We start from the raw sequence: 123,351 nt of genomic DNA, 5'->3' as shown, positions 1-123,351 counted from the left end.
GCCGAGACCTTCAAACAAAGGTGACAAAAGAGCATCGATGTTACTAAATCTATAGTATTTAGGCCTATAAAACTACCATATACCTTCACTATAATATAATCCAACCTTCTATAAAAGGTTTCTCTAAATACGCACAAATTTCGTAATGGTGAACATAATTATAATCCAACATTTATTTTATAAGATGAATAATCCTATTATTCATTTTACATATCTATTTCTTTATATCTACGTAATTTCGTCAGTTAAATTAAATATATCTCTATTTTACGCCTTTTTTTTACGTATTTACATTCTTAAAGTGAATGTAAATATCCAGGCATTATTTGCAAAATGAATTTTCCTTCGTAACACTAATTCACTTACATCGATTTTATACGTAGAAATGTATTTTATACATATATATCAAATTAATGCTATATGAATTGTATACATAGGCCTATATGTAGTTTATGTATATAATTTTTTAAAGCGTAAAAAACAGCTACTATTTAAAAGAAAAAAAATAACATCTATCTAATTAATGCAATATGAATTGTATACATAGGCCTATATATAGTCTATGTATATAATTTTTAAAGCGTAAAAAAAACAGCTGCTATTTAAAGAAAAAAAATAACATCTATCTAATTAATGCAATATGAATTGTATACATAGGCCTATATATAGTCTATGTATATAATTTTTTAAAGCGTAAAAAAACAGCTGCTATTTAAAAGAAAAAAAATAACATCTATCTAATTAATGCAATATGAATTGTATACATAGGCCTATATATAGTCTATGTATATAATTTTTTAAAGCGTAAAAAAACAGCTGCTATTTAAAAGAAAAAAAATAACATCTATCTAATTAATTTTATATGAATTGTAGACATAGGCCTATATGTAGTTTATGTATATAATTTTTTAAAGCGTAAAAAACCAGCTGCTATTTAAAAGAAAAAAAATAACATCTATCTAATTAATTCTATATGAATTGTAGACATAGGCCTATATATTGTTTATGTATATAATTTTTTTAAAGCGTAAAAAACAGCTGCTATTAAAAAAAAATCGATCTTTTCTTTATTTTTTCCTTTTTTTTGCGTTTTTTATATAATATTCAAAGATAAAATTAAAAACCTTATAAACTATTAAAATATATTCAATATGAGTAATAAAATATTCATGGTATTAAAACAACTATGTGGAGATTATATAATTATATAAGATGATATAGGAAATAACTTTTGAAAATAGCATAAATTATTAGTAAATTCATAATTGTTAGTTTTTTAAATATTCCCCATTTTCTTGGAAATCTAATAAAGACTCAAAATAAACAAATTATGTTCCATTCAAGGTTATATTTGACAAATAAAACATGCCATTGATAAATCTAAAGTTGACTTAGGCCTACTCTGATATGACTAACTTTCTCAAGTCTCAACAGTATTTGTAAGCAAATAGGCCTATTTTAATCTATATATATCTCTCATTGTTTTCCCATATGTGGGTAGTGACACGATACGCATCGCTTGTTGCATTGTAGGCCTATGTAGATTAAACTTTTGAGCATTTACATTTATTTTTATTATTATAATGTACATCTGTTCCTATTTTTTCTTACCTCACCAGGCATTTTGGCCTAAATTCTATACTATGTTTTAGTTTCAATGCATCTTTTATTATTACAAGGGAATGGTTTAAAAGACTAATTTTCTCAAAGTAAAACCCCCAAAAAATACATGGATGAAAAAAATAGTTGAAATAGGTTGAACAGCTGTGCTTTTATAACACAAACAGCTGTGCATTTAAAACGGCTTTACCACTAACAACAAGTTGCCTAACTTTCTCTTTTACATCTTGATTTACTTTCTAAACTTTCCTGTTTCTTAAATATCCCTTAAAATGGTATTTCAGGGGAATTTTGGTTCAAATGAAGAAAGAGTTATTACTTAGTTTAGTATCTATATACTTTTATTTCACCCAAAGCTCTAACTTTTAACCTCCAAAAGGTGAGTCTATTGTCATATTAAATAACGTATATCGGATTAATATATTCATATTATGTATTATTCTCGTCAACATTAAGTCATATATAGTAAATTTCTTTTAAATCACTTTAAAGAATTGTTTTTCTGCCTTCACCACCACGCTGAAATAATATTCATGATATAGGCCTACACTCTATTCTTTCAAAATTACACTTTTTACCATTTTGGACATTCCCTCAAATCTCATATACTGCCTTTTAATTACTATTACTTTACTTAAATTTCTTTTAAATCACTTTAAAGAATTGTTTTTCTGCCTTCACCACCACGCTGAAATAATATTCATGATATAGGCCTACACTCTATTCTTTCTAAATTACATTTCTTACCACTTTTGAGCATTCCTTCAGATCTCATATATTGCCTTTTAATTACTATTACTTTACTTTATCATATTTTTCCAAAATTTTACTTAAGTAGGCCTAGATTACGGTGTCATGGGGGGGTTGGAATGGCGAAAGCCAGAAGACCTTGAATGGTATCCCGGTCCTTAGATATTAGGCCTACATGCAGACATTGTATTAATATCGAAATGAAATATATAATTAAGAGAGCATATACAAATAAATATAACGAGTCTTCTTTTTAAATGAGATAAGGGAATCAGGCTGAATTATGCACATAGATAATGTATGAAACCATGAGCAAGTGAGACATGTTTAAAATGATCCTTGTTAACATAACAGTTATCAAAACAATATAGATGTTTTAATTAATAAATTAATATAGTATATGCATATATTTTACACTAAGGTGATGGTTTACTATAAAACTGTTAGAATATTGAACAATTACTAACAATCAATTGGCCTATTTACTAGTTCATCATGAATAACCCTCCAAAAAGCAGTTAATAATTTAATATATTCCATTTTTTACATTTATTCTCTTTAGAATAGTAATTATAAAAATAAATTAACAATTTCAGAATACATTAATCTATTCTAGATATTTTTTTTCCATTGAATCGAAGGTTAAAAAGATTATAGAAGAACATTTGTAAAGGTACTAGGAAGCTTAAGTACTACTTAATATATTCCATTTTTTACATGAATTCTTCTTAGAATAGTAATTATAAAGATAAATTAACAATTTCAGAATAAATTAATCTATTCTAGATAATTTTTTTCCATTGAATTGAAGGCTAAAAAGATTATAGAAGAGAATTTGTAAAGGCATTAGGAAGCTTAAGTACTACTTAATATATTCCATTTTTTACATATATTCTCTTTAGAATAGTAATTATAAAGATAAATTAACAATTTCAGAATACATTAATCTATTCTAGAGATTTTTTTCCATTGAATTGAAGGCTAAAAAGATTATAGAAGAACATTTGTAAAGGTACTAGAAAGCTTAAGTACTACTTAATATATTCCATTTTTTACATTTATTCTCTTTAGAATAGTAATTATAAAGATAAATTAACAATTTCAGAATAAATTAATCTATTCTAGATATTTTTTTTCCATTGAATCGAAGGTTAAAACGATTATAGAAGAACATTTGTAAAGGTATTAGGAAGCTTAAGTACTACTTAATATATTCCATTTTTTAGATTTATTCTCTTTAAAATAGTAATTATAAAAATAAATTAACAATTTCAGAATACATTAATCTATTCTAGAGATTTTTTTCCATTGAATTGAAGGCTAAAAAGATTATAGAAGAGCATTTGTAAAGTACTTAATATATTCCATTTTTTACATTTATTCTCCTTAGAATAGTAATTATAAAGATAAATTAACAATTTCAGAATACATTAATCTATTCTAGAGATTTTTTTCCATTGAATTGAAGGCTAAAAAGATTATAGAAGAGCATTTGTAAAGTACTTAATATATTCCATTTTTTACAGATATTCTCTTTAGAATAGTAATTATAAAAATAAATTAACAATTTCAGAATACATTAATCTATTCTAGATATTTTTTTCCATTGAATTGAAGGCTAAAACGATTATAGAAGAGCATTTGTAAAGGTACTAGGAAGCTTAAGTACTACTTAATATATTCCATTTTTTACATTTATTCTCTTTAGAATAGTAATTATAAAGATAAATTAACAATTTCAGAATACATTAATCTATTCTAGATATTTTTTTCCATTGAATTGAAGGCTAAAAAGATTATAGAAGAGCATTTGTAAAGGTACTAGGAAGCTAAGTACTACTTAATATATTCCATTTTTTACATGAATTCTTCTTAGAATAGTAATTATAAAAATAAATTAACAATTTCAGAATAAATTAATCTATTCTAGATATTTTTTTCCATTGAATCGAAGGTTAAAACGATTATAGAAGAGCATTTGTAAAGGTATTAGGAAGCTTAAGTAATACTTAATGTATTCCATTTTTTACATTTATTCTCTTTAGAATAGTAATTATAAAGATAAATTAACAATTTCAGATTACATTAATCTATTCTAGATATTTTTTTCCATTGAATTGAAGGCTAAAAAGATTATAGAAGAGCATTTGTAAAGGTACTAGGAAGCTTAAGTACTACTTAATATATTCCATTTTTTACATTTATTCTCTTTAGAATAGTAATTATAAAAATAAATTAACAATTTCAGAATACATTAATCTATTCTAGATAATTTTTTTCCATTGAATTGAAGGCTAAAAAGATTATACAAGAGCATTTGTAAAGGTACTAGGAAGCTTAAGTACTACTTAATATATTCCATTTTTTAGATTTATTCTCTTTAGAATAGTAATTATAAAGATAAATTAACAATTTCAGAATAAATTAATCTATTCTAGATATTTTTTCCATTGAATTGAAGGCTAAAACGATTATAGAAGAGCATTTGTAGAGGTATTAGGAAGCTTAAGTACTACTTAATATATTCCATTTTTTACATGAATTCTTCTTAGAATAGTAATTATAAAAATAAATTAACAATTTCAGAATACATTAATCTATTCTAGATAATTTTTTTTCCATTGAATTGAAGGCTAAAAAGATTATAGAAGAGCATTTGTAAAGGTACTAGGAAGCTAAGTACTACTACAATACCAATGTTGTGAAAAATAAACAATGTCATTCCGTTGGTGGTACATGATACTTACGTGTATATTTTCTAAGTGTATTTTCTAAGTGTTTTTGATCTAAGTGTAGTGCTTTTTTTGGTAAATTGGTTAAACTGACAGGTAAAATAAGTGTAGCCCATATTTATGATATATAAAGGTTGATTTTATTAATATTTATGGAAGGTAAATTAACGTGTTTAGAATAGGCTCGTTAATTCAATGCAAGGATTATTATTTATTTTATCATTATTACGCCATATTAGAAGTATTATATTAAAAATTGACAATTTCTTCATAGAAATATAATCCCAGCGGTAATTAAAAATGATGACATACATTCAAACCCAAAAATTTTGTTAAATTTATAAAATTATATGTGATATTGACATTAATTCACATCTGAAGTAATTTATTAATACATTTTGCATTTCTCGATATGTAGACAATGGGGACTAATTTAAGAAAATTTCCTTTTTTTTGTGGTTATGGATTAGAAAAAATACCGTACATACGAGGGGCATCCTAACCTAACCTAAGCTAGGGTTTAGGCTCGAGTCCTCGATGACGCCTCGCCTAACATGACGTAGGCTGCCTTAAATTATAGAATGAAAGGAGCCATTGTATATTGGCGGCCAGTTCCTCCAGCAAGAGTAAATTATGAACACGAATTAACCTAAACTTCCTCCCTTACCCTAACCTACGACCCCTGTCCTGACCTACTTACCCAACGGGCTAATGCCCCCCTGCGACCCTCCTTACACTGCCGTATCCTTAATCAGCCATTATGATATATACAGGTGGCCGCTATCATACATACACCCCAAGTGAAATATAGACACATCCGTATATAATGCAACTTTGCCTTGTAGATGGATAGTGATGTTAGTACACCACTTAAGGGGCACTGTAGGCTAACCTACATTGCCGAAGGGTATTCGCAGTGTATCTTCAGCACTGTTTATAATTTGCAATATTTCTGTCCTACTTCTTTTCATAGATAACAATGTTTTGTATTCATGATTTCATAATCAAGCAAAATATATTTAATTGAGATGTTTATTTTGATATTAAGAGAAACAAATTATTTGCTCAAATACAATGAAAAGTTATGTTTTTTTTTGCAGGCCATCCCTAGGTATTTCGGTCTGGGCGATCTTTTGTTCTGAGGTTCGTAGAAATAATTAGCGAAGAGAATGGCAATGTCTGTTACTGTTCTGTGTCCGAATGGGAGGAGGGTCTCTGTAAAAGTTACCCCAAATACAAGCATATTACAGGTATGAATTTCCCGTGTGTTACTCGCTGTATCTATCTATATAAAATATCTCTTTAAACATGTTACATTACAGTTATTTCCTTCACCTTTACTCTATGGTGATTAATTATTCTTATCATCCATTAATTGGAATCTTTCCTTCATGGTGAAATACCTTGCAAACCCTAGTCAGCTACTCAATTAACATTTAAAACCAGTTTCAGGCGGCAAAGTATTCTTTGTATTGTGTTATTTAAGTGAAATATTTTCAAAATGACCCATTTGTTTACCTCGTGTAGCTATTGCCTAACCCATTACAGTACCTCAAATTTGGTTACTGGTAGCTATTGAGCTATTAACCCTTTTACCCCCAGGCTATTTGGAAATTCTAACCCTTAACCCCCAAGGGTTATTTTTTATTCAAGCACATTCTGCAGTATATATTTTTCAAATTGCTCTAACAGCCTTCATTTTTGTCATAGAGAGGTCAGTTTGGTCTCATTATTTTGGAAAATGCCTGATTTTTCTCAAAAAATTATCAAAAAAAAAAAAAAAAAATTTTAAATAGCATTTTTTTGCAGGGACGTACCAGTACGTCCATGGGGGTAAAGGGGTGTGTTTTGTGAAACGTACCAGTACGTCCTTTGGGGGTAAAAGGGTTAATAAAATCTTTATTAACTCTTATTTCTTTACATTGCTTTTGTATAATGGAATTTTTTTTTTTTTTAGGTTATTACTGTAATTTATTTTCTTGTATCTTTCTTTTTAGATAATTGAGGATGCCTGCAAAAAGGAAAAATTTGATTCTGATCAATATGATTTAAAGTAAGTCGGAGTATCTATGTTTATTTTAATTCCTCCAGTCAAATATTACTATAGTATATTATGTCACTTATTTTTGAAGAACTCTTATTCTTTGGTTTATATTTTATGTCTTCTAGTTTCCTTTTGATCTTCTAGAGGTTAAATTCATAAATTATATTATCAAGTCTTGTGTTCATTCTACCAACATTAATGGTATTTTGTAATGTCAGATTGAAAATCTTCTTCCTGAGTTAAGTTTGACTATGCAATATATGAAATATTTAATTTAATATTCTTACTGTTCTTAAAATATTTTGATTGTTCATTACTTCTCTTGAAGTTTATTCATTTCCTTGTTTCCTTTCCGCACTGGGCTACTTTTCCCTGTTGAAGCCCTTGGGCTTTTAGCAACTTGCTTTTCCACCTAGGGTTGTAGCTTAGCTTGTAATGATAATAATGATAATAGCATATAGAATCAAGATTAGAAATCTGTATTCTATCGTACAGTACAGCAGATATTCAGCATATTGACTGACTGACCATTACATACAGTATATTCGTTAAGAGTTTTATGGAAAGTTGGATTAGAAATGTGTGTCTACTCCTGCTACTTAAATTTGTATTATATTGTACTCCCAGAAATTCAGTATATTGACTGACTGACCATTACATATTGAGGTATGAAGTCATTCGTTTTACTTAGGGATTTAATTATACGCCATCAGTTTTTGGTCGTGGCTCTTATTTCTAATTTGGCTCTCGATTTAATCACTCAAAAATGTGTCTGAGAGGTTATAACTGTAGTTTGTCTATAAAGTTCACCACCAAAATAAGCCCAGACAGCATTCAGGGTTTATTTTCTCATTTCTGTTGTTGGTTGTCATTGACAGTCTTAAATTCTTAAATCTTAAATAATCTGGGCTAGTTGTGAATCATCATCTTCATCATCTCCTCCTACGCCTATTGACGCAAAAGGGCTCGGTTAGATTTCGCCAGTCGTCTCCATCTTGACCTTTTAAACCAATACTTCTCCACTCTTCATAGTCCTTAGCTATGTAGGCCTGGGTCTTCCAACTCTTCCAGTACCTTGTGGAACCCAGTTGAAAGTTTGGTGAACTAATCTCTCTTGGGGGATCACCAATAATGAGTTTAATTCATTTAAAGGCATCTTCACCGCACCCTGGATTCATCTAGTACAGTCCGATACACCAACTTGCCAAACAAGTGCCAACTGGAACTCGTCAAGTGTGCCATCCCTCGGAAGTCCTCGCTTGTTACTGTTAATGTTGCTTCTGATGCGGGGATGAGACTGGTTCACGACTTTACGCCTGAAAGTAAGTACTGTACCGTACACTTGTGGTACGGTAAGTGCGTCAGTGTTAGGGCAGTTCATAGTTTACCCGTGCGTGGTGTGTTTGAATAATCTGTGAGGAGTATACGATCTAATAGTGTACACGACCTGTCAGAAATGACGCCTGACACATTCAACCCTTCCCAGCCCTCCCTCCTTTCCTAACTACAACACGACAGTTTTGGCAATTTGTGGGAGATTGTGATTTCAGAGTGTACGTCTCAGAGTACTCCCTGTAACCAGGGAATGACTATTCCCTCTTCCCCTTGGGACACAGAGAGACTGATTAGTTATACATTAGACTATGATGCTGAGCATGACAGGAAAGAAATATATATATATATATATATATATATATATATATATATATATATATATATATATATATATATATATATATATATATATATATATATATATATATTTATATATATAGCCAGACAGTTGCTCTTTATTGTATAGGGAATATTATTTATTGCCTAGACATTTAAAAGCTTTTATAGGTTATTGTGCATTTTTTTCTAATGCTTGTATGAAAATGTCAATGATGAAAATTGTGAAGCATTTTGAAAATCACTTGGAATATTGTAAGGAGTCAGAGAAATAGCATTTAGTCTATTTTTGGATATTCATGTGAGTTCTAACCTCTTACTAATAAGTTATACCAGAGCTGTAATTTCTAAAGGATAAATTTTTATAAATGCGGCATCTATACAGACAAGTTTTTCAATGTGTCCAGTATACTGTACTTCTTTGCTTCATTAATGTTTTTTTATTTTGATATTGGATGTATTGTTTACAATGAAAACTTTATAAATTAATTTTTTTTTTTTTTTTTTTTTATTATAAATCAATTCCATCATTCATATAGCTTATTACAGGCAATCAAAATTGACAAGATAATTCATCAATGTCAAAACCATTAATATTTTCTTTTTACAGCAACGTTATGGGAGATATTAAACCACCACGAGCAGCAAGGCCACAAGGGAGTGTTCCTCCCTCCCGAGGATGATCTACGAGAAGCGGTAATCGTCTACATGATGCGGAGGGTCAGCGGTCCTGACCTGAAAACCACGACGCTTAAGTCTTTGGGTCTTACTAGTGGGAAATGTATGTTAAGGTAAGTACATTAATTCACTGTACTCATCTGGTTAAGTATATATGTATAGATTTGTTACTTGCTGTTATTACTGTTATTACTAAAGGAAATGTACAAAGTTTATTTTAGGTTCCAAGGTATTTAGCAGTCTGATTTCTCCTTATATAATTAGGTCGTCGTTTCTTTACCCTTTGCTATACATAAACTAAAGGTCTGTTATGTTGATACTTCTTCTCCAACTATTTACTGTATATCATGGGGACCCGCTCTTCCTATGGCTAACACCCGATCACTTGCAATTCAGACTTGCCTACCTCAGTGAAGACTCTTTAACCTAATCTAACCTTACTTGATGTAGTATTGTCTTGTAATAAGGAATAGATTATTATTATTGCACATCAGTTTAATGAGATTTCTTGATAGCAATTTTTTGAAAGATTTGTTGCTGATTGGCAGCCAGTAGCAGTCATGAAACAGTTTGTAATGTGGTGTTAGTGGAATAACTGACAGGGTTTTTATATAAAGAGTAAATTTCATATAGAAATTGCAGTCTGCTTTTTAGTACTTACTCATTATTTACCTTCCACAGACATAGCTTTCAAATTTTAATCATTATTTACCTTCCACAGACATAGCTTTCAAATTTTAATCATTATTTACCTTCCACAGACGTAGCTTTCAAATTTTAATCATTATTTACCTTCCACAGACATAGCTTTCAAATTTTAATCATTATTTACCTTCCACAGACGTAGCTTTCAAATTTTAATCATTATTTACCTTCCACAGACATAGCTTTCAAATATTAGGAGACGTTCAGCAAGCGCACGTGTCGGCTCCATTGTCTCGACCCAAACCCCCCAAAGCAGGTAAGAGCGAGATTATTTTACGTCTTTTTCAAATAGGAATTCCGTTTTCTAGCTTAGTATGTAAAATTATTAACGATGTTGCTTATACATTTTTTGAGGTAGTGCCTAACGTTCAAAGTGTACCTTTTGTTAAAGAATATAATAGAAAGGTCTTAGTATATTCTACGGATAAAGAATAGAAGATATCAAGTTCTTTTTATAGTTTAACCTCTAGCAGAGGAGTACTGTAAGTCAAAGGTCTTTCATTAGTGCTACACAAGACTATATTTTGACAAATCTCCTTTTTATAGTTTATGTATGAAAGATCTATTTTGATTTTGTAACTGTTCTTAAGATATTTTATTTTAATTATTCATTACTTCTCATGTAGTTTATTAATTTCCTTTCCTAACTGGGCTATTTGCCTTTTTGGAGTCCTTGGGCCGTATAGCATCCTGCTTTTCCAACTAGGGTTGTAGCTTAGCCAGTAATAATAATAATAATAATAATAATAAAAGCTTATTGAGATGAAAGTCCTCTTCATTCTTTCTCATAAATGCCTCCTTTTTCAGAAGCTAATGTTTCAGAAGTTCCTAAGAAGGTAGCGAAGAATGTTCCACAAGAACCACAATTACCTCAGCCATCAGTCTCCTCCCAAGAAGCCGAGAAACCCGCCAAGGAACCTGTCCGTACGGTAGAAAGCTCTTCCGCTTCTGCAAGGGACACTGCCTCTTCCGCTTCTGCGAGAGACACTGCCTCTTCTTTCACAAGAGACCCTGCTTCCCTGGGAGTTCCTCATGTCCTCTCATCTGCTAAGAAGTCTTGTTCCGATGCTCAGTCGCAGAATGGAGTGTTGCAGTCAGGTGATGTTACAAGTAAGGTTTATTACTAAAAGTATTAAAAACGAAGGTAGTTTTAGTCTTTTCTGGAATTTTTTTTTTTTTGGCATTATGTTTAACTTTTAAAGAAAAATATGTTGCAGACAACTTGTTGCTGATGGTAACTTCAAAAGTTTTAATGCTTTAGTATGCATTTCCATAAAATTATGGATTAACATACTTTACTTATATATATATATTTATATATATATATATATATATATATATATATATATATATATATATATATATATATATATATATATATATATATATATATATATATATATATATATATATATATATATATATATATATATAGTTTTCCATATATTTACTGTTTTAAAATATCCATGAAAGAAAAAAAGAACTAGATTGCCATGCTAGGCTTCCAGAAGGATAGTTTATTAGTTGAATTTGATAATTACCCTTTTTATCTTGGAGACACCAACATCAAGATAAAACTTTAAATTAAATCTCTCCTTTTTTAAATCATTAAATCTGTAGTTGAATCGGTGGAACTTCAAAAGTTCAATCTTGTAGCAAATGTTTTTATGTTGAACAGACTGACAAAAGTCTTTATAGTTTTTATTTGATATATCTGTTTTGATGTTACCGTGTTTAAAATATTTTATTTTGTTCATCATTTCTCACATTGCTTATTTATTTCCTTTCCTCAATGGGATATTTTTCCCTGTTGGAGCCCTTGGGCTTATAGCATCTTGCTTTTCCAACTAGGGTTGTAACTTAGCTAGTAATAATTATAATTATTTGGTTTACAATTTAATCATATTTTCAGACCAAGCACAATCGTCACCCCCTATGCCCATGGAAGTTGAAGAAGGGTGCGCTAGTACCTCGTCTGAGACATTCGAAGTCAAGGAGAACGTTATAAAGGTAAGTTCCGTTAGATTACCTTTCTTTTAGCGTAGGTGTTGAACGTTAATGGAACCAGAAAACCTATTTATACAGTACTTTCAATTTGTTTTTCTTTCCAGTTTTCATTCATCTTAACCCTTTTACCCCCAGGCTCTTTGGAAATTTCCAACCCTTAACCCCCAGGGGGTTATTTTTTTCCCAGCACATTTTGCAGTGTATTTTTTTTAAATTGCTCTAACAGCCTTAATTTTTGTCATAGAGAGGTCATGTTGGTCTCATTCTCTTGGAAAATGCCTGAATTTTCTCAAAAAATTATCAAAAATATGAAAAGAAAATTTTTATAGCATTTTTTTGCAAGGACGTACCGGTACGTCCATGGGGGTAAAGGGATGGCTTTTGTGAAACGTACCAGTGTGTCCTTTGGAGGTAAAAGGGTTAACTAGAAAAATTAGTTTGCTCATTTTTATTGCAAACTATTCCAGAACAACATTTCTTCAAACAATTGATTGCAGAGATATTATGTCTATCTTTTAAAATGTAGGTTTTTCAACATTGTATCATCGTTATTATTGGCAATATCTGAAGGTTTATATTTAATAGAGTGCTCACTTCAAATATATTTAAACAGGCAAGCAAATATAGAACAGGCCTGACTATTGGAAGAGCAAATGTGTTGATACGGGAGTAAAGAATCTTGTTGCAAATTATCAGGTCTTAGAAGTTAGAAAATTTCTTTTACTTTGTGGACAGAGGCCAGTGAAATACGGATTAAGAAAGCAGTCAGAACAAAAGTATTAGTTGCCCAGGTCAAATGAAAATAGATAGCTATATTTCTGATAAAGAAAGATAATACATTAGTAAATAGAGCAATATTATAGGAGTTACTTAAGGCCTGTAATGCTTTATATAGTGAGACATGGTCACTGAGAAAGAAATAAGTTACTGTACAGCATTTTGAAAAGGTATGGTTAGATTAATTGAGGTTTATGGCTCGAGTATTGTGTGAATGGCAGGTAGAGAGTAGATAAAATTCAAAGATTGAGGGCTTTGCTAAATGATATCTTAAGGAGCAACTAATGAAAATATGTTAGGTCAAAGATCTTTACAAAGAAATATGGAATGTTGGTAGAATAGAATAGCTGAAGACCCAGACCTGATTGGAGTTTGGGCAGAAATGGCACAAAAGAGGGTGTCTTGAAAGGGGCCCTGTATGATACATAACCCCATAAAAGAAAAATCTGATGTAATAATGTTTATAACGATCGACAGGCCAAAATAAAATGACCAGATACATGAAAAATAGAATTGAGAATAGCAAAGAAGATTGATATTAAAATATAAAATGTCGGTAAAAAAAAGTTTAAATTCATAATCAAGAGCTTAATATATGGATAAATCACACTGGGAAAATTAAATGAATAAATAAAGACTGAAGCATGATGCTTAAGATTATCCAGTTTTGCTTAACCTTAGGAGCTTCAGTACTCTAAGCATTGCTGGAAATACTTTGTTTTTTTATAATAAAAAGAATGAATGAAAAAACCTCTGGCTCGCCAACTGAGAAATTATACAATTCTGGTGTTGTTTGATAGATATGAACTTCATTTTCATTTAAAGGCTTTTTTAAACTATGAGTTATCACGCAAGGATAGAGATATATTCAAATATTTAAGAATAAAAATAAAGGTAATTTTCTTAGAATTGTTGTAACAGAATAAGCTTACGTCTCCTTTCTCCCTAAGGTCCTCTAATTTTCCATCCACAGCTAGGTGCACGTGATGCTTTTCTCTTTAATATAGAAGACGCTCCGCCTACCAATATTACCGTCGATGACGAATCCTTCTTTGACCTGACGGTCAATGAAGTCAAAGGCCTCTATCGTGAACAACAGCAGATGCTGTGAGTATGATTTTCTTTGCATGTTTAAAAGCCATTTGTTTTGCAGTGTCATATAATTTTCTGATTAAAAGGACTTTAAATCAAGTAGCTAGTTGAACTCATGCTTAAGGTAAGAGTTTTATTAATATTTTATGAAGTTTAAGTTGTAAATCTAAGTGTTGTACCGAAAGTCTTCAACTTACAAACTTAATATGTTCCAAGAAGCTGTTTTCAAGTCAAATTTTTTAAAATTTAAGCTCAGAGTAGACTTCACCTCACTCGCATGCCTCTAATTTTCAGCTGCAAAAGTCAACAAATAGCCGAGTTTCATATTGCAAATGTCATCTTGCTTACGCCAACAAATTATATAAAATTATTTGTTTGTATCTCCAAGTGTTTGTGAATTGAGGACCTATTGTATATGACTGTTTTTAAAGTACTTTATTTTAATTGTTCATTATTTTCCATATTGTTTATTTATTTCCTTTCCCCACTGGGCTATTTTTCCGTGTTGTGTTCCTTGGGCTTAGAGCATCTTGCTTTTCCAACTATGGTTATAGCTTAGCTTGTAATAATAATAATAATGATAATAATAATATATTTCTTTATATCTTATAGTAGGTCACTTGAAGATGCCTAAGAATACATTAATATATTTCTTTATATTTTATAGGAGGTCACTGGAAGAAGCCCCTCTTTTGACCAAACAGATGAGGGAAATGCACGAAACGTCAAAAGTTCTCTGCGCTCTCAATCAGTTTCCCGTCACTCAGCTTCGCATATTTTTCCCCGATAACCACGTCATCCAGGCAGCCTTCAAACCAACGGAGACTATAGCTCAGGTCGAGAAATTCGTGAGGGAGTTTTTGTCCAATCCGAATACAGAATTCAGTCTGTGTAAGTGGAGTGCCCGTTCATGTTTTATAGCTAATTTGGTTCATTGTTCGTAATGTATAACGATTTGATTAATTGTTCGTAATGTATAAGGATTCCTGAATAGTTCAGTATTTCTTCTTCACCCAAGGGGTTAACTACTGTACTGAAATTGTTCAGTGGCTACTTTCCTCTTGGAAAGGGTAGAAGAGACTCTTCAGCTATGGTAAGCAGCTCTTCTAGGAGAAGGGCACTCCAAAATCAAACCATTGTTCTCTAGTCTTGGGTAGTGCCATAGCCTCTGTACCATGGTCTTCCACTGTCTTGGGTTGGAGTTCTCTTGTTTGAGGGTACACTCGGGCACACTTCTATCTAGTTTCTCTTCCTCTTGTTTTGTTAAAGTTTTTATAGTTTTTTATAGGAAATATTTATTTTAATGTTACTATACTTAAAATATTTTATTTTTATTTATTTCCTTTCCTCACTGGGCTATTTTCCTTGGTGGGGCCCCTGGGCTTATAGCATCCTGCTTTTCCAACTATGGTTGTAGCCTAGCATTTAATAATAATAATAATAATAATAATAATAATAATAACTGATTTTGTGCAAGTTATATCTCTCTATTTGAATGTTCAAGATAAGGTGAAATTGTATTTCATCATTCTTAGCAATTTTATGAGAGATTTTTCAATGAAATTGTAGTTTTTAGAGTTTATGTAAATACTAAAATGTTAAATATTTTCTTATCTTGAAGCAAAATTTGTTTTAATAATACTTATTAAACATAATTTATGTATGAGAATATCTTCAGAGATATTTAATTCTGCTGTGAGGTTTTATTCTTTCAATTTGGTGTTGCGATTTCTTTCTCCTAGTTATGATTCGACAGTTGCCTTGACGAACATTACTGTAGTTATCTGATGTGTTGCTTAGAGTATTTTTTTCTTTGTCCTTCGTATTTTTAATTCTACCTTCATATTTACCTTCATGTTTTTCCCAGTTGGGGTCCTTGTGCTTATAGAATCATGTTTTTTCCACTAGGGTTGTAGCTTAGCTATTAATAATAATACCTGGGCTAGAAGAAAAGCCACTGGGAAAAATGAAAAATAAAAAATGCTAAAAAGTACAGCAAGCGAAGCAATTGAGACGTTTTCTAAAATTTTATTCTAGCGATATCAGTTTGTTATTTGTGAAAATGTTTGTTAAGAATCATTGTGCATTTCAGTATTATTCAGGATGTATAAAGTTCATTCATTTTCCAGGTATGAGGCATCCACAAAGAACCCTCGAGCCTGACGTTACTCTCGTTGCTGCCGATTGCGTCCCGAATGCTAGGCTGTACTTTACATCTTCCTCTTCATCTCCATACTTGAATAAAGAGACACTAGAGAAGAAGTCTTCCTTTAGCTCCTCGTGTAGTGCGATGAAAAGTAGAAGGTAAGCTAATGAAATTAGTCTAAAAATTAAAATATTTCTGAAATTGTGTAGTGGTAGATGGTAATGTCGAGTGAAATATATTCTTATTATACGGTGGTAGTCTATCCATCTAGATTAAATGTACACTTGAGTACACTATTCATTATTATTTCTCATCATAATTATTTCTCACCCTTTTTTATTGCCATTTTGATAAATCATCATCTCCTACCTATTGACACAAAGGGCCTCTGTTAGATTTTGCCAGTCGTCTCTATCTTGGGCTTTTAAATCAATACTCCTCCATTCATCATTTAATATGTTATTTACTAGAGTTTACTGTTCCTATAGGTTTTTTGAAGGATTTTGCAAATCCCCTTATCCGCTGTGCTCTCTGCCTTTTACTTTTAGATAGGAATTTAAGATTTTGGAAAGAGGAGATTCAACCTTTATCTACTATTACCTTTTTCCTCTCTCCTAGTTGTGTAACAACTGTACCTTACTGCAGTTATAAACTCTCAGTCAAACAGCTGTAGCTTACCATACTGCAGTTATAAACTCTCTCAGTCAAACAGCTGTAGCTTACCTTACTGCAGTTATAACCTTTCAAACAGCTGTACCTTACCTTACTGCAGTTATAACCTCTCAGTCAAACAGCTGTAGCTTACCTTACTACAGTTTTAACCTCTCAGTCAAACAGCTGTAGCTTACCTTACTGTAGTTATAACCTCTCGGTCAAACAGCTGTACCTTACCATACTGCAGTTATCAACTCTCAGTCAAACAGCTGTACCTTACCTTACTGCAGTTATAACCTCTCAGTCAAACAGCTGTAGCTTACCTTACTACAGTTTTAACCTCTCAGTCAAACAGCTGTAGCTTACCTTACTACAGTTTTAACCTCTCAGTCAAACAGCTGTAGCTTACCTTACTGCAGTTATAACCTGTGTCAAACGGCTGTAGCTTACCTTACTACAGTTATAACCTCTCAGTCAAACAGCTGTAGCTTACCTTACTGCAGTTATAACCTCTCAGTCAAACAGCTGTAGCTTACCTTACTGCAGTTATAACCTCTCAGTCAAACAGCTGTAGCTTACCTTACTACAGTTATAACCTCTCAGTCAAACCGCTGTAGCTTACCTTACTACTGTTATAACCTCTGTCAAACAGGTGTTGCTTACTTTACTGCAGTTATAACCTCACATTCAAGAGCAAGGCATACAAGTTAGAAATGGAACTCTCTCATTAAATGTTGTTCAGACAATCTTTTAACCCTTTTACCCCCAGGCTATTTGGAAATTTCCAACCCTTAACCCCCGGGGGGTTATTTTTTTCCCAGCACATTTTGAAGTATATTTTTTTTTAAATTGCTCTAACAGGATTAATTTTTGTCATAGAGAGGTCAGGTTGGTCTCATTCTCTTGTAAAATGCCTGAATTTTCTCATGAAATTATCAAAAATATGAAAGAAAAAAAATTTATAGCATTTTTTTGCAAGGACGTACCGGTACGTCCATGGGGGTTTGTGAAATGTACTAGTACGTCCTTTGGGGGTTAAAGGAGTTTGCATTTCTTCTAGATTTTCTAGGTATTGTAGTACCTTCTTATCCGCAGGATGCGAAAACCCGCGCATTACCTTGGAGCTTCTGACGCGTCCAACGAAACTTTCGACAATAGCGAGCCGGGAAGCTCCACGCAGAGATCGTCGGTTGCAGATACGTGCGGTAGCGAAGCAGGATATCAAAAGAGGACCAATACAAGTATGCAAGCAACAGGAGCTATCAAGAAGGTTCCCAAATGGTTTAAAACTGGGAAATGATGTACTGTAGTTTTAAAAAGTTTTTAATTCACTATAATATAAGTTACACTGTTAGTGAAGTAGGTTTTTTTCTAGTTTTAAACTGGTGAAAAATTATAATTATATATTTTATAACATTTTGGATGAAACGAACAGTAGAAGATTGTATTCGAGTAGCACGACAGGAAAACGTCAAATAGCCAGACTATTTCGTATACATCATCCTCCCTCTTCATTTAAATTCCATTTTAGGATACCACAGGGTATGAGTTTATGGATGTAGTTTATTTAAAATGTTAACCCTTTTACCCCCGGGGTATTTGGAAATTTCCAACCCTTAACCCCCAGGGGGTTATTTTTTTCCTAGCACATTTTGCAGTATATTTTTTTTTTAAATTGCTCTAACAGCCTTAATTTTTGTCATAGAGAGGTCAGGTTGGTCTCATTCTCTTGGAAAATGCCTGAATTTTCTCAAAAAATTATCAAAAAATATGAAAAACAAATTTTTATAGCATTTTTTTGCAAGGACGTACCAGTACGTCCATGGGGGTAAAGGGATGGGTTTTGTGAAACGTACCAGTACGTCCTTTGGGGGTAAAAGGGTTAATCTATGAGGTTTTTTTCAACATTCTAGATATGTTAACCTTGTAATGTTGATACTGTAATCTTGGGCATAAGAAGTGTAATTTGTTACAGTACGGATCATATTTTTCTTTCAATGACCATGCTATATATTTAAGGTCAGTTTATGATTCGTGTCATCTCGTGTTCTTGAAAAAAGCATTTATACCTAATTGTGATATGACATTTTTCTGTTTATCATTAGCAGCGCTTAATGCTGAAACGATAGTCACTGTTCATTTTCTATTCGGATTTTTGGGGAAATATTTGTAACAGTAGTTATCAAGTACGTGAATCACGGTTCAATTTCCATTCGGATTTTTGGGGAAATATTTGTAACAGTAGTTATCAAGTACGTGAATCACGGTTCAATTTCCATTCGGATATTTGGGGAAATATTTGTAACAGTAATTATCAAGTATGTGAATCATGGTTCAATTTCCATTCGGATATTTGGGGAAATATTTGTAACAGTAATTATCAAGTATGTGAATCATGGTTCAATTTCCATTCGGATATTTGGGGAAATATTTGTAACAATAGTTATCAAGTACGTGAATCACGGTTCAATTTCCATTCGGATATTTGGGGACAAAACAGGTTTAAAAAGCCAGGCTGGGAGGAACGTAGAGAGTAGAGGTCCCCCTTTTTGTTTAATTTGTTGATGTCGGCTAACCCCCAAAATTGGGGGAAGTGCCTTGGTATCTGTATGTATGTTAAAAAGCCAGATTGAACTGTAGATTGGGATGTAATATTTCATTCAAGTTTTAAACTCGCCTATTTCTCATCCAATCAGTGCCTCTGTTTTGCCGTGGCCTCAAAGCATCTTTCATTATTTTTTTTTTAGCTTATGTTATTGTTTATTATCCTCCATCAGTTTTCCTTGTAATCCTCAGCTTGACTAGTGAATATTGGTGTCTTTACCAAATCATTAAATATTCTTTGTGATATTTTAAGAAAAAACATCTTAGAAAATATATTTGTTACTATTGGTGGCGAGTTTTGTTTTACGTATTGATGTAATCGAAGATATTGTGCATAATACAAAATGTTAATTCAATTTATGATACACTGTAATATCAAGTGTTGCCCGATACATGAAAATTAAAAGATTTATATTATTATGTTGCAAGAAATAAAGGCATAGCCATTTGTCATATTGTGTTTTCAATTGTCATAAATTTTTTAATGTGCTTAGTGTGAGATGTGAAAAAGCTGGACACGAGACCTTTGTTACCTTGAAACACATACTTTTGAGATGTGTAATATTAAGATGGTAGAGGTAAAGCTGCTTTTTTACCTCTATCACAACCCCTAAACAACAGAAAAGAGGCTAATTTAAAAGTACCAGGACGTTTAACAAAACTATGTACTCCAATATATAAAGTAAATAATTTACTAAGAGAGGATGCAAAATTTTACCACCATTATTTCTATAATATTGTATTTTGTACATAAAAAAATGAAGTAAAAATAGGTAATTACTTGTATAAATTTTCAAAATAGAAATCAACCGATTGAATATCTTATATCATACAAAAATAGAATGAAATATCATAACCTAATTTGATGCACATTCCAGTATTTTACCAGAAACAATAACACTTCAAAACACAAAACAAAATTTCTGTTGGCAAATATGTTTCAAGGTCAGTCAACTATATTACGGAAACACATGTCTCTCTCTGAAAAGACGAGGCAATACCATATATAAAATAATACATAAAACAACATTCTTCTTCTCAATGAAGTCAGGGACTTGAAGTACAGTAAACATCATATTAACCATCACATAATAAGAATATGAGTCGCATTATGTCACTCTTAATGTAACTAATTTTCAGTACATAGCCAAAAATAAGAAACATGATCATACCAATCTTGTATTAGCATACAATATAAACGAAAAAAAAAAAAACACTAAGCACTTTTAAGAATGTCTCCTCTAATGTTTTATGAGTGGTTCAAATTTCCATTCCTTAAAAGAGGGTCACTGATAAACTATGTTCTAAAATAACTAAAGATTTCCATACTGTCCAACACAGGCAAAGAATCACTGCTTAAAAAGAAAACGTAGGTCCTCCCCATCCCCCAATATACTCTCGAGCTTTTTCTGAAATAATTCACATTTTTCTTTTTCTTTAGCAATGGAACTCGACAGTTCCGAGTATTGGATAACCTCCTCGTTGGGATCGGGATCCTCTTCACTGCCTGGATCATCCGACTCGAGCTGCGTCCCTTCTTCGAAGTCCTCAATTGAAAGATCATGCTCCTCCAGGGCATCTTCAAGTCTCCTCTGAAACTCTATGTACTTTTCCTTTTCCTTGATAATATCAGACAAAAGCTCGGTCGAAAGTGATGGAATCTTGGCATTCTTGGGATTAACGTCTTCTTCGTCCTTGCGCTTTCTTGAACTCTGTTTCCCGTAGGAGATGTCGTTCCACGTGGGGTCCGAGTAATCGCACGCTTCCCACCACCCCTTGGGGAAATCAAAAGACCTGAGTTTCGTCGCTTGATAGTAGACTGGGATGTCGGGTAAGATGCCCAACTTGTAGGATACACATGCATTTATAATTTCAGTCCAAGGAATATGCAGTATGTTAACTTCTGTGTCAGGACTCATGAACTCTAAATTGAAGAGAGATTTGAGGAATTCTAATGTCTTTGTCAAGAGGCTGTTGATCTGAGACCAAAGCACGTGGCTGAGCGATTCAGGCTGTGATACCTGCCCCACATAGGCATAAAGAGTCCTAACAATCTGCTCCCAAGGCATAAATCCATCAACTTGTAATACTGGGAGTTTCAACTGTTTGATAATGTTTCTTATGTGTCCCATGTCTTCATTATTCCAAGAAGGCGGTAGAATTTGATCTAAATGACTTAATTCAGGAGGGGGCCAGTCTAAACGGGACAAATCATCATCTGCAAATACTTCGACCAAAAACTGTACGGCAGAATTATATAAATCGACGTACGTCATCGGGCCGAGGGGGGACTTCCCATCGAAACTTCTTTCCTGCTGCTTGAGAACGGAAGGTTGGATGTAATAAGTTGCAGCAAATCCAAGAACAAGACTGTTCAAACGAGACATAGAAACCTGGATCCTTCCAGCGTGCCTATTCCACAAATCAAGTATCACATTCATTAACCTCTCCGATGTCTCGGGGATCAGGATCTCTTCCTCGTTCAATTCCCAACAATCTTCCCCGAAGGAGCCTCCTTCACTTATCACTTTGTAAGGGACATCTTTGTTTTCTTTGATCCAACATTTCACGCTTGCATATGCCGGGTCTTGAGTGGTTAACCCCTGCGTGACGAACAGCACTGCTGAAGTACCTTTAAAAACATCCTTGGACAATGCATTTGGGGAAACCTCAAGGAATACAAATGCATACTCTTGTCCCGTCAGTTTAGAGTAAAAGCTCGAAGTAAACTCGAGTTTCTTTTCCACGTCAGCGTCTTCCATGCAACTCAGTTTGGACCGGAGCCAGTGCAGTACGGTAAACTCTGAATTACTGCAGTTACAAATTAAGACCTTGAAGTAGTGTTTCAATATGTTGTCTGATAGGGATACCCTCTCGATTTCTTTCCTCATTTCCCTTACTATTGGCAGGGGATACCAGGCAACCGACTTCATGAGATCATTTCGGATTAACATCTTTGCAGACGTTTCAGTGAAGGCCAATTTACGCTTCAGGAGATTTTCTGCACTGACGTTCTCTGATAATTTTCTCTTGTATCCCCAAGAGAAAGCCTTATTTTGTTCGTAAATATCGAGCTGCGAGGCCGAAGCCGGGAACGTGACTTGAGCTTGCTTCCGTCTCCTTATTCGAATCACTACTTTTTTCCATTTTCGGAAATATTCTTTAACTTTTCTTAACCTAATCTTCTGCTGCAATTTTTCAACTTTTTCCTCCAGCTCTCTTTCCATTTCCAAAGTAACTATGGTGGCCACTTTCAGAGCTTCATCGTGCACAACTTCCGAGACCAACGACGCTGGAAGTTCTTTCATAAGGGCAGCATGAACTTTCAGCTCCAGTTCGCGTTCGACCTCGCCGACAGATTCCTGGCAGACCTGCTTCACTAACCTCGGAAGAAACTCGGCGATGTATTCATTACAAAGTAGGACACTGGCACGACGCTGTAACTCTTCCAGCTCTCTTCTCTTCTTCTCAGCTTTCTCTATTTCCTTCCTCTCTCTCTCTCTAATTTCCAAACTTACTTCATCATGAGAGCTTTTAGCGACCTTCTTCACTTCTTCTTTAATGCATTCTAAGAGAATGTCTTTCGAAACGAGTTTCTGCAATTTCTCCTTAGTGACACTCTTAATGGCCTTCTTCGCAACGTCTACCGACAGCTCGCTTACGACACTCGAGGTGATCATGCTGTACGCGTCTTTTATGAAAGTCATATAGTCGTGATCAGACATACCCTCCGCTTCGTGCGTAACCGGCTGACTCGATTCGAGAATTGGCTCCTGGGGTGTGTCGGCAGGAGGAGTCTCTTCGTCGCCGAGCGCCAACGCTTGATCTCGGGGTACGACGGGACCCGAGATCAGGGACTTCAGTTTCTTCTGCTGGTCGGACGCGTCTCTAGCGTCGGGGTTTAGGTACCCGTCCTTGTCGAAGCTATCGTGGGGAACGTAAGTGTGTAGAGGATTCTCGGGCATTGGGCCCCCCTGTATGACTTCTACCACAGAGAAGAGCCTATTGCTTTCAATCAATCTGGTGGGTCGGGTTACTGGCGGCTGTCCTTCTGGGTGGAGATAAAATAAGTTCTTGTCCAACATGACATTTTCTCTGTCGACTGTGATGCCATGATAGTTTAAATAACCCACTGCATCGTTCTTGTCTTCAAAGCCCAGAGTTTTAATGATGTACGACAGAGGTATGCTAACTCGTTTTGAGATGGCGTAAGCCTTTACAAAGATATCTAGGGCTTTTGATCGAACCTGAGGGAAGTATCTGTGTAGGATACAGCCTTGAAGATATGTACCGCTTCTGATGAGTTTAAAAAACTTGACGAAGTTATTGGATTTTAATGCCAAAAACACTTTGAGAGCAAATATAACATCAGATGACTTCTGGACTTCATCTCTGTACTGCGAATATTGATGCACAATTTTCTCACCATCATTTAGATTTAGAAGCATTTCATAGGCCCTAAATTCAGATTCTGAAGGAAAGTTTTTATTTAATTCAGCCAAGTCTTTATATAATTCTTTGAGCGTCTGCAAGCTCTTTGTTAAGTTTTCCGTATTAAGCTTTCTGTCAAACACATCCGGGCTTTCCTGGCAGAGATGTACATCCGCATAAATGTGGAACCTAACGCATCTCTCGATGATAGTGACTGCCACACCATCCGTCAGCTGCTGCTGGGTTATGTCGCTACGGATGGCACGGGTCCTGTCCCACAAGTAGTTGTACCAAATTCCGATATCCGTGCTTGCTTTGTCGCAAAGAACCATTATGTTGCAAACCAAAAAATCCATGGTTTTCAGAAGCACAGGTCCGGGCCTCAGTTCATGAGGTAGGGGTTCCTCCTTATCGGCACTGCTTCTAGAAAATTTCTTCACAACCAGTTTGTGGTCCAATGCGCCGTTGGTTACTTCGTAAGAGCTCAGATCGTTCTGAACGTCCCTCATATATCTCTCGAACTCCGGACACATGTCGGGGCAACCAGCATCTAAATTAGCGGCTTTCTTAATGTCCAGCCTCTTTTTCCTCTCGTTTCTCATCAATTTGTCGCGTGCCTTAAGCACAGTATGCCTATCGTTCGAAGTCAGCGCCTGCAATTCCAAAACGGCTTTTAGGTTTTTGGTCTCTGCAAACACATCGTGCTCTCTAGCAGGAGAAACGGGTCTACTCATCGCCTTCAATTTTTCTTCTAGTTTCAACTTTGCAGGTTTTGGCGATTCCAGCCGAGTGGTCTTGGGAGATCCAATCCTAGGTGTTGCCTGAGGAGACATTGTACGAGGTCGAAATTCTGTCGAGAGTCGACTCGGTGTTTTGACTTTCTTTTTCTCCTCGGGAGACTTCTTATACACTTTTGAAAATTTCCCAGGAACAAACACATTCGGCACTGCTTGAGAACTTTGACCTCTGGTACTTGGTCTTTCAAGGGGTACGTAAGGATCCAAATCGCCTGCAAGCTTGGAGTCACTTGAAGGATGAGTTTGCTGAAGGGTTTTAATCGCCTTTCTCTTCGACAGCATGGCGTCGTTGCTGCCGCCGTCTTCGCTCCTTCGTCTCACTGGGGTCCCGTAAAATATTTTGACCTCCGGCAGGTTCGGGTGAATTTTCTGACCCTTTCTCTTGGCCCTGGAGGCTCCTTTGTGGTCCTGGTACTGCACAGTAGCCTGGTTTGACTTCTGGTTAAGAAACACTCTTTTTACTGTGCCAAACTTCTGAAAATGTGTTTTAATAATATCTTTATCCATGCACGAGTCGGGAATCTGCGCGATGATGATCTTCGTCAGGTCCTTCTTTTCGTACTGTGGAGGGCAAGGGGCTGTAGTTGGAGTTAACTTAGGATCCTCTTTCTGTAATATACCCAACAAATCGTCTAACTGCTTACCTTTATCTACATCACTGCTGCCTGTTTCAGTAACACTCGTTTGATTTTGGCTTTCAATCAACGAAGGATCTACTTCTTCTGGTTCTGGCGCTATTTCTCCAGGTTCGAGTTCTATTTCTCCAGGTTCTGGTTGCTCGGAATAAGTGTTCTCTTCTTCTTGCGCTGAGTCCATAATTGTGATTTCTGGCTTCACTGATGCCATACCAGATTCATTGGACATTTCTGTCGAACCAAAGGCTGGTGTAAATTTTGGTGAATCCATTTTGTGATCATGTAACAGCTCAGAACTACTTTCAGTTTCCTTTGAACTCTTAATCCCACCAAATACATTGGTAGAAGGAGTAAACACTGATTTGAATGATGAAGATTTATCTTTTGATGTTCCCTCGAAAGCTTTAAAAACACCCGACGGAGTAGACTGGTCTTTACTTGCTGACGAATTTGATGCAAGAGTTGATTCAGGCACCTTACTAGAAGGTTCATTTAAGGTGGTTGTTGGCATGCTACCAGTTACGCTCGTAGTCTGTCCTCCAAAAATGCTGGGAGCCGGAGACGTTTCTGGAAATGTTGCGGGACTGGTCGCTAGGGTTTCCGAAGTAGTGCTGGGGAGCTTAAACACCATGGCTGAAGCAGGACTAGCACCAACATCGACGTCTAGATTGGATGCTGTAGCAGCGCCCAGATTGGATGCTGTAGTGGCGCTTGTAACGAACGGAACAGTGGAAACTCTGCTTGGAATACTAGTTATAGCAACGCTAGGTATACCACCAAAGAGCCTGGGATTACTAGAAGAAACACTTGTGAAACAAGCTGTGCTCCCAGTGATACTGCCAAAGACGTTGGGAGTGGATGTCACCACTGACCCTCGTTTAGTTCCTTCAACTTTGCCCCCAAAGATACTAGGCAAAGGGGCGGCATTGTAACCACTCAGTGAAGTGATACACGAGGCAGAGGAGCTAGTTCCGCCAAATATAGGAGGCACGCCAGCCGCGGACATTACCGATTTGGTCTCGGATGCAGATCCCGAACCCCGAAAAAGGGTAAAGGCCGAAGAAGACGCACTGCCGGGATTTCCCATATTTCCTGACAGTGACGATTGAAATATCGAAGGGTTTGGCGCTCCACCAAAAACATTTGGTTTTTTACCAATCTCGCTTTTACCGACACCAGAGCCAGGTAGACCTCCAAATACATTTACTGCAGGCGAAGAGACGGATGTAACATTTTCACCCACTGGAATAGTACTTGGCATTCCTGTATTACTAGACCTTTCTCCAAAAACAAGGGGCACACTTTTACTCATAGTTCCCGCTTTAGAAGTGCTGTCAAATCCAGAACTATAAGCCCCAAAACCCAAGTTACTTGATACGGCTTTGCCACTCGTTGCAATCTCATGGCCAGGCTCTGCGCTCGCTTTACTAAATCCACCATCACCAGAACTACCTTTCTTCTCTCCACCAAATACAGGAAAGGTATACATACCGGATTTAAATAAGCCGCTGTCTGCTCCGAACATCCCACCTGATCTGGGTGGAACATTGCTAAATGATGCTCCCGACTCAAAAGGTTTGAAACTAGGAGATTGAAATGCCGTTGATGGGGTGGATGCGACAGACAGCTTACTTGAACTGGTTGAAAAAGTGGTGGAAGAGCCTGGAAAGATATTTCCCGTTGGCGTAAATGCGCGTGAAGTTACCGCGCCAAGCGGCCTTTGTTTGCCGCTGGATTCTGATGCTGTCGTCGTTTGCCTGGCCCCTGATGATGAGGAAGGGAGCAAAAATGGATTCGTAAACGTTGGCTTTTCTGCATTTTGACCTTCTTCATCTGCCATTTTTCTCCAATCACGCTGCAATAAAAGAAAACTCGTTAAACAATTTCTATATAGTACGTTACTGAATATCAAATAAATTATATAACATGCATGAAATGTCTTTTTAAGGAGAAAATGCTATGCTATTCCAAAAGATTATCTTGTGATGGCAGAAGAGAAAATCCAGTATGACATGTACCAACAAACTATCGTCTTTACTCCCCTAGGGTCAGTGTAGTAACCAACAAACTATTGTCTTTACTCCCCTAGGGTCCGTGTAGTAACATGTAAGGCACAGACTAAAGTGTGTAGAGTATAAGGGAGAGACTATTGAAAAAGACGAAGTGCTTCCAATGCTGAATTTGTCTATTAACTGACGACACGTCGCCCACCGAGACCCATTACTAACACCTGGGCATTTGTTTCTCACCCAGCAACCATCTTTTCATTTCAGAAGAATGTCCCGGTCATGTTCAGCTTCCCCACCCCCGCCCCAAGTCTAGGGAAACGGGAGAGCACCCCAAATGTAGATTAATTCCCACGTGGAGACAAACTTCCAAGTCACTTAAATGGCTTACTCCTTGTCTCTTTTTCTACGACCAGACAATCAAAAATAAAAAAAAGTTTGATTGTATAACAGGATGCTAAGCAACCCCACTGCACGACAGCCATACGCGCTGCCAAATGGCTTGCGTCTCTTATCTTCTGATCGTTGTGCCAAGAGGAGGCATCCTCTCCTCTCTTCTACGATCACGACTTTCACATCCACACTGGAATACCCTTATAGTGCTTTGGGTTAGGCTGATGTATGTAAAAAAAAAAAAAAAGACTGATACCAGAGCATAAAACAAGGTAGACCCATGCACCACAAGGTAAAGTCACCTGTAACCAAGTGAACGGCCAATTAGAGCTTACACGTGTGAAAGAAAAAGGCTAACAAGTCGACCAAATTGGCTAATCTACTATGGAACCCGGGTGAGGATCCGTCTCTTTGACCCTATTACCCCAGTAGGTACCCTGATCTAAATGAGTACCAGAAACGTGTTGTTGAATCACTCAATTTGTTCTTGGGGTAATATCTTATCAAACCCTACTGTATGCCCAAATAAGCTATAGATATCCTGAAATTGCTTATTAGTAAAAAGAAAATGCTAATGACGTAATTCTTCACACATCTTGGGATTTCACAAATGGAGATTAATTCTATCTTTCTGACGAAGGGAGGTCAGGTGACACAGATAATCCCAAACAGAGAAGGATTTGTTGGTGTGGGTATTTTGAAGACTTCCCTTACTGATAATGTGGATCTTTGTGGATATTCTTGTAGATACTGGACAAAGGTCACTACAACTAACTGCATAAGACTTTATCATCGAAACTAAATTCCAATGAAGTGCCAGGTGCCACCACTTCTTATGTTTACATTGAATTATCACATTTGATTTAAGAGAATATGTTCAGTACAAGGTTACTAAAAAGTTCCTAGCTTAGGCTAAGCAATATAAATAGTATGAAATAAATTAACCCTTTTACCCCTAGGCTATTTGGAAATTTCTAACCCTTAACCCCCAAGGGGTTATTTTTTTCCCAGCACATTTTGCAGTATATTTATTTTTAAATTGCTCTAACAGCCTTAATTTTTGTCATAGAGAGGTCAGGTTGGTCTCATTCTCTTGGAAAATGCCTGAATTTTCGCAAAACATTATCAAAAATATGAAAAAAAAAAAAATTGTATAGCATTTTTTTGCAAGGACGTACCGGTACGTCCATGGGGGTAAAGGGTGGCTTTTGTGAAACATACCAGTACGTCCTTTGGGGGTAAAGGGTTAAAACTTGTATTGGATTTATGAATTTGGGCTATATAGCCCAGCCCCGGGGACGTTGAGACCATTCGGCCCCCAAGTGCCACTGGGAAAAACCCTGCATTTACACTAGGAGGTAAACTTTAGAAGACTTTGAACATCAAGATGGAAGAAAGGAGGTGGGAATGGAGCTAAAGTAAAGGATATAAAGTATACTGAGTGCCACTAGGAGCCAAAGGTAATGCTTAGAGTACATCATGCAAGGTGCGATGATGCCACTAACCTCCTATGGAGGGGACCAGGGCTTGTAACTCCTCCATGATCTGTGGTTTAAATGCTCTAATTCCCTATGGGGTGACAAGGCTTTTGACTTCTCTATCGTCTGTAGTTTGCCTTACAGAATTCAAAGGTTGTGGAAGACTGCACCATCAAGGAATCATAAAGGTAAATAGTGTAATCTGTACAGGCGGTTCTGCCCTCTGCAGAGACACAAGAAAGTTTTTCATTGACTCAGCACTTAAAAGTATGAATGACACATTGGTCATTGTTCTTATATTCTCTCGGTTAAACTGATATTCTAAAGGGCTAAGATCTACATAGCGAAGGAATATTATGGCTAAACCTTCAAGGTCACACTACAATAAATGAACCTTTTACATATACTGTGATCTGATTTTGATATCAATGACAAGAACTATCTATATGTGTGTAGTTGTATAATTTACAATCACCATGCTAGAATTATAACATAGCTACACAACTGTTTATTCTAGATTCTGAAATGGAAGTGACTTACCAAAGCATTAAAAAAATTGGTTGCCAAATGATAACAGTAGTTGGAAAAAATTTTTTCCCTTTGACATAATGTCGCATAGAAAATTCTTTGACTGTTTCTTAAATGCTCAAGTTGGAGCTGAGACATAGTTATGAACAGAGGTTAAATTCAAGCTACTCTCATTGCAGAATTGCAAATGAAATCACCTAATATCATATATATAAAAAAATATGTTATTTTCATTAGTAAAATAAATTTTTGAATATACTTACCCGATAATCATGTAGCTGTCAACTCCGTTGCCCGACAGAATTCTACGGAAGGGATACGCCAGCGATCGCTATACAAGAGGGGGGTGTACTCACAAGCGCCACCTGTGGCCAGGTACTGCAGTACTTCTTGTTGACACCACTTCAATTTTTCCTCGGTCCACTGGTTCTATGGGGAGGAAGGGTGGGTCAATTAAATCATGATTATCGGGTAAGTATATTCAAAAATTTATTTTACTAATGAAAATAACATTTTTCAATATTAAACTTACCCGATAATCATGTAGCTGATTCACACCCAGGGAGGTGGGTGAAAACCAGTGTACATGTATATCAAGAAGCTAAGTATCCCGTATTTCATATTATCAGTTATTCAAAATAACAATGAAATTACAAGTACCTGGTAAGGAAGTCGACTTGAGCCATTACTCTGCCTTAAATAAGTTCGTCTTCCTTACTGAGCGCAGCGTTCCTCTTAGGAGGCTGAACAACTCTAAGATGCTGAAGTATCAAGGGCTGCAACCCATACTAAAGGACCTCATCACAACCTTTAACCTCGGCGCTTCTCAAGAAAGAATTGACCACCCGCCAAATCAACAAGGATGTGGAAGGCTTCTTAGCCGACCGTACAACCCATAAAAAGGTATTCAAGAGAAAGGTTAAAAGGTTATGGGATTATGGGAATGTAGTGGCTGAGCCCTCGCCTACTACTGCATTCGTTGCTACGAATGGTTCCAGGGTGTAGCAGTACTCGTAAAGAGACAGGACATCTTTGAGATAGAATGATGCGAACACTGACTTGCTTCTCCAATAGGTTGCATCCATAACACTCTGCAGAGAATGGCTCTGTTTGAAGGCCACTGAAGTAGCCACAGCTCCTACTTCATGTGTCCTTACCTTCAGCAAAGCAAGGTCTTCTTCCTTCAGATGAGAATGTGCTTCCCTAATCAGAAGCCTGAATAGTAAGAAACTGAGTTCTTAGAACTTGGAAAAGAAGGTTTCTTGATAGCACACCATAAGGCTTCTGATTGTCCTCGTAAAGGTTAAGACCTTTTTAGATAGTACCTAAGAGCTCTAACTGGGCAAAGTACTCTCTCCAGTTCATTCCCCACCAAGTTGGACAGGCTTGGGATCTCGAACGACTTAGGCCAAGGACGTGAAGGAAGCTCGTTTAGCAAAAACCGAGCTGCAAGGAACATGTAGCCGTTTCAGATGTGAAAACAATGATCCTGCTGAAGGCGTGGATCTCACTTACTCTTTTAGCTGTTGTCAAGCACACGAGGAAAAGAGTTTTTAATGTGAGGTCCTAAAAAGAGGCTGATTGGAGAGGTTCAAATCTTGATGACATAAGGAACCTTAGGACCACGTCTAGATTCCAGCCTGGAGTGGACAACCGACGTTCCTTTGAGGTCTCAAAAGACCTAGGGAGGTCCTGTAGATCTTTGTTGATGGAAAGATCCAAGCCTCTGTGGCGGAAAACCGCTGCCAACATACTTCTGTAACCCTTGATCGTAGGAGCTGAAAGGGATCTTACTTTCCTTAGATATAACAGGAAGTCAGCAATCCGGGTTACAGTGGTACTGGTTGAGGAAACTGCATTGGTCTTGTACCAGCTACGGAAGACTTCCCCTTGAGACTGATAGATTCTGAGAGTGGATGTTCTCCTTGCTTTGGCAATCGCTCTGGCTGCCTCCTTAGAAAAGCCCCTAGCTCTTGAGAGTCTTTCGAAAGTCTGAAGGCAGTCAGACGAAGAGCGTGGAGGTTTGGGTGTACCTTCTTTACGTGAGGTAGACGTAGAAGGTTCACTCCTAGAGGAAGAGTCCTGGGAATGTCGACCAGCCATTGCAGTACCTCTAAGAACCATTCTCTCGCGGGCCAGAGCGGAGCCAACCAACGTCAGCCGTGTCCCTTTGCGAGAGGAGAACTTCTGAAGTACCCTGTTGACAATCTTGAACGGCGGGAATGCATACAGGTCGAGATGGAACCAATCCAGCAGAAAAGCATCCACGTGAACTGCTGCTGGGTCTGGAATCGGAGAACAATACAACAGGAGTCTCTAGGTTATCGAGGTAGCGAACAGATCTATGGTTGGCTGACCCCACAGGGCCCAAAGTCTGCTGCAAACATTCTTGTGAAGGGTCCACTCTGTGGGGATGACCTGACCCTTCCGGCTGAGGTGATCTGCCATGACATTCATACCGCCCTGAATGAACCTCGTTACCAGCGTGAGCTTTCGATCTTTAGACCAGATGAGGAGGTCCCTTGCGATCTAGAACAACTTCACGAAAGAGTCCCTCCCTGCTTGAAGATGTAAGCCAGGGCTGTGGTGTTGTCAGAGTCCACCTCCACCACTTTGTTAAGCTGGAGGGACTTGAAGTTATCAAGGCCAGAAGAACCGCCAACAACTCCTTGCAATTGATGAGAAGTGTCCTTTGCTCCTGATTCCATGTTCCCGAGCATTCCTGTCCGTCCAAAGTCGCACCCCAGCCCGTGTCTGATGCGTCCGAGAGGAGACGGCGGTCGGGTTTCTGAACAGCCAAAGGTAGACTTCCTTGAGAAGAAAGCTGTTCTTACACCACGCGAGAGAAGACCTCCTCTCTTCGGAAACAGGAACTGAGACCGTCTCTAGCGTCATGTCCTTTATCCAGTGAGCAGCTAGATGATACTGAAGGGGGGGAGGTGGAGTCTCCCTAACACGATGAACAGGGCCAGCGATGAAAGTGTCCCTGTTAGACTCATCCACTACCTGACTGAGCATCGGTTCCTTCTCAGCATGCTCTGGATGCATTCTAGGGCTTGGAAGATCCTTGGGGCCGACGGAAAAGCCCGAAAAGCTCGACTCTGAAGATCCATACCCAGGGAGACAATGGTCTGGGATGGGACGAGCTGAGACTCCTCAAAATTGACCAGGAGGCCCAGTTCCTTGGTCAGATCCATAGTCCATCTGAGAATCTCCAGACAGCGACGACTTGTGGGAGCTCTTAAAAGCTAGTCGTCTGACGGAGCCGGACATAAGATCATGGTACTGCTGCACAGTCTGTGAACTGTCAACCATGGGGAAGCGAGGAAGTACAGTGACAACCCGAAGCTGTCTAGACTGTCTGGGTCGTACAGACAACTCCTTATCGGGTTGCTGAGGTTGCCGCACTGCGTCACAACAAGTCACTTCTGCTGGTTGTTGAACGTCTTCCCAGTGACACACTGACTCCGTAAACAAAAAATCCTCTAACAAGGACTAAGCTTGGACTGCATGTCTTGCAACACAGCTCAAGGTCTATGGGAGCAGGTGTGGTAACAGACGGGGTTAGCGACTGAAGTGGAACCATTACCTTCCCTGGAAGCATGTTATGCTTAAATAAAAGTCCATAGGAGGCTACGCAGCTAAAGGCTCCTCTCCAAATGACAGAGTCCTCAAGGGAATATCAGAAGGAGGGAGAAAAGCACTTTCTCATCTACAGGGACCATATCCGAGAAAAGCTAAGTTCTCTCAGTGAGGGTTTCACTGGTGCAAAAGCAGCAGACTAGAAGGCAACGTTATGAAACTGCTTGACAGTCTAGTGAGTTGGCAACAACCAAAGATGTATGACTGAGAAGCATGCGGTAAGGTATGCAGAGCATGCTGTATGCAGAGCATGCTGTATGCAGAGCATGCTGTATGCAGAGCATGCTGTATGCAGAGCATGCTGTATGTAGAGCATGCTGTATGCAGAGCATGCTGTATGCAGAGCATGCTGTATGCAGAGCATGCTGTATGCAGAGCATGCGGTAAGGTATGCAGAGCATGTTGTATGCAGAGCATGCTGTATGTAGAGCATGCTGTAAGGTAAGCAGAGCGTGTTGCATGGCGTGTAACATTTCTCAGAAATTCCATGACCAGTGCTAGAGTGAGTAATATCGCATTACCGTCCATTGAAAGTGCACGTGCCGAGGGAATTGATTTAGACTGTTTTGTTGATGAATTTGATAGCCGGCATGATAATCGTAGAATTAAGCTACACTAAATGTACTATAATCTACTTCACCTCAGGAAAGGGAAACTCGCCCTGTTGGCAACACTGCATTACTTCATGCATGCTTGCATGGGGTTTAATATCAACATAATATTTACCTTACATTCATAAATCATGATTCATTTTTGTTTTGAAGATATTTTTGCCATATTTTGCGATTTTGTTAAAAATATATTGCAAGGAATACATATATATTTTTATATAAGTAATACAAATAACCTCCATTATCATAATGTTTGTGTAGGCATACATGTATATGATTACAAATGCAAGTTATGAAAGTAATGAGGTGTTATTATTGTCATTTGTTATTCCCAAGTTGAATGGGAAGAGGCTCAAGTTGAGGAGAAAGTGGCAGATGCATGCGTTGAGGTGGCTGACTCATAGCATGAGGTTGCTGCCTCAAGAGTTGCGCTTGCTGTAAGGGTTGCGGATGCGCAGTAGCAGGTTCCTGAGGAACGAGTTAAGGTTCCTGAGGTGTGAGCTGCGAGAGTTGAGGTAGCGGCTGCGCAGAACGCAGTTCTTGTCTCGCGAGTTGAGGTTCCTGAGGTGCTAGCCTAAGGAGTTGAGGCTCTTGCCTTGAGGAGGGTTGGGTTGTCGTACCTCAAGAGATTGTTGCCTCGCTGGTGGAACCGCAAGCGGAAGCGGAGGAAGTAAGGCATAAGATTCCTGCTCCCATTGCTGAGGTTGCCTTAAGGAAGGCGGAGGTTGCTGCACAGCACACCGCTGGTAACTGGCAACTCAGTACGCGGTAAGGTATCCTGAGGAACCTCAACATCGTACGCCTGGCAGACTGGACTGCGGTGAGGCGGAGCGATCGCAGGAGGAGGTGTAACCTTCTCAGCCTGACACTCACGCATTAAGACCGCAAGCTGTGACTGCATGGACTGCAGCAAAGTCATCTTGGGGTCGGCAGACGCTAAGGTCTGCTGAGGCAAAGCCTTAACAGAAGATGAGGTCTGTTGCGGCATCACCTTACCTCTCTTAGGAGGTGTGCAGTCACCTGATGACTGCGGAGAGTCAGAGCTAACCCAATGACTGCATCCGGGTTGTTGAACTCTAGAGGTCTGGACTTTACGTTTAAGAGGTCTTGAGACCTGAGTCCAGCGTTATCTCCCCGAAATTTCTTCTGCAGACGAGTAAAATAAGGGCTCAATCGTCTGCGGGTGGGAGTGACGGTCTCTGTAAGACACGCCCGCAACCACCGAGGATACTTCTGTGCGCCGATCAAGGCCTGCCGAACCCTTTTGCCCTTCGACATTGCTTCTCCCCTGGGCTTGGGAGCTTGCAAGAGGTCCCGGACTGGGAGGACGACTGGCACGCAAGAAGTACCCTCACGCACAACACTGACACACTTTGCGCTAATCACTTATCACTTTTGAATTTCTGTTTGCACTTATTTCACTGAACTCGAAACTTTAAGTGGTTTGTACCTGAAACACGCAATTCTATCCTTCTTTTAAAGTTAGTAATTGCGAAAACAGAATTACAATGTAACAGAAAAATCTGATGAAAGATAAATAATTCAGTGGCTGGAAAGAGACTAAACACTAGATCAAATAAACTACGTTTAAAATCTCTCACCGCATAAAGCTTGAGAACAAGAATAAACTCTAGAAACGTTTACCTTCTTCCCCTAAAGAGACTAGGGAGAAGAGCAAAAACGATAACAACGTTACTCGCTTGAACGAAACGTTTATCCAGCTCTCTCTCCCTCCGTCTCTATCTCACTCTCTCTCTCTCTCTTGACTAAGAACCTGAGAGAAGAGCCCAATCATATATACTCGTTAAAACATATTATTGTTAAAGGAAAAAAACTGAAAGATTTCCCAAGTTCCTTTATTAGAATTAAAACCATTAAGCTAAGAAAGAATGAACAAAACGTTATAAACGGTTTACTCTTACTGCAACGTGACACCGTGAAAATTCTCTCTCTATCGTAACGATAGAGCGCAAGTTGAACGTTCTGAACGTCAACAACTGCAGAGACAAAACAAAACGTTAGTTCAACTTTGAAACAGTACGAGACTATCAAAGAAATTCTTTCAAAAACATTAAAATAGCATAATATGTTAACAGGTAAAACCGAAATGACGGGCTCAATGTTAATTAACTTCGGCACAAGAAAAGACCGCCTACTATTAGGAAAGGTCGAATATAAACAAATATAAAAATTAATTTAATAATTTTATAAAAAAGGAAGTTAATCGAAGAGGCCTATAAATGGCGGAGAGATATAAAATAAATCTATAACTTTTGTGAGCAAAATTAAGAAAGAGAGTCTATACTCTCTTAGACACCAACACTTCCGTCTAAGGGAAGGGTCGGCCATTTAAAGGTGAAACAGAGTTCATACTCTCTTCGTCACCATAATTAATCAAATTAATTCCAAAAGCTAGCTAAGCTAATAATAAAACTTCCTGAATAGCGAAAGCTGAAATCTTAGAGCAATACTTCACCAAAAACCGTGAACAAGACTCCAAAATTATAAGGGTATCCATGAACGTCTTGCCGGAAGCACGACAGAGGAAAAATTGAAGTGGTGTCAACAAGAAGTACTGCAGTACCTGGCCACAGGTGGCGCTTGTGAGTACACCCCCCTCTTGTATAGCGATCGCTGGCGTATCCCTTCCGTAGAATTCTGTCGGGCAACGGAGTTGACAGCTACATGATTATCGGGTAAGTTTAATATTGAAAAAGGCCATATATTAATTAGTTCAGTGAGATCGGTGGTATTGTATTTACATGGTGGCTATCTTTTTTAATGGTGGCTATCTTTTTTATTTTACAATCCCAGCCTTTCAAAGAAAAACTAAAACAATATGAAGTACAAATCTATTGATCTGCGAGTCTCAAATGCATCCAAAGCTGTTGTTTAATGGCAGGAGAGATTGCTCGCGCTAAATGATAATGTCATTTTATCTGCAGATTTATCAATGTACCTGAAAAAACAAAAGGAAAAGAGTGACATTAGGAGACAAGAAAATTTCTAAATATACTTAAGTAAATATCAGGGGTAAAAAGTAAATATCAGAAAAGGTTGAAAATGGCATATGACGAGGTGAGAGTAAGAGAAACTGGTAATTTAGAGGAGGAGTGGAAGTTAGCAAAAGAAAATTTTGTTGGGATTGCAAGTGATGTATGTGGCAAGAAGGTTGTTGGAGGCAGCATGAGGAAGGGCAGTGAATGGTGGAATGAAGGAGTGAAGGTAAAAGTGGAAGAGAAAAAGAGGGCTTTTGAAGAATGGCTGCAGAGTAATAGTATAGAGAACTATGAAAAATATAGAGAGCAAAAGGTGGAAGTAAAGCGCAAGGTACGTGAGGCAAAGAGGGCAGCTGACCTGAGGTGGGGTCAGGGACTGGGTCAGTCATATGAAGAGAATAAGAAGAAGTTTTGGAAAGAAGTGAAGAGAGTAAGGAAGGCCGGCGCAAGAATTGAAGAGACAGTGAAAGATGGAAATGGAAGGTTGTTAAAAGGAGAGGAGGCAAGGAAAAGGTGGGCGGAATATTTTGAAAGTTTGCTGAATGTTGAGGATGATAGGGAGGCAGATATAATTGCTGTTCCAGGTGTTGAGGTGCCAGTGATGGGAGATGAGAATGAGAGAGAGATTACAATAGAGGAAGTGAGGAGAGCACTAGATGAAACGAGAGTAGGAAAAGCATCTGGTATGGATGGTGTGAAAGCTGAGATGTTGAAGGAAGGGGGTGTGACTGTACTTGAATGGTTGGTGAGATTGTTTAATGTGTGTTTTGTGTTGTCAATGGTACCAGTAGATTGGGTCTGTGCATGTATTGTACCACTATATAAGGGTAAGGGAGATGTGCATGAGTGTTGTAACTCAAGAGGTATTAGTTTGTTGAGTGTAGTTGGAAAAGTGTATGGTAGAGTACTGATTAATAGGATTAAGGATAAAACAGAGAATGCAATCTTGGAAGTACAGGGTGGTTTTAGAAGAGGTAGGGGTTGTATGAATCAGATTTTAACAGTTAGGCAGATATGCGAGAAATATTTAGCAAAAGGTAAGGAGGTGTATGTTGCGTTTATGGATCTGGAGAAAGCATATGATAGAGTTGATAGGGAAGCAATGTGGAATGTGATGAGGTTATATGGAGTTGGTGGAAGGTTGTTGCAAGCAGTGAAAAGTTTCTACAAAGGTAGTAAAGCATGTGTTAGAATAGGAAATGAAGTGAGCGATTGGTTTCCGGTGAGAGTGGGGCTGAGACAGGGATGTGTGATGTCGCCGTGGTTGTTTAACTTGTATGTTGATGGAGTGGTGAGAGAGGTGAATGCTCGAGTGCTTGGACGAGGATTAAAACTGGTAGGCGAGAATGATCATGAATGGGAGGTAAATCAGTTGTTGTTTGCGGATGATACTGTACTGGTAGCAGACACAGAAGAGAAGCTTGACCGACTAGTGACAGAATTTGGAAGGGTGTGTGAGAGAAGGAAGTTGAGAGTTAATGTGGGTAAGAGTAAGGTTATGAGATGTACGAGAAGGGAAGGTGGTGCAAGGTTGAATGTCATGTTGAATGGAGAGTTACTTGAGGAGGTGGATCAGTTTAAGTACTTGGGGTCTGTTGTTGCAGCAAATGGTGGAGTGGAAGCAGATGTACGTCAGAGAGTGAATGAAGGTTGCAAAGTGTTGGGGGCAGTTAAGGGAGTAGTAAAAAATAGAGGGTTGGGCATGAATGTAAAGAGAGTTCTATATGAGAAAGTGATTGTACCAACTGTGATGTATGGATCGGAGTTGTGGGGAATGAAAGTGATGGAGAGACAGAAATTGAATGTGTTTGAGATGAAGTGTCTGAGGAGTATGGCTGGTGTATCTCGAGTAGATAGGGTTAGGAACGAAGTGGTGAGGGTGAGAACGGGTGTAAGAAATGAGTTAGCGGCTAGAGTGGATATGAATGTGTTGAGGTGGTTTGGCCATGTTGAGAGAATGGAAAATGGCTGTCTGCTAAAGAAGGTGATGAATGCAAGAGTTGATGGGAGAAGTACAAGAGGAAGGCCAAGGTTTGGGTGGATGGATGGTGTGAAGAAAGCTCTGGGTGATAGGAGGATAGATGTGAGAGAGGCAAGAGAGCGTGCTAGAAATAGGAATGAATGGCGAGCGATTGTGACGCAGTTCCGGTAGGCCCTGCTGCTTCCTCCGGTGCCTTAGATGACCGCGGAGGTAGCAGCAGTAGGGGACTCAGCAGTATGAAGCTTCATCTGTGGTGGAAATGTGGGAGGTTGGGCTGTGGCACCCTAGCAGTACCAGCTGAACTCGGCTGAGTTCCTGGTTAGGCTGGAGGAACGTAGAGAGTAGAGGTCCCCTTTTTTGTTTTGTTTCTTGTTGTTGTCGGCTACCCCCCAAAATTGGGGGAAGTGCCTTTGGTATATGTATGTATGTACTTAAGTAAACTCAATATGATTTAAATCAAATCCATACTTAGCACATCTATTTTTCTTTCTATTAGATGCTAAATAAACTTGTAAGATTAACCAATTCTGTCAAACTTCTCTATATCATTATTATTACTAGCTAAGCTACAACCCTAACTGGAAAAGCTGGATGCTAAAAGCCCAAGGGCTCTAACAAGGATAAATAGCCCAGTGAGGAAATGAAACAAGGAAATATATACATAGTAAATAAACTGGTAACAACTGGAAACTTTATTTGATCAAACTACATAGGAATACCTAAATCACACAAATGAAATCAGAGGTAAGACTGAAGAATTTGACTGTATAATCTTACTCCATATCTTTATTTGTGTTTATAGTCTATGCTAACCCATGAAAAACTTTTAAGAGCCATAAGCCTTCAAAATAGAATAGAGAAGCCTCGTAAAATAAGAAACCCAGCAGTTTCTGGTATAATTGTAAATTTTACTAAGCTTGTCTATAGAAATAAAAAAAAAATCTTGTCCCTAGGAAAAAAAAAATAGTTAAATAACAAACTTATTTTTTGCCATGATGAAACATCATAGGCAATATTACTTTTCTTTAAATATAAAGAACCTAAGACAAACTGATGATAAGATATTTGTCAGTTAAATGTTGTGGTAGCCTATATAAAATGTGCCTGCCTGGCAATCTACAGGACTGGGGTTTGAGACCCGCTCAAGCTCGAATAGGTTCTTGTAGTATCTGCAACCTCACCATCTTGGTGAACTAAGGATGGGAAGGTTTGGGGGAGCCTATTAGGTCTACCTATTAGTGAGAGGGCAGCTTGGGTGCTGATCATTTGCACATATGATCCGTCTCTAGGGAATTGTCACTGTCTCTTGCATCTGCCATTCATGAGCGACCTTTAAACCTCTAAGAGATTTAACCTACTCCAAGCTGAATTCTACTGGGAGTTCAGTAATTATAAATTTTTCCTTCAGCATTTCAGGAATTATTCCAAACTTTCCACTTCAGTAGTGGTATAGCCAGCTTGAATTACTGTGAGTTTAGATGATTAATATGGACCCGCCCGAGAAGTAGTTCACTCGACTTCAGTGGAGGGTTGGATTTAAACCCAAAACAAGTAAACAAGTAAGTAAGTTTAGATGCAAGTCTGAACACATTTGAATACAGTACTGTAGGTAAGAGCAGTAGTCACTCATCTATGCTAATGCATTAAAGTCTTAATCTATGATATGAAAGCATAACTATGACTAAATAAAACACATGGAGGACATGAATATAATGCTTAAATGGAAACATGAAAAAATACAATTCATTTATGGGAGCCTTTCAACAGCTCCTAAGGGACTTTGTAATTCGTTCCAGACCGTGTGTAAAATTTCAAAAGTTATGACTGAAAAACCACATTTTGAAAGGAAGTAAACCCCACCAAACCTAAGACTCCCCACCTAACCTAACTTAGGATCCACATCTTTACCTAGTTACCCCCTTAGACTGCCGCATCCTTGTCTTACCCTAAGACAAGTTTCAACCCTGCGTTCGCTTCCCAGTCGACTTCACAACTAGCAAGGTAATGCCAAATGGTAATATTTCGATAGAATCCCACCCATCTCTATTGATATTAAAATTTGTATCTGGTAAAAAAAAATGTATTAACTTGCGGTAAATAAAGATTTTTTCAAAGTCCCGTTTTAATCTTCACAGTCACACAGAGAGTAGCTTCTGTTACTTCGTACATTCGTTCCTATTCTATTAAGCTCCATCCCTTTGCGCACTGTGATAATTTTCGCCCGAATGCGTAGTAGCTCGTAGTAGCTTCGTTCACTGATCGGTAAATAAAGATTTCTTCAAAGTCCCGTTTTTATCTTCACAGTCACACAGAGAGTAGCTCCTGTTACTTCGTAAGTTCGTTCCTATTCTATTAAGCTCCATCCCTTTGCGCACTGCGATAATTTTCGCCCGAATGCGTAGTAGCTCATAGTAGCTTCGTTCACTGATCTCGGTGGTCCAATGGAAACGCTGTTGTTTCTCTTTAACGTATTACTATTGGGTATTAGATTTTGGCAGGATTTAGCCTTGATTAATGAAGTGTTTATTCTTGGCAAGTAATATGAGAGTTTACGCCTGTCCCACTGAACTACATTTGCCCCCACTGATCGGAGCTTTCGTAGCCCAGGCCCAGCTAACCTAACCTAAGGAACCCTGCCTAATATACACAAAATGGGGTTGAAATAAAAGTAAGTAATCTTTAAGTCCCTAATTATAAATTACTTAGTCAAAAATCATACTCGACTTTGAAATCAGATCAACAATAGTTCGTAATTATTAATAGATTTCTTCCTGCCTACCGTAAGATGCTACCATAGATGGCTTTATATCTACCGTAATAAGTCGTAAATACGCATTAAATAAGAGAATTGTTCATTCAATAGATTCCTTCTTACCCGTTTCTTCTTCGTGGGGGCTTCTTTTCACAGTAGTATTATAACTATGGTGTAATAAGGACTGAAGAGTCTGAAGTTACTGAACTCCACTAAGGTTTGTTTACAACTGAGCCACTGATCTGTCATCGAAACAGGATTGCCAGATTATTTCGACTGAATTATCGTACATGAGCCTTAAAATTGTCGTTTTTCAACCAAAATTATCGTACATAGTTTCAATATAATTATTAAGGAGTTACATAATTGACTTATTTCAAAATGTTTTAATATAATTTTTAATTAAACACTCCAAAATCAAACCACTGTTCTCTAGTCTTGGGTAGTGCCATAGCCTCTGTACCATGGACTTTCACTGTCTTGGGTTAGAGTTCTCTTGCTTGAGGGTACACTCGAGCACACTCTCCTATCTTATTTCTCTTCCTCTTGTTTTGTTAAAGTTTTTATAGTTTATATAGGAGATATTTATTGTTGTTACTCTTCTTAGAATATTTTATTTTCCTTTTTTCCTTTCCGCACTGAGCTATTTTCCCTGTTGGAGCCCCTGGGCTTATAGCATACTGCTTTTCCAACTAGGGTTGTAGCTTAGTAAGTAATAATAATAATAATAATAATATATACCTAAGGTATGTATCGTACATCGTACTGGACCTAAAATAATCGTACATGTACGATAATCATCGTACGAATGGCACCCCTGCACTAGAGCACTAGACAAGGTACAAGGAATGAATTTGACATTTTATTTCTTCTTTTTACTGTTTTTTACAGCCATTTCCGTAAATATTATGTAAAAGAGAAAATTTAATACAAATTTGCTGAGTAATTTTTCAACAAATTCAATATTAATAGAAACTGAGGAATATGGAATGAATTTGAGATTTTATTATTTTTTCATCTTACTGTAATTATTAGTTATTTCCGTAAATATATTTGAAAGAGAAACTTTAACATTAATTTTCTAAAAAGAATGTCAATATATTTAATATTAATATATGATATTAGCAAACGAATAGGAAATAGATAAAAAAAACTGTGATATATGTAATCTAATTACAAGAGGCAAGGAATTTTCTCAAATCTCTCCTCTTGTATGTCAAAAATTATTGTATCCAGGGATTTATTAGGAAGGATATTTATTCTAAAACAACTTTGATTATTATTTATTATATAAGACAACCATATTCTTATTTCTATTCTGTTTGTAATGTTGTAACAACGAATAATTCAAGATACCCATAGAACAATACGAAATTGTCTATATTATATCAATTATTTTTGGGTAGTGACAAATTATTATTATTATTATTATTATTTGCTAAGCTACAACCCTAGCTGGAAAAGCAAAATGCTATAAGCCCAGGGGCCCCAACAGGGAAAATAGCCCAGTAAGGAAAGGAAAGGAAAAATAAAATATTTTAAGAGTAACATTAAAATAAATATTTCCTATATAAACTATGAAAACTTTAACAAAACAAGAGGAAGAGAAATTAAATAGAATAGTGTGCCTGATTGTACCCTCAAGCAAGAGAATAAATAGATGGATAGATATTAAAGAGAGAGTTGTCATAAGGACATTAGTAATAAAGTGGTAGGATAGCTTAACCAAGGATAAGTTGAAAAGTAGCTAGAATAGAGTCAAATTATGTCTAGATAGAACTCGTATAGGTAAAACCATTCCAGTCAAGATATTTATTTGACATTCTTGTCCCAATAAACATTTCCTGGACATCCTCAACTGATTGACTAATTATCAGACTATTAATAACAATACATTCTAATTTTGAAGTTCCAGTCTACATTTATTATATACAATAAATTAGTTCATAACTGGCAAGGACTAGGATGCATTCCTTTCCCCAAGCAAGTTTCTGGTGTATTCATAAAGAAATATAAACCAAACCCGATCTCTAACTTGAATTCAACTCGGAACATTTAAAAAACATCTGGGGGAAATGAAATTGCTATTTCAGAGAGATTTTCACTGCAGTATTGTTTTATGATGCTTTCATTAAGCTCAAATATTGGTGTTACATGTTTTAGCAATTTAAAATACCGTAGAAAGTTGGGCATTTACCTTAGCTTTTAGATTACACTGTTCTTAATTCTTGTGTTTAGCCTTTGGTGAAAATTCTAAGAGAATAGCAGAAGTATTTAATAAACTTCATCTAGTACAATCTGTTCCAATGAGTTTTGATTAACTTTCTTCATAACCATGTTTCTATCTGGCAAAGAATTTGAGGATTGACGTAGTGAATGTGTAAGAAATAAAGTTTGAAGTGAATTGCAGCAACAAAGGACTTTGCTATGATAAAGATTATGTTTAATCCAATAACAAAAAACCCGTTATAACAAACACAAATAGGTACACTTTACTTAGTAGACTATTATGGAATACATTACTTTCGACGATATGAAAGGAAAGTTCCGCGCTGTTTTCTTGGCCCTATCACACAGGAGAACCTTTTTTTTCTATAGGACATACAAGAGGTGTTTGTCGTATACATTCTAAGTATTTAGAGTATCACACAGCGTATTCCGTGTTAATCGTCAAAACTACATTTGTGAAGCACTTGGAAAACACGAAAGTCTTCAGTTTCTTCTTGAAAACCTTTTCATTTTCAGTCTTTCGGATGTCTGATGGAAGCTGTTTTTTTTTGGTCATATCAGGTAAAGTGAATAATTCATTTAAAATTACATATCATGACACTACAGCATTTCTCAAGGAAATTTTTTTTTATTTTCTTTGAAAACTTGGTTCCCATAAAGTTCCTTTTCACAAAATCCTCGTCAAGTTTCTCTCTAAAAGTGTTTTTTTAGAGATTAAAGTTTAAAAAGTAGACTAGCAAGACCAATGAGGAAATTGTTCTTAGCTCCTACAATGTTGGCCCGATGTATTCTAGCAGAAAATCCTGACAAAACAGTCATCAGTTTTGTTATAGGAATATATTCGGCACAAAAATTTATCTATAAAAGTCATAAAGTGTTTTTCTTTCAATGCCACTAAAACTACAGACTAGATCCTGGAGAACCGCCATCAGTTAAACAGGGGTTCAGATCTCAGTAGGAACATTGATCTACCACTCCTTTCTTACCATGTCATAATTATTTAGCTAGCTTACATCTCATTTGATTTGCTGACAATTATATGAAGGCATTTCTAGGTTTAAGATAATCAAGAAGAATTTAGGTGCTGCATTCTAACTTCCTCTAATATCTACATTGATAGTTTTTGTTCCACCTTCCACTACAGATCTTAAATATGTTTAAATGGCAAAAACTTTGTACTACTTTGTGATAGAATCTAGGCCCCCTCACCTGGCTTAGAACTTGATGCCAAAACTCTGCCCGATTTTAAGCAGTTTCCTAGTGCAATACTTACAAGCAGTTGCTAGAGTACACAAAACACTGTAAGGAAGCCGAAGACTTAATAGTTAAGATTAACAAATAATCAAATTAAAACTTTAAATTGCAATCATATAAAGTCAAGATTATAAAGACAGTTTGTTTAAATTTTAACAAGATAACTAAAGGGAAAGAAATGGAACATAGAACTGAATGATGTTATCTAAATCACTGTCTGAAAACCAAAGAAGGAAATCTAGCCAATTTTATGGATGACTTCAAAGGAGGGAAGAAAGAAATCTATCTATTCTTATGGATTAATGGAGCCTTTAGTTGAAAGCTATCAGGCTTAACACATCTACAACAGTCGAGGATATTCTTACAATTCATTTTGTTATTCCTTAAATCAAAGCTTCAGGATAATGAAGCGAAGTTGAGTATAAAATTATTTTATTTTCCGTTAACAATTTGCTTTGTCAAATTTTTATTTTTGACATAATCTCAGTAGCGATGAAAGGTGAAATATCTATACTCTAATACTACGCAGAATATCAATAATGTAGGCAATTAAAATTAAGTACAAATGAGCAAAAGTGTGCGTATGGTGCTCATATATTTCCACACGAAAAAAGGGGGACAAACTGTGTTTTTCCCTGATGAAAAATGGGACAGCCTGATGTGTCAAACTGTGTTTCCTAAATATTATAAATTTACCAAAGAAAAACTGGATAGCCAGATGTGGAATTTAATTATTTCAATATTCTTTGTATAAAAATCAAACGACAAAATTTTAAAACTGTGAATATAATAGATGAAAAATGGAGATTCAATTGTGTAAGATCAAAAACATAATTTAAGTCAATATTCTTCACATGGATTTAGTGGGGAACCGTCAAAGTTTTTTCATGGACATAATAATAATAATAATGATAATAATAATAATAATAATAATATTTTCAAGGCAATATCAAAAATGGACAAGAAAATATGGCCTAAATACAATAAAACAAAAACACCCGAAAAAAAATTAATCTAACTGACAAAAACAGTATTCTTTAAAAAACAAAAGATGACCAACATTAAGCAACCTTTGTTGTACTGTAATACAGTTGGTAATAACTACATTCGACGAACCTATTCTCAACAACCAAGTTGTGCCATAAGAACGTAAAGCATATGAGCAGGCGGGGATTCAGTCTTAATATATTTCCTGTTCAATGTTTCCGGTGAACTAAGATTATAAACAAACGCAAGTAATAAGTTTGGTTGAATTATGCACCATGTCCAAACTAATAGAAAATATTCTACCGACTAATTTTCAAGAGCTATGTACAATACCTCCTTAATGTATAAGACTTTTTAACATATAAAATGTTTTATACCCTGAAAAAAAGGTATATTCAACATACTGTACATTAAACTTCTTTAAAAATTATACAGAAAATGGTTACCCACAATTGCAACACGAAACTGGAGCATAAAATAATGTTGGTGTTTTGGGGTATCCAATTAATATTACTGAACTGTATAAACATTACAAATCTATAGCAAAACAACGTTAACAAATATAGCAAATGGTCAATTACAATATCGTGTGTTAATGCAGTAGGTAAGAGTAAATATACTAATGATTTTCTACACTTCAGACTTTGGTTGACTTTTAGTTTTAGGAAGGAGCTTTTGCAGGTTCAAGACCTGGTTAAGGAGAGACAGTGTAGGCTGCCATCAACAGAATATTACAAAATGAGAAAGAGGATCTTCTAAATATATAAATTTACTTTCAATGACTTACCTGATAAGCACATCAAAACATTCATATTAATTCTAATTGTATCATAGCTGTCTGAAATCATAGGAACATCCATGTGATTATTTTAGAAGGGAGATTCTGAAACGAGAGATTAGTTAAAGGAGGAACTTTAAAAGTTTTCCCTACTGGATCCCTCAAAGTCCTTCTAACTTCCAGATTACGAAGGCAATTTTGGTTGCTTCAAGACGAGCATCTCGCCTACAGCAAACTAGTTACCACCAAAGTTCCCTGTGCTTTTTCCATCAATAGACGACAGTATGGACTTAACGACTTCAGTCGATTAAGATAGGCGCAAGTAAGATTGTTAGAATGGAAAACCGACTAAGCGACTGACAAGGAATAATGGAAAAAACTATACTGTATTAATTTAGTTTGCTAGGTAAAAATAAACTACAATTTTATACACAGGACTGTACTGTATAATAAGTATAGCGTGTTTACTTCTAATCAGGTAGCCTGAAAAGAAATTACGATACATACAGTAGGAAAATAAAATTGGCTAAAAATATTATGGAGCCTCTTATCTTAAGCTATGGGCAATCCATAGGTGTCATGATAACTTTCTTATAAATTTTACACTTACAGAATCAGCAACATGACTAATTAAGTGTTTACATTCATTCTGCAAAATATGAGATAACTATAGAAAAATAACTTTCAAATAAAGATTTTTATATGAAAGGTTTTTTTAAGTCACATTGCCAAGCATTTAATTTCTACTGTGTATAGCGGGGTTTACGCTGTCAAACGGTTTGTCGAACCCACTTGTTGAACCTGCTTGTCAAATAGTTCGAAGAGGTGGAGTCTGTCACAAATGTATAAAGTTTGTGGACAATGAAGACCCACCCACAAAAGTCAGACTTTCTTTGAACCGTTCGAAAACCAAATACCCCGTTCACAAGTTCAAACATAACTTCAAACACTTGTTTGTCAAACTGTGTGTGAGCCAATCTAAAGGAGAACTACATTCAGGTATTTCAATTTAGTCTCAAGCAAACAGACTCTCAGCACTTACTAAGATTTAAAATATTTAGAAATACAATATGATCTTCCCAGTACTACAGCAACTATCTTACCTTAAATAATAGGATAATGACAGATTTGGTCCTTGAACAATTGACAGAGTTCATTACATATTTTGATTTCTATACTTTATTACAACTAGAGTTTGGGTTTCCTTAGACATCCCAGGTTCTACTAAAATTTCTGCAAATAATTTGTATAATTTGCATGAAAAATAAGGACTGCACAATATGCGAAGCTAAAATTTAGACTAGTGTAGTTCTTACATGTATGCAAAGGCCAACTTTATCCACCAGAAGCATATCAAGGGACAAATAGCATTTGTACGTTGGTACGAGAACCTGAAATACTTGTATATACAATACCTACTTTCCACTTCTGTCTATAGGTAAAGCAAGAACATGGCTCCCAGTTTTATCATTATGCCATTCAGAAATGCTGATCATTTCTATATAAAATTTGGAACAAGATACCATCGTCGAAAATGATGGATATGGCTGAATAAGGGACTAAGTTCACATTTTAAAATACTGCCATACTATTTTGATGTATCCACACCAATAGGAATAGTTCTTCCACAGGTAAATTTACAATTTATTTCACCCAAGTTTCCTTCATAAAATATTTGTTACTGAAAAGACGCTCAGGAAAGGGCAACATACGTTTAGATAGGCTTACCGCTAAAGTTGTTCCTTAAGACCGAATAGGAAAACAGCGATGCAGTGCATTTAAACTATGTATAGTACCGAGACTTAACAGCATATGAAACATAATGCTATATCTTAACTTTAAACACTGTACAATATCTAGTTATAATATGATAAATAGCTCAATCATTAAGATATTTGTCTCAAATGTTTCTTTATAATTTATAGTTATACTAAGTCACATATATAAAGTCTCACAGTATTTGTATAAAGGATTTCAGATAGAAAATCATCTAGTCAGTGGAGGGCCTCACACCTGTCGTTCATTTCTATGTTTACAACGCAAACAGGCACAAATCAGCCTGATTTGTAATCAAGCTGATTTAAAAAGGTGGGAAGGTAATAATACAGTTAGAAATCTCTTCCGTATCTTATCTAAAAAATAATCAAACTCAATATCAGATCTATTTTAGACATGCAGCAGTAAACTTAAAGCGAGACGTGAAGTTCGTCTGTCGCCACAAGATTTTCTAGCGGGGAGACCTTTCGCTGTGCTTGTGGAATCTCCTGCCATACAGATCCACAATGTCGGCTTGCACCTTAACATTTCTATCCAGACTAGGCCTCATTAGTTTTGCATTTAAATCGAACTCAGATTTTAAGCCAAATAAAAAGAATAGATTGGAATACACAAGATCCTTAGAGGTTCTACAGGCCGAAGGATCCAAGTTCTTATTACTAATTACAATTAAAATGACTTAATTACTTTTAATACTAATTATAAATACTCAAGTACATACAGCACGTCAGTTCGTACAACGTACCAAGTCGAGTACTGTACCAAAAACCTTTGGTGATGAAAAAAACCATTGTGCAATGAAATTTAATTGAAAATAAATATCTAGCATAAAACTGATAAATTGACAATAAAAATACATGTAAGTCCTCATTTTTAAAGTTATATCTGCCATGATAATCAATTTCTAAAAAAGGTTCCAGTTTTGAAACAAGCTACAACCTAACAGATAAAATATCAAATGTGAATTACTTAATACATTTGCATACAGATCTATAAATCTCATATTCAAATTCTGCTTAAGATGTAAAACCAAGAAAGCACTGACCGGTAAGGTCGATCAGGATAAATTATACACATTAGCACCACAAGAGTATTTTATACCTACAAAAGGTCAATTATACATCATTGCTTTGATAAAAAATATGAAAGTTTACTCGTCAATATCTTAATGTACGGAGTAAGTCGCGTGTTCCTGAAGTTTCATCGAACGGTTCAAGTTACTGCGACCATACCCCCTTTGATTCTATTGTATACCGTATAGCCGCTGCGTTAATAATAATTAATAATTCCTTTTCTTTGGTACCAGACAATCATAAACACAATTCAATTTTCCTGTTTAATGTTTCAGCAATAATCAATAATACTGTAATTTCTTTTCTTTGGTACCTGACAATCATAGCCACAATTACATCCAATTTCGCTGTTTTACGTTTTTATAATTATCATTGTAATTTCTTTTCTTTGGTACCAGACATCATAACCACAATTACATCCAATTTCGCAGTTTTACATTTTTATAATTATCATCATAGTAATTTCTTTTCTTTGGTACCAGACATCATAGCTACAATTACATTCAATTTTGCTGTTTTACGTTCTTATAATTATCATCATTGTAATTTCTTTTCTTTGGTACCAGACATCATAACCACAATTTCATAAAATTTCGCTGTTTTACATTTTTATAATTATTATCATTGTAATTTCTTTTCTTTGGTACCAGACATCATAACCACAATTTCATAAAATTTCGCTGTTTTACATTTTTATAATTATTATCATTGTAACTTCTTTTCTTTGGTACCAGACATCATAACCACAATTTCATAAAATTTCGCTGTTTTACATTTTTATAATTATTATCATTGTAACTTCTTTTCTTTGGTACCAGACATCATAACCACAATTTCATAAAATTTCGCTGTTTTGGCTTGTTTTTATGTATGGAAACAGCATTAACACTTCCAATGTACATTATTAGAATGGGGAATACTTGAGTTAATATTTCCTGGGATTCACGTTTACCTCAACGTACAATCGGTAGTTCAAAGAAACCTTGAAACTATTGTTTTCCCACTGGAAAATTATCCATGTACTTTGTTGACACAGATAATTTAGGGTAAAATGTAAAATTTAACTCGCAGCTCAGATATATATAAAACCACATGACTCGAACTCATTTAGCTATTTGCCGCCTACTAAAAAAAAAAAAAAACCTTGGATGGAAATATTCTTCAGATAAATATTTAAAAAAGTCACATAGAAAAATCAGCAAATATTTTACAATATAGTTTATTTTTGTCGTCGTTTGATACAGAGAGCTGAAACAAGAGGGCTAATGCTCCTCTATTTAATTCCTATTGTACATAGGTAAAAGGTCACTTAGAAAGCTTTCCCTCGTGAAATGGTGTGTCCTGATCGATAACGAGTGACACCACAGCAATCAGAATAAACGAAGAAAGTAATTAACCCTTCTACTCCAAATGGATGTACTGGTACGTTTCACAAAACTCATCTCTTAACCACCACGGACGTACCGGTACGTCCTTGCAAAAAACTGCTATTTGCATCATATTTTTGATAACTTTATGAGAAACTTCAGGCATTTTCCAATATAATGAGACCAACTTGACCTCTCTATGATGAAAATTAAGGCTGTCGGTGCAATCTAAAAAAAAAAAAAAATTGCAAAACGTGCTTGAAAAAGAAAAACGCCTGGGGGTTAAGGGTTGGAAAGTTCCAAATAGCATTGGGGGTAAAAGGGTTAATACCATGTCATCGACCAGAACATTGCGGGGAACAACGAATTTGGTAGAAGACATCGAAGTACAGCGAGGATGAATACGAACTGGAAAACGTAAATTCAGGGATGAAGGTCGTGGAGGTTATTGAGGAAAATAAAATGTTCATGTTCATGGTGGTATGGGGAATGGGACAAAAATATCGTCACCCTCATAAATTAACTGCCTAAGTCATTTTCTCCACTTGTTGGGAAATAAAAAAAAAACTTCTCATTTCCCAATATTTCATATCATTGTGTTGAGCTTCAATTAACAAATTCTAATTCACAAATTCTTCTTTTAAGAATTTATGAAGTGAAGTTCAAGACAATGATATAGGAAATTAGGAAATGAGAAGGTTTTTTATATATCCCAACAAGTGGAGAAAATGACTTAGGCAGTTAGTTTACGAGGGTGACGATATAGGAGACGTACTGTACACATATATCGGCAATACTGAAAGGAAACCTACGGCTAAATCTGACTATCTTAGGGCTCTACTACGTAATGTTTTCAACAAAGTTCCCCAAAAGGTTTTCCTTCAAATGTGGTATCAAGACACATCAATAATATGATTATCGTTTATTGCACGCACCATTTTTTTCTAGTCTGTTCTAAAAGTCACACACACAATAGTATCTAGCAAGATCAATAAAAACTAATTTACGTGGAAAATTATATAATAACAATTTAACATACAGTGCACGCATATGCACCCGTTGCCTAGGATGCTAATCAAATAAAGGACTGTACCATCGAAAGGCAACAGCATAACTAAAAGCAACATCGTTAGCCGTATTCCGGCAAAGGTAGATACCCTGAGACAACTCAAGCTATAAAAAGTAATTTTACTTTGAATTAAATGTCACTTAGAAAGCTTAGGCTGGGAGGAACATAGAGAGTAGAGGTCCCCATTTTTGTTTTTGTTTCATTTGTTGATGTCGCCTACCCCCCAAAATTGGGGGAAGTGCCTTGGTATATGTATGTATGCATGTATTAAATGTCAAATTAATTTCCACGAATGCGACTCCAGTTACAATTTTGATTTTAGTAAGATCCCATTCATAAAATAGAAGGCAAGGTGCAATAAAAAAATAATACCAGGAAAGCCTAAAAGTGCTAAAAGAAACAATTTTGATAAAATTTCTTATTTCTCTTCTTACTTGGTGTTCATATTGCTTCTCCGGAAGCTTGGCTTGAGAGACCTTAACCCGTAAAATTTTTAAAAATTCACAATTTTCTCCCTCTCAATAAACACATACACTTAGAAAAGGATAGGGAATTCTAGCAATCAGTGGTAGCTAACTTGCCATTCTCTTTATCCCCTCAGTTTATTCGGTAGAATACTCTAGATTATTTGCTCAGACTAGACATTACAGATGTCTTCCCTAGATTTTCTCAAGCCCTGTCCATACGATTAAGCGTGCTCGACGGTTAAACCATGATACCAGACAACAGTAGGCAGTGAGAATGAGAGTTAATGACGTCAGTAAGAGGAAAAGCACAGGCAGGCATTTGGCAACAAACAGCGTTGCCAGATCCTTGCTCGTGGTTTTCCCGCTTCTGACGATACCAACCCTTATTCTCGCTACCTATTGTAGTCTTGTATCAAGGTTCAACCGTCGAGCAAGCTCGATCATGTGGATAGGGCTTTAGCAATTACTGCGTCGTGTGTGCACAGGACGTTCGTTATCCGCTTATCCCTTTTAGTTGATGATAATTGCCTGTTCGGTGACAATCCTTTATAATGAAATAAGCACGCTAGGTTTAACTTGACTGCTTGAATGTCCTTGTCACTATCATACCTCATTTTTACTGTATAAATAAATCACTTTGCCTGTCTAATTAGTGTAACAAAATACAAAAATATTTGGTATAATGCAGACTTGGTTAAGCCTATGAAATATATAAAAAAAATTTTTTTTTTTCTACCATTAAGTACTGTACTAGATTATTCTACACAAAAGCTCAAAATTCCTCGTTCTCATTGTTTATACGTTAAAAAAAAAACAACTTTTATCACATTCCACATTCCTTAAACAAATATTTGTTGAAATGTATAAACCTACCAGCTTAACTGATTTTTAAAAGATCACCAACCAAAACATATTTGTGCATTTTGAAAAGAAAGATCGTTTAACTGAATTTCTAACTCAGGTAAACTTTTGATATCTACATTTATCATAAAGTACCTTAATTACAAGACTAGTTTCACGTAAGCATTTAAAACTAAAAACGAAAAAATAGGAACCAGAAATATTCCCTAGAGTCTTTCTGAGATTAAAACTCCTTAAAATCCGGCCTTTAAAACCATTCATTGACCTCGCACAGTAACATTTCTCTTTCCAACGTTTTCTGGGAGATAAAACTGCGCTGAAACACGTTGCTAACATGCTAAAATTCTGTCAAAAATTACTTAAAGGCACTTCAGGTTCCCACACAATTTCAAACACTTTCAGCTGCACCTTCCGGGTTCGCCATACGGAATCTAACGTCGAAACCTTTTCTCGCCGGTTCCGAAAACTGTCTTCGGAGAGGCGATCTCGTGGGGGAAGAATGGACCGTGATGTCGTCGTCCTCCCCTCTCGCTCGACGCAACTCTTGCTCGACTATCAGCTCGTTTGTAATGTAGGCTTCTCGTCGAATTTGTTCCTTAAAACGAGAGAGAGGAGTTTTGTTTTGAAATATGCTACAAATAAAATAACCAACACATTGTATCAAATAAATATTCCTAACTTTTAAGTACCACCATGAAAAAGGGATTTTAACGTAGGCTTCTCGTCAAATTTGTTCCTTAAAACAAGAGAGAGGAGTTTTGTTTTGAAATATGCTACAAATAAAATAACCAACATTGTATCAACCATGTATTCCTAAATACTTGTTAAGTACCACCATAAAAAAGGGATCTTAATGTAGGCTTCTCGTCAAATTTGTTCCTTAAAACGAGAGAGAATTTTTTTGTTTTGAAATATGCTACAAAAAAAATAACCAACATTGTATCAACCATGTATTCCTAAATACTTGTTAAGTACCACCATAAAAAAGGGATTTTAACGTACGCTTCACGTTGAATTTGTTCCTTAAAATGAGATTACTTTTATTTTGAAATGACCATTTTCTAAGTAAATTGTATTTTTCCAAACATAAATACCACAGACCATGTTCTAGAACTCCTGAGGTTACTAGCTGATCCCCGACCAGAATTCCCCCCACCCCCCAAAAAAAAAGACCCACACTCCGCAACCTTTACTCCACGTGTGTGACCCAGATCTCACTTGTTTTCCCCGCATGTCCCGAGAAGACGCCTCAGGCGACCTTCCCAGGGCGAGAAACCCCATTCTACTCCTGGCCGTCAACAAGTGAGGTCGACTTGCCAGCTTCTCTCGGGATCGCTAGTTTTTTCGCTTGTGCTTAAGTGTGTGTTACTCTCGTTTTTCCCCGTGTTGCACTATGTTGCAAAGAAAATAACCAACACATTGTATTAACTATGTATTGCTAATTACTTGAAAGAACCACCATAAAAAAAGGAATACTTATTAAAAAAAAAAATACTTATAAACTATAAGACGCTTATAGCTATTCAGGGAAATATTTAATAAAATGGAATATATCAAGAAAAATTCAAATTACAATCAGAACCTTGTAATTAAGTTCTGTGGTCCGACTTTACTATTTCTTTAATTAAATACGTTTCAGCAGAATTAGTTTTGCTTTCTGTTACAATTACAAAATTACAAAAACAGCGCACTGTAGTGTTATAAAAAAAAGTACAGTATTAGTAAGCTATATTCATCCCTAAGTTCAGTAATTAAAAAACCTTTGAAACAAATTCTGTCAGAAATAAGAACCTTTATATCATACACAATTTATATAGCCCACGGAGGGTAGGCTGTGGCACCTTTGCAGTATCAACCAAATTTGAGCGAGTTCCTCGCCAGGCAGGAAGGAACGGTGACAAGAAAAATCTCCCTTTTAGAAGAAAAATCCCCCTTTTGTTTTTTAACATTGGCTACCTCCCAAAATTAGTTGAAGTGACATGGTAGATAGATGATACAAAATCATGAGAAAAAAATCTACTTAAATTGTAAATCTTCACAGTAACGATACAAAAAGTAGTTGTTTCCATTTCAAATACTTGTCAGAACTCCGTGTGTCAATTCTAGACGAACAAAGTACCCTAAAGAGGTCAAAAGATAGAAGCCCTTACCTGAAGACGGAAAGGTATGTCGGGGACTATCCACTTTATGAAGAGGATGATGAGACAAACAACATTCTGGAATGCAGTAAGGTAACAAGTTAAAAACAGTTCATCCTTTAGAAAAAACATCACCATGATGCTTATCTTTCCCCTATGCATCGTAATACTTATCTATTCCATTTAAATAATCTAGTCTCTTAAGTAACCCGCATTTAACCCTTTTACCCCCAAAGGACGTACTGGTACGTTTCACAAAAGCCATACCTTTACCCACATGGACGTACCGGTACGTCCTTGCAAAAAAATGCTATAAAAATTATTTTTTTTCATATTTTTGATAATTTTTTGAGAAAATTCAGGCATTTTCCAAAAGATTGAGACCAACCTGACCTCTCTATGACAAAAATTAAGGCTGTTAGAGCAATTTAAAAAAAATATACACCAAAATGTGCTGGGAAAAAAATAACCCCCTGGGGGTTAAGGGTTGGAAATTTCCAAATAAACTGGGGGTAAAAGGGTTAAAAATAGTATATCTTGCACTAGTGTAAAGCAAGGTACAGTATTTCTAACAATGTACGTTACGGACCCAACACTGAACAGTTTATCTCAAACTAAAAATAGCAATCGACTTACAGGCTTTAGAAATGAAAAAAAAAAGATTAAAGATTTCCTCCTACCTCAAATACAACTACAAATGCCAGTCTTGCGGCCAAAATATGCCAGAAGATGGGAGCGTACTTATATTCGTCATCCGTTCCTGGAGGGTTTCGATACGCCGGGTACCTGTGCAGCAATTAAGATACGATATAAGATACCATGGTTGAATTCACCAATTTAGTACATAAGTATTAATCTTCAGTTGTTGTTGTTATTATTACAAGCTAGGCTATAAACCTAGTTGGAAAAGCAAGATGCTTTAAGCCCAAGGGCCCCAACAGGGAAAAATAGTCCAGTAATGAAAGAACTAAACTACAGGGGAAGTAATGAACAACTAAAATAAAATATTTTAAGAACAGTAAAAAAAAATATATATATATATATATATATATATATATATATATATATATATATATATATATATATATATATATATATATATATATATATATACTGTACTTCAAAAAACAGGAGGAAGAGTAAGGAAGATAGAATAGTGTGCCTGAGTGTACCCTCATGCAAGAGAACTCTAACCCAAGATAGTGGAAGACCATGGTACAGAGAATATGGCACTGCCCAGGACTAGAGAACAACGGCTCGATTCTGGAGTGCCCTCCTACAACGGCTACACACATAACATACCTGCAAATCTGTGTTGTTTCCGCAAATCTAGGACGGTAGTGGGGATCGAAGTCATTGATGTCGAAGGACGCAAGCGAATGGTTCAAGAATCCTTCGAGGTTGTGATTCCTTGATACCACGTGAGTGTAAACAAGTTCTGGGATGAAGTTGGAAGTGAATGCGATGATGAATGCCTGTCGGTGAAATTGGGAGATAATTTTGCATCGTGGGAACTGGCGTTTATCCTCGTTATTGTTGTTAAACACATTAGTATAAACAAATCATATGGCTTACTTGAAAAACTTGTCAAGTTATATGTAAATACCTTTTAAATCATAAAATATATGCTATACAATATAAAAGCCTCCAAGATTGATGGCCCTGTGTAGGCATTTACTAAAAGCCTAAAATTACCAGAGGACTTAAATTGAAATACTCAATTAATTCGCATAAATGAGGCCCTTTAGGGATTTACTAAACACAGCCTAAAATTATCAAAGGACTTAAATTGAAATACAGTACTCAATTAATTTGCATAAATGAGGCCCTTAAGGGATTTACTAACCACAGCCTAAAACTACCAGAGGACTTAAATTGAAATACTCAATTAATTCGCATAAATGAGGCCCTTTAGGGATTTACTAAACACAGCCTAAAATTATCAAAGGACTTAAATTGAAATACAGTACTCAATTAATTTGCATAAATGAGGCCCTTAAGGGATTTACTAACCACAGCCTAAAACTACCAGAGGACTTAAAGTGAAATACTCAATTAATTCACATGAATGAGGTCCTTTAGGGATTTACTAAACACAGCCTAAAATTATCAAAGGACTTAAATTGAAATACTCAATTAATTTGCATAAATGAGGCCCTTAAGGGATTTACTAACCACAGCCTAAAACTACCAGAGGACTTAAAGTGAAATACTCAATTAATTCACATGAATGAACATATTCAACTATGAGCATATTTATTTTGAAAAGGACTACTGAGAAATCCTCATTGATACAGAAGGTTCTCGAGTTACAAACATTTGGAGATACAAAGGCGTATCCAACTGAAATCATAAGACTCATGTATTGTATTGAAAGTTCATAATGAAATACAGTACTGTAATATAACAATATATAATTTAATGCAGTAAATAAGATGACATTTATATTTGTTGACTTTTGCAGCTGAAAATTGAAGGCAAGTGAGTTAAGTGAAGCTTACCCTAACCCAAAATTTACAAAATCCGACTTTCAAACAGCCACAGGGACCCTATTAATAAATTGAGGACATTCTGTAAACATTATGAACGTGAAATCACAAATGTTAGGGACTCACATTAGTCACAACGGCAAGCTTCCCGATCGAGTCCAGAATTTTAAACCATATGCCGATGTCTTTGACTCGCTGCGACACCGGACGCCTGAAGTGAGTCAGGAGCTTCTTGGCGTCGAGTCGCATCTCAAACACGTTATTCAGGAAGGCAAACAGCGGAGCCAGAGGGAAGGACGACACAAACACCGTCACGAAGCCGTATTGAAGAACTGTTGGAAAGAATGCGGAGGAAAACGTCAGTCAGATTACTTTCAGCTTATATGTACTGTATTCCAATTACATAGAAAGATCACATTATAATACAGTATTTCAAAGTTAACACATTTGTTATTGTTAGCCAAAACATTCAAAAACTAAAGCCCTTAGGATGAAAAATTCGTTAAGGAATCAGAGCATTTTCCAATTAAAAAGGAATACGTTAGGAATCACACAACCACAGTGTGTAAAAAAAGTTTTCATTTGAACATGTATATATACTTCAAACCTTCTACAGAATAAGAAAATAAATTCAATGTTTCGATCACCAAGTTTTGTACATGATACCCAAGTTTAAGTGACAATGAACTTACACTTTGATTCAAACTCAAAAGGTCTTTGTCTTCACGGGAGAAGGCTAAACTTGAAAGGGTAAATTATAAAGGTTTCCAATCTAACCATATAATTCATAAGTCTAATTATGAAGTTAAATAAAAGAATGTTCTGCCCATATAATTCATTTTTTCAGAAAAAATGAAATACTACATATCCTAAACTACAAAATCATTAAACCTTGAGAGAGAGAGAGAGAGAGAGAGAGAGAGAGAGAGAGAGAGAGAGAGAGAGAGAGAGAGAGAGAGAGAGAGAGAGAGAGAGAGAGAGAGAGAGAGTGTGTGTGTGTGTACCTTCTACCTTAAACTTCTATCCATGACCTTCCATCATTCCTTCTCTTCAAATATCCCTGAATAAAACCAACTAATCTCTATTGCATTGCTCTTTTCAAATCAATCTCTTCTCTCTTAGTATCTTGTAATTGCAAGAATCAAACATAATAAAGTTCAATTCCTGAGTCTCATTCTGCCCTATTATTGTCCTCGTTGAAATACGTATTACACATCTGCCCAGGTGGTAACAATAAATAAAAAAAACATTGGATGTAAATAACTCCTTATATTGTATTGGACAATTTAATCAAAGGGTACTTCTTTGGCCCTTATTCAATTAAGAATTACTTATCATGGCATTAGTCTGGACTAAATAACCAAGAGGTAAATGTTTTCGAGAACTGTATGATCTTAATAACAACAGAATAATATGAATTACAGTATTATAAACCCCTTTATCAATCATGGAGAAAACTGGGTTATGAACACCAAGCCATGCATTACATATACAGAATACATATTAATGACCAACTGAATCGTGAGTAGTGTGACATATATTACAGTATTATGTAAAGCTTATCAATTAGTTTAGGAAATTAATGGAAATCGATGTTAGAAATCTCAAGTTGAATTGGCCTGAGACAGAGGATCTAACAGAAGAATTAAACTTGCTCAAAATAACCTCGCAAATTAAAACGAGACTTAACTCGTACGAATCAAAAAAGTAGTTTCAATAACATTGAGTGGTTTGTATGAAAACTGATTTAAGTTACAAAATCCTAATACTGAACTTAAAAAAGGGATTTTGACGAAGGAAAAATCTATTTCTGGGCGAGGGACCTGTGTCGCTCCGTGAAATGCTTCTCTAGCACTATTTCTAAGGCATAATTATTGCTGAAAATACCAGAGAAAAAGAGATGCATGGAATGCCAGGAATAAACCCAGATCGCTCACTCATTGAGTGTCGGTATAGAAAACTGGGGCGTGATTGAACTACGACTATAGATCCCTCACTAATTGCAATTGTTTTCAAAAGTCAAATTTGACATAAATGAAATCTTTACAAACTACCAAATGAATAATAATTGGAGACTTGCATGAACCCTCTGGTGAACCCTGCAATGACAAAGTCGCCGTCTGACTCATGACTTTTTATGAGGTGAACAGGAACATCAAACGTCAACCTACTTACGTTGACGTTTTGTTACCGTAACTAACGAAGGAATAATGATAGAAACTTAAAACTGCATCAGAAAGCTGATTGAATTTTCTATATAGCACTTATGGTTATAGATAACCAGAGGGTTAAGTAACAAAATACAGGCATACAATAGAAATCCACTCGTCAGGCCCTAGTAAAATCCCACTGATATACTACTTGCCAAGACTCCAACCAAAGAAAGATACAAGAAAGCAATCCTATAGTAAAAATTGTAATAGAAAGATGGATAAAACTATTCCAACAGTACAGTAAAATAATCATTGCAGCTATATTCTTATGCACTTGCATGAACAATTTTGGAAAATAGACTTCAAGGCCTGAGTTGACGTATTAAAAAATTAAATGCTGGTTGTTTACAAATGCTAAACAAAAATATCAACCTTTTTTTCTATGCTTTACTGAAATATTGTACGTACTGTATGATGTTTTACGGTTAATAATAATTTTTTAAACAGTTAATAACGGTTTGAAAATAAAAAACCCATAATGAGTACTGTACAGTGTATACAGTAGTCGGATATGCTTACAGTTGCCTTAAATCAAAAAGGAATGTTTTTATATTTATTTCAGTTTCATAAGAAAATGACGAACTGAATTTGTACCATGAGCGCTGATATTACGGGAGAGAAGACATCCAGATCAGAGGTGTTATTGGGCAGAAAACCCTGTAATAATACCGAATTTAAAACAAAGTGGGACGGAAAACCCTACGATAGAACTCTACATTATAAGTTGAGGTGGGACAGTAAACACTGTCAATTTGAATATATCTGACGGAAAACTCTACGATAGAACTTTAAATAAAAAAGAAGTCGGACAGCAAGATAAAATATAAAGCTGAAAAGTAGGTGCAAAAAGGAAAGTTACACAATGATTATGGCAAAACTTTCATGAAATATTTAGGCTGTATATTTCACGGCAGCAAATAAAAAAGGGATTTTGACGAAGGGAAAATCTATTTCTGGGAAGAGGCCTGTGACGGCTGGTGAAAAGGGTCCTTCTTTACACTTTTCTAATATAAATCTTCCAAATATACTCGCGCAATCACCTTGTGGGTGTCGTGTATACAACAAGGGCGTGTGAAAACCACTATTCACAGGCTGTCTTCCATTTAGATAATCCCTTCATCAAAGGGGAGGGCCGTGACAGGCCCTAGAGAACACAGTTGGACTACCCCACCGACACCTACTACACGCGCCCTCCAGGTCATCCTTCTGTTTTGGACTTGCCCGCTAAGTCATTAATTACACACCGTAAATCACTAATCTTTTTGGTCCCTGAAATGAGGAGTTAGCTAACTGGACTTGTCATTCAAGGCCATTCCAAATCTCCAGAGAATAACCTCTTAATAACCTCTTAAGTATCTCGCAGGTGTGGCTGAATGCAAAAACAAAAAAACAGGAAGCCAAACTTTACTTGAAAAACACCACACAAGGAATGAACACTTGTTATATGAATGGTAAAACATCAAGACTTTATTTTTTTATTTTTTCAAGCTTACCCATCTCAAGATAACTGGGCTTACAACCATTTGGGATCAGAGGATGTTTGAGTCCTGTCATGAGAATTTCTGTTCAGACATATGCAAATAATATCCTGACAATTATATAGCAGCAGCAGTAACTAATGACATAATGAACCGAGGTAATGTGGATTGCTAAATAAATCTTCAAACGTAGCCACAGTTAACCCTTTTACCCCCAAAGGACGTACTGATACGTTTCACAAAACTCATCCCTTTACCCCCATGGACGTACCGGTACGTCCTTGCAAAAATCTGCTATTTACATTTTTTTTTGCATATTTTTGATAATTTTTTGAGAAACTTCAGGCATTTTCCAAGAGAATGAGACCAACCTGACCTCTCTATGACAAAAATTAAGGCTGTTAGAGCAATTTGAAAAAAATATACTGCAAAATGTGCTTGGAAAAAAATAACCCCTGGGGGTTAAGGGTTGGAAAGTTCCAAATAGCCTGGGAGTAAAAGGGTTAAAAGATTCCTGCAACCTGATACATGTTTAAAATCTCAACTTTCTAACTTTAAATTAGAGAAAAATGAAATATATGTGGCTCAGGTACTTCCAATACAAAAATGGACATGCCTAATATGAAGATATATACAGTATATATATTAAAGTTTCATCATTCAAACAAAATACGAGGACCTTTCGTAGCATCTAACTATAAAAAGGGTCTTAGGAGGGTTGAGGGGGAGCTAAGGTGGTTTTCAAATATTTCATAAAAAGAGACAAACTTCTCATACTGTATAAAAATGTCTTACATTAGTCACAATTAAGAAGAGAAATAAAACAGGAAACATACGGGAAGGGGAGCTCCGCATGCTTAAGTCAGCAATGGCCTTTTTGAATCACGAAGTAAGAAGGTCTATCTTTAATAAGGTATAGGTTTTTTTTTTTTTTTTATAAATCTAGCGATAAAGTTTCTAATGATAAAAGTAGTCCATTTCTTTTAATAAGAATGCTATTAACAAAAAGAAGGTTCCCAACATTAAAAAAAAAATTAAAAAGGGCAAGAGAAAAAAAAAAAAAAGCCTGCCAATCCTATCTTTCAAAACTAGCAATAACTTTATTCTAAACTAATTGATTAAGTGTTTTCAATATGATAATCCATTGCATAAATACTCAAGCCTTTAAGCACTTTTTTCTTAAACTAGAGAAAATATTGTTTATGTAAATGAGAGCTGAACAATTTAACCAACAGTGTTCAGATCATAAGTCCTTCTCCAAATACAAAAACCTATAGTTTTTATCTTGAAATTTTGTTCAAAGTTCTTCAAGATGTGCAAAAATAATACATAGAAACTATTCTAAACTAAAGTGCTTCCTATTAAATATTCAATAATGCCCAAAAAGTTTCAATTTTGCATTTTAACTTTTAAAAGTCAATGACAAAAAACCTGAATGTTTCTCAACCAAATGAATAAATTTTTAAAAACTGTGTTTATCAATGTAACAATTTTCTAAAGATTTTTTCCGAATTATTTATGAATGTCTTTTTTATTTTCAAATTGCATAATATTTGAACCACCTGCTGAATCAAGCAGAATTTTCAAGGGGGCAAAGTCATTATAGTGAAAATTTAGTTGAGGGAAAATATATTTGGAAGTTGACTGGTCCCTCAAGAAAGTAGTCACCTTCTATTTAAAATAATATCAGGTAATACTAGTGTTCACTTCCAGAAGCATATTCATGGACATAACAAGATTTAAATTGACCTAAAACGTAAGCCCTATAGAAATCATAAACTTTGTAAAGGTAAGGAAGCCGAACATTGACTAACAATAATCCACATCAATATAAATTCTCTACAAAAAAAAAATAAAGGACAGTTTAATTGCATGAGCTTTTTAACAGAAAGCCGCTCTGCAGAAGCGATCCTGTCACACAAATAAAAATGGATCACAAAGACATTTCTGTGTAACTTTAAAAAGTTAAGGTCAGCCACGAGATATTTATGAAATTTGCCTCTTCAATTATCAATTATTGTAAAGTACTGTAAATGCAGCAATAAAATAGAAATAATTTAATCAATCTCAGCCAATATTATTATCCAACTTCAAAATTAATGTGAATCAAGAACACAGGAGGGGAAACGTCAAATTTTATCAGTCGATTTCCCCCTAGAACTCTACATTCGACATTAAAATTACTTCATGCTTTCAGGGACGCGAGAGTGTACCTCCAACATGCACACGGATTAATTTTCTAAGATCAAGGCCAATAAAAAAGCAACTAGTGTATGTTGGAGAGAATGTATCTACAGACACAATGGCATGACAAAGTGTTATAACACACCAACCAATTTAATTTCTTTAATCCAGCATTGTAGATACAGGAAAAGTTGAACTCACCCATCTCCAGGTACTCTGGGAAGAGCCCCCGCGGGTCGAAGTTCACCAGACGGAAGTCCTTTGCCCACCTCGGCCAACGGTTGTGAGCCTCCCTCTGACTTTCCGGCACGGTCAACATGTTGTACCACTTCCATAGCAAGGGAATGACCATCTCCATGCACGTGTTCATTATCTGCTTGCCGACCATGATGATCGCAAGCTGAACCGAGAGTTCTAGCAAGCACCCTCCTGGCGAACACTGAAATAACAAGGGTATTTAGTTTTGTGTGTGTTGTAAATATGAATCACAAACTAGAAACATTGTTTTAAAGTAACATATTGCATCTTTAGGGACTTATTTGGTTTTGTATGTTGTAAATATGAATCATTAACTAGAAACATTGTTTTAAAGTAACATATTGCATCTTTGGGGACTAATTCATGGCCTGTTTTAAATGAGTTCCCTATGAATATAAAAATGAAAAGAGTATAAATAAACTACACTCACTTCTTCTTGTCTGGAGCCAAATACTCTGTTGTAGTCGCCAGGATACCCAACTAATTTGCCCTTGAAAAAGGCAATGTAGAAAATAGATGAATAGTAATTTATAAACTGCAGTAGGTAAATCTTCAGGGTTAACGAGTCGTCAAACTCCGTCTGAGTCCGCTGTAACTCCAATTCCGTGAGTCTTTCGGCGACGCGTGCATATATCTAAAACCGGAGAAGAAGAATTTCTTTAAATTGGTGATTTACTTAGTAACAAGTCTAGTTTAAGATTATAAATGTGTTGACATACAACCAAAAATTATTCTAAAAGTTATCTTCCTACTACAAAATGTTAATTCATAATAAGTCTCTCTTTATAGTTACCAAAGATTCTTTGCTCATTATACAAGTCTATTTTACATTGTGCAGTAAACTTTTTATCTATTCAAGACACATGGAAAAAAGGGAACCTTTCCTCTCTACGTTCCTCCCAGCCTGACAAGGGACTCAACCACCCGAACTCGGTTGAGTCCCTTGTCAGGCTGGGAGAAACGTAGAGAGGAAAGGTCCCCTTTTTTTATTTGTTTGATGTCAGCTACCCCCTAAAATTGGGGGAAGTGCCTTGGTATATGTATGTATGTATGTATGTGTTCCCCACCTCACTGCAATACATGACGTGAAACTGTATAATACATTACTACAGTATCAAAAAAAAAATATAGAATAGCATATATTATTCCAGACATTTATAACAATTACAAAGCTTATAGTCAAGAAACAAACTACAAGTGGCTTTTAAAAGCTCTTGATGCCATCAAAGATAACAAGAAAGAAAAGTCTGTAGGAAAACAGCCCCGAAACTTGGTATAATTTCCTACCTGATTGAAGATCATGATACATATCAAGTTGATAAAGGCTGCTGTCGTCGACGTGAATATGATGGCGTACGAAGTTATGACCGAGTCTCCGTGGATGCTCAGAGCTGCTAGAACAGACATTCGATACAAAATAACGGCCAAAACAGCTACTATCGCCATAGTTACCTGAAAAACAGAGATACAATTTTATACACTACTACTAACGTTTATTCGCAAATTACATTTCTAAAATGCTTTTAAAAATTCTGAAACGTGTTTCTTTATCGAATAAAGTTTATATCAAATCATATTCCCATTAGAAAAACTGTCAAGATAAAATAAGACTAATTTCTAATTTCTTTCTCTTTCCACCTACTTCTTTTTGGTTGTGGAATATATATGTATGTGGAAAGCATCATAAAACAAACAGAAACTGTCACAAACAACCACAAAAACTCACCAACAAAAATACAGTCGACAAACTAATCATGACGCCCGGAAATCTCATCCTCCAAAAGGGTGGCCGTGGCTCTAAAGTTTTGGTAACTATATTTACGGTTTTCTTTTTTATATGCGTTAACCTCGCCAGGTACTGCGGCCGTGGGTGCTCCTCTTGGATGTCGAATCCCGTCAGGTCCCAACGGTGAGTGATTTCCGCCGAGTATCTCTTCCACATTTCGAGGAATAGGGCAGCTAGAGGAAGGATAAAAAACAGGCATATGTAAGTGTATGAATCCATTAAAAATTGTACTGAAAATCTTTGAGTTTTCAAAGCAACTAGATGGCAATGAGAATTAATAAAAAGAATGAAAAACTATTTTTTTAAACTTGATGACAAAGATTAGAAATGCTCTTTTCTTCCACCCACAATAATTAGATTTTGAAACATTTATACATTAAAAAAATCCCTTTACTTTAATACAATGCAATTCATATAGTTTGTACAATGATTACTTCTATTATAACAAATCTACCAATGAATAAGTTTAAATAACATCTGAGTAGCTATTTATATACTGTATAACGGGGGAGGGTGGGCTGTGTCACCCTAGCATTACCAGCCGAACTCAGTTGAGTCCCTTGTCAGGCTGGGAGGAACGTAGGGAGGAGAGGTCCCCTTTTTTGTTTCATTTGTTTGATGTTGGCTAACCCCCGGGGGAAGTGCCTTGGTATATGTATGTATGTATGTATGTATGTATGTATTTATGTATGTATGTATGTATTTATGTATGTATGTATGTATTTATGTATGTATGTATATTTGTTATCATCAATTGCAATTCTCGAATAGCAATAAATCTAGAAAACCATTGATCATTCTGCCGGATCTATAATAAACACTACAGTGGAATGGATTACTTAGGCTCATTAAAACCAACAATTAAGTCCAGTTGTCTCCAAGATACATAATTCTATGATCGTTAAAGATGTAAACACCATTTGACCTTAAGTATAAAACCAAACAGAACATCGAGTGTCCAAAGAGTCTCGCATTAAACTCACCCCAAAGTGACATAAAGGCGGTGAAAAATATGGTCGAAGGATTGTCGACCAGATATGTAAATTTGGCGTGAAAGCAAGTTTCTTCGAGACTCCAATAATCGCAGAAATGATCACACAGTGGACACATGGTGACGTTTAGATGTTTGTTACAAATGTCATTGCTGAAAAAATAAAAAAAAAAAAATATAAGAAAAACATAAAATAATATGGTAATAATAACAATCTACTATACATACAATAGAAAGGTTAACCCTTTTACCCCCAATGGACGTACTGGTACGTTTCACAAAACTCATCCCATTACCCCCATGGACGTACTGGTACGTCCTTGCAAAAAACTGCTATTTAAATTTTTTTTGCATATTTTTTATAACTTTATGAGAAACTTCAGGCATTTTCCAAGAGAATGAGACCAACCTGACCTCTCTATGAGGAAAATTAAGGCTGTTAGAGCAATTTAAAAAATATATATATTGCAAAATGTGCTTGAAAAAAAAAAAAAAAAAAAAAAAAAAACGCCTGGGGGTTAAGGGTCGGAAAGTTCCGAATAGTCTGGGGGTAAAAGGGTTAAATATATAGATCAAAACAATACTTTTCATGATAGAAAATCTAGATCGGATTATAATTTTCACTATCGCACACAATGGCCTACCTAGGTTGGTGTTCGTTGATCGTCGAAACGGCGTAAATAAAACAGAAAAGTCCGACAATCGCCGCTGGAATGAGCATGTACGTGTAGAACCCTAGCCACGCGAAATACAGACCGATCTTCACTCCGAAATACTCTTTCACGTAATCGAGGGGCTGGTACTTGTAGAAGTTGGCCAGCGCTGCCCACTCCTTGTATAACAAGGCACGCTCGTTTCCATCGACGTGCAAGTCTCCCTGCGGAGTAGATGTGAGATTGGCAATCACTGTACTGGGCAAATTATACATACAAATAATGCAACATATAATAACCCTTTTACCCCCAAAGGACGTACTGGTACGTTTCACAAAACTCATCCCTTTACCCCCATGGACGTACCGGTACGTCCTTGCAAAAAATGCTATAGATTTTTTTTTTCATATTCTTGATAATTTTTTGAGAAAATTCAGGCATTTACCAAGAGAATGAGACCAACCTGACCTTTCTATGACAAAAATTAAGGCTGTTAGAGCAATTTAAAAAAAATATACTGCAAAATGTGCTGGGAAAAAAATAAACCCCTGGGGGTTAAGGGTTGGAAATTTCCATATAGCCTGTGGGTAAAAGGGTTAATTTTTAAAAAGACTCGTGATCATACATTCTTTGGCAATACGACACTGTACAATATAGTAAAGTTTATTTAATATCAACTATCTACAATAACATTGAATATCTAATCAACTTTCAAAATATTCTTAGGTAAAGGAAAGTTATGAAAAGGCTTACAATGCAATAATCTGGTTTTTGAAATAAGAATTCAATGATAACCATCAATAAATGAATGTGAACGGCTAAGATAAAAACTTTTAAGTGCATAAACCAGTTTAATTAAACAACGACCTGTAATCAAAATCAGAAACCGAATCTGCAAAATCTTTTTGTTACAGAAGTTTCCATCAGATCTTCTTCATTCGGCAAATTCATATTCCAATATTACTGGGTTTAGAAAAGTTTTTCTTCAATTTTCTTTCTTACTTAAACCGTACCATAAAAGCAATTGCCAAAATCTATAAATCACTAGGTATAACAAATTATTGTACTGGATAGTATAAGAGCTCTTGTGTATACAAGAAAAGGGTACAATAAGAAATCTTTTTTAAGGTAAGCTGTCAATATTACTGAAACATATAGAACAATACTGTTAAAGATATAAGTTATAATAGTAAGATAATTCTAATATCAACACTGTACTGCTGTAATAATTTAAAAACATACTATAGACCATTTCTTTTAGCGATGAAGATTTGCACCGACTCGCAGCGGTGTCCTTTTAGCTCGGAAAAGTTTCCTGATTGCTGATTGGTTGGACGAGATAATTCTAACCAATCAGCGATCAAGAAAAGTTTCCGAGCTAAAAGGGCACCGCTGCCAGTCGGTGCAAATCTGCCTCGATAAAAGAAATGGACTATAGTTATAGCAGAAATAAAATTGAAAATAAAATACTACTGGATTAAGAAACAGCCATCAACCAAGTTGAAAATTTTTTACTTATAAATAAAAAATCTCAATCTTAAAAGATCCAGGTGCCATTTCAAAAATACAATCCATACAAAAGAAACTGCACTAACCTCGTGGATTGGATACGCGGCATCGTACGTGCCCTCGCTCAGTAGCTTCTCAATGCCGAACGCGAAATCGTCGCCCTCATTCTTGAACTTCTTTCTTCTCAGGATGAAATCCACAATTCGTGCTCGAATGGCAGCTGTGAACAAGCTGTCCTTGATATCAAATCTGTAAATTTGAACGGGATAAGAACTGTCACGTACTTCTAAAATTCAATGAAAACAATAAAAATTACGTACAGTAGTATACAGTTAACCCTTTTACCCCCAGGCTTTTTGGAAATTTACAACCCTTAACCCCCAAGGGGTTACTTTTTTCCCAGCACATTTTGATGTATATTTCTTTTAAATTGCTCTAACAGCCTTAATTTTTGTCATAGAGAGGTCAGGTTGGTCTCATTCTCTTGAAAAATGTCTGAATTTTCTAAAAAAAAATCATCGAAAATATGAAAAAAATAATTTTTATAGCATTTTTTTGCAAGGACGTACCGGTACGTCCATGGGGGTAAAGGGATGGCTTTTGTGAAACGTACCAGTACGTCCTTTGGGGGTAAAAGGGTTAAGAGATAAGATACGGAACGATGTAATTAGGGGTACCACCACAGGAGTTAGAAAACTATCAGATAAGATACAAGAAAGTAGAGGGAGGTGGTATGGTCATGTCATGTTTTTATGTTGACCAGGCTGACATGAGTCTTTTTTTTATTTCATATATGACATATCTGTTTTTGACATTGTTAATAGTTTATAAAAGACATATCTGTTTTGACACTGTTACTGTTTTTAGAATGATATATTGTTAATCTATTCTCATCATTTATTTATTTCCTTATTTCCTTTCCTCACTGGGCTATTTTTCCCTGTTGGGCTTATAGCATCTTGCTTTTCCAACTAGGGTTGTAGCTTGGCTAGAAATAATAATAAAAATAATAATAATAATAATAAGAGATGAACAGTATATTGGGAGGAGAGTGATGGAAATGGTGGTACAGGGAACGAGAAGGAGAGGGAGTCCAAGGCGAAGGTGGGTGGACTGTATCAAGGATGACCTTCGATCAATGGGATTAACCGGTGATGAAATGTGGGACAGAGGTAGGTGGAGAAAGCTGACCAGAAACATCGACCCCACATAGAAGTGGGGAAAGTTTGTTAATAATCTTGAATTCAGAATAACAGCAAATCATTATTTCCAAACTATCCCAAAATGAAACATCTGAATTATGGAAACGTTCTTACTACTTCTGTCTTTCCAGTACTGTCGGGACAGCGGCCAGAGACGGCAGTGGCAAGTCCTCGGAATATTAATTACTAGGTAACGTGGATAGATAACTTTGAGGTATTTTGGAGGGGCGGACGAGGTTATTACAAAAGGGATACGAATTCAGTCCGCTACAAAATGAGCATCTTCATATACTCCAAAATTACAAGGGGCCTTGGCTAAAAATTCATGAACTAAAGGGAAACTTTAGCTATGGTAAGCAGCTCTTCTAGGAGAAGGACACTCCAAAATCAAACCATTGTTCTCTAGTCTTAGGTAATGCCATAGCCTCTGTACCATGGTCTTCCACTGTCTTGGGGTAGAGTTCTCTTGCTTGAGATACACTTGGGCACATTATTCGATCTTATTTCTCTTCCTCTTGTTTTTTTGAAGTTTTTATAGTTTATGTATAGAATATGCATTTTGATTTTGTTACTGTCCTTAAAATATCTGATTTTTATTGTTCGTTACTTCTCTTGTAGTTTTAAAGTCTTATTCCCTTTTCTCAATTTGCTATTTTTCCTTGTTAGAGCCCTTGGGCTTCTAGGATCTTGCTTTTCCAACTAGGGTTGTTGCTTAGATAATAATAATAATAATAATAATAATAATAATAATAATAATAATAATAATAATAATAGACTTAATTTTCTACCTTCTGTATACAGATTTTTAAATATCTAACCTACAAAAACCATTTCCATGACAGCATTGATTTCATGAAGCAAGAAGGCGTTCAAAGTTTTTACCATTCCCCAAAAATGTTTCCTTAACCCTTTTACCCCCAAAAGGACGTACTGGTACGTTTCACAAAACTCATTCCTTTACCCCCATGGACGTACCGGTACATCCTTGCAAAAAAATGCTATAAAATTTTTTTTTTTTCTTTACAAATTTTTGATAATTTTTTGAAAAAATTCAGGCATTTTCCAAGAGAATGAGACCAACCTGACCTCTCTATGACAAAAATTAAGGCTGTTAGAGCAATTTAAAAAAAACATAAACTGCAAAATGTGCTTGAAAAAAATAACCCCTGGGGGTTAAGGGTTGGAAATTTCCAAATACCCTGGGGGTAAAAGGGGTTATATATAATAAACACATCAAGGACAGAAAAACCTTCACCAGTCTACTCACAAGTATTCTTTATCTCTCAAATAAACGGCTGTAAAGTGCCGATTCTTTGGAGGGAAAACGCCCGGGTCCAACTTCACGAAGTTGAACATTCGACTCACGCAATCAGTCATCTCATTGAATATTGCGGGTGGCGAAAATTCTAGAGGTGGCAACCCCGGAAACTGCAAAAATAAAAGTGTGTCAAATTTGCAAACGTAGATATTGCACATAATGATAATTAATGTATATATATATATATATATATATATATATATATATATATATATATATATATATATATATATATATATATATATATATATATATATATATATAAAATATGATGAACTAACTTCTATTGTCTAAATGGCTTATAAATTTATAGTCAGATACCAATATCAATTAAAAGTGAATAAAATTATTAGAAATTAACTCTTTATGCTTAAAAAATCTTTCTATCCAGAGTCAAGATGTTAGCCCCTACATAACTACACCATTAAAGTTCTAAATATATATGTACGTTTCTTTCCGTCAACTTTATGCGATATATCTCTTTAAAATTAGGATGTCCAGATTTGTGTATTTTAAATTAAAGTTAGGAAGTTATATGAAATTCAAGTAATTTAGATAACATAGACTTAGCATTTTAAAACATTTCTTCATATAATTCGTTACAACTTACATTCGTATGACTATTAAAATTTTTACAGATTGTCTATAATTTAAGAACTAGCAAAACTTTTAAGCAACACTTTTTTTAAAATATCCAAGATAATTTTCCAAACATATCTTAATTAGTTAATAAAAAATTGACTCAACATAAAATCTCCCATGACTTTTAATCCAAGCAACACAATAATCCTCACGTAAAATGTTAGGCAGTATTATGCGTACCATCTTGACAAATAATAAACACCTATATCTTATCTCTAAAATTTCCTATGGGAGTTGGGGCCCTGAATTCTAACATGAGAATAAATTATTCTAAATCATGATACAATATCTGTATAACACATTTGCTACAAGGAGAGGATAGGTACGTACACTTAAAATATCGGGCAGTACGTAATGCATACCCTCTTGACAAATAATGATTAACACCTAAATCTATTCTCTAAAATATCCTATGGGGATTGGGTACTTGAATTCTAGTATGAGAATCTAAATTATTCTAAATCAAGAGACAAAATACACAATTGCCACAAGGAGAGGATAGGTACGATATACATAAAACTGTACGGGATACAAAATTTACAATTACTGTACACGTACGACTAGACAACAACAGTAGATAACACTAAAACAATAGAACAACAGACAACAATGAATGAAAATGGGGATTTCTAGAAAGAAAGTAAGAGCTACATTAAATTGTACGAAGGAGGCCGTAAATGAAGTAAACGAAGAACGAGATACATGGCAGAGAATTGGGTAAAATAACACGTAACAAAGAGCTGCTATAAAGAACAATAATGATACTTCTAAGAGTAACTTTGCATCTGAAAAAAAATGGGTGGTAAGCGAGATAGAATTACTGTAGTATATTATGTTTAAAAGAACAGAAATACTTCATAGCACATCAATTGAATACTGTAATATTAAGGAGCCTTAGACTTGGGAAAATGTTAGTATTGTAACTTAATATATGTTCCACTAAAGACATTATTCTGAAGAACAACTTAATAAAGAATATTCGAAAGCAGCATAACGTTACTGAAGAGGCAAGCGGTAGATTTCCATTAAACCATTTCGACTGCATTACCGTACGCGCTAGTTATAAAACTTGGGCTGTTACAGATTTAGATAAAGTTAATTCGACTGTGAAATACAATTCTAATATTTAAAATAATCTAGATAAATGGTAGTTAAGGTAACCAGTACTATTAATAGACTACCCATACACTGGCTTTACTATCAACATAAGGAAATTAAAATTGTTTCTTCTAGCTAACAATAATATCTGAAATACACAAGTGTCCAAATACTAATAAACATACCTTACTTATCTTATCCAAATTACTGAACTTATACTCTACTACTGTATAATACTTATAATACTTATGAAAAATGTGTGTGTATTAAACGTAATATTAAATAGTGAATTAAAATGGGACTAACTTATACTCGGCTATTGTTGTGGAGAAACATTCTTAGCTCTACATTTTTACGTTCAATTTGAAAAGAGCAATACTATTACAGCTTCAAAGCTGCTGATAAAAGATTTCATTACCCAAAACAATGTTTCACATCATTATTTGCAGTCTCGCTAAATCTTCTCCACAACAAGAGACCTTTTTTCATCTTTCTGAAATGGTGCAAACAAAAAAATAATACGTGAGAGCCAGCTGAAGCTGAAGAAGCATACGTAATAGTTCACAAACCAGGCAGTGTGTTAAGATCGCATGCATCGCAAGCAGATAGGCAGACCCTTTATATTTCTCTAACACATGCACATAAAACGGGACCAAGGCATCTTACATTGACCACAATACGATGCTTCAGAAACACCTCATCCAATTTCTGTAAAGGGACGAAAAGAAATATAAAACTATCTATGTTATACCACGCCAAAATAAAACCTCGGCGTTCCTCGGAAAAAAAATAAAAAAAATGGGTTATTTATAAACAATTTTTTTTAGGATAAAATAAAAAATAATAGTCGGCCTTCCTCAAACATGTCTGCTCTCTGGAAAGGGGGCTCAAATAAAGATACTTACCGTTAACTAAAAGTAATCTAAATGGGGGAGGAAAAGCTCAAGGGAGTATCAGCAGGAACATGTACGCAAACTAACAAAATCTCAAGTGTGCATTGTAACCCAATACAGTATCAAAATGGCTTTCATACGCTTGAATCTAACAAAAGCCACTGGAGTGATTACGCCGTAAAACAAAACAGCCTCCTACACGGTGAGTACTCTAAAAGCAAAATTGTCTCGCAACTCTAAGTCGCTCATCAGATGTCGAGTCAACGTACACAACTTCATGCTTTTACTGTTTGGATACCAGCCACGGAAGACCAAAGAAAATCCTTGGCCCCAGTTTCCCTTTAACAGCTTCCAAATATCAACAAGTAAACGCAAGAAATAACAAACCCTTAAAAAGTACACAAGGAATTTCCTAACGGCGACCAACAGTAAGAGTATATGTGTACTGTATATACTTCTTATGAAAACTATCTCAAAGTTTGGAGGGTGCCACTTCAAATAAAAAAAAATAGGCTTTAGGAACTCTCATATTAAAGAAATAAATAGTACCTTGATTAGAGACACTGCCTTGACAAAGGCAGGCAGTATGGGCCAAGTCCTACTTCAAGTACACAAAAGATGTGGAAAAACTTTACTCAACATGATTGTAATCATTTTATTCTCATATTCCCTAGAATTTGTATTAATTCATACATTTTTACAGCAGATTTGTGAAATTGAAAGAAACCCTATGTGAATTTATCGTAGATGTGTATTTAAAAATGATCGGCAAATTCCTAGTGTCATCATCATAATTACTTAGCGCAAATACAACATGAAACAAGAAATAACAAGATTTAACTGGGAAAAAAATGGTTTCACTTACAAAATCAGGGTAGGAAGAATAAGCATGATATTTTTTTTATAATGGGTGAAAATCCTGAATGGATATTTGAAAAATGATTTCTTGGAGAAATAATTGTAACTTGGCATAGTCAAATGGTTATTATTTTTTGTGTAGATATAGAAATGCCCAAATAAAAAACCCAATCTAATATACAGGATTAACTCTTAAGTTTCAAGCCATCGGTTTGTTAAATAATGGTAAAACTTTTTGAACCTCAATTTTCAACTTTACATGAAAAAGTCAGCAAACATTTAATCTTCTAAAGAGAGAGAGAGAGAGAGAGAGTTATGTATATAAACTATATATTGTATACATACAGTATATCTGTCATTAAGATAGTCTTGTGTGAAATAGCAGTCAATTTCTACCTCAAAGTAGGAGAGATTTTTTCCTTTATTGCAGAAAAAGGGAAATGATAAGTCAATTTCTACCTCACAAGAGAGATTTTTTTACTGCATAGCAGAGAAAGGGCTTGAAAAAGAAGACCAAAGCTTGTCCTAAACAACAGCGTCGCTCTAAAAGAAATCAAATCCTAGATGAAATCAGTTTACAAATCTTGATTTTCTAAGGGATCAAGTCAGCCTTGCAAGTCTAGACCGTTTAGACGAGATATAACCTTAGCAGACCTTGCCCATTGCCACGATCTACCTCTACTAAGCCTTGCATACCTTTCACAAACACATATTAGTGTAAAACGGGAATAACAGACGGCATAATGATATAATAAGAAAAGAAATGCTAGTAAATATACACATATCTTTTCTCATATAATATTGTGCCAACTTTAATTATTCTTAGGGTTAATTATAAGAACGATAACATAAGCAGCTCAACACTGATATTCCACTGGCCCAGAATGTTAATGTAATTCTATATAATATATATATATATACAGTATATATATATATGTATATATATATATATATATATATATATATATATATATATATATATATATATATACAGTATATATATATATATATATATATATATATATATATATATATATATATATATATATATATATATATATATATATATACAGTATATATATATATATATATATATATATATATATATATATATATATATATATATATATACAGTATATATATATATATATATATATATATATATATATATATATATATATATATATATATATATATATATATATATATATATACAGTATATATATATATATATATATATATATATATATATATATATATATATATATATATATATATATATATATATATATATATATATATATATATATATATACTGTATATATATATATATATATATATATATATATATATATATATATATATATATATATATATACATACATACATACATACATACATACATATATATATATATATATATATATATATATATATATATATATATACATACATACATACATACATACATACATATATATATATATATATATATATATATATATATATATATATATATATATATATATATATATATATATATATATATATATACATACATACATACATACATACATACATACATATATATATATATATATATATATATATATATATATATATATATATATATATATATATATAAAACCATGTTTATTCATACATACTATTATATTTTTCTCCCAGGTACATAATTAACCTTTCACACACATATAATAGGCAAAATGGTGAAGCACACACACATTATATATATATATATATATATATATATATATATATATATATATATATATATATATATATATGTAAATATCACCCACGAATGGCATTTAATACCGAATTCTATCTTGGGAATATATATCCACTTGGAATTCATTTTATGGTAACAGCTTCTGTTACCATAAAATGAATTCCAAGTGGATATATATTCCCAAGATAGAATTCGGTATTAAATGCCATTTGTGGGTGATGTTTACATTAATTAAAATAACGTGTGCTTGTGATATATGTTCATATATATATATATATATATATATATATATATATATATATATATATATATATATATATATACATATATATATATATATATATATATATATATATATATATATATATATATATATACCCTCTTCCAAAGATTTCGTAGCCATTCTTGGAAGCATTTACTCATTTTCAAAATTACCGTTTTATAGCAAGTCGGGCAAAAACGCAATATTTATTCATTTGTTTACTTCACGTCTTAGAACTTGATACGTTACCAGGTAAAATATTATATCCAAAATATGATAAAAGGACAATAAATTAAATGCGGTACTGATCTTTATTCGGATGACATCTTGGTAAGAACTAGTTGAACTATTAAAAGTGAACCCACAGCCAGAAAACAATCACACATACCTTCACCAATATATACAAAAATTCCCCGAAAACCAAAGCAAACAAAATCCAAAATATTCCACTGTGTGGACAATAAAGCAGACGGAAAACAAAAAGACGATAAAAACAGGAGAAATTTCAAAGCAAGATTAAAAGCACGGACACAACAAAAAGTATGCAAAGGTAGAATAGGAAAAGGGAATAAACGAACAAAGAATGAAGGACATAAAAAATTTGAATCTCTTGATATGACACCTCGATGAAAAGTGAACGATTCAATAGCTGCCACTTCAGGGTTAATATGATAATTATGATACTGAATCCTGGTTAATTACATAAGAGAATTTATACCATCTGTCATTTCTACACGTAAAATAACTTTACTTATTCCTACATAGAAATGGATTATTTTCGCAATTCAATCAATTTTCAACGACGTACCCTTTTCTTACCGAGATATCTTGGTATCCCAGAATGGAATTAATTGATTGAGCTCCAATAGTCCCTATCAACCTGCCTGATATTATTCTATCTATTAGAAGCATCAACCAAGCCACATAAGAAAGGAGAATTGCTTCGATAGTTTTCGTATATTAGTCGTTACCATCTCGCAGAAGCAATTGGATAGGGACTATCTGCAGATGGGATATAGTTGACAATCTAGGATATTACAGCCAGAGGATTTCTCCAATAACCCTACGGTGCTTCCACACCATTCCCTTTGTTTTGAATGAAGTAATCATATATAAATAACTCTGCTGCGAAAGAACTGATACCAGAGTAATGACGACCCATCAAAATTGGATGAATCGGATTACAATATACTGATTGGTTTTCTGAGGCATTAACAAATACATCATATTTGTTTCAAGAGTAAGATTTATACTGATGTGACCACAGTCTGATGCTTTAAGCAGAGTGAACAGACCACACATGTAAAAGGACCAAAACTTGACTATCACAGACTGACCGCCTCGGTGGAAAAACTAAGTAGAAAGTACCACAACTTACCTCTCTCTAAAGAGGGAATTAAAAAAGCAAGATAAACATGTACCCAACAAACATGGGAAAGGTGTACAGGAGTAAGTGTTTATTATATACAGTGTCTAACCCACAATTATTACTTTACAATTATTCAAGTGATACTGTACCTTATAATAAGAGACTTTGTGGTTTCTATCTACGGAAGTTCCTTAGCTGTCGTTCGATTGATCTATAGAAAATCTTTAAACAGTAAGTAAATAATTTACATAAAATTACCTACTACTAACCTACTTCTCTTCTTTACAACCAGTTTAATCCAAAGATGCTTATTTTCCTTGTAGAAATATCCAAGTCGCACCAACCTATATTTAGATACATAGATTGTTACTTGGCACATATCCTTCATTACATGAGAGAGAATAAAAAACTGAATACTTGGCATTAAACAAATGGGTAACTGAGAATCCTTATGTTGATGGAAAAAATGCTCAAGATGAGGTTTTATCTCTAAGGCACAGAAATATCCAAGCAACATAAAAGTTCAATGAATCCATTAGATCAACAGCAATAACAGAGGATGACCAAGACAAAGACCACAAAGGGCTAACAACGTACACAGTGCTAAGTCAACTCTCTTATTTTTAATATCCAACTAGGAAAAGAAGCATTCACCTCCAACGGAAACACGTGGTCACACACGCGGTCCACAACACAAAGGGTCGCACTGAGATGTGAGGAGCGTCGAGATGATATCACGACGCGACCAGAGAACTTACTGAAGGTCACGACCCAAGCTCACATGTGGCCTGCCTCGGCATTGCCCTCAGGGCACGTATCCTTCCGCCTAGGCCTACCATTACAAAAAACGGGAGTAGGGTAAACTACACAAAACTCTGGTCGATCGAGAAAAGGTTCCAGGTAACTCCTATGAAAGTAGTTCGAGGTAAGTTCCTGTGTTGGAACAAAAATCAATTAAGAGATAAGACAGTCCTGTCGTGGGAAAAATGTTCTTATACTTCATTACAACTTTTGTACCTATTACATCTTTTAAAACACAAGACCCTGATCTGCATGATAGTATATTTTGAAAATCCAGCATTGAAATTAGAACCATCAAAAATCTAAATAGAATTAGATGGATCACTAAAGAATAAAAACAATTTTAAATTAATTCTTAGAGCTTCCTACAGAAAGGGAAAGGGTATCAAAAATATCTAAATAAAAACAACAACACTGTATTAATGTATAGTGTCCGATACCGATGATTACACGTTGCTAAAATTGAACACAATGATCTAATATATTAGCTCAGTCAAATGAAATCCAAAGATCTAATTCATCAAAACTTTAAGCAGACTACGATGAAGAATACATAGTGAGCGAGAGAAATATCCACCTGAAAATCCTAATACTAAAATATGGACAGAAAGGCTTTCATGGTTTGTGGACAAACAAGCAGGAGATGGGGATGTTTTTAAAGGTACAACACTTCAGGGTGCTTAACTTCACTCAAAAACCAGTAATCCAAAACAAAAAACAAACTACCTAATACCAATTTGCATGACCAGTTAAGATAAACTACATTTATCTCTTCCGTTCATTAAGTTTCCACCGTGACTCGACCAGTTACCTGAATTTTTGCTAAGTGATACAGCGTAGGGTATTTCTGTTGTCTCTGTAACAGTAATGCAGTACTTCAATATGACACACTACATTGGACCCAAATACAATTTATCTAAAGTGAACATCATAAAAACAATATATCAAAATTTCTGTTCAACATAATCCAATTACAAAATAAAAATGACCTCTCAATTAACTTTATAACTGAGGGGCGTATTTTCAAAACTTCAAAAATTTCATGCAAATGTGTAACCCAACATTTAGCACAAAACACAAGCCAGTGGCTTAATTTTATCAAAGGAAGTCTCAAATAAAGTGTGTGAAATAATCCTGCCTGTTTTAAAGTCTTTCTGGTGAAAACTGCATTGAGTATGCTATTTATGTAACTGTAACAAGATCGTCGTTTGAATAATTTCTTGATAGTTAAGAGATACGACGATGGCAATGCAATCACACGAGTGATAGCAGAGATCAACACCAATGACAATAACAAAAGGACCTTCCAGACGACAGAGCAAATGTTCTTCAAACAAAACTGTTACCAGATAACCACAAAAAAGGGAATGTTCGGCGTTGTTCGCTGATGACGTCAGAAACGAGGATTTTCAGACATACTGTTTGGTATTTTATGTCTGCGAACAAGTAAACTTTTTGTTTCCATATCAGGTTCCATATTCTCTATCATTTGAAGTCCACTTTGAACCATTTTGATATGGTAACAGTTTTGTTCACAAACACTTGCTCTGTCGCCTGGATGGTCCCTAAGGCACATTACGCATTAATTCCACCATCAGAGTTGGAAGGAGGTTATGTTTTCGCCCCTGTTTGTGGGTTTGTTTGTGTGTGAGTATTTGTGAACAGCTTCCTGGTCAAAATTTAATCATAGAGTAGTGAAACTTGCACGGATTAACTGTTATGTAAAAAGCTGTTAGTGATTAAATTTTGGAAGGTCAAGGTCAAAGGTCAAGCAAAACGTCCAATTCACGTAATCAGCCATAAGTTTGGACATTGTTGTCACAGACTTCAAACTTGGTTCTATTTAAGTGTATGAAAATTCACACCAATTAATACATGTTAAGGACAAGGTCAAGGTCGATCAAAAGGTCGAAAAATAAGCTGCCGAGAACAAATCTTGGAAATTTTGTATATTTCATTTATATAAACTTAACCTTTAAATGTAAGCCTACTTTATCTTATCAGAGGAACTGGAACATTCAATGAAAATTGATAACATAGATGGTTTGTATAGCATGGAAATTTATATGTATAAAAAGACCCCTCCTTTAAAATGGAAGACTTACTCGGGGGTAAGTAGTCCCTCATATCCAATTTGCATAGGTTCATTCCCTCGTGGAAATGTCACCTCAAGGTATGTTTAAGATTTTAGGACTAAGGCCAGTATTCGTTTTCAGTGAGGAAAATTCAAACAAGGAAGTAACGTTGAGTAACTCTCCCTTTAGGGAAGGGAGATCATGTCAAAGACTTCTCTTCCCAAGGAATCGGGAGAACTATCTACGGACACCTTTTCCCCATTTAATAAAAGGACAGAGGAATTGCTTCGTTGACAATTTAGGCTAAAAGTGAGGATGCTCTAACAAGTATCTTCTGTGCATGCTTGGCAATGCAGCATGTACTCATACTTTGAGGAAGGGAGAAAGGAGCAGCACTGTTAGTCGCTGAAACTTCTTCCCCACACTAATACCATCTTTGTACCTCAGACAAGATGGTAAAGGAGGTTACACTTTTGAGCAAACATCACTATAGGGACAATAAACACAAAGAATTCATGGTTGATATTTGAGATAAAATGAATAGAAGATTGTGTAGCACTAAGCTAATACTAATACTAGGCAGGCAGTTAATTCTAATAGCCAAGCCTTTTCCATCATAAGACTCAATACTACGCAGTACTCTAGAAGTTTTATTCCAGCTGTTACCAAGTTGTGGAATGATTTTCCTAATCGGGTTGTTGAATCAGTAGAACTTCAAAAGTTCAAAGTGGGAGCAAATGCTTTTTTGTTGACCAGGCGGACATGGGTCTTTTTATAGTTTATATATGACATATTTGTTTTTGACGTTGTTAGTAGTTTATATATGATATATCTGTTATGACGTTGTTACTTTTTTTAGAATGATTTATTGTTAATTTGTTCTCTTCAGTTATTCATTTCCTTTTTTCCTTTCCTCACTGGGCTATTTTTCCCTATTGGAGCCCCTGGGCTTATAGCATCTTGCTTTTCCAATTAGGGTTGTAGCTTGGATAGTAATAATAATAATATTCCTAGCAATAGGCAAAGAATGCTCTTCTATGTGCGAGCATTGCTTGAGCCTTAGATCATCCTGTACAGGAAAACTCACCAGGCAGAAGGAAAACAATATTAAAACACATTTTCCCATGTCTATTGGTAGTTGTCATAGGGTACCTACATACAAGACCCATACGTGGACTTACACACAGAGCTGTGTCCAAGCTAGGGAAAGGAGATAGATGCTCAAAGGCAAGCCTGCTCGGTTTGCCATGGCCAAGGCTAGAAAACCTTTTTGGTGAGAGATTATCAACTACTCTAGGGTGTGGTAAAGCACCCACTTGTATTTCTCCTAAACAATGGGTGTGTTGCAAACAAGTTGCTCACCACCCAATCCTAAATAATGTGATGAAGTATGACATTAATTTACTTGGAAACAGGGACACAGGTAAGCCTAGTCTCTCATTGTATACACAAGAAGACCCCATGGGTTACAATCGCCCTAAATGAGACCAAATACCCACTATCAATGTAACCAAATACAGTAGCTGAAATACAGATGCTATGCTTCAGTTGACCAAACCTGACGGTATCCAGTCCTGGACATGTAGTCATCTAAACCACAAAGAAAAAGATAGTCCCTTGAAGTCCTGTACATAAGGACTTCTTCTTGAAGATTAGGGAAATAAATCCATGTAAGAACTTCTCATAAGAAAATGAAACAATACGAGGGAAGTTGTCCACTAGCCCGTGGATGCAGCACCTGGGTTTTTGGAATACCTTGACTGAAGTGAGACAGATCTGAAATACCACAGCAAGAATTTGATTTTTACCCATGGTGCAGTACTTGCAACCCTAATGAGTACTGTATCATTATACTACGTATTGCGAGAACATCCTACACTCTTTATAAACTTTGAAGTAAGGATGGTAACCTAATTTTCATATTCAAAATTCAGTTGCAAATGAGTTTTCAAGGATATTTTTCAAATACATACTAAACTATTTATCCAACATAGCAACCCATTACAAATTCAGTTATACCCTATACCCAAGACTATTATTTACACACCAATCTCCAATTAGATTTCTAGCATATTTAGAGAAACCTGTATGAAATTGCAGAAAATTCTCTTCATGAAAATGTACCAATGATGAGATCCAAGAATTACTAACACTTGTAATGAGGAACCACGGACTGGTAACTGTACTCTTATAATTCACCAGAAAGAATGTCGTCGTATAGGGAAGTCCATCCATCCATATACCAAGGCACTTCCCCCAATTTTGGGGGGTAGCCGACAACAACAAGAAACAAAACAAAAAAGGGGACCTCTACGTTCCTCCAGCCTAACCAGGGACTCAGCCGAGTTCAGCTGGTACTGCTAGGGTGCCACAGCCCAACCTCCCACATTTCCACCACAGATGAAGCTTCATACTGCTGAGTCCCCTACTGCTGCTAGTAAGCAAATATTTAGTGGATTATCATTATCAATATAACAAACTAAAAAACCATAAAAAAAATATTTGCAGGTGTCAGTTAGGGATGTAAGCAAAAACTTAATTTGCAGATATGGAAATAATCAACAAAATTCATGCATTAAGTACCACTAACCTATCGTCTTTTAAATCTTTATCAGTTTTTATTTTTCTTTTTCATTTTCCCACTTACTGCAGGAAGGGCATTTTATCAGAGCTCTTCATACTAATAATACGACATATCTAACCAGCCTTCGTACCAATAGAATTTGATTCGAAAAAAGAAAAAATAAGTTTAGTACTGTATAAATTAAGACGTACATACAACCATTAACAATATGCTCTCCTTAAAACTGTAACCCATCCTGATAAAAAATATTCTTTACTAATAACTTCTTTTTCCTCTGATTAGGACTGCACAATGAGGATTGCAACGTTGGGACTATTATATGTTGCAAGAATTTCCATTAGTCTATTCATAGAAAATTATATAAATTCTATCTCTCTGACGACCTACGATGTTAAATTTCACCCTTCTCTCTTACACATAGCAAAGGTTGTACCTTTCTGTCTTAGCATAAAATATCTATGAATAAAAATAATACTATTAGGTTTTTCAACTGTTTAAAAATGCTAGATAAATATAGTATTCTCTGGTTGCAGCGACCTTAAATCAAAAATAAAATAAGCCTAATAAATATATATTTCCCGACTGCAGCAACCTTAAATAAAAAATAAATCACACACGAAAGACAATATTAATCATCAAGAAACACGGAACTTTTCTAAGATTACACTAGAATTACATAACACTTCGCTCATCATCATCAACATGCTCTACAACACAACAACTAACACAGCAAAAAGCAGCTCTGGGAAAAGCAACAGTCAACTCCAGTTCCGAATGAAATTAAAAGAAATTATATAAGTTCATCTTTTAGCTGTAAAAAGCTACCTATTCAGAGAGCATCACATCCTCAATGGAAACCTAAAAACCACAAAAACGTATCTATAAACACCTCTAGATAAACGTTAACGAGAGAACGTCGGCCGTGGCTTCCTTCGTTAATCCAAAAAGAAGTATCTATACTCCTCTAGATAAACGTTAATGAAAGAATGTCGGCCGTGGTTTCCTCTGTAAATCCACAAAAAAATATCTATAAACACCTCTAGATAAGCGTTAACGAGAGAATGTCGGCCGTGGCTTTCTTCGTTAATTCACAAAAAAGTATCTATACGCCTCTAGATAAACGTTAGCAAAAAAACAGCGGCCTTGGTTTCCTTCGTTAATCCACAAAAAAGTATCTAAACGTCTCTAGATAAATGCTAACGAGAGAACGTCGGCCTTGGTTTCCTTCGTTAATACACAAAAAAATATCTATACGCCTCTAGATAAACGTTAACGAGAAAACAGAGGCCTTGGTTTCCTTTGATAATCCACAAAAAAGTATCTATAAATACCTTTAGATAAACGTAAACGTTAACAAGAAAACAGCGGCCTTGGTTTCCTTCATTAATCAACAAAGAAGTATCTATACGTCTCTAGATAAACGATAATGAGAAAACGTCGGCCTTGGTTTCCTTCGTTAATCCACAAGAAAAATATCTATAAACACCTCAAGATAAATGTTAACGAGAGAACGTCGGCCGAGGCTTCCCTCGTTAGGTACTAGAGCGATAAGAAGTAGAGCGAACTCAAAAATCAAAATCAGGTTATTAAACAAAACAAACCCCAGTGAATATCAATAATGTTAAGATGTTAAATGGGAAACTGGTGCCATTGGGTTACACATTACCATTTCTCTTACCAACTCTTGAAACAGTTCGCCAACTCTCCCCAGAAAGCTCTTCTTAAGGGGCCCGTCACACTTGAGGTTGGAATACGTTAAAAGGCTAAAGTCAGTCTTCTTTCAAGCGAGTGGGTCAATTGCTTACAACCTATTACACAGTACAGAAATGAGGTAGAAGAGCTACATCCCTACGTACGTTAGTATTGTATGAATGTCTCGTTGTTATGACTGAAACACTGAAACACTATTAACAGATACAGTACTATTCTGTGCGGTAATAATGTTTTTCAAAGCTTCCAAGAGTCGGTGTATTCGTGTCCACTCTAAAATTGTACGCTGTAATAGGAGAACGTCTATTGGCTGTATTTTTCATGTTTATTTAAATAGTCTTTTAAGCTGTTGCTATTTTAAACTTGTGTACGTAATACCGATAACAATACTCTGTGATAAAATAACGTATATTGGTTGTATTTTTCATGTTTATTCAATTAGTCTTTTAAGCTGATGCCACTCTAAACTTGTGTACATAATATCGCTAATTATACTCTTTAATAAAAGAACGTATCTTGGTTGTAATTTTCATGTTTATTCAAATAGTCTTCAAGCTGTTGCCATTTTAAACTTGCGTACATAATATCGCTAATTATTTAAACTCCAAATAACCATACAATACCTTATTCTTATCCTACAATATAATTTTCACGAATTCCAATCTGACGTAAATCATTCTACAATTAATGCATCCTAGAAAAAATCAGGGTTGGATCATTAAGAATAAGAAAGATCCTTAAAAAAGGTTACTTATAATCTATAACAATAATTCTTAGCTTTAATTTGATATATGGAATTTGCAAAGACTTTTCAGTAATGTAGTGCTACTGGTATGATAACTAACATTACAAGTGGACTATTTAAACCCCTTTTAAGGATCTGTTTAAAGAAAGTAGGTGGCATATAACGTTCTACCAAAGTTTTGTACCGTAAGATATTGCCAACGAGATACTGGGACAGACTCTGATTATTCATTGATATAAATTAATTTCAAACTAAAAAAATAATAAGAAAAAGGCATTTGCAAATTGTGTCTGTTTAAATCAACCCTTAACAGAACATTAATATATCAAAGGACATTCATTAAATATTCAGCATTGTTTTTAGGAATCAGTCAGTTTCCTAAAAAGAATCTCTAGTTTAACTAAGTTGTTTTTACTCTATTTTAAGGGCTGCTTTTCTGATCCTTTACAGCAGGGGAACACTACACTCTCTAGGACATTCAGTCATTTTGTTATATGTATTCCAAGGGATTCGGCATTTCACGGTACGCTTAGGAATCATTAAAGCACAGTCTCTGTGTGGAGAGGGCCCACCGCAAGTAGTGTACAGGCTCCTTCCATTGTCACTTCAGCTTCCAAACAGCTACTTTTAATCCATTCAGTGTCTTCTATCTTAGTTGTTAAGCTTATCTGAATTTCCCTTGGGCAAATTTTCATCTACCAAGATTCAATCCTTCAAGCGATCTCTACAACCATCTAGAAGTAAGATTCGACGTCACATAACAAAATAGTAGTTGACGACTCTCTCTTTTTTAATTGATTCAACACTGCTTCATTCACACAAGATTCAACAAAAATGCAATGATAGTACTTTGTATTTTTTGGCAATGACAATTCAGACACTTTTCTACAATCTTGCATCCCATGCTAAAATAAAGTACAAAGGTCTTTTAAAACTTTCAAATGACAGTATACAATTAGCGTTCAGAACTTGAGCATGCATCACAGAAAGCCGAGGAGACACCTCGCACCTCCACAAACATAACGACGACATAACACAAAAGAGAATTTTATCCTCATAACTACGAAACTATAGTGTTTCTTATCATTTAAATACATTATCCAGAATAAAAATATTGTTAACATTAAGACACTGGGCACATTTTTCTCACACGGGTACGACATACTATATTATCGCATCATCAGATATTTCCAGCTTTATACCGAGACCTACGAAGGCAAACATACAAACCAGTCATAACTATAGTCAAACATATAATTCAGAAATAAATGATACTTCAGTCTACTTCCAATCACACACATCTCAAATCTTTAACCCGTCCAAAATTTACGACGATTATAACTTTACACATGTTCAGTACAAAAATACTATTTATACATAACTTCGGTACATCAAAATGGATTAAAATGGCAAAGTGGCTAAAACACAAAATAATGTTATGAATAAGATTTGATGAATATTTCGTTCGAGGAGTAAAACAGCCCTGAAAGAGTTTCCGTCTCCTGCAGTGTTCTTATAGTTGAGATGGATAGAAATAAAAATTGATGAAGGAAGAGTATAAATTAATCATCACTGTAAGTTACAGCATTGTAATTTTCAATGAAACTTCTACAGCTGCAATGGTATAATAAAAATAAGCCAAAATAAAAACAAAAAACGGACAAAAAAGAAAAAAAAAAAGTACGGAAAAAACTCATGATTGGGTATTGATCTTAATAGTATAGGGCAGATTCTAAGTAATAATGAAGGCATCGTTTGAGTAAATAATAATTCGATTATGAAATACAAAGTATATGGTATCATGTGGTTTAAACATAAGTAAATAAATAAATGAATAAATGTTATATATATATATATATATATATATATATATATATATATATATATATATATATATATATATATATATATATATATATATACTGTATATATATATATATATATATATATATATATATATATATATATATATATATATATATATATATATATATCACAAGCACACGTGATTTTAATTAATGTAAATATCACCCACGAATGGCATTTAATACCGAATTCTATCTTGGGAATATATATCCACTTGGAATTCATTTTATGGTAACAGCTTCTGGCCGGGTGGGGATTCGAACAGGTGGTGGTTCGAATCCCCACCCAGCCAGAAGCTGTTACCATAAAATGAATTCCAAGTGGATATATATTCCCAAGATAGAATTCGGTATTAAATGCCATTCGTGGGTGATATTTACATACATACATATATATATATATATATATATATATATATATATATATATATACAAAATTCTGAATTCAGATATATATATATTAACAAAAAGAAAAGGCATGAAAAGTATCAGATTGAAGACCTTCAAAACTACCAAGAATGATATTAGTTCGGCTGAAAGTGAGGGAAAGTATGAACATGTAGAAAAATCAAAAGAATAAAACTAAGTCAACTGAAAAATAAAGAAGCTAAAAAAGAGTCGAAATAGAAAGTAAGAGGCGGCTAAAATAGAATTGAAATGTAGAGGGCGGATATATAGAGGGAAATGGAAGAGGACGTACAAAGTTAACATCCTCGGACATTGCGAACGGTTTACCGCCAGAGATACAATGGAAAACTAAATTCATCAAATAAATAAGATCATAAACCTTTCTCAGGATTAATATAAATCAACAGACGATAATAAAATCCAAGCGTAGCGAACTATTCATGCTTTAAATTTTCGTATTCAAGTAGAATAGGTAGAAACGTGGTCACACTCACATGGTGTCCACTAAAAACTGTCACATCATTTATCAGTTTAATTTTCAGTAACAAATATTTGACATTACTCTAACATATATCTGCTTCTGAAAGAGCACAAACTTTGATAGATAACAGAGATAATATGACAAGTCATTGCAACTATGAATAGCATATCACGATCACAGATATTCAGCATCAACTTAAGTACCTGAGGCATTGGCAATGAATAAAATATTGCCGAATGAATAACTACATTGACGTAACAAATATTGTACATTCACGAATCCAGTAAAATGACATTAAATGAATAATGCTCAAGAATAGAAAAAAAGTAAATGAAACATTCAAATCTTATAACTCAAAAAGCTACAACTAATTCTGCAAGTTTGGAAATTTCACGGAAAGGAGAGACCGACTTACCTCTCTCATTGGCATACGTAACTTCAGGATTTCGGCATATCTGGTGCACACTTCCATGGGTGCGTGAACCTTTACGAATCTGGAAGAGAAACGAACGTTCAAATTGACTGAATAAGTTTCGGCGAGGAAATTTTTCCGTCGCTAACCAGCAAACTTTTAGACTCATCATTATCTCATCCTACGCCAATTGACGCAAAAGGCTTCAATTAGATTTCTCTAGTTTGAACTTATAAATCAACGTCTCCATTCATCATCATCTACTTTACACTTCATAGTCACAAACAAAAATATTCCTCCTCGATAATAAATCAACCGACCTTAGAGGCACACTTTCCACTTGATCCACCTCAAGTAGAAGTCCTTCCTTGGCAAGGTTGTCCTCGAAAGTCTCCCGGCGACTCTCGTTCTCGGCACTTTCGGGGGTTTCTTGTTCCAGTTCGCGCGAGACCAGAACATAATCAATGCTTGAGATTCCATCTTTAAAATATAGGTCTGGTTGAGTATGTATCTGAAGAAAAAAAAATAATTTTATCTTCTCAGTATCTTGATATAATATAAATTTCCTTAATCCTAATTCATCACTCTTCCTCATCCCTTGTATTGTAACTTCTTGTCTTTTAAGAAATTAAAATTTCTTTATTCAATATAATTCAGAGATCATATTTATGTAACACTTCATTTAAATTTCACTTGCATGGCTTTATATTTTCTTATTCTGGTTATAATCCCTTAATTCAATATGTTCATTTCAAGCAAATTTACTCCTTGAGGCAAGTCTTCGTATTTCACCCTGCTACCAGAAGATCCTTTTAAAAGTTCCTATTCAATGAAACTCAATTGGGAAGAAATCAGGGCCTCATTTCTGTTGCTCTTTTTTAAACATCATTACATGGTTGCCTTTACTTTTGCCTTCCACCGCTCGTCCAGTCGGTAAAATGTACGCTGCAGTATTTGCCTCGACTTTGCTAGGTACGTGGTCTTATTTTGTCTGGCCTTACAAATACTGATGTACTGAGTTTTAAAGAACACCCAATGAGATGCTTCACCACACGACATTCCCAATTACGTCTCATATCGACGAGTGACCCACAAAACAAAGCTACAGATCTGAATAGCTTTTTAATCAGTTCACATTTAGAATACAGAACAAGAGACAAACGTTTATGTGTATATCGTCCTACGGTCTGTATAACTTTGGAAAATATAGTTTGGCATAATTCAGATAAAGAAGTCTACATCTTTATTCTTATTTTCAATATTCGTATTTTTAATAGAAAGAAAAGAATTATATACAGAATAAGGATGTGTCAAGCAAGATGCTACTAGTACAATGACCTTCAAATACTCAAAAACTAGAAACCAAAATAACAAATATAAACAACTTTTCAAGGCCAAAGCCTCTCTCTAGCACAGAGGTAACATCTTCCTAAAACAGAAAATCTAACGGCCGGTTTACACGGGGATACAGGTAGTTCACTGACGTCAGTAACTAGCGGCAAGTAAATTTCCCAGGATAGTAAGCATTTGCACGAGGACACTTTGCCTTTGCACGGAGATAGTTTGCTGAAACAAGCAAACTATCCTCGTGTACACCGACCTAGAGATCAACCTCAAACCCTGGAGACGCGAACCTAACAAACAATGCGAGACTTTTCAAATTCATACGAATAAACCTTATTTGTTAAATTATCAACGACGTCGGATTCAGTGATAAAAAGTGATCCGAGTTGATGAAGCTAACATGATCGGAGGAACTCTAACGCTTTAGAATTTTCTTACCTTCTTGGTATTATTTGGAGGTTCGCCATTCAGGTCATCGAGAATGATGTCATTGTGATCGTGCAGAAGATCGGCGTCCATGTCTGACATGTCTTCAGGATCGTGCAAATCATGGGCAGAATAGTATACCTTGAAGGAAATTAACATATACATTAATATTGAGAATACAGTTTAATCATGGAAGTATGCATACAAATAAATGTATAATATATATATATATATATATATATATATATATATATATATATATATATATATATATATATATATATATATATATACACACACAGTATATATATGGTATATATACAATTTATATAGTTTACAGCAGACCCTCCCTATTTGAAAGAATTATAACGGATAGCATATAAGAGGTTTACATTATCAATATACAGTACTGTACTGATATTCTAAATGCAATAAAAGATGATTTTCAAGGATTTATTCTACTAAAGTGGATACCAATTGCATGAATTAACTTTACCAAAAAGTGAATTTACTGTTAAAAGACAATTACGTCAAACAGGGGAAACAAATGTGTCACGATTTTCTAGTCTCTGCGTAATGAATATCAAACCATCTCGGTAGCGAAACATTTTACGGGAAAGAAATTTAATGACTTCCAATTAAGATCACAGCTGATTAACTAAATTCAGCATTAACTATATTTGTAAAATGATAAGAGAACAATAATTACCACCGAGAAGTGCGATATTCATCCGTAGAATTTATTCCCTCCGTTCCCGTACCTCCAGTATACTTAACGTATAAATACTACATAGTGCAACGAGATTACTGTGTCAGTCAAATAGAAATAGCGCAATCAATTTCATAAAAATTATCAATTATCAAAATTATGAATATCATACTGCCTTAACTCAAACTACATTACAGTATTAACCCTTTTACCCCCAAAGGACATACTGGTACGTTTCACAAAACACATCCCTTTACCCCCATGGACGTACTGGTACGTCCTTGCAAAAAACTGCTATTTACAATTTTGTTTGCATATTTTTGATAAATTTTTGAGAAACTGCAGGCATTTTCCAAGAGAATGAGACCAACCTGACCTCTCTATGATGAAAATTAAGGCTGTTAGAGCAATTTGGAAAAAAATATACTGCAACATGTGCTTGAAAAAAAAATTAACCCCTGGGGGTTAAGGGCTGGAAAGTTCCAAATCCTAGGGGTAAAAGGGTTAAGTTCTACTATCAACACGGAATACATTAATTCTCAAAATTAACGTTTACCACTGCAGTCTAACATGACCGAGGACAGAGAATATCTTAGGTCATTCCTAAATTCTTTTGTACTTACCTCTCATGGTTTACATGATGATGTGTATGACCTATATCAATATGGGGAGATCACAAAAAAATGCTACTACATTTGGCAAACAACACATGTACTAAATAGTCTAATGTACAATGTAATGTACTTTAATTTTATGGTTTAGGCAGATTTATTTAAAGACTAATTATACATTGATTGCAGATTTTTGTTATGACTAATTATACATTATACTCGTCAGGCTGGGAGGAACGTAGAGAGTAGAGGTCCCCTTTTTGTTTTGTTTCATTTGTTGATGTCGGCTACCCCCCAAAATTGGGGGAAGTGCCTTGGTATATGTATTGATGACTAATTACACATGAAATTGTTTTCGTATAAAATAGGCGATGACGTACTTTATTTGAAGGTTAACTTGGTTTTTTGTCTTTCATTAAAAAGATCACAGGTATAATTTAATATCCCTGGCCGGATTAGTCCTACCATTTTATAGCCTAATAATTGAAAAAATAAATAATATTCTAATTCTTCATAAACACTACATAGACTTAAAACAGATAAACTTCTTGTGCTCAGACTAGACTTCCACAAAGCACTGCTTGCTATGCCAAACTACCATCTATTCGAAGGTCGTTACTGCCTTTACCATACGGAGGAGACAAAAAAAATCTATTGATAAAAGGCGAGGGTCTGCTTAATGGTAAGAACAATTCACGACATTTAAGAACTCATGCGGCTTACAGTCACGACTACCGTATCTCCAACCGTAAGATACAGTAACCTGTATTTTTGCAAAGAAACATTAACAAATTAAGAGCTTAGGTTTAGACAAACACAAGACTTGACCAATTTCAAATCAAAACGTAATGACGGAAATCTTAAAACAATTTAATAAATGTTCTGGGTAAGGAGGAGGGCGACTAAAATATGAAATCAAACCACGAATGAAATGAACTAATACTTTAAAGGAAATAGGAGCATTCCCGTAACAAAAGGAAAAACTAGCTACAGACTTAGTCAATGGATTAAAGTAATGCTTGACAAGATGCAATTTGTTTATTTTGTCTGCATAGTTCATCATATATTACACACTAATATCCATTTGTTTATATTAATCTATAAATGCGGTAACATCCCTGACTGGTGAACGCAAGACTGGTGTTCGAGTTCCGCTCAAGCTCAGTCTCTTTGGTCGATGCAACCTAACCATCCTTGTGAGCTAAGGATCAGGGGCTTAGGGGAACCTATAGATCTATCTGCTGAGTCATCAGGAGCCAATGACTGGCCCTCCTTGGTCCTAGCTAGGGTGGAGGGGGTTTACACACTAATCATATCCATTTGTTTATAATAATCTATAAATGTGGTAACGTCCCTGACTGGTGAACGCAAGACTGGTGTTCGAGTTCCGCTGCAACCTCACCATCCTTGTGAGCTAAGGATCAGGGGCTTAGGGGAACCTATAGATCTATCTGCTGAGTCATCAGGAGCCAATGACTGGCCCTCTTTGGTCCTAGCTAGAGTGGAGAGGGGGCTTGGGCACTGATCAAAACATGTATTGTATGCATATATGGTCAGTCTCTCGGGCATTGTCCTACTTGATAGGGCAATGTCAGTGTCCCTTGCCTCTGCCATTCATGAGCAGCCTTTAAACCTCTGTATAGAAGAACCAAACCGCACTGATATAAGGAGCAAGTTTCCAACGGCGTATGTGAAATAGTAGCGTTAACATTGCAACAAACTCAAGGGGTGAAAGCATGTTTTTCAGTCAAACATTTCAATCCCCCTCACCTTAAATATACTGTTCTGTTTCACATACATTGTCTGTTTGTAATCCAGACATTTCAAACTAAAAATATGTTATTTGGCTTCAATTTCTGCTGCCAAAAGGCAGTCCTTTCCTTTCCATTTTCCTTTCTGAATGAAATTCTAGACACGTGATCAAATGTGAGGGGTAGGGAAAATTTATTTCACCTACGATAAATTTCTTATATTCATATCACGTGAATTGCAATAGGACCATCACTGCATTTTAATTTTCAATTTCATATAAACAAACAAAGGCAAATCAGATGAACATGCAGTACTGTACAGTACAGTACTTGCATATCACTTTCTCAAGTACAAAGTACCAGTGGTAAGGGATCCGTTTGATCGGTTCTTTGGGTTAGCCATACAGGACACAAGTGATTTCCACCCAACCTCAATTCACGTTGAAGAGTATTAAGGCCTTGCGCCAATCAATATCCTCATGCCTCAGGCTGTACCAAAGACCTCATGCCCCGGGCTGTACCATAGCCCTAATGCCTAAGTTTGACTTCAAGTTCCCTTCAATAAAAAGTTCCTGTTTTACTATTTTTCTAATTCTTTTCCCGTAACTTCCCAAATCTTCTTGCTTGTTTACTTCTCTGGAATCTTTCTTTTTTTTACCAATTTCTCACTACAGTATTCTTTGATTATAACAAAATAGATCCTACAACTTCCATCAATAATCTGGATATTTAGGAAATTCTAAACTAACTTCTGGAAACTTTGTACCTGAATACATTTCTACAGAATCGGTAATTTGTCTAAATGCTGCGGGTTCTTCCTTTCGGTGATTATGGTAAGCTTCACCAATACTTATTCAGAACACTTTATTAAAGAGATTTCATCTGATCAATGGCATAAGGCTTTACGTATTTTCAGGGTCATCTTTCCTCCGTGCAAGGAGGCCCCTATATGTCTGATCAATAAGTGCCATTTCCCCTAGATTTCTTGAAGCATACAAGAGGGACCTTTCTATTACCAGGTGGTGTTGTAATACCCACAAGGCAATTTCTTCTCATACTTGCTCTTAGAATCAAGAGTCAAAAGATTCCCATTTTACTGTCCTTGAGCACCAGCTTTGGAATTCTCTTACCATTTCATAGGATGCTTACACGCTTCCATTCAAGACCAAACTTTATTTTTACATAACCCATTTTATTTTCCAAAAGGCCTTAGTTAAATAGGACTAACTTGCCAGTCCCACTGGCATCTTCACCATTCTAGATTGGCCAAAGTTAGTTCTCCAATTCATAATTAGAAAGTTACTATATATCAGACAAATTCAAGGAATCCAATTTCATGAATTTCCTGAGTTTGAGAACCAAAAGCATTAAAAACTATTTCTGAAACATGGCTGAAAACTTATAAGCCTGTGAGGAAACTTAATAAAGTTGAAATAATGATCGATGAACACGAGCCCTTTCCAAATCACTTAACAGTACTTATCCGACTATCTAATATATATTCAAATTGACTGCCATTGTTTCCAAATATGAACTGTACCATCAATGTTCAGAAGTTCTAGGGGATCAACAGTTTATCAAATCCTCATATATTCTTCTTACATTAGAAGATATCCGCTATGCAAGTCCTTATTTCAACGTCCAATAACAACCTCCTACCATCTATTGCAACCATGACAGTTATGTAGTTGCTAGCATTGCATTCTGTATCTTTCTTAGTACCAGGTCTTCATAGACACCATTATCTTGCAATATTGGGAGGTTTGCTACCATTTGAGTTTCCTTACCGAGGTTTTTCTAATAATACTTGTGTAGTAGAGCTATCAAGTACCACATTTAGCTTTCTTGGGTTCTGGCATTTTGGTATTCTTCCTACTACAGTACATCCGAATTTTGGCGTGATCTCATGGACATATATTTTCTACTCCTGCTGAATATCTAGGGAAAAGAAGATCAGGTTAAGGGTCACCTACATCTTTGCAACTGTTGGTAAAGGCAAAGGAGTTCATCCCAAATGCTGAAACAACATACCGATGAATCCTAATCTACTCCAGCAGAATAAACAAGACTTGATCTCTAGAACCTTTAACTGCTTAGCCCAACACTTACTTGAGTGGTAAATAAAATCTTTTACTTCCCCTTTAAGTGACCAAAGGCTTAGCATGTGAGGCTGACAAACCATAACAGGGCTCCAGACTAAACTGGTTGTGGTCAGAATAATTGGCATTAAAAGATCATTGCAAAGAACAGTACTGTAATGCAGTATGGAACGGAAACAGCAAGCATGAGGAAGACAGAGGAGAAGAAGATGGATGTGGCAGAAATGAGAATGCTTGGGTGGATGTCTGGGGTGACAAGAGAGGATCGGATAAGAAATGACTACATAAGGGGGTCGACAAAGGTGGTGGAAATATCAAAAAAAGTGCAGGAAGGGAGGCTGAGATGGTATGGACACCTGATGAGGAGAGATGAGGACCACGTTGGGAGACATACTATGGAGATGGAGGTTCAGGGAAGAAGAAGAAGAGGGAGACCAAGAAAGAGATGGAGGGACTGTGTGAGAGGAGACTTACAGGAGAAGGGGATTGATGAGGCAGAAGCGCAGAATAGAAAAAGATGGAAACGGCTCATCCGCAACGGCGACCCAATATAAAAATGGGAACCAGCTGGGAAGAAGAAAAGATCATTGCAAAGGAGTTCAAAATCTTTACTGCTTGTAGAAAACTTTTGCAAGACTGCTGTTTTCAATGAAATGCAAGAGAGGCTTAAAAGCATTATATATCACATTGTTTTACTCATAAGAATAATCACCGCATCATAATCAGAAGAAAATAAACAGATAATCACTTGAGAAGGGCTATTGAATGCATCCTTAGAATGGAAAATGATATTAAAGTCTGTTTACCAATGTATCAAAAGAATTAATACCATTAATAAACAGAATAAGTTTCATCCTCATTGCAATGAAAATAAAAATCATTAGGATTTAAAACAACCTTCCTTAAATTACTATCCAAATGTATTGTAGAAGCCAAAAGATATAGAATAATTAATGTTTTTTCTGCTACATTTGAATGTATAGATTGGATATTCCCTTGTCAACAGTAGCTTATCCTAGTTGGGATATGTTGCTAGAACAACGTTTTAATAGTTTAACCTAATACAAACAAATATAATTCAATAAAAATCAGTTTATTATCTGTGGAAGAACAATAATGATAAATAATAACTGTATTTGAATAACGAAAGACAACCTGTCATTACACTGAAAAAATAATAAAATAGTTTAGTGGACCAGTCCAGTCGAGTTCAAAGCTCCTCCTTAGAAAATGAAGTGAAATTCCTAAGTGTTCAAAACTCGAATGCCAAATGTGAAAGAAAAAGGCTGGACTTGGAAAATGACTAACAATTTGACAAGGAAATTTTTTACCAAAATATGTTTAGCAATGACATCCCAATCACAACAGCCAAGACATTCCTGATATGAAGTCTGTCGTTGGGGTACCACTAGCAGTCCAGCAGTGAGTTATACAGCATCACTTTCTGCCTTTTATTTTCTTTCCATTTTATCTAATCCTTTTATATAAAGCCGTCCCATATCAATGCTTCCTTTTCATACAAAATTCCTTCATGGGAATCTTAGATTGTTTATCAAACTCATAAATAAAATATTAAAGTGCAACGCAAAAAAAAACTCATAAAACATTGCTAAACTAAAACAAAGCGTAACTACTTACTGATAGTGGGGATAAAAAATGTGGGGTACTTAATCATGCGACACTATTCAGATTTACTAAGGTCCTTAGATGATTATGCAACTATTGGATTCAACTATTTAGGTTTTCATATTCACTCACAGCGGTGCCTTCCTGTACGCATCAACACCAGGCACAGGGAGTTTTCAATCTAATTCTATGTTGGAATGGACAATGGAAAAGAGATATATAAAAAAACCTCTAGGATCTACATTCGATAGGCTTGAAACTCCACTTGTAGAGAGGTTCTGGTGTGATGTCTCATGTATAATAAGAGCTACAGTATATTATTTTAACATGAGTAAACTAATGAATAAAAACTAGGCATGTATATTACCACAAAATTTCTTACCTTAATACGTCAATATTTAGCATGTTCGGCAAAACGAGCCAATACAATTTAGAATAGGCTGTCATACTTTTAGGGGGGACGCTGTAATCTGTTATACTCTTAATTCCGAATTACAGTACTGTATGATTAAACTTATTACGAGAGTTTCCAGACATCCTCATTTAGAAAACCCAAAATAAATCATTCTAATTTTCCTATGATATCCAAATCTCTCTGGTTTTGTCTAAATTCCACATGAACAGTTCTCCCCTGAATTATCCTACGTCAAGTACAACATGGTGCCTTTTATCAATACTGTACGCAGGAAAAAATAATCCACAACTTACGAACTTAATACGTCCTAAGATGTTTGGAAGTCGAATTTCGTAAATTTTTGGCCTAGTGTAGTCTTCACCTAACTCAAATGCATACGACTTTCAGCTGAAAAGTCGACAAATAGTTCCGTTTCATATAGAAAATGCCGTCTTGTTCACTGCATTAAATTATGTATGGTTTTATTACAATACAGTAGTTCATTACGAACTTTTGATACAACATCTAAGATTTATTACTTCGGTTGAATTTGTTTGTAAGTTGAGCAGCTTCTTACAGTATTCTAAAACGTCTTTCTGTACTAGACCATAATAAATACGATTATAATAACCTAAAGTCTGCATCTATAGTCCCTAGAGGGCAGTATGATGCAATGTTCATTTACCTCCAGAATGTGAAAATATTCCAGGAATTATTGGGGAGCTATCAACAAATGGAACCTATTATAACATGTAGAAGGTACATTCTACAAGTAACTATGAATACAAAGAGACTAAAATACAGTATGACAGCTACCCTGTATATCCTTAAAAAAAATCATTATAAATACATCAAGCCACTTAAAATATGCCAATAGTTTTGTAAACTTAGTTGTAACCTTTTAGGATCTAAAAAACTAACAAATTTCAAGTGTCAGTCATATTCATTTAATACATTCCTTTGAAAGCCAATTAATGTTCCTTATAATTAAGCTATATAATAAGCCAGATTATTTCAATCTTTCTTTTGGTTTGCAATAGCCCTTTATATGTACACTTGGCTTCATTAATTCCGGTTCACTTCACGGAACGCTAAGGTGACATCTGACGGTTGTACATTGCAGCAGGTAACGAAGTATTTAGCGTAAGAAAAACTGTTGGAAATGCTGCCTGTAAAACAAAGTCACAGAGCTCATAAACACATGATAATAAACATTTCTATTTATCTTACGAAGTGTTGTATAGGAAAATATTGTTATTGGATTTAAAACATGTTGCAAATTTAATAAAAATGCCTTTAATCATGCGTCTACAAGTTCAGCAACTTTGTTTTAGTTTCTCTTTTGCTAAACAAAGAGTTAAATGCTACAATCGAACAGCTTTCAAAAGTCTCCTTAGTTTACTATGAAGTGTACCGGAATTAAAGAAGCCAACTGTACCAAGTACCTTCACATCGATAAGTCATTATGAGATAAGAATAAAACCAATTTGCATTTGGTGTTGTTCGTAGTCTCGATTTTAAATTCAGATACATAATGTTTCTTCTTTGGCTTTCCCTATTTTAGCTCGGAGAAAATTTTCAGATTCTACATCACATTCAAAACCAAAGGACTGCTTTTTCTTTTCCTTTTTCAAGGAATATAGTTCATCCTCAAGACATCACAGCAGAATCCCTTGCAAAAGGGTTGAAATATAACACAGAGTCAATCAAAATATGAAAAAATATGATTAAAACGACTTACAAAAAATATGCCCGTATCCGGCTAACCGTTACTTGGTTCCGATAACTTACAGAGGTATAGGAAGTAGGGGAGGCTAGGTGCCGTGACGTTCGGTGACTCTGTAGCGGGGTGGAGTATTCGGAGTCACCTCCACTTGTGGACATTACAACCTAGGGACCATCACACAGGTTAGTGCACTCTAGATCAGCACTTCAAAAAAACTTCTTGAGGAAGTAGAAAAAAAAAATGGAAAAAGATATCGATACTCAAGGGATCTCGCTTTACGCACTGTTAATGACGAGGTAGAGAAGGACATTTTTAAATTAAAAAAAAAAATAATCTACAATACTATGCAATTCAGTATATAACGCCAAAGATTTTGAAAATAAAAAATGTATTTCAATAAGCAATATTACCTCAAGCATTTGATTGTACATTTCAAAAGTAATACTGTACTACGTCTAAATTACAATACTGTACTTCTCATATACTTCCATTGTCCACTAATTTAAATACAAAACTCCCGGAGGAGGAACAAAAAAACTGTAGGCTACACTTACAGACCCAAACTACTTAAGCTGCTAAAAAAGATTATAAAATACTACGACTATTCCAAAGCTAAGGAAAAAAATTAAGGCTTGAAAATAATTTTAAGTACTTTAAAGCATCAGATACAAGTTTCCTTCTCCAAATTCTCAAGTTTTTGGTATTCTAAGCGGACCATCAATTAAGCGTAAAAAGAAAGCACCTTATTCCTCACAGATGAGCGTTACCCAAAATAAAGGAGGGGGTTAGGGGATTTAAAATAAATTAATAGCGAAGCAGTTCTTCTAGGACACGCCAAAATCAAACCATTGTTCTCCCATCTTGAGTAGCGCCATAGCTTCTGTACCATGGTCTTCTACTGTCTTGGGTCGGAGTTCTCTTGCTTGAGGGTACACTCGGGCACACAGTTCTATCTAGTTTCTCTTCCTCTTGTTATGTTAAAGTTTTTATAGTTTATATAGGAAATATCTATATCAATGTTTTTTGCTGTTCTTAAAATATTTTTCCTTTCCTCATTGGGCTATTTTCCCAGTTGAAGCCCTTAGGCTTATAGCACCCTGCTTTTCCAACTAGGGTTGTAGCTTAGCTAGTAATAATAATAATGAACGTGACAATATACATATATGCTGCAACAATCCAATATTTTACATATGATAAGATATACATTATAAAGAGCCACTATGATACATTATCCATTTAATCCCAGCAATCTTTCAATAAGTGGATAATAAGACAGGATAAAAGTTAATAAATTAAAATCTAACACAATCGCCAATAAAAATGATATGCTATGAGGATACATAATGCATACAGTACTCCTCCTTTATGGGGGAGTTGTCACCTGTTTGGAATAATAAATGTGCTTTCTTATTACTCATATAACTTGATGGTCTGTCCTTTGAAAGACCAATAAAGACTAATAAAGCAATAGGTTGTACGTTCATCCATAAAATACAAAACGCTTTTATAAAAGGCGTAGTTGCAGTCCAGGACATTGAGAGGCCAGTTAGATTTACAAAGATGATAATTAGCAATAGTTTACCAAAACCCGCTGTTTTTACATTCATTCACAAGTCCCGCTCAAACTCGTTAGTTTCTTTGATCGCTGCAGCCTCACCATCCTTGTGAGCTAAGGATGGGGGTTTTGGGGGAGTATATAGGTCTATCTGCTAAGTCATCAGCAGCCATTGCCTGGCCCTCCTTGATCCTAGCTTAGGTGCTGATGATATGTACAGTATTTATGGAGTCTCTAGGGCATTGTCCTGCTTAATAGGGCAAGGTCACTGTTCCTTGCCTCTGCCCTTCATGAGTAATCTTTAAACCTTTAAACAGAATACAAAGTTTTCTAATAACACAGAATATAAAAACTAACAGAATAATATGAGTTACTATTCAGTTTACAATGACATGGCTCAATTATTCATATTCAAGAGCCATTAAGATTCATATGTTGAAACACCTTTTGTCTTTTGTATTTATTTTCCATTCATTAGTAAATGACATGGCAATTCTTTACTGACTCACCACCATAATTCACAAAGATTACCTATTCAAGTATCGCTCCAACCAATGCTGTCTCCAACAACAATCAAATCCTCTTACAATGTTGAAAAACATTATAGCAAGAGAAGCTACAACTCCAGCTGGGAAAACAGAATGTTACTTAGGACCCAAACAAGGAAAACAGCCTCGTTCAGTATAAAAGAAATGAAAGGGAAGAAATAAGAAAATGATAACAGCGAAATAAACTTGACTGCGTAAAGAAAGATAGAAGGAGAGTATTGGTAATTTTGAAGAAAAAAAATTGACTAAAAATTTAGATGTTCACTATGGAGAAAACCAAAAAGAAATTAATGTTACCATCAAAGGAATGAACTTAAAGCCTGGCATACTTTTCTAAATGCTCTCAAGATGTATATGAAAAGAACAACAAATTAAGATTGAGAGCAAACAACAAAGGATGACTGGTCAGATATGACAGAATAATCAGACATACGGAAAAATTATAAACTTAGATAAGAGAACGTTGAAGACTCCTCAACAAAGGGGGACTGAAATATAATGCATGATCAACAATTTAAAGAAATAAAACATTTAACAATAAGAAATAAAGAATAGAGTAGGAAGTCAGGATGTTAACCCTTTTACCCCCAGGCTATTTGGAAATTTCCAACCCTTAACCCCCAGGGGGTTATTTTTTTCAAGCACATTTTGCAGTATATTTCTTTTAAATTGCTCTAACAGCCTTAATTTTCGTCATAGAGAGGTCAAGTTGGTCTCATTCTCTTGGAAAATGCCTGAAGTTTCTCAAAAATTTATCAACAATATGCAAAAAAAAATTTAAATAGCAGTTTTTTGCAAGGACGTACCGGTACGTCCATGGGGGTAAAGGGATGAGTTTTGTGAAACGTACCAGTACGTCCTTTGGGGGTAAAAGGGTTAAGAGAACCTTTTAACAGGCTGAAAATTCTATATAAAGAAATAAATCAATAAACCAACAATGCATCTCCAAAGTCTGACCGAGATCACTTGGGACACAAAAAGAAAACCAGAATGTCAAATGATTTCACCCCATCAACATAATCAGAGCAAAATGCATTCATCAAGTCAATGACCCTCTTGGTAATAGTGAGGACTCCCACTGTTAATTATCTCATTTGCAATTCTAACTGGCCTCTTACCGCCTTGGACAGCCGCTCAACCTCTGTAAAACAATCATTTGTATTTTGAGAATGAAACGTTTTATTTTTACGTAATGGTTTAGATAAGCTATCAAAATGCGGATGATCCCGGATTTTGAAAAAAGCATAAAATGGAAGCAAATTTAATTCTGTACAGCAATTAATATTGTTAAGAGAAAAACAAATTATGTGGGGAAGCCTCCAACATGCGCGTCCGTTAATTTTTCGATGGCTTCCGAAGTTCTGTGCAAAATGGTATTACAATATAGCTTATTTACAACCTTATATCTAAATAATTTTTTTGTGCTTTACACTTCAAAGAATTCATATATATACAAGAAAATAAAAAAATACCTTCATAGTATTTATAGCCAAATAAACAGTATCATCATCGTGGAATTTCAACAAACCGTGTGGAGAAAAGACAAGAACACTCAGACAAATCCTATTTATTTTCATAAGAAGAGGAACTACCTTTTCAGCTGTGTATGAAATACCTTAAATAAAAGCAAGTGTATAAAAACATAATCAATATGTTGCCTCCAGTTACTTTATTAAAAAAGGACAAACGTTTTTCAGCCAAGTAACGAGACTGTTCGTTAGTACAGCCCAGTGAAACCGCATCCAAGTTAGGGATGAGGTTGTCAGCACCATATGATATTTCGTGCGGCTCCAACAGATGTTTGAAACATACCAAGTTGTAATGATTCTCAAAACAAATTGTAGTGTTTCTCACAAGAAATGATTAAACGCAACTCCTAAACCTACACTGAAAATAAGCTTCCCTTAAATTTCCCACTGAAGGGAATAAATCTCGGTGCAGTTACTACGTAATTTGTTTACAAACAATTTTTCAACACAGTTCATAAAACCATATCCTACTGATGAATTAGCAACGTAACTTTACAATACAGTAGTGTATTGCAAAACGGGTTAGCTACGGTTCAATACAGTAGGGAGTATTTTGGCCATGGGAAGATATTACGTTACGCACTTATCAATTCCTTCTCTTGCATTCGAATAACCCAACTTTGTGGGCCCATAAAGGACTAGCTCTAAGCACAATAAGCTGTAAACTACTGGTGTATAGTTAACTTGCCAGTTCCTATAACTTTTACAGTAATAAGAAAAGATATTCAAATGTGAATAGTAGAGCACTGAGCAGCAGAGATCAGTGGTAGAGAGCCGAATTGGTATTCACGAGCTCGGGGGGAGGTGGGGGACAGCATAATCAATTTTTTTATATATTAAACTGTGTTGAAATAACTTTGTACCAGAAAGCACTTTGAATGTATCCTTTCCGACTACAGTACCATAAACACAAGATTGGTACAGTAGTTTAGTGCTATTTCTTTACAAACTATGCAGCAGCTAACAAAATTAACTGATGGAGGACTAACTAGTCTAAACTAAGATTATAACGGAACTTGGACAATAATCCTTTCCCACCAAAAGGTGTGCAAATGCATACAAAACTGTTAAATCAAAATTCCTTCTAAGAGGTCCTACAAAGACTTAACCAACCAAAAGTTGTACATTCACTCAAAACTGAGGCTCTAAAATGATAACCATAAGTGAAAGCTATACAGTAAACTACTAGCACTTTCGACATCTACAGAAATCTAGCCACACTGTAAGATAACATCCATGTGTTGCACGGGCAGAAGAGAACCCCGTAAAGAATGTGGCTTGACATATGACAAGCGAGCAATATGTGGCGTGAAAAGCCGAATGCCTTGGAAGGCATACCACAAAATGATTGTGAAGGTCCTGTATAGAGTATAGTTCCACTGCAGAATAGGACCAGAAAAGCAGCCCTTAAAGTAAAGTAAAAGTAAGTAAAAGTACAGGAGTCTGGTTTCAGTTCTGGTATCATCCGAAGAGATGCCCATGAGAACATCAGACGGGGAAGCCCAGCCCAATAGGGAGCCAAAGTCTGACATCAAATTACCACGCGCTGGTTCACAACAAGTGCTTCAGGAGATCACAGACCTAGGAACTTGCTAGTGTTCTGACACAGCCATTGTTTAACTTGACTTTTCCAGTCACTATCCCATTTGAATAAGAAAAGGACAATATGTGATCCGAATTGTAGTGGTTTTAACATACTTTATGTACTTTTGATCATCAGAAAAGCAGTAAACCAACTACATTATGCTAAAAGCAAGCATCCTATTTAAGGAGGCTTCTGAACAATGTTTGCATTTGAACCAGTTTAGCTGTTGCCATAGTAACTGACGTCATGACTTTGGCTCCCTATTGCAATACCCAACCAGAGCAGTATCCTCCCCAGTGAAGAGATTAAACTCACAGTCCCAGGGCTGGGATCGATCTGTTGCCTTGCGAATGTAACGCGCAAATCTGGTAAACGTAGGCAAGTCTCTACTTGGATCTTTACGTAGAGTCACGGATGGTTGAATTTAACTCTATTTGTATTTATAACACTTGGAGTACATTAATGAAACAGTAGTGTATGTCTCATATGATATTGTGTTCATAATTGTGTAACTCACAACGTCTTAGTAATAATACTATACCCTGCTGATTTAAAGATCACAATAGAAAAAAAAAAATGGAATATAAAACAATATAGTGAACATAATTCACTGTTTTAAAAATGCTCGAATTTTTCTTCTATAGTTTTAGTGTTTTACAATTTATTTGCATTTAAGTGATAAAATTAAATGCCACACTAATTAGTATGACTAAGAATGATAAAAAAAAGTTCATCAATATATATTTACGGATAAAAATGTAATAAAATAAAAAAAATATAGCCCTAACTAACGTGGAACAAATACTGCAAGCGACTTTTACAACTATTCGTTGACAAATTTAATTCCAGATAACATACAGTTTAAAATATACATTAAGGATCATGATGTAGAATTTTACTGGATAAATAAAAAAGGAGACACTCCAAATAAAAATAAATTAAAAAACAAATTATAAATTTTCCCAAATAAAAAAAAAATATCTATTTTTGTAAACAAGTAATTCAGATTTTCCAAGTCTTTAAACATTGCTATAAATTCAATTTCTCTACCAATTTGTCGAAATTAAATTACCATTATCCAATATAGGTATACTAAAACTAAAATATCTCTATTCAGTGCTATGCTATCATTCTATGAGATGACTGCGTGGATAACTGTAGGCAATAATATACAAAGTTCTCTAGAGATTATATTATGTCCCTATGTCATTTCTGCATTTATGATTTCATCTGATTTGTTACATAAATATTAACCTAACCGGCAAGCCTACATATGTCAATTATGGAATAATAAAATGACTTATTTACGTCAATTATAATTTACAGACCAGCGTGTTATAACAGCAACTATATTGAACATACCATAATATATATAATCGTTAATAGCCATAACTAGGATTATGAAATAGCCAAAAATATATGCTTAACCTAGCTAGTATAAGGTTAAATTAATCTTATTATAATAGCATAGAAAAGAACCTTTAATAAGAAATGTTTATTTCTTGAAGGAAACATGAAATATTAAGTTTTTTATACATTGGAAGTAGCCGGGGGTTTTTTTATCGGTTTCTTGAAGGAAACCTGAAATATTAATAGTTTTTTTTTACATAGGAAGTAGCCGGGGTTTTTTTTATCGGTTTCTTGAAGGAAACCTGAAATATTAATATTTTTTTTTTTACATTGGAAGTAGCCGGGGTTTTTTTTATCGGTTTCTTGAAGGAAACCTGAAATATTAATAGTTTTTTATACATTGGAAGTAGCCGGGGTTTTTTTACGAGCGAAATTTAGGTCAAAATAGCCAGATAGTTCGACGAGACACAAGTACGGCAAGAATGTTAATAAGATAATAGCATTAACAGCTTCATTATATCTATCTGACGAGACATTTCCATGGAAATGCCCTTTGAAAGACAGTCACAGAACTGCCATAACTAGGATTATGAAATAGCCAAAAAATATGCTTAACCTAGCGAGTATAAGGTTAAATTAATCTTATTATAATAGCATAGAAAAGAACCTTTAATAAGAAATGTTTATTTCTTGAAGGAAACCTTAAATAATAAGTTTTTTACATTGGAAGTAGCCGGGGTTTTTTTTATCGGGCGAAATTTAGGTCAAAATAGCCAGATAGTTCGACGAGACACAAGTACGGCAAGAATGTTAATAAGATATACAGCATTAACAGCGTCATTATATCTATCTGACGAGACATTTCCTTGGAAATGCCATTCGAAAGACAGTCACAGAAATTATTTCCCCCTTAGGACCGCCACGCCTCCTCCTATACCCTTAAAATGTAGCCACAACCAAAACATTTGCCAAGAAAAAGGGGGCTTGACTCTACCCAATATATCTATCCATGCAATTAATATAATTCCGAAGGGATTAATCTCACACCGAGAAGGCGAAAGCACAGGCATTACCTACAGGTGAGAGAGTGGCTAAATTGGAGGAGATATCACCACACACACGTCCTTGATTACAGAACCACAGGATGGAGGGAGGTAAGACACCACGTCATTCACTCACTGGTGTTAGGATCATACTGACTCACTTTCGCTACCAAGAAGAAGATGAGGAGTTTAGTTGCCAGTTTGTTGATTTATGTTCTCAAAAACCATTCAATATTCGTAATTAATAGGTTATATATGAAATATTAGACCAATTTCCGTGTTTAATATTATATAAACGGCAGATTTAAAACGTCTGTATAATACTTAAAGCCATTTAGAAAAATAAAAATAAATAGCTGGCAACTTTTTGAGGAAGATCACTCGAGACTTCATTTTTTGTACGCTGTCTTTCGCGAAGCGATACTACTGTTTTAAGACATTTTATCATACCAGAATATACTAATAAATTAACATATATTAGTTATATTCAAAGAATAAAACTTATTATAGTCTAGAAACCCTTACGGCCTGGATATCATCAGTCCCATGATACTTCACAATATGTACGATCTCCTTAGCGAGGCCATGTCAGCCAGTTTGCCACCGACAAAATCAAATTTTCCTGATTTTACCGAGATTTTTCCAATATGTCATTTACAATTTAAATATAACTACTAATTCTTGTCTGATTTATAATTTAATAATGCTAGAAAACTGCGCCTTGCTTATTTGAAATGAGTTGTATTTCGTTTGTTGTGATGAGAGTAACAATTGTGTCATGGTTATTTTTGGCATTTTTTTATTAACATGGCATTTAATATCAATTAAATGACAAATTATACTACTATGGCTATTAATAACCATTATATGGCTATTAATGACCTTTATTTACTAAATATCGTCTATTATCTTTTAATATAAAACAGAAATAAAGTTATATAAACATTTTTTTGTATGGTTAAACTTGTGGTTACAATGACCCTTTTTATTTAATATCAATTATGTCATCCTTATGACATATTATACTACTATAGCTATTACTAACCATTATATGGCTATCACTGACCTTTATTTACTAAATATTGTCTATCATCTTTTAATATAAAACGTTAGAAATAAAGAGAAATAAAGTTATATAAACATTTTTTTTTTGTATGGTTAAACTTGTGGTTACAATGACGTCCCTAAAATACGTTTTCAATAGATTTAAGAATGAATTAATCTAATATAAGAACCAATTTAATCTTAAACCATCGCATGACCTTTGACCTTTGAAGCCTTAGCTGTTTTAAATCCCCTCAACTGACACTGTGGCAGTGCCACTCCCTTAAAAAGAAAATAAAAACGCTTTTTTATCTCGAAGATGTGTGGCTATATATATATATATATATATATATACTGTATATATATATATATATGGTGGAGAATTTTTTAATGGTTACGTTCTGAGTGGGAACTTAGTCCGGGAAAGTCTCCTTATAACAGTTACACAAAGTTCAACAGGGGAGGATAGGAGCACTTACTCTCGGGGCACAAACACCCTGCTAATACTTTACTGTCACAATTCACAAACCAACACTCTACATACAAAAGGGGGAAATTTTACTGTCCAGAGGCCTAAGCACTCCACACGATTTGAAATAATTTATGGCCTACTCTAGCTTTGTCAGGTCTATAGTCATTTCATTCTCAGGCTCTGTTTCGATTCCGTCCCAGTGACCCCAATGAGATGCTGGACAGTTATTTTACGTTAATGTAAGGTAGACAAAATCCAAAATGGGAGCAGTGATGTAAAGTAGTTTAAAAGTTTAAAGATAAGGATCTTTACCTTCGAAGCAAATATATTAATGCAAAGTACCTCGCTGTTACCACCTATAGACTTACTCTTTAAATATTGGGTATTTTGTCCCGTAATCAACTATTCATTTCACACATTGAAATAAATGAGGGAGCAAAAATACTAAGGAGGTTTGATTAACCTAATAATGATTTATTTCACAAATTTACATAAAAGAAACGGACATCTTAACAAAGGCAAAAAATGGTATAAAAAGAAAGCAATTCAAAATGATGAAAATTAGTTAGTTAGACACGTGGTCTACAATAATCAAAATCAAAATGGGGTCTGGCACGTGGCCCACGTGACCCAGAGACTATGCTAGTCTCAAACCAAAATGATAACGAAAAAATATTTACACACAATCCCACCGCACACAGTCCGAATAGTGTAATTAGCCAGGTACCCTATCAAGTTAAAATTAGTCTAAGCTAATAAAGAATGGGGGAAAACTAAATGGCCATTGATGTAGTACCTGCACTCCTTTGAAGTTTAGTCCTATGCCCGAGATAGCTGTTGACCTGGTTGTTGCACTAATTGGCACGCTGCACTCTTGCCTGGCTCACCCCAAGAATTCTCACTGTGGCTGCAACTAGGTACACCAGGGTCCTCTTCTTCTCAATCTCTCCGACCGGCAGCAAGCTTTTGTGAGTCGAGTTTTGGGAGAGAGGGTGCGAGGGGTGAGCCAGAAGCACGGACTCAATGACCAGGCAGGTCAGCAAGCTAGGACAGTTTCTTCTAGAATGCGAGCCGACACTACGGTCGAAGAGATCACCTGGCTTCACCTTGCCAAACAAGTGACGGTCATGAAGCGCACGGTAATCCATTGGGGTTGCCATATCGGGACTTAAGGACAGGGCAATATATTGTTGAAAGGAGTGCAGAGGAGGCAGGATTTTGTACTAAATACTCAGATAAATCTTGCTGCTCTGAGGGAGGTTATATATACAATAATCCTACCTATTCTGGCTTACTAAAAATAATATTTTAAATGATTAATTAGCAATGGACTGGTACGATGGGCATACATCTTAAAATTAACAAACCTTAATTGGTATTGAGAAATATAAGATGCATTAATTCAGCAGTATTGGAATTTATATAAAATGTGCAGTTTACGAATTTAATCTCGACCCATGTAGTTTAAGGAAAGAACCAACATACGCCGTGGTTACACTAAGGCCCTCTAACGTGCGTATCTACGCTGTGACGTCACGAGCATGGCGTGCGCCACTGTCAACAAGTTTAGGTTAGTCCTCCCTATTTTTCGTTAAAGAAAACTAGATGTAGGAGAGAATGTTTAAGGGGTAGCTATAGTATTAGTAGAAGAGAGCTAAAAATACGATTAAAAGAAGAAGAGTGAAGAAAATTCTTCACACCCTGGGGATAAAGGGGAGAAAAAAGGGAGAGGGGTTAGTTCCGGCAAATGTGATTCAACTACTTGTTAGTATGAGTGAGATAAGGATACTGGCTGAATGATGAGTGAAGTTGTTCTTCACATCATCGTCCGTTTAAAGTTAACAAAACGCCTTTAACGTTAATTGAAATCAATTGAATCAAAAGTTATACTTTCACGTGAATTTGGGGAAAATTGGACCACGCAGGCAATGCTTCACGGAAGCGCTAAGTTAAGCATATGATCAGTTTTAACTTTAAACGTACGATGCAATAATAACAGAACGATTAAAAGTACTCAATTCTTCCCACCCTAGGGGTACGGATAGAGCAAACAAAACGTAAGCCAATTACGGTCGATTTCAGCAACAAGTAAGGCCAAATGACAAATTAAAAATTATGGGGGTGAATCCCAATCCCGGTCTGACACCCAACGTTTTACATTAAATGATTTTACAAAGAAAATTACTGGCGTAATGAAAACTTTGTATTCATCGCCTGACAAAAGGAGAAAAGTTACTTCCTTCTCGGCGTTTAAAGGTAAAAGGTTATTTGGCACTAGCATGAATGATAAACTGGGACAAACTAGGTCCATGGGGACATCGTCTTTCTGACAACTAAGGTCTTGGATGTCATCTTCAAGGGAAACGTTTAAGATGGGAACATAAAAAACAAAACTTAATTTCAGCACGAGCTGAAGGATGTCAGGGGGATTAAGGCAACATGACAGGTTGTCAAGGCAAAAATTAAATTTACGTTTTAAAGTTAAAGCATGGGACTGACCGAAAAAATGCTGCTGTACGACTTGGCAATAATAATAAATGCTTACAGTTGCGCCATATAAAAGTGAATGAAAATAATGAATGGCGTTCAATGTACCGTTATCCTTAAGCAAAGTTATTTGTAAACAGGCTCTTAGCTCCGGTACTAGGTCTACATGTGTGACCTTCGCTAAATCCACCGTCAGTGCACAAGGTTCATTTCTGACAACTAAAGTCTCAACCTTGCGATCACACGACTCTTTCTGAGGGCTGATTTCAAATCCTGACGGGGATGTCTTAGCGTCGACACGGGTTGGAGCGGAAGTTACTGGCTTAAAGACAGGACGATCAGGCAACGTGGGCACTGGTCCATGGAATGGTACGGTTTTGGTGACTGAGTTTACCGGTACAGGCCTCTGCTGGCCATCACGCACACGGTTAAGTTGTGTGGTATTTGAGCTACCACGAGGGGGGTCCATGACAAGACAATGAACGGTATTTCCTCCGGGACGGACTGTCACCGGCGGCAAAGACAAAGGGGGTTGAGGGCGATGAAACGCTGGTGGCTTAAGGTTCGGAGATGAGGACGGAGCACGTGAGACTGACACAAAATTACTAGTCGTATGCCACGTTGGCAACATAGTATTGAAATGTGATGATTTTACTGGTTGGGGAATTGAGACAAAATTATGAACATTGTGCGTTGACTGCTAATATATTAGAAGTTTCAATTAGGGAACGTGTCACTGAAGGTGTTGCACTCGAAAAAGAACAAGATTGATTATCTTTAATTATCAAATTAGGATGAGCCATGAGGCTATTAAAAGCAATCTCAACTTTACTCGACCAGGCAGCAAGTACGGGATAATTTGATTTAACAATGGGATGGTCGTAATGACGTCTCCAAAATTCTTGTAATTACAAAGTTCATCTCTTACTTTACCAATAAGGGTTTTAAAATGATTTACGGCTTCTGGACCCATGCTGGGAAAATCTACAGAAGCAAGAGCATGAAGTGCTATGTCTGCGTCCTCACACACAAAGGTGAATGTCAACTCCTGTTCCTTAAGCCTAGCGTTAATCTCCTCGGGGCTAAGCGTTTTCGCCTTAGGCGTTGGAGGGATGTTTACGTTACTAGTGAAGTCCGCCATCTTGGAATGACCACGTTTTGATGAACGGATTCGTAAAACAAAACAAGGGATAAATCTGAATTTTAAAGGAATGTAAAAATGAAACTTTACAAATTTACAAGGTTGATAATTAAACATTTAAATTTACTCATGATGAGAAAAAATGGTTAAATGGACAAAAAAACATATAAATCATGAAATTACTTTAAAATTCAAAGTGACCGGGTCCAACAAAGCAGACGATGCCCAGGTCACGTGACTTTAGACTTTACTAAACAGAATTATTTACGCGAGTGGCGATAATGAATAATTAAGTTACTTTAAAGTGAAACATATTAGAAAGCACATGCTTATGAATGCAAAGATTGAAGTTAAAAGTTAAAATAACAGGTCGAGGCTGACACTGTTGTGACGATTTCACAATTACGGGCGCACTAAGGCGACCACTGAACTACTCAAAATGTAGATTGGCGCACAAGGCAGCGACTTTAAAGAGCACTCTCGTGGAGGCTAAACAAATATAGAATTTCCCTCACGCGGAGGTAAAACAAAAATATCCTCGCTAAAGGACAAAAACAATATTTCCTCGCTAAAGGAACTTAAATGAACTACACGAAGTTATTTACTTACGGTAGCAAACAATACGAACCCTTAGTTTGGGCTGTAAACAAGATCCGCCATCTTGGAACAAACACGTGGAATGAAACGGACTTGGGGGTTAAGTTTCTACGTTACTCGTAAGAACACTTGAAATTATGTTGCACCAATTCGCTCTGTAGGACAAGGACACGTGCTAGGTATACGGGAAACTTTAGTTAAAAAAGGTAAGGTTGGTTAGGGAAGGTAAATGACACAAAGGAAGGTAGACCAAGGTACAAAATGTTACAAATTAGATGCTTAGCTAGCAAAATTAGTTGACAGGACGAGTACACCGGCGCTCTAGCTGAGCAGTAAACACGGGCGTCTGAACAACAAAAAACCTTAGTTCAAGTAGCTTAGAACTTTCTGGTATAAGTGGATTCCGCCACACACGTGGGTGAACGGATCCGAGACAAAGTGAAGTTCCTACGACAAATTCTAGTCTTTCTGTAGAGAACATTCAAGCAACAAATTAACCTGGTTACGTAGCTCTTTCCTTAAACACGTGGTCGATACAAAAAGATCATGTTGATTACAAATTTCTCTTCCCAATTAAAGTCTGGGCATTACACATTCGACAAACTGGCTGTGTGCGTGTGGGTAAGTGATATAGCGAGTTACTATATGCTTAATCAAGCTGATTAATTACGTTAATGCTTCACAAGTCAAAGGTAAAGGATCCGGTTCGAAGGACCACTCGTGTGGAGAATTTTTTAATGGTTACGTTCTGAGTGGGAACTTAGTCCGGGAAAGTCTCCTTATAACAGTTACACAAAGTTCAACAGGGGAGGGATAGGAGCACTTATTAACTCGACTCACAAAAGCTTGCTGCCGGTCGGAGAGATTGAGAAGAAGAGGACCCTGGTGTACCTAGTTGCAGCCACAGTGAGAATTCTTGGGGTGAGCCAGGCAGAGAGTGCAGCGTGCCAATTAGTGCAACAACCAGGTCAACAGCTATCTCGGGCATAGGACTAAACTTCAAAGGAGTGCAGGTACTACATCAATGGCCATTTAGTTTTCCCCCATTCTTTATTAGCTTAGACTAATTTTAACTTGATAGGGTACCTGGCTAATTACACTATTCGGACTGTGTGCGGTGGGATTGTGTGTAAATATTTTTTCGTTATCATTTTGGTTTGAGACTAGCATAGTCTCTGGGTCACCGTGGGCCACGTGCCAGACCCCATTTGATTTTGATTATTGTAGGACCACGTGTCTAACTAACTAATTTTCATCATTTTGAATTGCTTTCTTTTTATACCATTTTTTGCCTTTGTTAAGATGTCCGTTTCTTTTATGTAAATTTGTGAAATAAATCATTATTAGGTTAATCAAACTCCTTAGTATTTTTGCTCCCTCATTTATTTCAATGTGTGAAATGAATAGTTGATTACGGACAAAATACCCAATATTTAAAGAGTAAGTCTATAGGTGGTAACAGCGAGGTACTTTGCATTAATATATTTGCTTCGAAGGTAAAGATCCTTATCTTTAAACTTTTAAACTACTTTACATCACTGCTCCCATTTTGGATTTTGTCTACCTTACATTAACGTAAAATAACTGTCCAGCATCTCATTGGGGTCACTGGGACGGAATCGAAACAGAGCCTGAGAATGAAATGACTATAGACCTGACAAAGCTAGAGTAGGCCATAAATTATTTCAAATCGTGTGGAGTGCTTAGGCCTCTGGACAGTAAAATTTCCCCCTTTTGTATGTAGAGTGTTGGTTTGTGAATTGTGGACAGTAAAGTATTAGCAGGGTGTTTGTGCCCCGAGAGTAAGTGCTCCTATCCTCCCCTGTTGAACTTTGTGTAACTGTTTATAAGGAGACTTTCCGGACTAAGTTCCCACTCAGAAGCGTAACCATTAAAAAATTCTCCACACGAGTGGTTAATCTCAAAACGCAAAAAATTGTATAGAAAAAAATATATACACACAATCCCACCGCACACAGTCCGAATAGTGTAATTAGCCAGGTACCCTATAAAGTTAAAATTAGTCTAAGCTAATGAAAAATGGGGGAAAACTAAATGGCCATTGATGTAGTACCTGCACTCCTTTGAAGTTTAGTCCTATGCCCGAGATAGCTGTTGACCTGGTTGTTGCACTAATTGGCACGCTGCACTCTTGCCTGGCTCACCCCAAGAATTCTCACTGTGGCTGCAACTAGGTACACAGGGACCTCTTCTCAATCTCTCCGACCGGCAGCAACAGGACTCGTTGGTGAGACACGTTTTGGGAGAGAGGGTGCGAGGGGTGAGCCAGCAGTGGCCGGGTTCAATGACCAGGCAGGTCAGCAGGCCAGGGCAGCTTTTCGTCGAATGCACTCGACACTACGGTCGAAGAGATCACCTGGCTTCACCTTGCCAAACAAGTGACGGTCATGAAGCGCACGGTAATCCATTGGGGTTGCCATATCGGGACTTAAGGACAGGGCAATAGATTGTTGAAAGGAGTGCAGAGGAGGCAGGATTTTGTACTAAATACTCAGATAAATCTTGCTGCTCTGAGGGAGGTTATATATACAATAATCCTACCTATTCTGGCTTACTAAAAATAATATTTTAAATGATTAATTAGCAATGGACTGGTACGATGGGCATACATCTTAAAATTAACAAACCTTAATTGGTATTGAGAAATATAAGATGCATTAATTCAGCAGTATTGGGAATTTATATAAAATGTTGCAGTTTACGAATTTAATCTCGACCCATGTAGTTTAAGGAAAGAACCAACATACGCCGTGGTTACACTAAGGCCCTCTAACGTGCGTATCTACGCTGTGACGTCACGAGCATGGCGTGCGCCACTGTCAACAAGTTTAGGTTTGTCCTCCCTATTTTTCGTTAAAGAAAACTAGATGTAGGAGAGAATGTTTAAGGGGTAGCTATAGTATTAGTAGAAGAGAGCTAAAAATACGATTAAAAGAAGAAGAGTGAAGAAAATTCTTCACATATATATATATATATATATATATATACTGTATATATATATATATATATATATATATTCTTTTCTTTTGCAAGCGTAATAACTTAAAAAAGTTACGCAAAAAGCAGAAATAAATATCTAAATTACATATATTTTTATATAGGGGAATATGAATGCACCAGCCACCCGTTCAGATACTACCACTAGAAAGTTATTGGGTTCTTTGACTGGCCAGACTACTACATTGGATCCCTCTCTCTGGTTACGGATCATTTTCTTTGCCTACACATACAGCTAATAGTCTGGCCTATTCTTTATACATTTTCTTCTTTCCTTATACACTTGACAACACTAGGATAACAGAAAAATTCCTCTTCACTTAAGGGGCTAACTACTATACTATAATTATTCAGTGGCGACTTTCCTCTTGGTAAGGGTAGAAGAGAGACTTTAGCTATGGTAAGCAGCTCTTTCAAGAGAAGGGTACTCTAAAATCAAACTATTGTTCTCAAGCCTTGGATAGCGCCCTAGCCTCCATACCATGGTCTTCCACTATGTTGGGTTAGAGTTCTCTTGCTTGAGGGTACACTCAGGCACACTATTCTATCTATTTCCTAATTTCCTTTCCTCACTGGGCTATTTTCCCTATGGAGCTCTTGGCTTGTAGCATCCTGCATTTTCCCTACTAGGGTTGTAGCTTAGCTAGCAATAGTAATAATAATATTAATCAATTAGGGAAAAGTCATTGCACACAAATATCTATGTTACTGTACTTCAATCATTGTTATATGCTGATGGTTTGGTAGTTACATGAGAAACTGAAGAAGAATTTCTGAGAAGGATAAAAGAGTGGTAGGCAGTCACTGTAGGCCTAAATGGGGTTGGTGGGGGAGAGCTAGGGCATGTTGACAAAGTAGAAGAGGCTCAGATTTAGAACTACTACAGAATTTCCAATTCTTAGGGTCATTTCCAAGCCTGGAAGGGGGAGGGAGTGACTTTGTAAAGGTATGTTTGAAAGTGGGTAAATACAGCTTGGAGAGAATGCAGTATTACAGTGATGACAGTATTAGACCATAAATGAGGAGACCAAATAACATTGGATAGGGAGTCTACATTTCAGTGGACAATGACAGAGCCTTAAACCTCTATCACGCCTAAACACGGATGGCTGCGAATAGAGCATCCGCTGAGATCCGCGATTGATCCGTACTGTATCCGCGGAATCTTTGTGTATATTCGCCTTATCCGTCATGATCCGCTGCATCCACAGCTGAGTTTTTTAAAGTGGTTGCATATTTCAGCAAATCGCCAATCTGTGCGTATGAGCAAAATCTGCGTTGTATACTTGTACAGTAGTATGCCGCTGTCCACCACGATCTGTAGTCTATCTGCGGCGTTCGTGCTCTCTCCGCTGAAGAGTACGTAGATGGTACGGAAATATGTGTGTATCTCATTTCTAGCTCTGCGTTCTTTTTTCTCGCCTGCTCTAGCAGATTCCTATTGCAAAGTGACTTAGATCTGTTCCTTGTCTCTGTAATGCGTCCGTACTCTGTACGCCGCCATCCGGGGTATCCGTACATAGGTGTGATAGGGATTTTGCTGGCGATAAGCTGGGATTGACCCCATTGGGGCAAAACACCCTTAGTCAGTAACTTTAAAAGTTTATTAAGCTCATATAAACTGGAGGTCATGTATAGGCCTCATTTTGAAAAATCTTGCTGAAAACTGGAGGTCATCTGTATGTGAGAGTTAAAAAAGGAAGAACAATAAATTAATACACTTATTAGTAAAAAAGAATTAGAGATGAAATAACAAAATACACAAAAATCAATCAATTGCAAAACATAATTGTAATAGTCTCGTAAGCACGATCATGTTGTGACGTCATAGGGTACGAAATTCTTAGTAAATTAAGTAATAGGCCTAACATTACATTAATTTATTAAACGACACGTGCTATGCAAACCAACCTCTCATTAATTCATCAGTTAAATCAGGGGAAACGTGCCATTAAATCATATTAAATCAACCTACTCATTTGAAACATTACGACCGTGATTGGGAATGCAAAACCTGATTGATGAGGTAAAAGATATTTCGGGTCTTAACTGGTTAGGTTGAAGAATTCAGTTTGAAGTTTGGAAATTAATGATTATATATTGAATTAATTAATCAAAATCGTTTCAATTAAAACTTTTATTTGTAATATTGAAGAGGCATTGTTATTTTTACTTTTATTTTGTGTATTTTTCTAATTTTGAAACATTTTTAACTTTTTTTTCTAATTTTGAAGCATTTAATTAAATTTCTATTATACGTCGTAATATATAAAGTTAAATAAATGTCATAATAGATTTTATTGATGCAAGATATATTAATCTGCTTTTTATATCAATCAGAAACTGGAAATACAATTTTTAGTTATAGGCCTATATGTGTATTTCCTCGATGCATTTTGGAAACTAAATAATGAGAACATTTTTATTCATATTGATAATTATAATGATTGATAAATATATGAAAATATATTTTGTTACGTTAGAATTCAATATAAACAGTTATTGGTTAAACTAAAATATGCAAAATGTTTATAAACATCACTAAGTTTTTCTGAATTAGTCTAGGCCTATTTAGGCTATACACTTTTCACCCGTTTTATTCTGTCTATATTAACTTTGCTGTCTAGCTTCTCTAACTTTGCTTTAATCCATTCATTCGTCATATATATTAATGGCTGATTGCATGAAATTCTATCTGGCTATACAGTAGGCTAGGCCTAGGTATTTCAAAACACTGATTCTAAACAGGAAATGAATGAAATTAGTACTAGCTTAATATTACGAATACTATAATTGATAATAATTATAATATTATTAATATGTGAAGTAAAAAACACGATTAATTTGAATTATAATTAAATAGATTATGAACAAAAACAGAAAAACTTAAAAAAGAAAACGTTACCTCGTGTTTTCCAATCTTCCCAGAAAACACGCCATCTTTGTTAACTGGAAATTACCAAGGGATATGAGAGAGAGAGAGAGAGAGAGAGAGAGAGAGAGAGAGAGAATTTCCAGCAGGGAGGGAATCCCAAATTTGAGTTTTCTTGAAACCGGCTCCTGGGTAGCAATAAAGCTTATTGTAAAATTGCTCTCTCTCTCTCTCTCTCTCTCTCTCTCTCTCTCTCTCTGCGTTAATGCAGAAATTATATATATTAATCATGACGAACTGAACACCATAATTCTTCTCTCCCTAATATCTTCCCGTTAATATGACATATTGAATTCAAGTGGTGTTACAGACCATAGGGTCAAGTTTATTTAAGTCACGGGACACCAACTCACTTAATTTACATTAATTACTTTTTTATTTGTAAAGTATTAAGTAGTTTGTTACTTATGTATATACTTAAATGTTTATTTGAATGGAATAGTGATTTTTTTTTGGTGGTAAGTGTGGTTATGAAACTAGGTCTATATGGTTAGGTAATAAAAGTAAGGGGTTTTTTAACTCTCTCTCTCTCTCTCTCTCTCTCTCTCTCTCCTCTCTCCAGCTGACATGAACGTTAGCTGTGGAGTTAAAGTAAATATGTGAAAATTGTTATTATTATTATTATTATTATTATTATTATTATTATTATTATTATTATTATTATTATTATTATTATTATTATAGAATATAGATAACAGAGAGAGAGAGAGAGAGAGAGAGAGAGAGAGAGAGAGAGAGCGGGGTGGGGGGAAGGAGCAAGAAGGAAGTTCACAAGTATGGCGAGTACATGGAAAAAAAACACATATTAATATGTATCATTACTACTACTACTACTACTACTATTACTACTACTACACTACTACTACTAACTACTACTACTACTACCTAACAGTTTTCATGCGGTTAGAGAAAATATCTGAAGGTTGAAGTTAATGACAGTTACAAGGCTTTACATTCTTAACCTGGTTCTCTCTACAGTTAAATTCTCTTACAAAATAAACAATTTAATTTATTGTTAAAATGATTAGTTTAATATATTCTTAAATGTTTTATTATTTTATTATTTAGTGGTTTTAAATTATTATTTTTTTCTGGTTTTGAAATGGTACTAAGAGAAGGTTGAATGTAGAATGTAGAAATTTTATCAAAATTTATTTCTTTCTAATTGTTTTAATTTTTATCAAATTGTTTATGGCATTTATATATTAATTTGAGTATTTGTTATATAATAACAGCTTCAGTTTTGTCTACGAAATTAAAACAGCTCTTAAAATGATTTGATAAACACTAAAATGTGTTTTAAAATGGTTTGATAAACTCTAAAATGTGTATTTTTTAACATTTTCCCTTATAAATTGAAAGAAATAAACTTCACATAGCTTTATTTCATATAAATGATTTTAAATGTATTCTAGTAGTTTATTTTCACATGGGAAATAAACAATTTATGTAAGAAAACTAGTAAAACTAGAAAAAACCTTGACAGAGACAGAGAGCCTCTGTGCAAGCTACTAGCTCTCGTGGCCACGCGTGCTTCCGGTAGGAGAGAATGCAAGGATCCTATATACATCCTTTAAGACAATTTTACCGGATGGTGTCCTGCAGACAAGAAAAAAAAGTAAAAAAAAAAGTATAATAATCTTTTCTCGGTTGTTGGTTATGATACAGAATGAGAATGCAGTTAATCTTAGATTATGTAACATTGGTCTGTTTTTTATTTAACTGTGCTGCTCTTGAAGTAAGATTATATGCTGGTATAAGGCCGGTGTGTGTGTGTGTGTGTGTGTGTGTGTGTATTTATACGCAATAGTATGTGTGCATGGAATTGATATGTACAAAAAGGAATTGATTAGTAATCGAAAAGCTCTCTCTCTCTCTCTCTCTCTCTCTCTCTCTGCGGACACAGAAGGAATAAACTGAGACATTTTAATGACCAAACAAACAAGGAAAAAAAGAGAAACCAGTGAATGAGCTCTCTCTCTCTCTCTCTCTCTCCTCTCTCTCTCTCTCTGAGGACACAGAAGGAATAAACTGAGACATTTTAATGACCAAAAACAAACAAAATAGAAAAAAGGAAACCGGTGTATGAGTGCTCTCTCTCTCTCTCTCTCTCTCTCTCTCTCTCTGCGGACACAGAAGGAATAAACTGAGACATTTTAATGACCAAAACAAACAAGAAAAAAAGAGGAAACCAGTGAATGAGCTCTCTCTCTCTCTCTCTCTCTCTCTCTCTCTCTCTCTGAGGACACAGAAGGAATAAACTGAGACATTTTAATGACCAAACAAACAAAATAGAAAAAAAGGAAACCGGTGTATGAGTGCTCTCTCTCTCTCTCTCTCTCTCTCTCTCTCTCTCTCTGCGGACACAGAAGAAATAAACTGAGACATTTTAATGACCAAACAAACAAGAAAAAAAGAGAGAAACCAGTGAATGAGCTCTCTCTCTCTCTCTCTCTCTCTCTCTCTCTCTCTCTCTCTCTCGCCAACCACGGTGTTGCTGTTCACTCAAGGCCAATTGTTCATATCCGGATTCTATAGGATTTTTGCTATGAGTCTATGAGCAGAGCCGCATCTAGCACATGGGACTAGGTCTATTAGATTTTAGGTAGAAATTGTTTAAGGAGAAATGTGTGATTATTTATTTAGGAAGATAGTTTATGTTATTTTAATTAATTTAAAAAATATATATAAATCAAGATAATTTTAGATATCTTTTACTTCACTTAGACCGATGATTTAAAAAAAAATTGCTTTATCTTTTACCTCACATAGACCCATGATTTTTTTTTACTTTGCTTTAGTTCTGATGATATTTATATATACTTTTTTATTATTTATTTATTATTTTTTATTAAAGATAATATTTAGATGTAAAATTAACTAGAGAATAGTTTAGTAACGTTACCAAGTCACGTACTAACGATAATAGGTTTAAAGGCCGCCTCATGAATGGCAGAGGCAAGGGATAGTAACAATACCCTATGAGCAGGACAATGCCCTAGAGTCCCCTCTCCACCCAAGCTAGGACCAGGGAGTGCCAGATAATGACTGCTGATGAATCAGCAGCTAGACCTATAGGCTACCCCCAAACCCGCATCTTTGGCTCACAGGGATGGTAAAGTTGCAGACACTACAAGAAACTATCGAGCGTGAGCGGGGTTCGAACCCCAGTCCGGTAGAATGCCAGACAGATTACATTCAAAATTTATATATGTGAATATTCAAAGAATCTAATTTAGTAAAAGGCCCATTTTGGTAGTTTTTATAAAACTTCACATATATCTTATGTCTTTTTTACTGACAAATAAAACTAGCAGAACAATTAGGTGATAGAATTAAATGGTAGAAATCTTAAATAATTCTAGTTTTAATTGCTTGATTTTTCTTGTCAATTTAATATCTATTTTTTTGGAGCTAATAGTGAATTTTAATGTTATTTTAGAAATATTATTATAGTAGATATTATGTAATCTATCTATCTATCTACTGTATCTATCTATCTATCTATCTATCTATCTGTATGCATGCATATATATACATATGAATTTTTATATTATACATTGTGATACTCTGCATTATGTTGTTGAATATTATCTGT

At 35.4% G+C, this 123,351-nt stretch overlaps 3 protein-coding genes across 11 annotated transcripts; 1 reads left to right on the top strand and 2 right to left on the bottom strand.

Annotated features, from left to right (window-relative positions):
* The first annotated feature begins 5,071 nt into the window (after positions 1 to 5,071).
* On the top strand, positions 5,072 to 19,931 carry LOC137638677 (tether containing UBX domain for GLUT4). Of its 2 annotated transcripts, none has more exons than XM_068370968.1 (12): positions 5,072 to 5,198; positions 6,203 to 6,352; positions 7,100 to 7,155; positions 8,299 to 8,468; positions 9,428 to 9,608; positions 10,377 to 10,456; positions 11,008 to 11,298; positions 12,113 to 12,210; positions 13,958 to 14,091; positions 14,744 to 14,967; positions 16,206 to 16,380; positions 17,972 to 19,931. In XM_068370968.1, exons 2-12 carry the CDS (start codon positions 6,272 to 6,274, stop codon positions 18,174 to 18,176), a joined length of 1,695 nt encoding a protein of 564 aa, XP_068227069.1. In that variant the 5' UTR covers positions 5,072 to 5,198; positions 6,203 to 6,271; the 3' UTR covers positions 18,177 to 19,931. The 2 variants fall into 2 exon arrangements, with proteins under 2 accessions (XP_068227069.1, XP_068227068.1); XM_068370967.1 differs by having other exon boundaries at positions 11,008 to 11,310.
* Positions 19,932 to 20,203: 272 nt separating this feature from the next.
* xmas (RRM_XMAS2 and SAC3_GANP domain-containing protein xmas) lies at positions 20,204 to 41,956 on the bottom strand. The gene is made up of 3 exons (XM_068370966.1): positions 41,857 to 41,956; positions 36,856 to 36,960; positions 20,204 to 27,200 (listed from the first exon to the last, which is right to left on the bottom strand). The coding sequence occupies exon 3, from the start codon at positions 27,181 to 27,183 to the stop codon at positions 20,830 to 20,832; it is 6,354 nt and encodes a 2,117-aa protein (XP_068227067.1). The 5' UTR covers positions 27,184 to 27,200; positions 36,856 to 36,960; positions 41,857 to 41,956; the 3' UTR covers positions 20,204 to 20,829.
* An 11,261-nt stretch (positions 41,957 to 53,217) lies between these two features.
* On the bottom strand, positions 53,218 to 108,205 carry subdued (anoctamin 1). Of its 8 annotated transcripts, none has more exons than XM_068370957.1 (20): positions 108,097 to 108,198; positions 100,518 to 100,616; positions 91,549 to 91,677; positions 90,087 to 90,277; positions 89,770 to 89,848; positions 85,824 to 85,883; positions 80,298 to 80,342; positions 71,763 to 71,923; positions 69,380 to 69,542; positions 67,776 to 68,008; positions 67,124 to 67,284; positions 66,081 to 66,313; positions 65,642 to 65,806; positions 64,785 to 64,988; positions 64,298 to 64,535; positions 58,348 to 58,553; positions 57,035 to 57,207; positions 56,413 to 56,518; positions 55,745 to 55,810; positions 53,218 to 54,189 (listed from the first exon to the last, which is right to left on the bottom strand). In XM_068370957.1, exons 2-20 carry the CDS (start codon positions 100,608 to 100,610, stop codon positions 53,983 to 53,985), a joined length of 2,913 nt encoding a protein of 970 aa, XP_068227058.1. In that variant the 5' UTR covers positions 100,611 to 100,616; positions 108,097 to 108,198; the 3' UTR covers positions 53,218 to 53,982. The 8 variants fall into 8 exon arrangements, with proteins under 8 accessions (XP_068227058.1, XP_068227060.1, XP_068227064.1 ...); XM_068370959.1 differs by having other exon boundaries at positions 108,093 to 108,175; XM_068370963.1 differs by lacking the exon at positions 100,518 to 100,616 and having other exon boundaries at positions 108,093 to 108,205.
* Between the last annotated feature and the right edge of the window lie 15,146 nt (positions 108,206 to 123,351).

Source organism: Palaemon carinicauda, chromosome 3, assembly GCF_036898095.1.
Source record: "Palaemon carinicauda isolate YSFRI2023 chromosome 3, ASM3689809v2, whole genome shotgun sequence".
In the NCBI taxonomy this organism is placed as follows: domain Eukaryota; kingdom Metazoa; phylum Arthropoda; class Malacostraca; order Decapoda; family Palaemonidae; genus Palaemon; species Palaemon carinicauda.
Note: the sequence above shows the minus strand (reverse complement) of the source record. Positions and strands in the feature narration are given on the sequence as shown.

What these genes read in the sequence shown, in the direction of transcription:
- LOC137638677 (XM_068370967.1), top strand. Translation starts at nt 6,272, where the DNA reads ATGGCAATGTCTGTTACTGTTCTGTGTCCGAATGGGAGGAGGGTCTCT. An exon ending in CAAATACAAGCATATTACAG is followed by an intron (nt 6,353 to 7,099) that starts GTATGAATTTCC and finishes CTTTCTTTTTAG; the next exon opens with ATAATTGAGGATGCCTGCAA. An exon ending in GAATACAGAATTCAGTCTGT is followed by an intron (nt 14,968 to 16,205) that starts GTAAGTGGAGTG and finishes TTCATTTTCCAG; the next exon opens with GTATGAGGCATCCACAAAGA.
- xmas (XM_068370966.1), bottom strand. Translation starts at nt 27,183, where the DNA reads ATGGCAGATGAAGAAGGTCAAAATGCAGAAAAGCCAACGTTTACGAAT.
- subdued (XM_068370957.1), bottom strand. Translation starts at nt 100,610, where the DNA reads ATGTCCACAAGTGGAGGTGACTCCGAATACTCCACCCCGCTACAGAGT. An exon ending in GTATCATGATCTTCAATCAG is followed by an intron (nt 64,989 to 65,641) that starts GTAGGAAATTAT and finishes CTCCGGTTTTAG; the next exon opens with ATATATGCACGCGTCGCCGA. An exon ending in ACATACCTTTCCGTCTTCAG is followed by an intron (nt 54,190 to 55,744) that starts GTAAGGGCTTCT and finishes TCTCGTTTTAAG; the next exon opens with GAACAAATTCGACGAGAAGC.